The sequence below is a fragment of the Choloepus didactylus genome, chromosome 7 (assembly GCF_015220235.1).
Source record: "Choloepus didactylus isolate mChoDid1 chromosome 7, mChoDid1.pri, whole genome shotgun sequence".
NCBI classification, from domain to species: Eukaryota; Metazoa; Chordata; class Mammalia; order Pilosa; family Megalonychidae; genus Choloepus; species Choloepus didactylus.
Genome location: NC_051313.1, coordinates 22,435,596 through 22,568,101, shown reverse-complemented (window position 1 = coordinate 22,568,101; position 132,506 = coordinate 22,435,596). Strand labels below are relative to the sequence as shown.

The 132,506-nt window shown below is 39.5% G+C and overlaps 1 protein-coding gene across 6 annotated transcripts; it reads left to right on the top strand.

Annotated features, from left to right (window-relative positions):
- Positions 1-11,147: 11,147 nt before the first annotated feature.
- Positions 11,148-97,889, top strand: TRMT11 (tRNA methyltransferase 11 homolog). 6 transcript variants are annotated; one of them, XR_005217958.1, is made up of 15 exons: positions 11,148-11,261; positions 32,157-32,222; positions 33,289-33,362; positions 39,825-39,906; positions 39,992-40,084; positions 40,327-40,461; positions 41,247-41,403; positions 55,937-56,017; positions 59,553-59,717; positions 61,778-61,850; positions 61,977-62,108; positions 70,338-70,458; positions 89,894-89,985; positions 90,533-90,613; positions 97,332-97,462. XR_005217958.1 is itself a non-coding variant. In XM_037843713.1 (13 exons), exons 1-13 carry the CDS (start codon positions 11,190-11,192, stop codon positions 97,461-97,463), a joined length of 1,383 nt encoding a protein of 460 aa, XP_037699641.1. In that variant the 5' UTR covers positions 11,148-11,189; the 3' UTR covers positions 97,464-97,889. The 6 variants fall into 6 exon arrangements, 4 of the variants coding, with proteins under 4 accessions (XP_037699641.1, XP_037699642.1, XP_037699643.1 ...); XR_005217959.1 differs by lacking the exons at positions 89,894-89,985; positions 90,533-90,613; positions 97,332-97,462 and adding an exon at positions 62,512-62,610; XM_037843713.1 differs by lacking the exons at positions 89,894-89,985; positions 90,533-90,613 and having other exon boundaries at positions 97,332-97,889.
- The last annotated feature ends 34,617 nt before the right edge of the window (positions 97,890-132,506 follow it).

Genomic DNA, 132,506 nt, shown 5'->3' with positions numbered 1-132,506 from the left:
ATTATTGGTTTTTCTATTTCTGCAAAATAAGTTGTTGGGATTTTAATTGGTATTGCATTGAATCTATAAATCAATTTAGGTAGAATCGACATCTTTATATTTAGTCTTCCAATCCATGATCACAGTATGTTCTTCCATTTTTTAAGGTCTTGTTTGATTTCTTTCAGCAGTTTCTTGTAATTTTCTGTGTATAGGTCTTTTGTGGCCTTGGTTAAGTTTATTCCTAAATACTTGATTCTTTGGGTTGCTATTGTAAATGGAATTTTTTTTCTTGATTTCATCCTCCTGTTGCACATTACTTGTGTATAGGACACTACAGATTTTTGTTTGTTGATCTTGTAGCCTGCCACTTTGCTGTATTCATTGATTAGCTCTAGTAGCTTTGCTGTAGATTTTTCTGGATTTTCTACATGTAGGATCATGTCATCTACAAACAGTGTAAGTTTCCCTCCACTGTGTTTTTCATCTCTTCTATTGTGCCTTTCATTCCCATAAGTTCTGCCATTTGGTTTTTCAAGTTTATGAATTCTTTATGATCATCCAGTGTCTTCTTTATATCCTTTATCTCTTTTGCCGTATCTTCCCTCAGCTCATCAATTTGATTTTTGAATTGATTTAGGAGATTTATTTGATTATTAATTAGTTGTTTCAATTCCTGTATCTCAGTTGAAGTGTCACCTTGTTCCTTTGGCTGGTCCATATTTTTGTGTTTCCTAGAATGGCTCATTATTTTTAGCTGTTTAAGCATTTGATTTTCTTGATTAGTTTATTCTGGAGCTCGTTTTCACTCTTTTACCTAGGGCTGTCTTGTTGGTTGGTTTTGTTCTTTATCTGTTCTTTGGCATCCAGTTCAAATTATTGTAGACCTCTAACATAGCTTCTGTTTAGTTGATCAGAATTTTCCACCTCTTGTTTTTCTTGTTCTCGCTCTGCCTCTATGTATCGTTTTTGTGAGAGGGTCTCCCAAGATATGATAGACCCCAATCAGATTTTCCCAGTCCAGACAGGGCCAGGTCTCAGGAAGAGCGTGTACTCCGTATCCCGTTTCCCTGAGACTGAGACCCCGTAGGTTGTCAGACCCTCCTGTGAAGCCTCTAGATAGACTCTGTGTTTTTCCTATTCTGTCCGTCAGGTGGCACTCGTCAGCCTGCAGCTTCCCACCAGTGTAAAGATGTGTCTCAGGTGCCTTTAATTCTCTGCAGACCCTGTCCCTGCCAGGGTCATGACTGACTCAAGCTGGTTTATGTTTTCCAGCCCCTGGGGTCTGAGTTCTTTGAAGGAGGGTTGCCACTTGAGCTGGGCCCCACCCCACCCCCTTTTCTTGGGGGAATTTATGCCCTTTAGGGAATTGTCTCCACCACCAGACTCATTGCTTTGTTTCTCAGACCTATCTTAGCTCCACCCTTGCCTAGGTCAAGTGGTCAATTGCAAATATCTGAGGCTTTCTGTAATGAGCTACTTAGAATAGTTATTTCAAAAGACAGAAAAAGAAAGAAAGAAAGAGAAAAAGAAATCCCTTTCAAGGCCTTTTCCCCAGTCCCCAGGTTTTGTCAGTCCCAGTATGGACTATTTGAAGATACGCCCTTTAGCCTATTATCTCTTTACCTGAATAGTTGCTATGAGGAAACCTTAATTCCACCCTTGCCCTGAGCAGTGCTGAAGCATGAGCTCTGATGGGCTATTGAAAAGCAAAAAGATTAAGAGTCAGAAGGCAAGAGAAGAAGAAGAAGAAAAAAAACCCTTTTCAGAGCTGGATCCCAGCACCCTGGATTTGCAGATGAGAGCTGGAGTTTTCCCTGCTCACTGTCTGCTGGACTGATAGTTCCTGGTTCTTTTAGTGCCAGCTCTTGGTTTATCTGTGCTTGGAGCTTTTATTCAGCAGTCCAAGTTTGTTAATTAATTCTGAAATTGGGGCCAGGTTGAGCCCCCCACTCCTTGCTTCCAGCACAGATTGTTTCTTTTTCCCTCTGGGAATCATCTCCAAGACAGTCTGCTGTGCTGGGGGGGGGGTGGAGGGGGTGGAGGGGGAGGGAGGGTAGGGGCACCAGCCCCCTGGCCAGAGAAACTTACAGGTTTTTGCTGCGATCTCAGCCGTTCCACCCATTCCAGACTGGTGTACAATGTGTGACTGGTCACAGACGTCCCTGAAATGGCTGTTCCATACAGATCCTGGTTATTTACCAGCTGCCCTAGAGCAATAACTAAATTCCACACCTCATCACTCTGCCATCTTGCCCTGCCTCCTTTCAGCAGTCAACCTAATGGGTATCTCTTGCTACTAGATTTTGACCTCTTTTAGAGCTGGGAGATCTATTTTTTGATTCATCTTTTTATCCCCATCACCTTAGCCCAGGACTGATTCATATTACTGGTCAGTAAATGTATTTTAATCTGAGTCCTTTAAAATGTTACCATAACAAACCATATACTGATTGAGTTCCATGGACACCCTAATTTCAGTCAACTTTCAATCCAAAAGTCAAAAAGCAAACCTTGGTCTTATGTCCTTCTTGGCATTATCTAGGCAGTGTTCTCAAACCTCCCCTGATGGGCTTGTAGCTTCCAGGGTGGGACAAGAGTTAGTATTTCTAAATGGTTCCCAGGTGATACTGATGGTGTTGGTCTAGAGACCGCATATTAAGAACCATTGTGCCCACCCCACTTACTGGATGAAGTAGGAGGCTCCCTCCTCTGTGAAGCCATCCTTCCAGCCGCAGGGCAGTTCTGCAGAAACGTAAGAAAAGTTGGGTCAAACTTGGGCCATCCTGACGCATGCCTCCCGAGTGCCCACCTTGCTGGCCTGTAGCCCACCAAGCAGATCACGTGGCCTGAGCTAATGGGCTTCCCACTGTGCGGGTGCAGCCAGGTTGTGCAGTGGAGCTGGTCACTGTGGGGAGAGAGGTGCCTGGGTTAGTGCCACTGTCGCCAAAGGGACACCCGCATGCTGAGCCCCCTGCCCTTGCCCACATCCCTGCATTCCTGTCCCGGCACACATCATAGAACCAGAGCTCAGAATGCCTCCTGCAAAAAAGGGCAAGAAAAATAAGGGCCACCATGCCATCAACAAGGGAGTACACCATCAGCATTCACAAATGTACCCATAGGTGCTCTTCAAGAGGCACACTGCTCAGGCACTCAAAGAGGTCAGAAAGTTTGGCATAAAGGAGATGAGAATGCCAGATGTACACATGGACACCAGGCTCAACCAAGCTGCCTGGGTCACTGGAATAAGGAATGTCCCATACCACATCTGTGTAAACTTGTCCAGAAAACATAATGAGGATGAATATTCAGCAACCAAGCTCTATATATTGGTTACCAGTGTACCTGTCACCACTTTCAAAAACTTACAGACAGTCACTGTGGATGGAAACTAATAGTTGATTATTGAATAAAATTATAAAATAATACAACTCATCAGTACATACTGAATAGCAGGTACTGTGACAATATCTTAATAATGCCAAAAAACATATTTGATAAAACCCAATGCCAATCAATCATTTAAAAAATTATGTTAGAAGTTAAAATAAAAAATAGCAACATCATCAAATATCAGTGAGTATGCAGAGAAACCATATCTCTCATATATTGCTAGTGGAAATATGAAATGGTACAGCCACTCTGGAAAACAGTTTGACAGTTTCTTAAAAAACTAAATACACACATACCATATGACCCAGCATTTGCACTCCTGAACATTTGTCCCACAGAAAAGAAAATGTATGCCCATACAAAAATCCATGCATGATTGTTCATAGCAGCTTTATTTATAATAGCCAAAACCTGGTATGAACAAAATGTCCTACAATAAGTGAATGGTTAAACAAACTGTGAGACATCCATGCTATGTGTGCCGGTTTGAATGTATTATGTCCCCCAGAAAAAGCCATATTCTTTGATGCAATCTTGTGGGGCAGACATAATAGTGGGGATTAAGTTGGAACGTTTGGATTAGGTTGTTTGCATGGAGATGTGCCCCACCCAACTGTAGACGATAACTGATGGGATATTTCCATGGAGGTGTGGCCCCACCCATTCAGGGTGGGCCTTGATCAGTGGAGCCATATAAATGAGCTGGCTCAAAGAGAAGGAAGTCAGTGCAGCTGTGAGTGACGTTTTGAAGAGGAGCAAGCTTGCTAGAGAGGAACGTCCTGGGAGAAAGCCATTTTGAAACCAGAACTTTGGAGCAGATGCCAGGCACGCACCTTCCCAGCTAACAGAGGTTTTCCGGACGCCGTTGTCCATCCTCCAGTGAAGGTACCTGATTACTGATGTGTTACCTTGGACACTTAATGGCCTTAAGACTGTAACTGTGTAGCCAAATAAACCCCCTTTTTATAAAAGCCAATCCATCTCTGGCGTTTTGCATTCTGCAGCATTAGCAAACTAGAACACTGTGGAATGCCACTTGACAATAAAAAGGAACTAACTACTGATACATGCAACAACATGGATGGATTGCAAGTAACTGTGCTGAGTGAAACCATAAGGTCACATATTGTGATTTCTTTTATGTAACATTATTGAAATTAAAAAAAAAATGATAGAGATGGAGAACTGATGAGTGGTTGCCAGGCGTTATGATGGCAGGACAAGGGTAGGTGTGACTATAAAGGGGTAGTGTGAGGGAGATCTTTGTGGTGATGGAATAGTTCTGTATTCTGATTGCTGTGATGGTCACACAAATCTACACATGAGAAAATGACAGAACTCTACACACACATTATACCAATGTCTATTTCCTGGTTTTTATATTGTACTGTAGTTACATAAGATGTAACCATCAGAGGAAACTGGGTGAATGTAGGCAGGACTTTTCTGTACTATTTTTGGAACTTCTGGAAATCTATAATTATTTCAAGATAAAAAGTTAAAAAAAAAAAAAAAGAGAGAGAACCATAGAACCATTGCCATAAGTAGTTGTAAAACTTGGCTACACATTAGAATAAACCCCTGGGGGGCTTTACAAAAAAATCTCTATACCCAAGCCATACGGAATTAAATTGTTTTTTTGTTTCCTTTTAAAGCTTTTTTATTGAGATATATTTGCATAACATACAATCCTTCAAAGTGTACAATCAGTTGTTCTTAGTTGTGCATTGATCACCACAATCAATTTTTGAACATTTTCATTACTTCAAAAACTAAAATAAAAATTAGAATAGAAAAGAACATCCAGAACATTCCATTCCCCTCCTCCCCCATTGATCATTTACTTTTTTTACACTCATTCATTTTTTTAACTTAATCAAAAAATTAAAAAAAACAATTAAAAAACATTTCAAACAAAACCGAAACAAAGGAATAAGAAGAAACAAATAACCTAAAATAACTACATTGCTTCCAACATGTTCTTACTCTACCCTAAGAAAATAAACAAACTATAACCCAACAAAGGAATAAGAAAAACAAATAACTTAAATAACTACATTTCTGTGAACTTGTTCCTACCATACCCCCCAGAAATTAACAAATCATAGTTGTTCCTGAGCATTCCCAGAATATTAAGTTTACCCTCCCTAACTTATCTGTTCTTATTAGATTAATGTTCCCCCTTCACTATTTGCTATCTATCGCTAGGTCCCCTACATGCTACAAGATAAACCATTTATTTTACATTTTTCACAGTGCTCACATTAGTAGTAACATACAATATTTCTCTTTTTGTGCCTGACTTATTTCTCTCAGCATTATGTCTTCGAGTTTCATCCATGTTGTCATATGATTCACGACATCATTCCTTCTTACTGCCATATAGTATTCCGTCATGTGTATATACCACCTTTTGTTTATCCACTCATCTGCTGAAGGACATTTGGGTTGTTTCCATCTCTTGGCAATTGTGAATATTGCTGCTATGACATTGGCATGCAGATATCTGTTTGTATCACTGCTTTCAGATCTTCTGGGTATATACCGAGAAGTGCAATAGCTGGAATGAAGGGTAACTCTATATCTAGTTTTCTAAGGAACTGCCAGACTGACTTCCAGAGTGGCTGTACCATTATACAGTCCCACTAACAATGAATAAGAGTTCTGATTTCTCCACATCCTCTCCAGCATTTGTAGTTTCCTGTTTGTTTAATGGCAGCCAATCTAATTGGTGTGAGATGATATCTCATTGTGGTCTTAATTTGCATCTCCCAAATAGCTAGTGAAGATGAACATTTTTTCATGTGTTTTATGGCCATTCATGTTTCCTCTTCAGAGAACTGTCTTTTCATATCTTTTGCCCATTTTATAATTGGGTTGTCTGTACTACTGTCATTGAGTTGTAGGATTTCTTTATATTTGCAAGATACCAGTCTTTTTTCAGATACATGGTTTCCAAATTTTTTTCCCATTGAGTTGGCGGCCTCTTCACCTTTTTGACAAATTCCTTTGAGGTACAGGTTTTAAGTTTGAGGAGTTCCCATTTATCTATTTTTTGTTTTGTTGCTTATGCTTTGGGTGTAAGGTCTAGGAAGTGACCTCCTAATACAAGGTCTTGAAGATGTTTCCCTACATTATCTTCTAGGAGTTTTATGCTACTGTCTCTTACATTGAGGTCTTTAATCCATTTTGAGTTAATTTTTGCATAAGGTGTGAGGTAGGGGTCCTCTTTCATTCTTTTGGATGTGGATATCCAGCTCTCCCAGCCCCATTTGTTGCAAGACTGTTATGTCCCAGTTCAGTGCTTCTGGGTGCCTTATCAAAGATCAGTTAACCATAGACCTGGGGGTCTATCTCTGAATTCTCAGTTCTATTCCATTGATCAATATGACTATCTTTGTGCCAGTGCCATGCTGCTCTGACTACTGTGACTTTATAATAAGCTTCAGTGTCAGGGAGTGTAAGTCCTCCCACTTCATTTTCCTTTTTTAGAATGTTTTTAGCAATTTGAGGCATCTTTCCCTTCCAAATAAATTTGATAACTAGCTTTTCCAAGTCTGCAAAGTAGCTTGTTAGAATTTTGATAGGAATTGCATTGAATCTGAGTACAATTGACATCTTAATGGCATTTAGCCTTCCTGTCCATGAACAAGGAATGTGTTTCCATCTTTTTAGTTCCCCTTCTATTTCTCTTAGTAAAGTTATGTAGTTTTTTATATATAGGTTTTTTCCATCCTTGGTTAAGTTTATTTTAGGTACTTTATTTTTTTAGTTGCTATTGAGAATGTATCTTTTTCTTGAGTGTCTCTTCAGTTAGGTCATTTCTAGTGTATAGGAACATTACTGACTTATGTGCATTAATCTTGTAGCCAGCTATGTTGCTAAATTTATTAGCTCAAGTAGCTGTGTCATCGATTTCTCAGGGTTTCCCAGATATAAGATCATATCATCTGCAAATAATGACAGTTTTACTTCTTCCTTTTCAATTTGGATGCCTTTTATTTCTTTGTCTTGCCGGACTGCTCTGGCTAGCACTTCTAGCACAATGTTGAATAACAGTGGTGACAGTGGGCATCTTTGTCTCGTTCCTGATCTTAGAGGGAAGACTTTCAGTTTCCTGCCATTAAGTACTATGCTGGCTGTGGGTTTTTCATATATGCTCTTTATCAAATTGAGGAAGTTTCCTTCACTTCCTACCTTTTGAAGTGTTTTTATCAAAAAAGGATGCTGGATTTTGTTGAATGCTTTTCCAGTATCTATCGAGATGATTATTTGATTTTTCCCTTTTGATTTGTTAATGTGTTGTATTACATTGATTGATTTTCTTATGTTGAACCATCCTTGCATGTCTGGGATGAACCCCACGTGGTCATGGTGAATTATTTTTTAAATGTGTATTTGGATTCGATTTGTAAGTATTTTGTTGAGAATTTTTGCATCTACATTCATTAGGGAGACCAATTAAATGGTATATATGGAAAGTCTCAATATTAAAAACTCTCCAGGTAATTCCAGTATGCCACCAAGTTTGAGAACCCGTGCCTTGTATTATTAAGTAATCCTCTTTGGGCCCTGTCATAGCAGACTCTCTGGAAAATCCCTTTTATGGGGCCTGAGACCATCTAAATTATATATAATGATTTTCCTACTCAGAGAGAGCAAACAGGATCAAGAGATAATGATAATACCACGTATTGTACTTAAACAAGAATCTGAGTGTACTTTTCTAGAAGGCTGCACATCTACTTTAAGTGAGCATGTAGGGTTTGCAAATTCCTTTTCAGAAGCCTTTCTTTGTTCAGAAATTATGCTTGTGTCTTGTATTTCTGTGAAAAAAAAAAATAAAAAGGAAAAAAAATCAGCTTAAACGAAGCAAAGTGCTGTGATGTTCTATTACCCCTGGCTCACAATTTCTGCCTAAGGGAAGTAATAAATGGGTTCCTATTCAAAGACATTAAAGCTGCCTAAACTGCAAAGTTGAAGGCAAGGCCTTAGTTGTCCTCACTGAATGAGAGAACATCTCTAAAAGAGGAGCTGAAGAATCCAGACTTTAAGCTGAGCAGTGTGGATAACATTCACTTGCTTGGCCTTGTATTTGGAGTGGAGAAAAAGAACGAAAACTTTTTGTTGTCTTGTAATGTCGATCTCATTGCAAAGGAAAGAATCAAGGTAAGGCCTGGCCCAGAGAGGGAAAGCATCCCTAATTTTGGGAAGCCCCAGGTTAGGCTCCTTTTGGAGCACCAATTTTATTTCAGCAGTTGCTGCGATATGGACAGAGTTGTTCCCTTTTAGCCTAGCTTAGTCAGGCAGCCCTCTCACATCAGCCTAGAAATGTACAGCCCTTGATTATTTAATTGTGCCAGCATTAGAGTTTAAAGATAACCAAGAGGGAAGATTGAATCTCCAGCCTGTTATCCTTCATACCTTTTCTATGCACAGAACCTGCTTCACAGGTAGCAAATTAGTGGGCCTATTGACAACTAAAGCTCCAGGTTTGTTCTGGGGAGTCTTTTGGCCAGAGGATGGGATCTACTTTCCTCTACTTCTGGGGATCTTGCTTGTTGGAAATCCGATCAAGGAGCCGAATCATATTTAGATAAACTCCAGCTGCTTAAGTCAGAACCGGTGACTCAAGTTCTAAGTTTGTTCAGTCTTCTTTCCTGAGAGCAGCCAACTCTATTTCTCTCTTCTCCTTGTCCTGAATTATTTTCAAGATAGTAAATTATGGAGACCTCTTTGACATCTCATGAAATTTAAGCTCCCTTAGGAATGCTTTGCTATTATCAAGTTTCCATAATTCTTATATAACTTGTGCCAATAAAATTTTACTCTTCAAAGTGTTCCATAGCCCCTTGTTCTTTGCTCATTACAAAAATCTTCTAGTCTTAATACATAGGAAGATGATTTTTCTGCCTCTCATTGATGCCCAAGTCCCTGTGGTTCTCTGTGATACCCAATGTCTTTTCAAGTGTTAGATGCTCAGCCTGAGACAGATGGGCAGTTTTGTTCCGTTACACATGGCCTCAGCTGCTGGGACCTGTTAACTTCCTCTTTATTTCCTTTCTTTGCTGACTCTGTTTGCTACCAGACTCAACACTGCAACTCTAAGCGAAACTCAAAACTATCCTCCCCAGTTTCTGATGCTTACTTGGAGGAAGGCTCTGGATTTATAATTGGCAGCCAAAACAGAGGTTCCAATGCTTGCACAATAGCGGGCCCACAAGAAGTCTTCCCTGGCAGACGGAGCATGGATTAGAGCTTTGGATCAGTTCTCAGAAGACAGACTATGAACCTCCTTGCTCTTTCCAGTACAAATTAAAAAAACAATAGATAGATAGATGATAGACAGATAGATAGATAGATAGATAAGACAGATAGAAACGTCTCTAGAGGCTGGTTTGAACACCAACTTCTAAAATCTCAACAGCACTGAACAGGTTTGGGTATGCGTTCCCTAAAGGCAGTGAAATTCATCTCGGATTAATTCCACAATTTCCCTTTCTTGTCTCAGAGTACTTTTATTCCCTTCTCTGAAGTCTTGGGGCCAACAGACATCTATGCTCCTCAGGGACCCTTTTACCTCAAGTCTACTTATCAAGACATTTTGCTAACAGAAGCAGATCTCTTCCTAAAAGGAATTCTCACATAGTTTTTTTTTTTCTTTTCAAGAAGAAACATGTCTCCATAGATATTGTTTATTGGTCCCATACAATTTGCCAGGTTTTATGTTAGACACTTTATGTACATTATTCCACTTAATCCTTATAGCAACCTCTTGAGAGAGGCAGTATTATCTCATTTTAGGCAAGAAAACGGAGGCTGAGAGGTTAAGGAAGAGCATATAGGTTGTAAATGGTGAAACAGAGGTTTGAGTCTAGGACTGTTTAACTCAAGAGCCTATGTTCTTAATCCCTATTATTAGATATCAGCTATGTTCCTGGCACATGGTGCAGGAGCTGTAACAGCTACTTACTTCTTTGTACTTTGCTCAATATTATGGTGGAATGCAAAAGAAATAGGTCTCAAAGTGCCAAGAACTCAGCACTTGCAAAAGCAATAACATATTCATACAATACACAGATTATGAAAATGTATTTTATAAGCAATCTGCTAATATAAAATGTACACCAGCATTAAGAGTTAAAGCAAACGTTATCAATGTTTTAAATTTACAGTTGACTGTGGACCGGTCGTGTGAATGAAAGAAACAATAACCTAATAATTATTTATTGGGTACTTAATCTTGGTCCTCAGGAGCTTATTCTAATTGGCTTATAAGGCAGTGTCTTTGAAAAATTGTTGCAAAAATAATAGGGTGCTATATGGAAACCTTGTATTTTATGCATGGTTTTTCTGTAAACCTAGAACTTCTCTAATTAAAAAAAAGGAACAAACAAAAATACGAAAAGTATATTAAATGTAAACTGAGTGATCCAAGCAAGTAAGTCCCTGAAGCTTGGGTGGTTAGAGGAGTCTAGAAGGAAAAGGTAGTCCCGCTTCGAAGAAGTAAGGATTGAAAAGTTGTCAAGAAAGTTGGAAGTACGTTGTTCCAAGTGGGAAGGGCGCTGGGAAGCCTTTTAGGAGCCCTTTCCTGAACGCAACGCCGCCCATTTCACCAGCCGTTTCCGCACCACGCTGCCTCGAGCGGGGAACGCACCTGGTCGGGATAGCCGCCCCGGCTCCCATCCCGCCGCGGGGCCCGTGGGTTCCGCGCCCGCCGCCCGCGCTTCCGCTCCCCGCCCCTCAGGCTCCGCCTCGTTGAGAACCCGGAGGGCCGCGGCCCGGGTTGCGCAGGCGCACTGTGGGCGGCTGCAATGGCGCTGCCGTGCACCCTGAACAGGTATTTGCTGCTCATGGCGCAGGAGCACCTGGAGTTCCGCCTGCCGGTGAGTCCGCAGCGCCCTCCGCAACTTGCGACCGCAGAGGGAGGCGGGGTGGGGGGTAGGGGGTGGTGTGTGGGCGGAGACGACCCGCGCAGCCCCAGCTCGCAGGGATTCGGGAATCCGTGCTTGATTGGGGGTGGTGGGGGGTGAGGGGTGGGGTCACGCTGCTCCAGTCCCTCGGCTCCTAGGAGCGGATCCGAATGCGGCAGTGGGTGTGTGAGAGAAAAGTCTGAGACAGCCCTCCTAGACCTGGCTGAGGATTTTCATTCATTCCTCTGCCCATGAGTCAGGTACCGGAGTCAGGCAGGTGATTATGACGGGTCCTCTTCTTCCAGAGGGAGGATAGAGACGTCGGAACAGAAATACTTAGGGGAGTGTTTCAGCTGTCAAACATGCGGGTCACGCTTGGCGGGTGGCGGTGGTGGTGAAGGGTGTTAGATGATGGGCAAGTTGGCAAAATTGTTTTATTCATTCAACAAACATTTTCAGAGTGCCCATAATGGAATGTGCCAGGCGCTGGGGTTATAACAATGACAAAGACAGCCTCTGCCCTCAGGGAGCTTACTGTTTAGGCTAAGGGCTGAGCAGACACCTAAGCATGAAATTATAAACTAATGTGGTAATGCAGTGGTAGATATGCAGGGTGATTTGAGAATTTATGGAAAGGGAAGCTAATCCACCTGCCAGGTGTGAGGGATGGCCTTTAAGAAGGCTTCCATGAGGGGATGCCATTAGAACTGAGACCTGAAGGATGGGTAGGAGTTGGCCAAGTCAAGGAGAGAAATAAGTGAATTAGAATTACCAGTTATTCATAATTACTGCCACACTCTTATCAACAAACATGTGGCAGAGAGTGGTAAGAAGAGGGTAGGCCAGTGAGATCAGGGTTAGAAGATGTAAAGCCTTGGATGCCCTGGAATTCGGAAGTGGAATTTATTGAGGGTTTTAAGCAAAAGAGTGAAAGAATCAGATTTTTTTTTTTTTTAATCACGTGGACAGCAGTATGAGGATGGATTTGAAAGAGTAAGAGTGAAGTCAGAGACTAGTTAGGAGGTTGTTGTAATAGTCTTGTTAATCAGTTAAAAAGCCTAAAGAAGGGCAAGGGTAGGAGGATGGGATAGACTGGGGAAGTATTTAAGTAATAAAATTATCTGGGCTTGATCATTGATTGAATGTAGGGGGAAGGGGGAGACTGTTGGAGGATGACTCCTAAGGTGAATAGTGGTGTCTCCATTTAAGATAGAGAACACAAGCAGATGTAAGACTTGATTGTTCTGAATTTGATGGGCTTGTGTGACATCCAAGTGGAGATTAGGAGGCAGTAGATATATGAGTATGCATAGAGCAAGATTGAGCTATCTGGACTGGCAATAAATATATGGGAGTCTTCTGCATATGAAAACTAGGAGAGAGGATGAAATTACTCAGAGAGAAGATACGGTGCAAACGAGTGGTGGGCCAAGTACAGGCGCTTGACAACATTGGTAATAAGGGTAGATCAAAAGAGAGGAGGCCATGAAGAAGGTAAGTATCGTAATGGGAAGTGTGTGAGGCTGCAGAAATCAGGAGGGTAAAGTTTTAGGGAGCAGAGAAAATTTATAATTTTCTTGTTTTTTTCTTTTTTTAAATATATATAGATTTATTTCTCTTTAGTAAAATGAAGTTCCATACTGACAGGAAGATGCGAATTTGTCCTTTCATGCACTTGTAGAGCGATTTACTTGTCCAGTGTCCCCTCCCTGGGACTTGAGCCCCGGGATTACTAAACTGGCCTTCAAGACACCAATGTTCGTGCTGGATTTTCCCATCAAGGAACAAGTGGAATGTTCTAATTCTTAAAATTCTAAACCAAAGCTCAGCATCAATGGCCTGACTGTAGGAAAACTCTATTACTCCATACTGCCTTCTTTCTTTTTTTTTTTTAATTTTAAATTCAGTTTTATTGAGATATATTCACATACCATACAGTCATTCATGGTGTATAATCAGCTGTTCACGGTACTATCATATAGTTGTGCATTCATCACCCCAATCTATTTTTGAACATTTTCCTTATACCAGAAAGAATCAGAATAAGAATAAAAACAAAACAAAACAAAACAGAAACACCCAAACCATCTCCCCATCCCACCCTATTTTTCATTTAGGTTTTGTCCCCATTTATCTACTCATCCATCCATATGCTGTATAAAAGGAGTGTGATCCACAAGGTTTTCACAATCACACTGTCACCCCTTGTAATCTGCATTGTTATACAGTCATCTTCAAGAGTCAAGGGTTGGAGTTTGGTAGTTTCAGGTATTTACTTCTAGTTATTCCAATACAATAAAACCTAAAAAGTATTATCTGTATAGTAAATGCACTTGTTTTTGGACAGATAACAATGAAAAAATATTCATTGACATTCTCAGATAGAAGATAATTAATTGGTGAATTTTCCTAGAGCTATCGTGTAGAGTTTTAGGGGAGAGAAGGCTGATTGCTTGGTTTAATAGTCACTGGAAAATGAGGAAGAGGAGATAGGGCAGACTTATTGTAACAAGAGCATAGGAAGAAGTAAGAGATTGGTTTTGAGGGGGACCTAGCCCCCATACCCCGCCCGCCGGCTCCACCCAAATGGAGAGATAGAGCGTGTTTGTAAAGCTGAGAGGAAGGGAGAATGGGTATAAGGGTGCAGTATTAGTTAAGGTTCTCTAGGGAAACAGAACCAACAAGAGATATCTGTAAATATAAGATTTATAAAAGTGTCTCACACCTACTGTGGGGATGCATGAGTCCAAATTCTGTAGGGCAGGATGCACGAGTCCAAATTCTGTAAGGCAGGCAGTGAACTGGCATCTCCGATGAGGGTGTTCAGTGATCTCAGAAAAGGCTTCGCTGGGCTAGCCAAAAAAGTGAAGGTTGTCTCTCTTTCTCCCTAAAAAATCTTCAACTGATTGGATTAAATCCAGCTGATTGAATTCTCTTGTTGTGGAAGACACATCTTTTGTTTATGAAATCGGTCACAGATACAGTCAGTTGACTGATGATTTAATAAACCAGCCTTCTGGTTTATTAACCAGCCACAAATGTCCTTGCAGTAACAGGCCAGTGCTTGCTTGACTAGACACCTGGACACCATCATCTGGCCAAATTGACACATGAACCTAACCATCACAGGTGCAATGAGAGGTGTTGGCCTTTCAATAAAGGGGAGATGGGGCAAAGAATTTCCCTCTCAGCACTGCCTTCACTGCATCCCACAGGTTTTTTTTATTTTTTTATTTTTTTATTTTTTTTTTATTTTTGAACTGTAACTCCACTATTTACTTCGTACAGGATATAAAATACACAAACTCTAATGACAAATTAGTAATTTTGGACTCAATGTAAAATATGTAATTTTTGACAAGAACTATATAAAGGTGGGGGAATGGAGGAGTATAGGAAAATAGTTTACGTGTCCTATTGAAGTTATGTTGGTATCAAATGAAAATGAGATTGTTATGGATTTACAAGGTTAATTTTAAGCCCCACAGTAAACACAAAGAAATTATCAGAGAATATGACCATAGAGATGAAAAGTAGAGTGTGGGTTACAAGAACTGGGGGAAGGGGCAATGGGGAGTTAAGGAAATGAGTGTAGGGTTGCTGTTTGAGGTGAAGGGGAATTTCTAGTAATGGATGGTGGGAAGGTGATAGCATTACAACATTCTAAATGTGATTAATCCCACTAACGGAATGCTAGGGAGGGGGTGGAATGGGAAGATTTAGGCTGTATATATGTTTCCACAACAGAAAAAAAAAAAAAAAAGATAGTCTAAATAGATGACAATTGAATGCCAAGGGTGATCCTGGATGGGATCTGAGGATGGAGGACAGGAGGCTCAAAGGGACACAGTTGGGACATAAGAAAAAAAAAAGAAAAGAAATACAGAATGTAAGCTTTGTATCAATGTTGAATTTCTTGAACTTCTTAGCTGCGCTTAATGGGATTGCATAAAAGAATGTTCTTGTTCATGGGAATTGTATATGTGAATTATAGTGTTTTTTCAAGGATGTGTGCAGCTTGCTCTCATATGTTCAGAACACAGAGCAATAGATGATGGATGATAGGGAGGGAGGGAGGGAGGGAAAGAGAAATGGCGTTGTGACAGCATGTTAAAGTTGGTGGATTGGGGTATCGGGGGAGGGGGGTCAGGGTATGCTGGAGTTCTGTGTATGGGGTTTGTATTTTTTTTTTTTTTTTTCATTTTTATTGAGATTGTTCAGATACCATACAATTATCCAAAGATCCAAAGTGTACAATCACTTGCCCCTGGGTACCCTCATACAGCTGTGCATCCATCACACTTAATTTTTGTTCAATTTTTAGAAACTTTTCATTACTCCAGACAAGAAATAAAGTGAAAGATGAAAAAAGAAAAAAAGAAAAGGAAACTCTAATCCTTCCCTATCCCTAACCAACCCCCCTCAATTGTTGACTCCTAGTATTGATATAGTACGTTTGTTACTGTTTATGAAAAAATGTTGAAATACTACTAACTGTAGTATATAGTTTGTAATAGGTATATAGTTCTTTCCTATATGCCCCTCTATTATTAACTTCTAATTGTATCATCATACATTTGTTCTGGTTCATGAAGTGATTTCTAGTATTTGTACAGTTGATCATGGACATTGCCCACCATAGGATTCAGTTTTATACATTTCCATCTTTTGACCTCCAACTTTCCTTCGGGTGACATATATGACTCTGAGCTTCCCCTTTCCACCTCATTCACACACCATTCGGCACTGTTAGTTATTCTCATGTCTTGTTACCAACACCCCTGTTCATTTCCAAACATTTAAGTTCATCCTAATTGAACATTCTGCTCATACTAAGCAACCACTCCCCATTCTTAAGCCTCGTCCTATATCCTGGTACCTTATATTTCATGTCTATGAGTTTACATATTGTAATAAGTTCCTATCAGTGAGACCCTGCAATAATTGTCCTAATGTGTCTGGCTTATTTCACTCAGTATATTGCCCTCGAGGTTTTGTCATCAACCCATTTTTTTTAATATGGTTTTGTTCACTCACCATACATTCCATCCCAAGTAAATAATTGATGGTTTTCTGCATGGTCATACATTTATGTGTTCACCACTTTCTATATAAGAGCATCTACATTACTTCCACAAGGCAGGAGGGAGAGTCAAAGAAGGTAGAGAGGCAAAAGAAAGAGGAAAAAAAAAAATGACAGGAAGCAGCAAAAGGAAAAATAACCTTAAATCAAAGTAGAATAAAGAATCAGACAGTACCACCAATGTCAAGTGTCTAACATGCCTCTCCTATCCCCTCCTCTTATCTGCATTCACCTTGGTTTATCACCTTTGTTACATTAAAGGAAGCATAATACAATGATTCTATTAGTTACAGTCTCTAGTTTATGCTGATTGCATCCCTCCCCCAATGCCTCCCCATTTTTAACACCTTGCAAGGTTGACATTTGCTTGTTCTCCCTCGTAAAAGAACATATTTGTGCATTTTATCACAATTGTTGAACACTCTAGATTTCACCAAGTTACACAGTCCCAGTCATTATCTTTCCTCCTTTCTTGTGGTGTCTCACATGCTCCCCATCTTCCTTTCTCAACTGTATTCATAGTTACCTTTGTTCAGTGTACTTACATTGTTGTGCTGCCATCTCCCAAAATTGTGTTCCAAACCACACACTCCTGTCTTCTATCACCCTGTAGTGCTCCCTTTAGTATTTCCTGTCGGGCAGGTGTCTTGTTCACAAAGTCTCTCATTGTCTGTTTGTCAGAAAATATTTTGAGCTCTCCCTCATATTTGGAGGACAGCTTTGCTGGATACAGGATTCTTGGTTGGTGGTTTTTCTCTTTCAGTATCTTAAATATATCACACCACTTCCTTCTTGCCTCCATGGTTTCTGCTGAGAGATCCACACGTAGTCTTATTAAGCTTCCTTTGTATGTAATGGATTGCTTTTCTCTTGCTGCTTTCAGGATTCTCTCTTTGTCTTTGACATTTGACAATCTGATTATTAAGTGTCTTGGCGTAGGCCCATTCATATCTCTTCTGTTTGGAGTACGCTGCGCTTCTTGGATCTGTAATTTTATGTCTTTCATAAGAGATGGGAAATTTTCATTAATTATTTCCTCTATTATTGCTTCTGCCCCCTTTCCCTTCTCTTCTCCTTCTGGGACACCAATGATACGTACATTATTGTACTTTGTTTCATCCTTGAGTTCCCAGAGACGTTGCTCATATTTTTTCATTCTTTTCTCCATCTGCTCCTTTGCGTGTAGGCTTTCAGGTGTTTTGTTCTCCAGTTCCTGAGTGTTTTCTTCTGCCTCTTGAGATCTGCTGTTGTATGTTTCCATTGTGTCTTTCATCTCTTGTGTTGTGCCTTTCATTTCCATAGATTCTACTAGTAGGTTTTTTGAACTTTTGATTTCTGCCATATACATGTCCAGTGCTTCCTTTACAGCCTCTATCTCTTTTGCAATATCTTCTCTAAACTTTTTGAATTGATTTAGCATTAGTTGTTTAAATTCCTGTATCTCAGTTGAAGTGTACGTTTGTTCCTTTGACTGGGCCATAACTTTGTTTTTCTTAGTGTAGGTTGTAATTTTCTGTTGTCTAGGCATGGTTTCCTTGGTTATCCAAATCAGGTTTTCCCAGACCAGATCAGGCTCAGGTCCCAGAGGGAAGAAATATTTAGTATCTGGTTTCCCTCCGGGTGTGTCTTAGAAAATTGCTCCACCCTTTGATGCCTCAGGTCACTGTGCTTTTCTGCCCAGCATGTGATGCCTGTTAGCCTGTAATTCTTGACTGGTGTGAGGAGGTATGGCCATGTTCCCCCAGGCTCTGGGGTCTGGTTCTGAATGGAAAGGGCCCCACCCCTTTCCTCCTAGAGAAGACAGACCCCTCAGGTGGAGGTCATTAGCATTTCAGTGGTCTCGCTCTCTGCTTGTGCTGTCTCCACCTTTCCCAGAGTCACAGCCCTGGAAACTGAAAATGACTGGGGCTTTCTGCACTGAGCCGAAAACAGAAACAGATAGTCCCCTTCAGACCCAGTCAAGGCGACCCTCCGGCTCTCCCAGGTCAGTCGTCACCCAAAGCCTCTGTCTGTTTTTTGGGGATGCGTACCTGTAGTGAGCAGTTCACACTCGCTACTTAAAACCCCAGTTGGAGCTCAGCTGAGCTGTATTTGCTTGCTGGGAGAGAGCTTCTCTCTGGCACCACGCGGCTCCGCAGCTCGGGCTATGGGGGAGGGGGCCTCCCGACCTGGTTCCACAGGTTTTACTTACAGATTTTATGCTGTGTTCTTGGGCATTCCTCCCAATTCAGGTTGGTGTATGATGAGTGGATGGTCTCGTTTGTCCCCCCGCAGTTATTCTGGATTATTTACTAGTTGTTTCTGGTTTTTTGTAGTTGTTCCAGGGGGACTGCTTAGCTTCCACTCCTCTCTATGCCGCCATCTTGCCCCTCTCCCATCCCACAGGTTTTGATATATTGTGTTCTCATTTTCGTTTGTCTCTAGAATCTAATTTACCAATTTCTGTTGCAATTTCTTCTTTGACCCACTGGTTGTTTAAGAATGTATTGTTTAACCTCCATATATTTGTGAAAGATCTGGTTCTTTGGTGGCTGTTCATTTCTAGTTGCATTCCATTGTGGTCAGAGAATGTACTTTAAATAATTTCAGTCTTTTTAAATTTATTAAGACTTGTTTTGTGCCCCAGCATATGATCTATCCTGGAGAACGTTCCATGGGCATTAGAGAAGAATGTGTATCCTGGTACTCTGGGATGTTATAAGCTATAAATGTCTATTAAGTCTAATTCATTTATCATAATGTTTAGGTTCTCAATTTCCTTATTGGTCCTCTGTCTAGTTCTATCTATAGAAGAGAGTGGTGTATGGAAGTCTCCCACTATTGTTGTAGATGTGCCTATTGCTCCCTTCAGTTTAGCCAATGTTTGTCTCATGTATTTTGGAGCTCCTTGATTGGGTGCATAAACATTTATAATTGTTATTTTTTTCTTGGTGAGTTGTCCCTTTTATTAATATATAGTGTCTTTCTTTATCTCTTATGACATCTTTGCATTTAAAATTTATTTTGTCCAATATTAGTATAGCTACCCCAGCTTTCTTTTGATTGCAGTTTATGTGGTGTATTTTTTTCCATCCTTTCACTTTTAGTGTCTTTGTGTCACAGAGTCTAAGATGAGTCTCTTGTAAATAGCATATTGCTGGGTCATGTTTTTTAATCCATTCTACCAGTCTGTATGTTTTGATTGGAGAGTTTTATTCATTTACAGTCAAAGGTATTACTCTGAAGGAAGTTCTTGAACCAGCCATCTTATCATTTGGGATCTATTTTTTTTCCCTGTCTGTTTTTTTCCTTTAAGTTACCCTTACTAATAACTCTTCAGTTCTGTGCTCTTTTCCAGACCTCTCTATTCGTTCTTTCTTTCTCATTTGGTAGAGCTCCCTTTAGTATTTCTTGCAGGGCAGGTTTCTTGTTAACACATTTTCTCAGCGTTTGTTTGTCTGTGAAAATTTTAAACTCTCCCTCAATTTTACAGGAGAGCTTTGCTGGATAAAGAATTCTTGGCTGGCAATTTTTCTCTTTCAGAATCTGAAATATGTCACAGCACTGCCTTCTTGCCTTCATGGTGCCTGCTGAGTAGTCAGTACTTGGTCTTATGTTGTTTCCCTTGTATGTGGTGAATCGCTTCTCTCTTGCTGCTTTCAAGTCTCTCCTCTTCAGCATTTGACGATCTAGTCAGTATATGTCTTGGAGTAGGTTTATTTGGATTTATTCTTTTTGGAGTTCCTTGGGCATCTTTAATTTGGGTATTTATGTCATTTAGAAGGGTTGGGAAGTTTTCTTCAACAATTTCTTCGAATTCTCTTCCTAGCCCTTTACTTTTTTCTTCCCTTTCTGGAACACCAGTGATTCTTGTATTTGTGCACTTCATGTTGTCTAACATTTCCCTGAGATCCTTTTCAAATTTTTTATTTTTTTCACCATTCATTCTTTTGTGCTTTCACTTTCCATCACCCTAACTTCAAGGTCACTAATTCATTCCTCTGCTTCTTCAAATCTGGTGTTATGTGTCTCAAGAATATTTTTAATTTGATCAACAGTATCTTTTATTTCCATAAGATTTGCTGTTTTTAAATTTACTCTTGCAAATTCTTCTTTATGCTCTTCTAGGATTTTCTTCATGTCCTTTATGTCCTGAGCCGTAATATTGATATTTGTATGTACTTCTTTGATTAATTGCTTCAAATTTTGTGTGTCTTCTGGCTTTTTAATTTGTTCGTTTGACTTATCCATATCTGTTATATCCTTCAAATGCTTTGTAATTTTCTGCTGGCTTCGGGGCATTTGCTTGTCTTGATAGGGTTATTTTGGGAAGTGTAGACTTAATTGAGTATTTATTTATAATTTGGTTTGTTGGAGTGCAATTTCCCAGTTCTACCAGCAGGTGGTGCTCTTGAGACACAGATTGCTGGAGTCCAGTTTCCCTAACCTACCAGCAGGTGGCGCTCTCAAGTAGGTCTTCCCCAAACGTCTGCTGTGTGGTGGGCGGAGCCCAAACCGGGTGGGGAACCAATCGGTGCACCAGATCTCCCTGTGCTCTGGGGAATCCCAGTCCTGGGGCTGCAGCGCAGGCTCTGAGCAGGTAGGCAGGGGGCCTGATCAAGGGCACCTGGCAGGTGGGACGTGGGCCCTGCCTGCTGGTTCTCTGCCTGCCTTGCACCAGTGAGTCTCTGGGGTGTGGGAGGGGCTCCTGATCACTGGTAATGGCGCCTCTCCCTTCCCTGCTTCTCACCATTGCACCCTCTGGGACTTCCTTGAGGGGGAGAGCAGTTGCAGCCTGCTGGGTTCCCTCACAGGAGCTCCCCACTGTCTGTCTGTGGAGGATCACCCTACAGCAAACTGTCAAGGTAGGTGGATGGTTGTGGAGAACTGCTGCTCACTCCCTTGCCTGGTGGTGATTTTGCTGCTGCTGGCCTGGGGGTGAGTGCAGTTCGGATGGGTAACACATTCACCATGTCCCTCCAGCTGTTGTCTCTCCTCTTTTTCTGTTGGATGTCCCCTCTAAGTACTGTGGGGGACCCTCTGTGGCCGGTCACACCCTGGAACCACTGTCCCTGGTGTCCTTCAGTCCCTTTCTAGTTACTCTGATGGAAGAGATGCCTGTCTGCCTCACCTACTCCACCATCTTCCTGGAAGGTCCTTCACCATGATGTTTTAATCCAATCTTGTGGGGTAGAACCTTTTGATTGAATGTTTCCGTGGAGATGTGATCCACCCAACTATGGATGAGACCTTTTGATTAAATTATTTCCATGGAGGTGTGAACCCACCCATTTAAGTTGGGTCTTGATTAGTTCTCTGGAGTCCTCTAAGAGAGCTCATGGAGAGAAGGAGCTCAGAGAATCTGAGAGAGACATTTTGGAGAGAAATGAAGATATATAATCCAGTTTGCCCCCAGGAGAAGCTAAGAACCAACACAGACACTGATGCTTGGAGACGCTGGGAGATGCAGACAGAAGGATGTTTATGAGATGCTAAGCTAAGAGATAAAACCCAGAGTTTGCCCCAGACGCTTAGAGAGAAATGCCCTGGGAGAACAAGCAAGGATGCACAGAGTCTGAGAGACAGAAGCCCAGAGACATTTTGGAGAGAGCCATTTTGAAATGCAACCTGAGAGCACAGGACCAGGAGACACCAGCCACGTGCCTTCTCAGTTGACAGAGGTGTTCTGAATGCCATCTGCTGTTCTACAGTGAAGATATCCTCTGGTTGATGCCTTCGTTTGGACATTTTTATGGCCTTAGAACTGTGAATTTGTAACCTAATAAATCTGCTTTATAAAAGCCATTCCGTTTCTGGCATTTTGCATAATGGCAGCTTTAGCAAACTGGAACACAGATTAATATTCCAAAAGCTCAGTTCTGTTTATGCCTTTGAGGTCTCAAAGATATAACGCCTTAGTCTGACATTCAAGGCCTGTCAGTGCACCTTTCTCTGCTCTGTTCTCTGACTTTGCCTGTGCCCTCAGTACAGCCAAAGCTGACTCCCCATCACACCTCAAATATCCCCTCTCTTGTCCTACTTTGGTTTTTGCTCCCTGTGTTTCCTTTTGTCATGTTTGGGTCTTTCCTCTCCTGCTCTTCAATCTATTCATTTTATATAAATTCATTGTATAGATTCATGTATAGAATATTCATTTAGATTTACCCACATATTCGTTTATTTTGAGTTTATAGTTTTTACTTGATTCTTTTTCAAATTGGCAATTTCATTTTTTTAAAGATTTTTTTTAAAAAATTCGGTTTTATTGAGATTTATTCACGTATCATACAGTCATCTGTGGTGTACAATCAGCTGTTCACAGTACCATCATATAGTTGTGCATTCATCACCCCAATCTATCTTTTGAACATTTTCCTTATACCAGAAAAAGTAAAAATAAGAATAAAAAGTAAAAGTTAAAAAAGAACACCCAAATCATCCCCCCTCCCACCCTATTTTTCATTTAGTTTTTCTCCCCAGTTTTCTACTCATCCATCCATACACTGGATAAATGAGTGTGATCCGCAAGACTTTCACAATCACACTGTCACCCCTTGTAAGCTACATTGCTATACAATTGTCTTCAAGATTCAAGGCTACTGGGTTCCAGTTTGATAGTTTCAGGTATTTACTTCTAGTTATTCCAGTGCATTAAAACCTAAAAATGGTTACCTATATAGTGCATAGGAATGCCCACTGGAGTGACCTCTCAGCTCCATTTGGGTTCTCTCAGCCACTGAAACTTCATTTTGTTTCATTTTGCATCCCCCATTTGGTCAAGAAGATGTTCTCAATCCCATGATGTCGGGTCCAGATTCATCCTCCAGAGTCATATACTGTGTCAGATCCCACGTAGTGGGGAGGGCAGTGAGTACATTTGCTGAGGTGGCTTAGCTAGAGAGAGAGCAACATCTGAGCAACAAAGAGGCACTCAGGGGGAGACTCTTAGGCACAATTATAAGCAAGTTTAGCCTCTCCTGGCAGTTTCCTTTTTTTTTGTAGTTTTCATCGTGACATAATTCTTAATTTTGTCTTTTATCCTCTTCAGTGTAAAAATCCTAGTTATGTTAGAGTATGTGACTGGTCACTCCAATAAAAGCAGCCCTGTGGGTCTGTTTCTATTGTTTATTGTTTCCGTTGGTTCTTTTTCACTTGTGTACCTGGTTATTTTTTAAATATGTGTCAGATGTTGTATTTGGAAATTTGTTGGAAGAAATATTTGAGGCCCTGGATGACATAAGTCCTCTTGAACAACATAGGAGCATAGAGGAGCGTTAGCAATCTGGGATCACTTTAACTCATTCTCAAGCACTGAGAAAATACGAAGCTGAGTTGCAGGTCCTAAGACGACCTTTTTGTTCTGATTCACACATACTCCCAGGGGGTTGCCCTTTGGGATCCCAGCCCAAACCAGTGGTTTAAAAAGTCCCCTGGACTCCCCCTGGGTGGCCCTGGACTCTAACTTTTGTCCCTCAAGAGCCCTGAAGTTGTCAGAAGGGCTAGTCACCCTCACAGCTGCTTCAGGAATGGCAATACCTGAGGGGAAAAGTCCACTTTGGGACTTCTGTTTTCCTAAATCTCAGCTTGGTAATCCTCTCTTTGCCATTAGATGGATGTGGAGCTTTCCTGGTTCTTTTCAGCAGGAGGCTCCATTGGAATTACCTAGTTTGCCATCACTAGAAGTGGAAGTTCTCTTCCGTCTATTCAGGGCTGAAGTCAGTTTCTTCCATGAAGTCTTCATGAAGCAGTCTTTCCTTCCCTGTACTCTTTTGCTATTTGGCTCTAGGAGCACTTAACTTTTTTACGCCACACATTTCCGTCATTAGGCTGAATGTGTTTTATTAGACCTTAAGCTCCTAGAGGATAAATACATCTTTATCTTTACACAGCTTCAGTGCCTTGCACACATTAGTTGCTCAATAATTGTTGATGTTCTGGTTTGCAAAGGCGGCTGGAATGCAATAGACCATAAATGGGTTAGCTTTTAAGAATGGGGATTTATTAAGTCATAAGTTACATTTCTAAGGCTGTGAGAATGTCCAAATTAAGGCATCAACAAGAGGATACCTTCTTGGAGGAAAGGCTGCTGATATCCAAGGTTCCTCTGTCATATGGGAAGGCACATGGCAACATCTGCTGGTCCTTCTTCCCTGGGGTTCTGGTTTCAGAATGGCTTTTTCTAAAATGTCTCTGGGCTTCTGTCTCTCTTATCTTCTCCCATGGGTCCTTCTTGCTTCTCCCAGGGTGTTTTTCTTTCTCAGTGTCTCTGAGCTGTCTTTAAAACTTCTCTGCCTTTTATCCTCTCATAGAGGGCTCCAGCAAAGGAATGAAGACCCACCTTGAATGGGCAGGGTTGCATCTCCATGGAAACAGCCTAACCAAAGGTCTCACCCACAATAGGTCTACCCCCACAAGAAATGATTAAAAGAACATAGGCTTTTCTGGTGTACATAATAGATTCAAACCAGCGCAGTTGAATTGTATGAAATAGGATCCCTTCTGGGGAAGGCAGTTGGAAGGACGGTCTACACTTCTGGGCCATCTGCTGCATTAGAACTGGTAGGCAAGGAAGTTGTAAGAGTAGCTGCCTTTATGATTTAAAAGGAGAGATTGGGAATGTTTGGTCCATTTTTACATCTGATAAGCAGGGCCAGTTTTAGTTGGCAGCTACCTTAATATATGAAAAGTAAAAGTTCAGACACCTGAATTTTCCAAATCAACCTAAATAGGTGAAAAAGTATGTGGCTAAAATAAATGAAAAGCTCATGGGAGTTAATGTATCAGTCATGCCCCAGATCATGCTACATTTTTGTATCTAATGTCCAGTGTAAATTATTTTGTTTCTAATGTTTAAGTATTCTCAACTAGGAATTAAATTTGCCTCAGAGGAATGAAAATCCTATGGTTTTGCTTTTTCCAGGTAGATTGATGGGTTAGGTTAATACATATTTTGCTTTTAAATTTACAGCTTGGGTTATTGCATTTCCTCTCAGTTTTCAACGCTAAGTTTTGGGTAGTGGAGCTAATGCTCTGCCATGTTTTTGGCTACGTTTCTTAACAACATGTTTCGCCCTTTCTGGTTTGATGCATTCTTTATACAGATAGAAACAAGATAGGAATTTGTGGGGTTTTTTTTCCTTTCTGTCATCTATTAATATTACAGTATTCCCTTCCTAAGGGCTTTTTAGACTTTTTGATGTTATACTTAAAGAGAAATCTGCTTTCTTGAAATCTGTGGTACATTTCTCACTGTGCTTGACATTCATTGCCTGTGTATTATTAGTTCCAAGATGTTACACCCTTGTTGTCCCAGGATTCTGTCACTTTGACGTCCTCAGCCAGGTTTCCCTTGTTGATAAGAAGAAATTCAGTATACTAATCCTTTCCTTTTCTCTCCTTCCCAAGAGGTGAATTTCACACACAGGTAAAGAATTTATTAAATGCTTTTACTCAAATATTTCATATGGGCCAGTTTGTATAGCTGCCATTCTCTTGCCTGCGTTCTGGTCTTGTCCAGGCATCCTGTAGAATACCCTGAAACCTCGATTATTTCCCTTTTTCTCTCCTTTTAGGCTTTTGCATGTATTCTTCATTGTCCTAAACTTGCAGGTTTATGGATTTTCATAGAGAATATTTTTGTTTGACCTGCAGTTGTTCTGTTTTTATTTATTATATTTATTTGAACACAGTATATGCTTCCATTATATTATACTGTGTTTTTTAAGGTTGTCAAAGTTATCTTGATAATACCATGATAAAGTTTCTATCCTTGTGTCAAAATTTAATTTTACATTTAATTTAAATTTAATTACATTTAACTTAATGTAAATTTAAGTAATATTTAAGTTATCCTCTTTATTCTCTTATTAAAATATATTTGAGACCCTCTGACTTCTTCCTGATCTTTTTATTGCCTTTTTCCTCAGTCACAGGAGTGGAATTAGCCTCCAACTTTTGAAAAGAGGAGAATCAAAGAATTTGTGGACATATTTTAAAACCCCTTCTCCCTCAAAATCGTCAAGTTTCTATCTTAATTCCAAAGTCACGGCACATTTCTTCTCGGGATTCTTTTGGTGATATAACTAATTTTCATGGCCCAAATTGAAGGTGGATAGAAGAGGGAGGGATGGAGTGCTGGAGGCTCTGATGAGAGTACATGATAATGGCAGCCACGTCATAACTAACCAGTTCATGTTCCTGCAAAAGCTCTGTGACAGTGGTTCTCAGAGTGTCCCCAAACTAGCAGCTCAGTGTCTCCTGGGAAGTTGTCAGAGTTGCACGTTCTTGGGCCCCATTTAGACCTAGTGAATCTGAAACTCTGAGGGTGGGGCCCAGCAACCTACGTTTTACCAAGGCCTCTGGGTGATTCGGGTGCATTCTGAAGTTTGAGGACCTCTGCCTTACAGTGTGTCTTCTAGTGTTCTTGGCACTTATCCAATTCACTTTGCAGCTACTTAGAATCTCTGGAGGTGGGACCCCTGAAAACTGCCTTTTTAACTAGTTCATCAGGAGATTGTTAGTACACTTTGGAGTTTGAGTACCACTACTCTAGCGGGTAATCTCAAACTGCGACTACTTTTCTCATCTGTCAGGATTTAGTAATGTTATTTTTTTGCACCTCCTATTGTCTGGGATATCTTAATGTTTTAAGAACAAATGTTTATGGCAGTTGTTCTCACAGTTTTTGGTCTCAGGAACCCTTTACGATCTTAAAAGTTGTTGAATACCTCAATACCTATTGATATTTACAGTGTAGGAAATTAAAACAGTGGAATTTGAAAAATACTAACTTGTCTAACAATAACAATAGTAAACCCATTACATGTTAACATAAATAATATTTTTAATTAAAAATAATTGTTTTCCAAAACAAAAATATTTAGTGAGAGAAGTATTGTTTTACTTTTTTGCAAATCTGTTTTAATGTCTGGCTTAAGGAAAGATAGCTAGCTTCTTCAGTCTGTTACAATATATTGTTTTAGTTAAACTATGTGAAGAAAATCTGGCCTCACACAGACATGTAGTTGGAAAGGGGAAACTATCTTAATAGTTTTTCAGATAACTGGGAATAGTCTTTGATACTACACCAAAATTAACCAGGAGTAGTGTTGTAAATGCTAACTGCAATGTGGAATCTGAAACTTTGTCAGTGAAATTTTCATATGCTCTTGCATTGAAACCAATTGATCTTGTCTTGCACTCTGAATGGATCTTTTACCCACACATGATTCAGTAACATCATGCATTGGTTATTTGGAAAATACTGGTTCACTGAGTTATGTGGGTATTCCAAATGCTGGCACATTTCATTATATGTTATTTTATTGTATTTTATTTTATTATTATTATTTTTTTAATCTTCATTTTATTGAGATATATTCACATTCCACGCAGTCATAAAAAACAAATCGTACATTCGATTGTTCACAGTACCATTACATAGTTGTACATTCATCACCTAAATCAATCCGTGACACCTTCATTAGCACACACACAAAAATAACAAGAATAATAATTAAAGTGAAAAAGAGCAATTGAAGTAAAAAAGAACACTGGGTACCTTTGTCTGTTTGTTTGTTTCCTTCCCCTGTTTTTCTACTCATCCATCCATAAACTAGACAAAGTGGAGTGTGGTCCTTATGGCTTTCCCAAACCCATTGTCACCCCTCATAAGCTACATTTTTATACAATTGTCTTCGAGATTCATGGGTTCTGGGTTGTATTTTGATAGTTTCAGGTATCCACCACCAGCTACCCCAATTCTTTAGAACCTAAAAAGGGTTGTCTAAATTGTGCGTAAGAGTGCCCACCAGAGTGATCTCTCGGCTCGTTTTGGAATCTCTCTGCCACTGAAGCTTATTTCATTTCCTTTCACATTGCTCTTTTGGTCAAGAAGATGTTCTCCGTCCCACGATGCCAGGTCTACATTCCTCCCCGAGAGTCATATTCCACGTTGCCAGGGAGATTCACTCCCCTGGGTGTCTGATCCCACGTAGCGGGGAGGGCAGTGATTTCACCTTTCAAGGTGGCTTAGCTAGAGAGAGAGGGCCACATCTGAGCAACAAAGAGGCATTCGGGAGGAGGCTCTTAGGCACAATTATAGGGAGGCCTAGCCTCTCCTTTACAGCAATCATCTTCCCAAGGGTAAAACCTATGGTAGAGGGCTCAACCCATCAAACCACCAGTCCCCTATGTCTGTGGTCATGTTAGCAACCATCGAGGTGGGGTAGGCCAATACCCCTGCATTCTCCACAGGCTCCTCAAGGGGGCACTACATATTTTTTTCCTTTTTTTCCTTTTTTTTTTTTTTTTTTAAATTTTCCTTCTTTTTTAAGTCAACTGTATGAAAAAAAAAACAACACATACAATAAAAGAACATTTCAAAGAGACCATAACAAGGGAGTAAGAAAAAGACAACTAACCCTAAGATAACTGCTTTACTTCCAGCCTGTTCCTACTTTACCCCAAGAAAGTTACCTAATATAGCAACATTTCTGTGAACTTGTTCCTACTATATCCATCAGAAATTAACAGACCATAGTCATTCCTGGGCATCCCCAGAATGTTAAATAGCTTATCTGTTCTTGGATTATTGTTCCCCCTTCCTTAATTGCTCACTATTGCTAGTTCCCCTACATTCTACATTATAAACCATTTGTTTTACATTTTTCAAAGTTCACATTAGTGGTAGCATATAATGTTTCTCTTTTTGTGCCTGGCTTATTTCGCTCAGCATTATGTCTTCAAAGTTCATCCATGCTGTCATATGTTTCACGAGATCGTTCCTTCTTACTGCCGTGTAGTATTCCATCGTGTGTATATATCACATTTTATTTATCCACTCATCTGTTGAAAGACATTTGGGTTGTTTCCATCTCTTGGCAATTGTGAATAATGCTGCTATGAACATTGGCGTGCAGATATCTGTTCGTGTCACTGCTTACCGATCTTCCGGGTATATACTGAGAGTGCAATCGCTGGATCGAATGGTAACTCTATATCTAGTTTTCTAAGGAACTGCCAGACTGACTTCCAGAGTGGCTGAACCATTATACAGTCCCACCAACAATGAATAAGAGTTCCAATTTCTCCACATCCTCTCCAGCATTTGTAGTTTCCTGTTTGTTTAATGGCAGCCACTCTAATCGGTGTTAGATGGTATCTCATTGTGGTCTTAATTTGCATCTCTCTAATAGGTAGTGAAGCTGAACATTTTTTCATGTGTTTCTTGGCCATTTGTATTTCCTCTTCACAGAACTGTCTTTTCATATCTTTTGCCCATTTTATAATTGGGCTGTCTGTACTATTGTCATTGAGTTGTAGGATTTCTTTATATATGCAAGATATCAGTCTTTTGTCAGATACATGGTTTCCAAAAATTTTTTTCCCATTGAGTTGGCTGCCTCTTTACCTTTTTGAGAAATTCCTTTGAGGTGCAGAAACTTCTAAGCTTGAGGAGTTCCCATTTATCTATTTTTTCTTTTGTTGCTTGTGCTTTGGGTGTAAAGTCTAGGAAGTGGCCGCCTAATACAAGGTCTTGAAGATGTTTTCCTACATTATCTTCTGGGAGTTTTATGGTACTTTCTTTTATATTGAGATCTTTGGTCCATTTTGAGTTAATTTTTGTGTAGGGTGTGAGATAGGGGTCCTCTTTCATTCTTTTGGATATGGATATCCAACTCTCCCAGCCCCATTTGTTGAAAAGACCATTATGACTCAGTTCAGTGACTTTGGGGGCCTTATCAAAGATCAGTTGGCCATAGATCTGAGAGTCTATCTCCAAATTCTCAATTCGATTCCATTGATCAATATGTCTATCTTTGTGCCAGTACCATGCTGTTTTGACAACTGTGGCTTTATAATACGCTTCAGAGTCAGGGAGTGTTATTTTAAAAATCATGTTTCTCACATTTGTGAATTGATCTCATTAGAAAAGTCTTTAAGTACTGAGAAGTTGTCAAGCTCATGGTGGTAAAATTCTTATTTTTGCTTGAAAGCTCAATTTTGTTATAGGCAATTTATACGTGTCAGTTGTTTTCCTTGAAGTGACAGGCTCTCTTTGGTCATTTGTAAGATGTCCCATGAAAATGGGAATAAACAGTTTGTCTGTCAGTCATTCTTTCAAGAAGAAGATGGTGTCCCGTGAAAAGTGTGTCTAGTTTTGCTTATAACTCACACGGTTGGTCTTTGCTTTTCTGTGCACAGCTGTTGTACTTGGGTAAGCAGGAGATGCCTTTCACATGCTTTATGTGTGCTTCTTTCACACAGAAGACGGGTACTCAAGGTCCAGATTTTATTTTGTCACATCTAAAAGGTTGAGATTTAATAAAATCAATTTTTATTTCTTTATCAAAAACATTCTTACATGCAACTGGCTTTTTTGTTTTTTCATATGAACACATGAGAATGAAGAATACAATGACTCAATGACTGTTGCTATAGTTTGTTGCCACTGTTTTGATTCGTGCTAAGACACCAGCACACTATCACTGTGAGTGTCAACAGGAAACCGACATGCAATGTACTGGTATTATTATGAAAATAGTTTTGACCTTGGGGATCTCCCAGGTCATCTTGAGAGCCACTGCTTTATGAGAAGAACTACACCCTTGTTTTGTTCAAATGTGAAGAGTTTATTTTTCTCTGTGTTACATCAGACGTTCTCATTAACTAGTATCACAGAGGTTCAATCTTTTCTGACTCACTCAGTTTTTTAGTTCTGACTTTCTTAAAGTATTTTTTCCCTCCTTATTAGGAACTCTTAATCCTCTCTAATAAACTGAAAGGTAGAGAACTTTGCTACAAACCCTTTTAAACCTACTTTAACAAGGAGGATAGCTAGCTGCCATTTCTAGAACAGAAATTGCTGAGCACCTTACGCAGGGAGATCATTTATTCACTCCTTTCGCAGATATTTATTAAATGCCTGTTATGTTTCAGCCCCTGTTCTAAGTAAGACTGCAAGCCATCAAAATAGAGTCTCACAAATTTCTTTTGTAACCACTGTAGACATTCCTGAAAATTTTCTTAAGCCTGCTTGCCCTTGTTTTTGATGTCTATCAATTTATTAGCTCAGCGATTCTTGACTAAACACATTAGCACTGACTTTATTTATTTTGTTGTGGTAACATGTATTCATATAGATACATATACATATATACAACACAAAATTTCCCATCCCCAAGGTTCTTCATAGTAATGCCCCCAAATAATTTACTTGCTGCTTCTTGCTTTTCTAAGTAGTTCTATTCCATGAAGAATTTGAGAAATTGAATTGAATTAAGGCACCTGGGTTTCTGTCCCTTAGTGTTCCCTTGGATCTTTGCACACACTAATGACCCGATGTCCCCTCTCTTGTTAGGATAAATATGTTCTTAATGCTGAAAAATAGGAAAAACAACTTAATAAATTAAGTTTTTCCCTATGCAAAGTTACTGGTCAAAAGTTCCCCCTGCCTAATATGATATCTTCAAAATGTTTTACTTTTATTAATACCTATTGAGGGATTATTACTCCCCATCCTACACTTGCAGAATTTCCTGTGAATTCTGAGGGATGGAAGGAATCTGAAGATTGGTCAGCGTAAGCCGTTACCTGAGCTTCTGGATCTTTTCTAGAACATCCTCTCAGAATTCTGGTTTTTTTGGTGCAGAATGTAATATTTGTTGTGTAAATGATATAAAGCAAACATTTCTGGAGGAAAGCAATTTTGATGTGTTTTATTATAAATGTTTTGTTACTAAAAACTGAAATTGAATATGAGTGCAACATTAAAATGTGTTCACTTTATAATATTTTCAATATAGGAAATAAAGTCTTTGCTTTCACTTTTTGGAGGTCAGTTCGCCAACAGTCAGGAAACTTATGGAAAGGTAAGTTGAATTTGTATTTTTCGCTAGACCGTCTGTAGTATACTTGTAAATGGAAACTTGAGATTTGAAGAGAGCTGCAAATCTTAAATTTGTATGTTTGTGGTTACTTGTATATTTCTAGGAGTAACTGAATGAAAAGGATATTTTGGAAAAATTTGTAGTTTTTTAGAAACTAATTTAGATTAACTTCCATCATTCATTTATTTTATGAATTTATAACTTTTAATTCAGCAGTTGTATCATGATTTGCTTTTGTGTCCTTTCATTGAAAAAAGGGCTATCTTTTGTTGATGACATAGAATTAGAATTTATAATGTTAATATCTAAAACTCAGGCTTGTATTGGGAATCATTTCAAAATTTGACATTCGTATTATGTACACTTGTGAATTTATGAGCTTTGTATTTTGTATGTATGTTTAGGCAAGGGGTTATCTAGGTGGAGCTTAAAAACCCCTTGGTGTTGAGATGGGGATTGGGGAAACCTCCTTGATGCACCTGGAGCTTTTTTTTTCCTTAGATAAAATGATAAAATAATAGAAATGCAAGATAATTTAAAAATATACCCTATGGTTTTTCATCATAGTTATTCCAGAGGACTCCTCTCCCATCTCTGGTGGCTGCAACTACCTAGGAAAAGAAGGATCATTTAGAAATAAAGAAATACATTACTTAGAAGTTAAAAATATAATAGCTGTATTATAAGGAATGAATAGCAACAATAGAAAAAAATTAAGAGATTCTACCTTGGAGTACACTATGCGTTAATTATTTTAGTCAAGCTTTTATATAGAAGGACAAATGCAAAATTAACCTCACATTAAGTTGTTGATATTTTTATTTATAGGGTTAGGTATAAAAGTGTTTTTACACTGTACTATATTATTCATTTTAAAATAATTTACTATTTTACTATGCAGTGATTTTTATTTCAGTTAGAGCTAGAGCAGATATTTTTTATGTGTAAGTAGCAAATGTGAATCTCTCCTTATTGACGTCTTGAATAAATGCATATAAGGCTATATAACCACTTAGACGTAAGTTGTATATTGTTATTTTTCTTCCAGTCTCCATTTTGGATTCTTAGTATTCCCTCTGAAGATATTGCCAGAAACTTAATGAAACGGACAGTATGTGCCAAGTAAGAGAAACTTAAAATGTTCTGCATAAATGTGCACCATACTTCTCATAACTTCTCTGTCCTCTTGGCTATGTTGGCAGAAGGAGGAAGGGATTGGTGGAGGGGAAGCTCCATCTGGCTTGCAGTTACACACTTGACCACTGGATGGTGACAGGGAAATGCAGGAGAAAATCTCCTGGGGAAATGTAGAAATGTTTGTTTCAGAATAATTTTTTTTAAACTTCCATATTAAGTAGGACTGTAGTATGAGACATAAATACTATGTCATTAAATAGGATTGATGCTATACTTAATTATATCCAATGTACTGCAAGATCCAAAAATGTCTTTCTTATAGGTGATTAGTTGAATGATGAGCAATCAGATTGGTGAAGTTCAAGGTGACACAAGTAGGGACTGCCAGGAAGTACGTTTTATTGTTTTATTTGTTAGAAAAGGAGTTCTAATTATCATATCACGGTATGAATTAATGTGATGATACTGATCAGTGTTTATCCTACTTAGCTTTTATGATTGGCGTCTATTCTTTTTCTCATTTTCTTTCTTTCTTTGTTTTTTTCCACTGTTGGAAAATTTTTCTATCTTTAGATTTGCACATTAAATTTAATTTTCAACCAGCATGTCAAAAACTGACAGCTTATGGTATCCTTGAGTTGCTTTTTTTTCCTGAATATTTTGGCAGATTACTGAAAAACTTCTTTTTCTTAGAAATTATAATATTTAATAATGCAATGCAAATAAGATTATAGATCTCTAATTTTATTAACTTGGTTAACAGTACTTCATAGTGTGATATGTAATTGCCATATTATTGAATAGGCTACAACCCCATATTTAGGTAAATTCATCCTTTTGAAAATATCCTCACAGCTCCAAAACTAATCTTGTAACAGAAGCTTGTTGATGGGTCTTACTGATTAAATAAAAATAACTAGACAGCTGAAACATCACTAAAAAGCAAACTTTTTGAATAATTATTACTTTAGCATATTATAATTATGACTCTAAGAGGTGTTTGAATTCCAAAGATTTAGCTTAGTGGGTCAAAATAGCTCCTCAAGTACTAAGAAACTTGTAAACTTATTTCAAAGCTCATATCTTCTGATGCATATATTTGATTAATGATACAGGATGAAATTGCTGAAATACTTTTATAAGCATAGATTCAAAACTAACTTAAAGTCGAATTTGTGGTAGAATAGAGATTGAAGTTTCATTTTGTTTTCTTTATTTAATGTGAAGTACTTTGAGCAAAAAGTAAAGTGAATAATATAACAACTAGGCACCTACCTTGTTAGGTCTCAACATTTCAAGATGTTTGCCAGATTTTTTTTGATGTACACTATTGCAGAAACCATTGAAGGTCCCTGTGCACCCTTCCCAATCCATTTCCCTCCTTTCCTCAAAGGAAATTATAATATTTATAATTTAAAACATTATTGTCAAAAAGTTTCATTATTGCTGCTGTAATCAATGAAGTATTCTAGATCATTGTTGATTTTATATTAATAAGTTGATATCCATGCTTATTTATAGAGCATCCTTGGGAAATGTGGCATTGTGTGTAAGCCTTAGCTTTATAATCTCTAAAATAGGGATTGTAACAGGGCAATACATATGAAAACTATATACTCTAAAACTATTAATCATAAAAAGGTATTGTTATAAAGTTTCCAGTATTAACTGAAGCTTATGATGTTAAATATTGTCTTTTTTATTTTGACCATTTAAAATATAAATATACCAATGTGTTGCATAATTTCTTTCTGAAAAAGAAGATAAAGAGTATTATTTCATATTTCATTGATTCTAGGTTATCATTATGAGCATTAGTTGTTGTACTGTATTGTATAATAATTCATTAGGGATCATCATGATCTGTGGAACTGTTCGCTCTTTTCTTGAATGGCCTGGGATTCCTGTTTTTTTTTTTTTTTTTTTTTTTATTAAATTCAGTTTTATTGAAATATATTCACACACCATACAATCATCCATGATATACAATCCACTGTCCACAGTATGATAACATAGTTATGCTTTCATCACCACAATCTATCTCTGAACATTTTACTTACATCAGAAAGAACCAGAACAAGAATAAAAAATAAAAGTGAAAAAAGAACACCCAAATCATCTCCCCATCCCACCCCGTTTGTCCTTTAGTTTTTATCCCCATTCCTCCACTCATTCATACACTAGATAAAGGGGGTGTGATCCACAAGGTCTTCACAATCACACTGTCACCCCTTGTAATCTACATTATTATATAATTGTCTTCAGGAGTCCAGACTGCTGGGTTGGAGTTTGGTAGTTTCAGGTGTTTACTTCTAGCTATTCCAATACATTAAAGCCTAAGAGGTGTTATCTATATAACGCATAAGAATGTCCACCAGAGTGACCTCTTGACTCCATTTGGAATCTCTCAGCCACTGAAACTATTTTGTCTCATTTTGCATCCCCCTTTTGGTCAAGAAGATACTCTCAGTCCCACGATGCCAGGTCCACATTCATCCCCGGGAGTCATACTCTGCGTTGCCAGGGAGATTTACACCCCTGGGAGTTGGGTCCCATGTAGTGGGGAGGGCAGTGAGTTCACCTGTCAAGATGGCTCAGTTAGAGAGAGAGAGGGCCACATCTGAGCAACAAAGAGGTACTCAGGGGGAGACTCTTAGGCACCATTACATACAACTTTAGACTCTCCTTTGTGGTAATGAGCTTCATAAGGGCAAGTCCCATGCTCGAGGGCTCAGCACATCAAACCGCCAGTCCCAATGTTTGTGACAACATCAACACCAGTCCAGGTGAGGATGTCCAACGCATCCACACCTTCCCCCAGATCCTCGGGGCTGGGGAGGGGGAGGCTGTAAATATATTTTTTATTATCTGCCCAAATTACTCCGGGATGTGTCACTATTTCACTCCAGCCTATACTAACCTACTGTATCTCACTTCCTATTCAAAGTTCCATGCAGTTGTGGTGTTTGAACAAATCGACTGTAGAGTTGTACCGTTTAGAAAATTTAGATCCTGTACCAAATAGATATCTATTCCCTTGGTCTCTTATGAAAGTTGAAGTTTTAAAACACAATCAGTTTCAACCTTTACCCTTTGGCCTGGCTTGCTCTGGTCTTAACCAGACCTGCTTCATTCATATCGCTAATTGAAGTCTGGGCTCTTTTTCAGCTTTTTTTTTTTTTTTTTTTTTTGACAGTGGCTGTATGCACTAATACTGACATTCATATCTGTCGAGCTCTAGCTCTGAGTTTCAGGTGTCTCAGAGATATGCACTGTTCCAGAGACCAATCAGGTATACGCTAGGGGATCAGCATCTCAAAGTTTAGAGATAGGACTTACAATTCAGGGATAGAGTTAACTGCTGTAAGAGCTTACAATCTAGGGACTATTACAATTATTGTGTCCACATTAGGCTATGTTCTAAGATTCAATTCTGAGTTTACACATTGTAGTTAGTCCATATTGGTGAGGCATCATCCCGCTCACCATGTTTTCTCCAACACTTTTACTCCTATATATATATTTTCCTACAATTTTATAGAGTTATATTCACATACCATACATTTATCCACAGTGTACAATCAGTTGTTCATGGTATCATCATAAAGTTGTACATTTATCACCACAATCAGCACTTGAACATACTGATTACTACAAGAAAAATTGTTCTTTTTTTTTTTTTAGCAATAAGAAGAAATGATAAAAAGAAAAATAACATGTCATACAATACAATATACTACTAAGGACAGCAAATAACACCACTACCAAGAATCCCATATTACTCCCCTATATCCCCGTCTCATATACATTTAGCATTGGCATATTGCCTTTGTTACATTTAATGGAGGTATATTACAATGTTACTGTTGACCATAGACTCCAGTTTGCTTTGATTATGTTTTTTTCCTGAATACCATCCCTTTTTCAAATTTCTACATGGTTGACATTCATTTGCTTTCCCACATGCAAAAACATTTTTATATTTGAATATTTAGTAACTGTCATTGGCCACTCCAGTTTTTGCCACGTTATACAGTCCCAGTCTTTATCATCTATCTTTACCTCTGGTGTCATACATTCTCCTATCCCACCTCTTTGAGCTTTACTCAGACATCTTTGTTCAGTGGACTTACAATACCGTGCTACCATCACACAGTATTATGCTATCTATTTCTGGATCTATGCAATCAATCCTAAACATTCTGTAGTCCTTCAGCATCAAATGGCTGATCTCTGCCCTCTTACTATCTCCTGGTCGCCTGTGTTGTCAGCTTTTAACTCCCAAAGTTTGTTCATTAATGTCTGTTCATATTAGTGAGACCATACAGAATCTGTCCTTTTGTTTCTGGCTAACTTCACTCAACATAGTGTCCTCAAGGTTCATCCACATTATTACATGATCCATGTCTTTGTTCTGTCTTACAGCTGCATACTATTCCGTCATGTGTATATACCACAGTTTGTTTATCCACTCGTCCTCTGATGGACATTTGGGCTGTTTCCATCTCTTGGCAATTGTGAATAATGCTGCAATAAACATTGGTTTACATATGTCTGTTTGTGTCTCAAGTTTCAGTTCCTCTGAGTATATACCCAGCAATGGAATAGCTGGGTCATATGGCAAATCTATATTTAGCTTCCTGAGGAACCTCCATACTGTCTTCCAGAGTGGTTGCACCATTCTACATTTCCACCAACAATGAATAAGTGTGCCTCTTTCTCCACATCCTCTCCAGCACTTGTCATTTTCTGTTTTTTGGATAATGGCCATTCTGGTAGGTGTGAGATGATATCTCATTGTGGTTTTGATGTGCATTTCCTTAATAGCCAGTGAAGTTGAGCATTTTTTCATATGCTTTTGAGCCATTTGTATTTCCTCTTCAGAAAAATGTCTGTTCATGTCTTTTGCCCATTTTTTAATTGGATTGTTTGTCTTTCTGTTATTGAGATGCAGGATTCCTTTATATATTTGGGATATTAAACCCTTATCTGATATGTGGTTTCCAAATATCATCTCCCATTGTGTAGGTTGCCTTTTTACTTTTCTGACTAAGTCCTTTGATGTACAAAAGTGTCCTATTTTTTTTTTTTGCATTTTTTTTTTTTTTTTTCTGAGAAGCAACGTCCCGTAGTAGTAAAGAGCATGGATTTGGGAGCCAGACAGACTCCACCACTGCTGTATGACCTGAGAGAGTTATTTAATCCCTTTGTGATTCAGTCTCCTCATTGGTTAAATGGGTAGTGATACTGACAGCTGCATCTTGTTGCTTAGAGGAATAAATGAGTTAATATTAAATGTCCTTAGAGAAGTCCTTTGTACTTAAGAGTTGCATTAAATGTTAGTTCTTACTTTTTTTTTACATCACTCTTGCTTTTCAAGATTTTCCCTTTTCAGGGTCATTTTCAGGTTGACAGTTACCTCTTCTTCCCTCAGTTTATGCTTCCAGGAGTTTTTCTTTTCCTTTAGAATACGAGTTTCATGAAGGCAGTGAGTTTTGTTCTCTGCTCTATCCCATTGCCTAGAATAATTCCTGGTATGTAAAAGTCCATAATAAATATTTGTTAAATAAATGAATGAATGGACCCAGTTTGTTATAATTTTTAAACACTAAGGATAAAAAAAATGCATGGGACTTTGACACATACATTTTGAGTAATTTTTTGGTTGCTTTTTGTTGTCTGTGTTGCTTAGCTGAGGTTACTCCTTAAGTGATAGTTAAGTAAGAGTTGTATTATTGGAGAGACTGTATTTCCATTAATTAAGTAGAAAGAAAGGAGGGATTAGTTTTCAAAGGATAATATTTAGAATCCCAGTTGCAGCATTAATTATGATTATAAAGTAGTTGTTTGAATTTGGTTGCACAGAATTGTGCTGCTATGTAAATCAAATTCCATTACAACCTACTCTAAGAACTGTTTAATTTAATAGATTGTGGTGAAATTTGGCTTGTAATTGCTAACTGTTCCTTGTAGTCAGTGGGAGCTTGAAAATATCTTTTCATTAAGAATTTTGTTCTTGTAGTGGTTACAATGATGACTACTGGTTATTTAAATGCTACTAAATTATCAATAGTAAACATTAATAGTAACATTTTTATCTGGTCTTTTTTCTTTTTGTTGTATAGAGAAGATACTTGGGAAAAGAGAATTTCCTGCAGATGTTCACCAGTTTCACTAAAATAACTCAAGCAATTTTACTGTATAAAAATTTGATGAAAACTTAAAAAACTGACATACTGAATTTTTCCTCTTTCCATATCTCTTCTGTGTGATTTGGGCCTAAGCTATATGTGTATTCAAGATACATATTTCTCCTTTAATTGCTTAGAAAACGTGGACAGTAATTATTTCGGTGGAATGGGCATAAAGGACCAGTGAAATAGCTGTTACATATTCTATGTGAACTAATTTCTTTACTGAGGTTAGTATCCATCATTTATTTCCTAGGTCTATATTTGAACTATGGGGTCATGGAAAATCTCCAGAAGAGCTGTACTGTTCTCTTAAAAACTACCCTGTGGAGAAGATGGTGCGTAATGAAATGTGGTTTTATATAAGCGTATGTGCATATACTAGAATACTAAGCTGAAAAAAATTATCTGCTTTTATTTTAGGTTCCTTTTCTGCATTCCAATTCTACGTATAAAATAAAGATTCACACATTTAATAAAACATTAACCCAAGAAGAAAAAGTCAAACGAATAGATGTAAGTGAATTTAGTAAAAAATAAAAAACCTGTAGAAGTAATGTATTCTAGCCACTGTTGATAGATAATAATTTTTAATGTCTGTTAAATGCTTAGTTTGTACCATGTTTTTCTTCAAAGTACTTTTCATGTTTTATCTAATGTATTGTTGATACTAGACTCACAAGCTAAGTACTATTAAATAAGCACTATATTTCCTTAAACATTTTTAAAAAATATTAGAATTACTTTTATTTTTTCAGGCACTTGAATTTTTGCCATTTGAAGGAAAAGTGAATTTAAAAAAGCCACAGCATATATTCTCTATTTTGGAGGATTATGGTTTGGACCCAAATTGTATCCCCGAGCATCCAAATAATATTTATTTTGGTAGATGGGTAAGCAAGCTTTCTTTCTATCTATCTCATTTTGTTTCTTCAAAAGCTAAATGTTAGGTCTTTGCATTTGATTCTTTACATGTAGAACTTTAAAGCAGCTGGAGAGTCAGAACTACTGTATGGGTTAAAATTGTTGATGGTGTTTTTTCTGGGCATCGACTCCTATGAAGTACAAGAGCTTGTTAGACATAGGGCCCAAGGAGGACCGGGTGTCTCTGGAAACCTTTAAACAAGGCTTGTCAGAAAACCTGGACTGCTTTTCTAATAAAGCAGAGAGAAGGCAGAGTCCTCTGATGGTTGAGGGATCTCGTCTATGGAGCTCTCCAACCTTGGTTTTCCATTCAGAAAAGAAATGGGATTACTGCAGAGCAGTTCAGCTCACTTTCCTGAGGTTTCCAGTGGGTGAGTGGAAGCTGTGACTTAGGTTGCAGAATATTGTTTTTTTAGGAGGAAAAAAGATAGGTAAAGCTTATTTACCACCAACATCCGGACTAGTTGCATTTAAATACAATTTAAATTTGGTTTGAAAAGACAAATAGAGGGAAAGACAGCAAGAAATAAAAGGCATTTCTTCATAGCTACTTCAGTCATAGTTTTTTTTTTTTTTTTAATATAGGAACGAGTTTAGAGCAGTAGAAGTTCAAGATAGTTCTCATCAACATAAAGCTGGTTTTATTATGAATCATTATTAAATGTTTCCTGGGTGGTTATACTAATGTTCAATGCATGTAATAGTCAATATGCTAATATTCAAACATACCATTTGAAAAATATCTCCAATCTAGATTGCAGATGGACAGAGAGAGCTCATTGAGTCCTACAGTGTCAAAAGGAGACACTTTATTGGAAATACAAGCATGGATGCTGGTTTATCATTCATTATGTCCAATCAAGGAAAAGTGAAAGAAAATGATATTGTCTTTGATCCATTTGTTGGAACAGGTATTTTTTAATTTTTATTTATTTTTTATTTTTTTATTGAGATTGTTCAGATACCATACAACAATCCAAAGATCCAAAGTATACAATCAGTTGCCCACGGTACCACCATATAGCTGTGCATCCATCAACACAATTAATCTTTTTTTCAATTTTTAGAACATTTTCACTACTCCAGAAAAGAAATAAAGACACAAAAAAGGAAACTCAGATCCTCCCATTCCCCTAACCATGCTCCCCTCCATTGTTGATTCATAGTTTTGGTACATTTGTTACTGTTGATGAAAGAATGTTAAAATACTACTAACTGTAGTATATGGTTTGCAATAGGTATATATTTTTTCTCTGTATGCTTCTCTATTATTAACTTCTAGTTATAATGACATACATTTGTTCTAGTTCGTGAGAGAGATTTCTAATATTTGTAGAGTTAATCACGGACATTGGAACAGGTATTTTTATTTAACAGTTAAGCTAATATTAGAGATGCTGCTTGTTTATATAAGTCAAGGTCATAGTAGCAGTTTTGCTAAAAGATTAAGTAGACAGAATAATCTTATGTATCATTAGATAATGGCCAAGAGACAACCACATAACTCGTGTAATAGCTGGTGCTTTAACACTTTGCTGCTTCAAAGAAATGATGCTGATAGAATTTTGTGGATATTTTCCCCCAAGTAAACCAGTAGGGGAAGAGCATATATCTAATTTTTTGTAGCAGAAAAATTTGTAATACCACATATTATAGAGATGTTATCAAGCCATATATTTTAAATAGGAAAATGCTTGAAGGGAAGAAAGATTTGAGAGAGAAGGTAAAACAAATTTGTTCATCTTTTAAAATTGATACCCATATACTTAGATGAGGAAATAATTTTGCCTTCTCTTTGATCTGGTGTGGAGGGGTTTATCAGTAAGTGTGAAAATAAGGAAAGTGATCACGTATCAGTGGCTGGAGCCTGGCTGCTGCGGCCTGGCTTGAGCATTGTGTGCACGTGATGGAGATGGGCTTGTAATCCGTTCGTGCGGAAGTCCTAAAACTCGAAGTTTACTTCATCCTAGTTGGTGAAGATTTTTCCCTTTTTCAACCTGTTTTTGCTCGATTGTGCCCATACCCAAGGAGTACTCATATTTAGGTTTGTCTGGTTTAGATTCTGTAGGAAAAAATTATGCTTATGGTTGGAGTTTCTTCCTGTAGCCGTCTTTCCCCATCTGAGACTTCTTAAGCAGTGATGATGCAATAGCTTACATTTTGTTGAATAGTAAATGTGTCAGGTACTATGGTTTCTATGTCACTTTCTAATTTAATTCTTGTGACAACTAAGATGGGAGTGCTTTTAAAATCATTATGAAGAAATTATGGCAGAGAGAGAGATTAAGAGGCTTGGCCAGCTCTCTCTCGCTAACTGAGCCATCTCGACAGGTGAACTCGGCTGCCCTCCCCTCTACGTGGGACCCAACTCCCAGGGTTGCAAATCTCCTTGGCAATGCAGAATATGACTCCCGGGGATGAATGTGGACCCGGCATCGTGGGACTGAGAGTATCTTCTTGACCAAAAGGGGGATGCAAAATGAGATGAAATAGTTTCAGTGGCTGAGAGATTTCAAATGAAGTCGAGAGGTCACTCTGGTGGACATTCTTATGTATTATATAGATAACACCTCTTAGGTTTTAATGTATTGGAATAGCTAGAAGTAAATACCTGAAACTACCAAACTCCGACTCAGCAGTCTGGACTCCTGAAGACAATTATATAATAATGTAGATTACAAGGGGCGACAGTGTGATTGTGAAGACCCTGTGGATCACACCCCCTTTATCTAGTGTATGGATGAGTAGAAAAATGGGGATAAAACTAAAGGACAAATGGGGTGGGATGGGGGATGGTTTGGGTGTTCTTTTTTCACTTTTATTTTTTATTCTTGCTCTGATTCTTTCTGATGTAAGAAAAATGTTCAGAGATAGATTGTGGTGATGAACCGCATAACTATGTTATCATATTGTGGACAGTGGATTGTATACCATGGATGATTGTATGGTGTGTGAATGTATTTCAATAAAACTTAATATAATAATAAAAAAAAAAGATGCTTGGCCAGGGTTGTATAGCTTCTAGGTTTCATATTCAGGATTCCAGCTCGAGCAGTCTCAGTAACTCCAGAGCGTATACTCTAAACTGCTATCCTAGAGCAGTTCTAGAGCAGTTCCTGTGCATTAGGATCTGCCAGACAGCTCTTATACCATAAACTAGCTTGAGGAATATGAACACAAACAATCAAGAAGAAATAGTATAAAGGAAGGTCTAGAGATTTCTAGCTGATGGAGTGATTTTGTTTTTGTTATTGAATCAGTCCCACTAGTGATCTTCTCTTCTCCCACTCCGTCAGTGTTTCCATATGTCCTACTCCCAACATGCTACCTATTTCTTTTGTTCTCAGCATCATTATCCTTTGTGCCCCTGTCCCTCTAACAACTTTTTACTGGGAACAATACTAAATTTATAGAAAGATTACGAAAATAAAAATAGAACACAAAATACCCACATATCCTTGACCCTGATTAAGCCATTATTAATATTTGACCTCATTTGCCTTATCATCTGCTCTCTCTTTATAGTTATATAAATAATACTCTTTTTTCCTGAACCATTTGAATTCAACTTCCATCATGTCCTTTTACCCCTAAAATACTTCAATATATATTTCTTAAGAATAAGGATATTCTCTTACATACCCACAGGACAGCTTTCAAGGTCTGTAAATGTAGTATTGATACAATACTTTAATGTCTACATTCTAATTTTGGCAATTGACCCAATTTTATCGCAGCCTTATCCCTTCAGTACAGGAGCCAGTCAAGGATCAGATATTTTATTTTGTGATTGTGTTTCTTTGATCTCTTTAATATGGAACATTTCCAACACTTTTCTTTTTCTTTTATGATACCGATAACTTTTGAAGCATACTATTCCTCCTCCTCTTATTTTTTTGAGCAGAATGTTCCTTATTATTACCATTATTTTTTGAATGTTCCTCATGTATAGATTCAGGACCAAGTGACTTTGTCTCTTTGTGTCCTGCTCAGGACATCTCCTAGCTGCCCTCCACCTGTAATGTTAATTTTGATCAGCTGGTCAAGGTATTGTCCAGTTTTCCCGCTGACGGGCTACTATTTTTTACCTTGCTGTTAATCAGCGATCTGTGAGGAGACACATTAAGACTATGTAAATACTTGTTCCTCATCCAGATATCCTTCTTTCTCCTGTTAAGTTTAGTTTACACTGATGATTCCTTGACTTCAGTGGTTGCAAAGTGATGATTTTCCAGCCCCAGCTTTCCTCCACACTTAACTATCGACACTCAGCATTTTTACTGTAAGCAAGAACCCTTTCTTGTCTCCCACATATTTATTTACTATTTATTGTTAGTGTAGACTCATGGATTCTCCCTTTCCCCCCAATAGTTTATTACTTAATTACTTTCCTGAATTTTGTTGGTGCTCGAATTGTTCCAGATTTGCTCAGTGAGAGTCCTTTGAGACTGGCTTTGTCATTCTGTCATGCTCCTATTTTGTTTTTGTTTTTGTTTTTTTTTTTTTTGAGTATTTCTTTATTTTCTTGCCCAGGCCTTGGAATAAGCATTTCCCCAGGGAACCCCTGATCCTTTTAGTGGGGAGTGGCATTACAGACCAAGATCTGGGGGCTGGGTATCTTTCTAGGTATCTTTGCTTCTAGGACCTTTCAGCAGACACAGCAGGAAATACATGTATATATATACACAACATACATGTACATGCATATCTGTATACACACACATACACCCACAAATTTATATGCATGTAGACATAAATAAACATATTTTATCTTGAATATTCACCTATATTAAAAATTCCAGTCCATTCCCTCAGGGTTCTTTCTTACCTGCCCCCGTTCCATGTTCATGTGTCTTCCACAATGAGAACTTAACTTAAAAATGACTGCATAGTATAGGTAAAATTTCCTTCTCTTGATGTCCATGAGGCTAAATATGTTATGAAATGCTAATAACTTACACAGCAATCCAGATGTTGACTTCCTTTAGTGTGTTGAGGGGCAAGGAGACCTGCCCCTGATTTGCTTAGGAGTAAAGCCTTACAGAGGGGAGCTTGCTTGGCCATTTGACTGTTTGTCTAGGAGAATTAGTGGGAAACAAGATGAAGATCTTTGCAAAAATGCTGCTCAAGGACATTTTTATAAATTGTATTTGTAATTTAAGCATACCTTTAGGATTTTGGCCAGTTTTTGGTACTTTTGTTTTGCAAGTGGTGACAACCAGTAACTGCAAACGGGCATAGTTCCTAAGCACAGCCTGTCCTCTTTCTGGGGCTTTTTGCCTCACTAATGGGTAGAACCTCCTGAAAGGTCAGAGAAATAAGGAACCCTGTGCCCCTCTCCATGGCCATAGCTTATCACTATGTGTTTTTCCTTCTGGTTCTTTTTTTAGTGTTTATAAAATTTAAGTGTATCGAATGCCTTTTCCCTTTTAAGGATGCAAAACTGAAATGTGCACCAGTTTCTCAATGCATTACTCACTAACTATTTAAGACCTGTGATGTACTCAGGGTTGTAGAGTAGGTAGAAAGCTTCTCGGAAATTGAAAGGAGAGAGAGAGTCTTTTCCTGCCTGAGTACCTTTCCTTGTTCTTTTAGACAGTCTGCTACTGTGTCTAGAACGACATTATGAGCAGCAGAAACATACCTTCATTTCCATTTTAGCAAATAACGTTGATTTTCATTTTAGTAAGGTGTTTTTTTTGTTTTTGTTTTTTTTTTAAGTCATGCAGGCTCCATTTTCCCAAGGGGGAAGGTACATACCACTGGGTCAGCTCTCAGAAGTACTGCTGCTGTGGCATGAGTGTGGCTGAAGGAATGATCTGCCTGAGTATGTTGAATACCTGTAATGCCTCAGCCCTGCTGGGGATGTGGTACAGATGTGTAAATGGCTGTGTATGCGGCTCCATTTAGTTAATTTAATTTAAATTATTTAATAACAAATTTCACTTTTGTTTATATAATTGGTAAACTAACATTTATTTATTTTAATTGGTCCTGATGTGAAAGGAGGTAGTATGGTATAGAGAAAAAATGCAAATAGAGCAAGGATTAAAGCCTCACTCTACAAATTACTATGTGATTTTGGGCAAGATTCTTAATATGTCTGGGCCTTACTCAGTTGCATCATTTGTAAAATGGGAGTAGTAATATATTGTGAGGCAAAATGAGGTAATATTTGTATATAATATTACTAGGAAACTGCCTGACACATCGTAGGCATTCAATGACCTGTGCTAGTTATCGTGATTATTTTTTAATTATCCTTTTGTTAAGAACTTAGATGCATTTTTGGTGAAAGATGCTCAATGTAGCTAATATTGAGTGCTGATGATGAACAGTTTGGCCATGAGCTCATTTCTGGTCCCCTCTGTTTCCAAGATGTACATAATTTGCAACTATTGGCAAATTACGGCAGCTGGCAAGGAAATGGAAACTTAAAATTATAAACTTCTCATTCTTTGTTTATAACTAAAATAATGGAGGCAAGTATCTGCTGATTGCTTTAGTTATCTGATTTGATGCCGGGGCTCTGCAGCCTTAGCTCTGATTGCTTCTCCCTTTCTCCTCTCTCAAGTGAATCAGCCCTTCTGGTAATTCAGAATGTGCGCAGGAGACTGATGACTGCTGCTTGGTCTCTTGTGTCTTCAGGTGACCCATAGGTGGAAGGAAAGGAGTGTGCCTTCTTTTGAAATTTTATCATTACAAAATGCCAGGCACAGGAGCCAGGTGTTGGGAAACTGATGTCCTAGTTCTCTCTGGACAGTCCCCTGGTTTACCTAGTTGAATTTCTGTTTTCTCGCAATATTCTTTTGCCCAGGCTGCTAGTTTTAATTAGGGCTATTTTTTTAAAAGGATAAAAGAGGTAATACTATTTTTCCTCCTTTTTTCCCTTTTCTTCAGCAAAACCAAGGCCCACACTCTTGTTTCCACATTATCTTTCAAACTTTCCACTTAGGTCTTGAGAGATGACAATCATGAATTATTATCTATGTCATAGAATACATATATTATATAATAAATTCCACTTATTATTGTATCCTTTTGCCTATAGGTATTACCCTAACCTTGAAGTGATTAGTGTTTCGGTAACGAGAAATGGGAACAGTGATTTGCCAGCCTGGATCACGTTTGTGATATTTTTACATTTGATAGCATAAGAAATGGATGAGTCATGTCACTTCACCCCTCCTTTTTTAGCACCCCTTTGTCCGGCGCTGCCCCGCTCGGTCCCCGGTTCCCGGCCGGCGAGGGGAAACAGGGAAGGAGAGAGAGAGATGCAGACTGCGCGAACTAACCTGGTCATGAATCACGACTCGAACCACACGGCAGTTGTGAAAGCAAGCCCTTTACTACAGCTAGATGAACATTCTGTGTTACTGGTTCCCACACGGGGCACGGCGCCTCGTGGGAGAGCAGCCTCGATGTGGCCGTCAGGCACGGCTCCTTGTGGGCTGTCTCACCCTACCCCGTCCGGGTAAGACCTTTTATACACAATTAACAACCAATAAGCTTCTAGGCTAGTATCGCGTATACAGGATTTCGATTGGTAGGAGCGGGTGGCGGATACATGCGTCACTATGCGGAAACAGGATGCAGGCGCCATCTTGGCTCACTCGATGGGCGGGGGTAACTCTAGAGCAGGCTGCAGCGCATACGCTAGGCCCGATTCGGGAGGCGGCTTTCCACATCTCCCCCTTTCTTATTTATTTTTGACCCAGTGTCTCCAGTGATGAGCGTGCTCCCGTGAACCCAAATGGTTCACAACCTCTTTGGTGCTTTGGGGAGTCTGGACTAGGCCTCAGCCATCCAGCGGCGGAGCCTCTAGCACCAACCAGAATGCTCACGTCATATGGAGACCGGAGAGTCCGTAAGCTGGAAGCAACGTGACTCTCCCTGCAGTGCTTTGCCTGGCAACTGGGGAACAACGACGGGGGCAGGAACAGCAGTAACCAGAGTCGGGGGTGTCACTAGGTGTCTCTGTGCAATGGCTAGGGTCCAGTCTGGCCACAACTAGGACTCTGCCCTAGAGACCCACCTGAGACAAAATTATGACTACTGGTGTCGCCTTTTACACCCGAGAAACAGCCATGCGATTCGCTACAAATTTTGCTCCAAAGCGCCCCACCTGAGGCGACCAGGAAGGGGTATGGTTAATAAATCGGTCACTATCGGGGGTAACAGAGGTGGGAGTCATAGCCATCATAGTGGTAACACGCAATTGCTGCTGCGCTTGAAACAGGCGTTCTAGCAAACATTTAACAACGACTAATCCCACCAATAATCCCACTGCAATGAGGATCCAATTAGTTAAATTGGGCCAAGAGAACCAGGAAGAAACACTGTGCAATAGTTTCTGTAGAACCTCGCCTAACCCGGAGAGATTGACTTTAACGGGTTTTAACTTGATCCCCCCAATTGTGTCTAAACTAGATTCCACCTGTTGGGAGAGATTAACAAATTCAGGAAAATATGACCTTTTCAGCCAATCAGAGACTCTGGAAATGCTTCCGGTCACGTTGGCCCTGACAGGAGTGACACAGAGTTTAACCGTAAGCCACCGGGTGTCACATGTTTGCTGAAGCACTCTCCAGAGTCCATCTATTTCCAGTCCAAGTTCATCTATCTCCGCTTGGAGTTTCTGAATGGCCTGGAAATTTAAGTTCAGCATCTGATTGTGGCGGCGTAGCACGTCTCGGGTAAGGTTGACCAAGCCATTTACCGTTTCCATCGTTATGGCGAGCTGCCGATCTGTCCATGCTTGTAGCACAGCCTGCCCGATCGTTGGGACAAACAAAGAGGAAGCTACACTGGCAGCATTCGATAGCCATTCTTTTATGCCTCTTGGACGCCTAGACTTAGAGAAGGGGATATTGTTAAGTGAAACAACTTGAGAAACAGGGCCAACCCAGTCGGTTGCCTTGACGGGGAGCCAGACATAACTTGGGCGATACACTAGGATAGCGGGACGGCGAGGCATCCGGGTCTTTGGAACGGTTACAGACTGTAGGAGCAAGCCCTGGAAGGAAAAGGCACCTTTGAGTCTCCTTTTTACTCAAGATCCCTTCACAAGACTGGCGGCTCTTCCCTGTAACGTTAAGAAATTCAAGCAAGACTCCCTTACTTAACTCGCCATTACCAGTTTCACAAGTAGCATTCGCCGCAACTGTGGTGTTGACAACCTTGACAGAGAGGTTAGCAAAAGAGAGGATCAGTGTGTCATTGGTGAGGGGGAAGGACTCGTAGTTCCACTAAAAAGAAAAAGGCAGATTAGAAGGATTGCTATAGGAGAGCAAAGAACAGAGTTACCGATCCTCTTTTTGGGCAACCGCGGGGTGGTCAGTCCTACTATTATCGTCTTGTCGGTCGTCGCCATCATCAGCAGGGTCGGAGGCTTGGTCTAATGGTTCAGGTTGTATATTCGTTGGCGTTTCTGACAGCTGTTCCTTGGCTTCTTCAGGTGATGTCACGGTTCTCACCAGTCTTTCCGGAACCCACACTGGTTGACGTCCTGGTTCCTGGGGAAAAACACAAACAGAGCCTCTGGCCCAGCTGAGCACCGGGTCAGGGCCTTTCCACTGCCCCGACAGGACATCCTTCCAACGGACTAGACCTCTATGCGGAGGACTCGGGGTGGTGTGTTGCAGGGCAGGTGTCATTCCTTGTGAATTTTCGTTTAAAAAATTATATGTGAGCAAGGCTACAGACAGTCGAGCTTTTGGGGACAGGCCGTGGCCTATACCCTCTTTCTGTTTTTTAAGCAAGTCTTTGAGAGATCTGTGCGCTCTTTCAATGATTCCTTGCCCCTGAGGGTTATAGGGGATGCCATGTTTTAATTGGACATCCATGTTGTCACAAAATTTTTGGAAGGATTTACTAGTGTAGGCAGGCCCGTTATCCGTCTTTAACGTCTTTGGCTTACCCCAAGCTGCCCATGCAGCAAGGCAGTGTGCAATGACGTGGGAGACTCTTTCTCCTGGTTCAGCAGAGGCAAATAAAACTTGGGAGCATGTGTCCACCGACACATGTAAGTACTTGATCTTACCATACTCTGAATGATGAGTGACATCCATCTGCCAAGTATCCCCTGGGGTGAGACCCCTAGGGTTGACCCCAACCGAGGGGACTGCTCTCTGCTCTGCACAATTGTTGCAGGCTCGGACAATATCTCGAGCAGCTGCACGTGGTATGCTGAACCGCTTAGCTAGGGTACCTGCATTGATGTGAAACTTGGCATGGAATTCTCGGGCTTGTTGATACGGTACCAGCGTCGGAAAGATGTGCAGCTGTCGAGTGGCTACATCTGCGCTATGGTTCCCCTGGGCCATAGGGCCAGGCAAACCTGTGTGGGCTCTAATATGGGTTATGTAAAAAGGGTGTTGCCTGGTCCATATAACCTCCTGTAGTTTGGCAAAGAACGTCCTTACTGTAGAGGAATGTTTAACAATGCCCACCGTTTCTAAAATTTGTACAGAGTTCACAACATAAGCAGAATCCGAGACGACATTTAAGGGCTCGGAAAGGCTTTCCAGGACTGCAATGATAACCTGCAGTTCTACCCATTGAGGCTTTTGTGGTTGGAAGAGCACTGTTTTAGGAGTGTCCCCCTCCACACAATACGCCCCTGTTCCAGAGCTGGAGCCGTCCGTGTATACGGTGGGGGCGCCTGCTAGTGGCCTAGGAGAGGTTACTTTGGGAAAAATCACTGGGTGCCGGGTGACAAACTGCAAGAGAGGAGCCTTAGGGAACTGATTGTTAATGGGACCAAGAAATGTACACCGGAGAATGGCCCATTGATCTATGCATCCGGTGAGTATCTCAAGCTGCTGGGAAGAATAAGGCACCCTGAGATTTTTGGGCTGCTGACCGAAATGCTGCACAGCCCTTTTAATGCATTCTAGGGCCAAGTCTGCAACCGCTGTAGGATAGTGCTCTAGGACTTTTTTGGGGGAAACTCCAGGGTGGACCCAGAGCAGCGGCCCCCGCTGCCACAGTACCGCAGTGGGCTGTAATTCTGTCGGCAGCACGCAGGCTTCAAAAGGCTCATCAGGGTCTATTCTCTTCAATGCAGCGCCACTGAGCGCCTGTTCCACCTGGCATAGTGCTCGCCTTGCCTCTGGAGTGAAGCTTCGAGGTGAGTTTATATTAGAATCCCCCTTCAACAGGTCGAACAAAGGTGTTAGTTTGACATTGGGTATTTTTAGGTATGGACGGATCCAATTGATATCCCCCATGAGTTTTTGTAGATCATTGAGAGTGTGTATATTGTCTAGCCTGAGAGACACCTTTTGGGGGGAAACATGAGTGGGTGCGACTTTCGCCCCCAGGAAAGTGGTAATGTCAGTCATTTGGATTTTTTCAGGGGCAATCTCTAGGTTAGCTTCTCTAAGACTAAGGACTAAATGTGACAAAACTGTTTTAAGAAGATCTGTGTCTCTATGGGCTAAGAGAATGTCATCCATATAATGGATGATTTTCACTTGAGGGAACTGCTGCCGAGTGCTAGCTAGCTTCGCAGCGACATACAGCTGGCACATGGTAGGACTATTAGCCATGCCTTGGGGCAGGACTGTCCATTCAAAGCGTTGACAGGGCTCCTCTTGATTACTAGAGGGCACAGTAAAGGCAAACTTAGGGGTGTCTTCAGGGTGGAGCGGAATAGAAAAGAAGCAATCTTTCAGATCTATGATGAAAATCGACCAGTGCTCCGGTAATGCCGAGAGGAGGGGCAGTCCCATCTGAACGGGCCCTAAAGGCTCCATGCAATCGTTAATAGCTCTTAGATCATGTAGCAGTCTCCATTTACCAGATTTCTTTTTTATTACGAATATAGGGGTGTTCCACGGTGACGTGGAAGGGGCGATATGGCCCTTTTCTAGTTGTTCTGATACTAGGGCGTGCAACGCTGCAAGTTTTTCCTGTGGCAAGGGCCACTGAGGCACCCACACCGGAGCCTCGGTTTTCCATTTTAGTTTTATAGGTGTGGGTGGGAATCTCTCCTCAGTGGCCCCTATGAAAAACCCAAGCCTCGTCTGTCAGACTTGGGGGCAGCTTGTATAGGCTCCGCACGTCCGTGCAGTGAAGCTCCTAAACCCTTGCCGGGGGTATACCCCATTTCTTTTAGCAGTCGCTTAGAGGTTGGGGAGTAGCCGCTAATTAAAGTAACGTCCATTTGGGTCAGAATGTCTCTTCCCCACAAAGACACAGGCAGGGCTAATACATAAGGCTGGAAACTGCCTTGGTGTCCTTCTTCATCGGCCCAATGAAGGGCAGCTGCACTGAGCATGGGCGCTGAAATTTGGCCTATTCCTCTAATGGGCTCTTCCGCCCTGCTCGTTGGCCAGGTGGGGGGCCATTCTTGTTGTCTTATGATAGACCGATCGGCCCCTGTATCGAGCAGGCCCAAGAAAGATCTGCCTTGCACCTTAATGGTTAGCATAGGTCGAGACTCCAGGGACATATGGAGTCCCTCAAAAATCGCTCCACTGGATCCGAACCCTTTTTCCCCTCTCTGTCTGATTCTGCTTGGAAAGACTGCATGTAAGCTGGGTAAGAGCAGGAGCTGCGCCAGCTTATCACCTTCTGCAATGACTAAGGTGCCCCGCTGAGATTGAACCATAACTTGGGCACGGCCTGTGAAATCTGAATCTACAAGTCCTGGTATAACTGTTAATCCTTTCAGGGCCGTGGATGCTCTTCCCAATATGAGCCCTACAGTACCAGCCGGTAAGGGCCCCTTGAAGGAGGTCCCTACTAACTGGACACCCATGGAGGGGGTTAGTACGAGTCTGGAGGTGGCACAGAGGTCCAGTCCTGCTGAGCCGGGGGACGCACGAATTTGATCGGATCCTGTGTTGTCGAATGGCATGCAAGGGGCAAAAGTATCAACATCATCAAGAAAACGCTGAAGGGAGCTTTTCCTGACCGAGATACCCCGTTGTTTCAAAAGGTTCTTTAAGGGAGCTAAGAGAGGTGAACTTCCGGACTGCCCCATGATTGCAGTCGGCACTATACTTCAGTCACTCGGAGAGCTCTTCCGAGTCCCCCGGGGTCACCTGAAAACCCACGGGCCCTAACTATCATGTAATAAGACGCACTCACCTTCTCGCGTTGATCAGGCGCGGGAAGTCCGCCGTAAGCTCGACGCGCAGCGCTGCTCTCCTCACAGAGGGACCGTCGAGAGCGAGGCAGGAGGAGGAGCTTCCCCGTACGGGCCACCACTTGTCCGGCGCTGCCCCGCTCGGTCCCCGGTTCCCGGCCGGCGAGGGGAAACAGGGAAGGAGAGAGAGAGATGCAGACTGCGCGAACTAACCTGGTCATGAATCACGACTCGAACCACACGGCAGTTGTGAAAGCAAGCCCTTTACTACAGCTAGATGAACATTCTGTGTTACTGGTTCCCACACGGGGCACGGCGCCTCGTGGGAGAGCAGCCTCGATGTGGCCGTCAGGCACGGCTCCTTGTGGGCTGTCTCACCCTACCCCGTCCGGGTAAGACCTTTTATACACAATTAACAACCAATAAGCTTCTAGGCTAGTATCGCGTATACAGGATTTCGATTGGTAGGAGCGGGTGGCGGATACATGCGTCACTATGCGGAAACAGGATGCAGGCGCCATCTTGGCTCACTCGATGGGCGGGGGTAACTCTAGAGCAGGCTGCAGCGCATACGCTAGGCCCGATTCGGGAGGCGGCTTTCCACACCCCTTCTTTTTTAGCACCCCTTCTTCCATCAAAAAACCATGAAAGCTCCAGTTGAGGTATAAATAAATGCAAACAGTGCTTCAGTTTAATTGAAAAACTGGATGATTAACAGTGATTGCCCAATGACGGGTTCAGAGAAGCTAATTAATTATGACTTTTATATATTTTTTAAAAGTAAAAGCTTGAGGGGTGCAACATTAACTAACAGAAGCAATCTGACACATTATTCATCTCCTTTCAGCAGTGTACTGTAAATTGGGTCGTCTCAAAACTCACTCTAACCAAATGGGTAAGGTTCTGGTTAAGGAAGCACAGGAAAGCTTTTCTGTTCCCCTCGACAGCTAGTTCTTCTAGGTGAGTAGCTCCGTTAATTGGCAGAGTTGTAGTAATTCCTCATAATTTGGATGAAGTGATCTTGTGAGTATTCCAAGTAATCATATACAGTACTTTTCCTAAATATGGACTGTTCTACAAAGGAAGAATCCTGCAGGCTCACTTATCTTACCTTTTCACCCAGATGCGTTCCATAGCTAACATGAGGGGACTATGGGTTTGGTTTCTGCTGTGGTTTCAGTCCTCCATTTCCCTCTTTGTGGGCTGCAGTAGGAAATAAGTTACGGTGTTTTTCGTGAGCAAAGTATTTAAGATGTTACCAGACTCCGTTTTAAATGGCTGTGGAGGGACACTGTTAATTTTTAGATTGTGACCCTTTGGAGGCACTGCCCACCTTTATTTTAGAGATCACATTTTGGAAGCAAATAAGGGAAAGAGACCTTGTTTTTTCCCCTGTCCAAGCCTGTGCATGTGTTTGTAGTCTAAGAATATAGTTCTGATTTCAGGTTGGCTCACAGACCTTTCTGCAGTTTAGCTATTAAGATTTACTTAAGTACTAAGAATATTTTAATTTGGATGTTTTAAAAAAAGGGGAGGCAAAGTTTAATGAAAAGTATAATTATTAAAAATTTAATTTTGTGAATTTTTTCCTTATAAAAATTAAAAATATGGTCACCTTTTATTTGAAAGGAATTAACTTTTTAAATCTTTATTAGGATTTTTTTTCCTATATGAACTGGTCACATATTCCAAATTACTTAGTCCAGTCAAATGATGTTGAGACATTATTCTTACTTTAGTCCCAGCACTGGAAAAGTAAGTATATTAGTTATATTTGTGTATGTTTGATAATAGTTATTCTGAGGTTTACATTTCCAGTTTAAAATGAGAAACAGTTACTTGACTGATTATAGGAATAACCATCCCTTGTCCTAATAATTTTTATAAGACTTAATTTCTCACATATTAATTATGCCTCTAGTTATCTGAAACTCTGTGACTTTAGTGAGACTTGAATGCAGTTGTCAGAATTTACTCATATATTTATTGCCAGCTCCTTGTGTAGCAGCCTCATATGCTAACTTGTGAAAAAGGAACAAGATGTTTTTATATAGACCTTCCAAAATAGAATGAAAACATGTAAGTGTAAATTATTTTGACCAACAATGGTAATCTGCCCTCAGTAGTATTGCTTAAAGTAATATTGCCAGGGCGTACATTAACCCCGTGCGTTTGTGGTGAGCATAGCTCGGGCTGTGTCCCTCAAGGCCTGCGAATGTGGCCAGGACCAGCACGTTTCAGAGAATTCTGTCTGTAGCTGGATTGTAAGACTCTGAATAAGATTAAATTGGGGCAGAAGTAAGAGTCTGGGCTTCCTGGTTAACAGGCTGTCATTGTGTGTTTTTCAGGTGGGCTCCTGATTGCATCTGCTCATTTTGGCGCATATGTGTATGGGACAGACATAGACTACAACACAGTTCATGGCTTGGGTGAGTAAAGGTTCTAGGCAGTGTTCGAGTCTTCACTGTGATGCCATGTGTGCCTTTAAAATAATAAAGTGGTTTTATATGGCATTATACATCTGTTTTTAATGTTAAAATGCAAAGTTGTGATATAATTTGACTTATTTTTACAACATTGAGACTTTATTTATGAAGTGTATGTGCAAAGTGACCTTCTGGGGATGAATAAGATAAAGCCCTCCCTTCAAGTGTCTTTTGTTGTCTTAGTAAGAGAAAGAGAGTTGTAGGCAAACTATATTTGAGTTGTGAAATTTAGGGTGGGAGAGATGAAGGAGAGAGGGTTTAAACATTTTGTAATCACTATGTATATGTTAATAAAGTCTATACAGTTTATATTTAAAGGGTATCACCCTTCATTTTTTCATTAATAATACACTGAGAAGTTATTGGATTAATTTTAAGTTCTTGAGATACTGTATTTATTTTTAATTTCATAACTAAAACATCTTTAAAGTGGGACTTGAGCACAGTTGTCAGAATTTACTCATATATTTATTGCCATCTCCTTGTGTAGCAGCCTTATATACTCATTTGTGAAAAAGGAACAAGATGTTTTTATATAGACCTTCCAAAATAAAATGACTTTAAAGTAGCTTTAAAGATTCTACCTTAAATTGAGGGTAACTCGAGGCAATACATCCAAATATACAATCAGTGGCTCATAGTATCATCATATAGTTGTACATCCATTGCCACAGTCAATTTTAGAACGTTTTTATTTCTCCAAAATAGAGAAAAAAATAAAAATAAAGAGGAACACCGAATCATCACATACCCCTTCCCCCCCATTGTTTATGTATTTTTGTTGTCTTTGTTTTATTACTCATCTGTTCATACACTGGATAAAGGGAGTGTCAGTCACAAGGTTTTCACAATCACATGGTCACATGATAAAAGCTATACAGTTATACAGTCGTCATTAAGAATCAAGTCTACTGGATTACAGTTCAACAGATTCAGGTATTTCCTTCTAGCTATTCTAATACACTAGAAACTATATAATGCATAAGAATAACCTCTTGTCTCTCTTTGAAATCTCTTCACCACTGAAACTTTATTTTGTTTCATTTCTTTTCCTCCTTTTGGTCAAGAAGGCATTCTCAATCCCATGATGCCAGGGCCAGGCTTATCCCTCAGAGTCATGTCCCACATCATCAGGGAGACATACACCCCTGGGAGTCATGTCCACATAGGGGGAAGGGTAGTGAGTTTATTTGCAGATTGGCTGTGGGAGAGAGGCCACATCTGAGCAACAAAAGAGGTTCTCTGGGGATGACTCTTAGGCAAATTATAAATAGGTTTAGCTTCTCCTTTGCAGGAATAAGTTTCATAAGGGCAAGTCCCAAAATTGAGGGCTTGACCTATTAAATTGGTAGTCCCCAATGCTTACAAGAATATCAGGAATTCCCCAGGTGGGGAAGTTTAATATTTCCACATTTTTCTCCAGTACTTCATGGGGGATCTACTTTTCTTTGGAGGCAATTTTGGAAAGTATTTTAAATTCAGAAAGCTTCTCTAGTGATGTATGATGGATGCAATTGAATCAATCAAGATAATTAGAATATTTTCTTACAGCTGAATACAATCAAAAATGGAAAATGGCATGTTTCATTGATATTTTGAAATTGTTTGTGTTTATACTGGTTTCTCAATTTTGGAGCTTGAATAACATTCAAACATTTCCCTTTTTCTCTCTCACCCTGTATAAGGTATTGTATAGATAAGAATTTTTTATATTTTATTGTCATTAGCTGAAGCAATTTGATGTATTATATTTGATGACCTATCTTATTTTCTACCTTGACTGTAAGGAATTTAGTATTGTTTATCATGAGGAAAATGAGTTATATTTGATTGAATTTATATAAATGGGCTAACCAGAAAAGAATATTCTTTGCCCGCAATATGTTAGCACACACAATGTGCTAAGAAGTAGTATTCCAGTTTACTTTTAGTAGAGGCAGTATGATTGCTTTATGGAAATTGTCCTGTATCATTTTTTTTGTATTTTTATCTATTAAGTTATGTTTAAAAGTGATCTTCTAACCTTTCAATCTACTCGGGTAGGATTCTGATGGAGGTAGATTCTCCTCGAAGCTTTTCCAAGATGCTGTTAGATATGCCCTCTGTTTCCTGTGCTTCTCGTGCCTCACTGTGCTCTAAAATAGTCTCAAGTTTTTCCTGTTTTAAAAATACAAAAACCTTTTCTATCAATCCTGTAGAGACCTTCTGGCCACTGTTTTGTTTTCTTTTTGCCAAAGTGCTTCTTGAAAACGAATATTTACTTGCTGTCTCCTCTTCTTCTGCTTCTCTCACTCATTCTTATGCCCATGATTTTCCAGTTTCCATGCCTGCCAGTCTGCTCAATACTCTTACGAAGGCCACAAATCTCTAGCACTTGGCAATGTTGACCTTCATAAGCCCTCTCGTAGTTTCCCATACCCCAGTGGTCTCGTCTTTTATTCCTTTGACTGTTTGTCTCGGTTTCCTGAAGGCCCTGCAATATTCTTTGAGCCCTGTTTATGTAAGGCTTTCCTTCAAGTATCTATCTTTGGACTCCTTCTCCTGTCACACTGTGTGTTTTTCAGAGATGTGATATTTGTCTTCTTTTGATTTATATATGTATATATATTGTGGAGTGGATCATAATACAGAACAGTGTGTAAGAAAATAAAAATAATTATAGAGCAAACATACATGTTACCATCACCTAGGTTAACAAAAGTGTCATCCCTTTTTATGGATTAAATTTAAGTTTTGTATTCGGTACATTCTGATACCTTCCGTATGTATATATTCCTCCTTTCAACTTCTCGCTGAATATTGATTCTTGAATGTTCTGTAGGCATCTTAAGGTATATCAAGCTTGATATATCTGAAATGATTCTCTTTGTTTTTCCTAAGCTGCTTTTTCCTCCTTGTTTCTCTGACCTTAATCGCTGATGTCATCATCTACCCGTGTCTCCTAAACTAGAAACTTTCAAGCCCTTCAGCCTTCCCCACCCATGACTTCTAATTATCATCAATAATGTCTCTAGTTGCCTTCCCTCTTCATGTACACAACTGCTCCGTTTCCTAGCTCTCTTCATCTCTGTTTTCACTTATCTACCATCACACACTCTGCCCGGGATTTTTGCTGCTGGAGGAGTGGTACCATGTGCTATTCAACTTTGTACCTTATTAGCATGTAGTTGCTACTCAATAAGTATTGATGAGTGTTTTAAGGCAGTTTTGCTTGAAAGGTGACAGCACAGCATGGCTCAGATCTGTTATGCATTAGTATATTTTACTGTACCTGTATAGATTATATTTTTATAATAACTTGAAATAAAAATAATTGATTACTTGTATAAGTGAAATTAAAACTTTAAATGAAAGCAAATCTTATTTGAGTAAATGTAGATTTAGATGATTTAAGACATTACTCTTAGCCAAAGCACAGGAAAAAAGAATGCTTTGTTTAATTTTAGTATTTTCTATTTTGTTTTTTGTTTCCCTTCAGGAAAGGCTAGTAGGAAGAACCAGAAATGGAGAGGACCAGATGAAAACATTAGGGCGAATCTTCGTCAGTACGGGTTAGAGAAGTATTACCTTGATATCCTAGTTTCAGATGCATCAAAACCCTCCTGGAGGAAGGGTACATATTTTGATGCAATCATCACTGATCGTAAGTTTATTTTTATAGAAAAGTGGGAGTAGGATTAGTTTTCTAAAGTCATTTACATTTAACGTACAGAGTTTTTTCAACAACAGATACAAAAAATGCCAACTTTTCTTAGTGTTCTTGACTTAGTGAGAAGGAGGAAATTGTCATTGTAGGGGAGCATACCAATTTAACAGAGCAGTTAAGCGTTTACAGTTTTATTTTTTTAACGCTGTTAAACTATGTTGTTTTTCCCTTCAGCTTTTTTTTAAGGCCTATATTTGTCTTTATATTTACTGTATATTTACTAATATATATATTAGTATATCTTCTGGAGCCAAAATGTCATTTGCAATTATCATATCAAATTTTGGAAAAGGCAGTTTCATATGTTACGTGTTTCTTCATGTGTAAGCTTTTGTGTTTTTGTGGTGTCTGTTTTCACTGGGATCTCCTTTTTAGATTTATAAGAATTATGGTGTTCCATGAACCCACTGGGCTTTAGGAGTGTGCGTGAGAACTTGCTTTCCCATGCCTTGTGAATACTTGGGCTTTTCAGGCATCCTGTCTAAGAAGAGATCTGCCTTTCCTATAGCACTTGGCAGTAAATCTGTCAATAGTAGCAAAGTTCTATTCCAGCCCTCCTTAGTTAACAAAACAAAGATTATTAAGACATTGCAATGTCAGTATGAATGTACTTTATAAAAATTGGGTGACTATTTTTTTTTCATGAGTGGTTCATTTTATTGAGATATATTCACATACCACACAGTCATACAAAACAAATCGTACATTCGATTGTTCGCAGTACCATTACATAGTTGTGCATTCATCACCAAAATCAATCCCTGACACCTCCATTACCACACACACACAAAAATAACAAGAATAATAATTAGAGTGAAAAAGAGCAATTAAAGTAAAAAAGAACACTGAGTGCCTTTGTCTGTTTGTTTGTTTCCTTCCCCTATTTTTCTACTCATCCATCCATAAACGAGACAAAGGGGAGTGTGGTCCTTATGGCTTTCCCAATCCCATTGTCACCCCTCATAAGCTACATTTTTGTACAGTTGTCTTCAAGATTCATTGGTTCTGCGTTGTAGTTTGATAGTTTCAGGTGTCTACTACCAGCTACCCCAATTCATTAGAACCTAAAAAGGGTTGTCTATATTGTGCGTAAGAGTGCCCACCAGAGTGACCTTGTGGCTCCTTTTGGAATCTCTCTGCCACTGAAGCTTATTTCATTTCCATTCACGTCCCCCTTTTGGTCAAGAAGATGTTCTCCATCCCATGATGCCGGATCTACATTCCTCCCCGGGAGTCATATTCCACGTTGCCAGGAAGATTCACTCTCCTGGGTGTCTGATCCCACGTAGGGGGGAGGGCAGTGATTTCACCTTTCAAGTTGGCTTAGCTGGAGAGAGAGGGCCACATCTGAGCAACAAAGAGGCATTCGGGAGGAGGCTCTTAGGCACAATTATAGGGAGGCCTAGCCTCTCCTTTGCAGCAACAGTGGGTGACTATTTTTTTGTTACCAATTTGCTTTATTATTTGCTTTCTCTATAACTTATATAAAATACATATTTTTCTTTTTGATCCATTTGAGAGTAAATTGCATACATTGTGGCCCTTTACCCCTATACTTTAGTGTATATTTCCTAAGAATAAGAAAAACCTCTTAGATAGCCAAAATACAGTTAACAATTTCATTAAATCAATGTAATACTTTAATCGACAGTCTCTTATCCAGTTTTGTCAGTTGACCCAGTAAACTCCTTCATAATCTATTTTTCCCCTTTAGTACAGAATTCAATTTAGGGGTTAGGGATTGTATTACATAGTCATGTTTTTTAGGCCTCTTCTACTTTGTAACACTTCCAAAGCCTTTCTTTGTTGAGAATTCAGTAATGCCTCTCCTTTTCTAAGTAGAAGGTCCGCATCCTTCATGCATTCACAGCTGGAATATTACATGGGTGATGTGTCCTTCTCAGGGAGTTACATCTGGAAGCAGGTGATGTCCATCTGTCCCTCGGTGATGACTGGGTGACTTTGGACTAACCATGTTACCTGTGTTTTCTGCCCAGCTCCCTATGGTATCAGAGAGTCCACGAGGAGAACAGGGTCACAGAAGGAACTACCAAGGGGGACTGAAAAATGGTGAGTCAGATTTAAATATGAAGAGTTACTTCTTAGAGAAGAAGCATGTTTCTTCTTTTTTGTTAACTTAATTTTAGCCGTCTTAAAATTTTTCACTGATTTTTAAATTCTGTTTTCTTTGTTTAGTCCAGAAAGCCATGTTCCTGTTTCCTTGAGTTATCATCTGAGTGATATGTTTTTTGACCTGTTAAACTTTGCAGCTGAGACCCTTGTATTAGGTGGAAGATTAGTCTATTGGTTACCAGTGTACACACCAGAGTAAGTAATCTTAAATAATTTTGTTTTTAATTTCATTTTTGTTATACTGTTTGAATGTCTAGCGTAGTTTTTTCCTCATCTCTAATTGTATTCAGGGTAAGTATCTTTATATTTAGTGAGAATCAGCGACCTTTGTTTATATACATATGTCTATAAAACAATCCCTTTCCTCTTATTGATTGAATTGCTTTGATCTTTTTATTTTACACCAGGGGTTGGCAAACTGTGGTCTTTGGGCCAAATCTGGTCCTCAGCCTATTTTTATAAGGCCTTTGAGCTAAGGACTGTTTTTATTTTTTACATTTTTAAAGGGTTGTTAAAAACAAAGAAATGAAGAAGAATATGCTACAGAAACAGATGTGACCCCCAAAGCCTAAAATATTTGCTCTCTGACCCTTTACAGGAGAAGTTTGCCAACCCCTGTTGAATACCACTCTGAGCTCAGCGCCTGAGATATCATGATATCATAGCTCTTCAATAGCTGTTTAGCCAGGCCATGAATGTAGGTAATTTTCAGAAATTTAGCTGAATGATTCTTCTATCCACTACCTTCTTTCCTTTATCTTTCTTTCTTTCTCTCTCTTTTTTCCCCCTGAAAACAAGTTTTATTTAAATAAGAGTTTAAATACATTGTATAACATTAAAACTGAAGGAGGAAAAAGAAACCATAAAACCAGTTTTACCTCACATGGCATTGGGCAGCTGTTGCTAATAAAATGCATGCTCTACAGCTAGCTACATGGCCAGTACATCAGTTTGAAATTTGTTCCCTTGTCAGAAGTTTGATTCAGATAGAAGGTTGGCATCATATTCTGGTGGCTCTCCGTTTGGACAACCCTGAGCTAGGATATTACGTCTGGTCAAAAAGAACAAAGGCCTTGGTGGCAAGCCGTATGTCCTGTCACCTCACTAGTGGGTAGGTGGCCTTTCTAAGCTCTGCCCACCTGCTCAGCTTGGAGACGGGGGTAGGGGGGGTAGCGGGATCTTTCTTTTGCTACCAGAAGCTCCTTTCTCCTGGAACCACTGTTATGATGCCTTACCCCATCTTTTCTCAGCTCCACCGAGGGCTGGTCAGCCAGTGACACTCTCTCAGGGCAGGGAACTCTGCAGAGGGAGGGCCAAGTTGCTGCTGGGCCAAACACAGCTGTTGGTGATCTTGGGGTTCTGGGTTTGGCTGAAACATCACATTATTGCCTCGTTTCAGGCTGGACACTGCCAGGCGCCTACTGCTTAACCTCTGTTTAAATGAAGGACTTGAAGACTAGACAGCGTGGTTCTTTTCAGTTTATTGCATGAAGGAGTTACACTAGTTGAAGTTAAAAGTGGACCCCAAATGGTTACACTGTATAAGCTGTGAGTGTATAAACTTGTGATGAGAGACAGAAGGGAAATTTTCTACTCCTTGCAATGAAATCCTCACTTAAGCTTCAGTGAGCCACAAGCACTTAAAACCCATGAACCTTCAGTCTCTACAAGGAGCTGGCATGTGTTCTTGCACTGGCCACCTGTAGCCGAATCGCTGCTCCATATTCTGGATGCTCAGTCACAGTACCATTGCAGGCAACTTTCTTCTTAAATGCCTTCACTAGTTTCTGTCTGTCGTAATCACCAGCAATCCCTTGGACAGTGGTAAGGGTCTTCCTGCCGTTTCTTTGCTGAATTCTTTTATGGATGTCATAGCCTCAGTCCCAGCAGGAAGCAGGTTGTCACCCTAACTTGCATCAGCAGAGGGGTGGAAATATGGAGGTTCTGGACAGCGGACATAAAATAGGATTCCTTTTCCTCAGTGGAGAAGGCCTGCGGAAGGTGGTGGTGGGAGAAGGCAGGTGGGGGGACAGAGCATCGGGAAGATCGGGAAGTGAGGGGGGTTGAGGGGGAGGTTGCTCAGATTGCCCCAGATTTGGACCAGTGGGAGCCTAGCTCCACTTTGACATATCCCCATTAGTTTTTTTTTTTTTTAATTCATTTTATTGAGATATATTCACATACCATGCAGTCATACAAAACAAAGCGTACATTCGATTGTTCACAGTACCATTACATAGTTGTGCACTCATCACCAAAATCAATCCCTGACACCTTCATTGCCACACACACAAAAATAACAAGAATAATAATTAAAGTGAAAAAGAGCAATTAAAGTAAAAAAGAACACTGGGTGCCATTGTTTGTTTGTTTGTTTTTTTCCTTCCCCCATTTTTCTACTCATCCATCCATAAACTAGACAAAGGGGAGTGTGGTCCTCTTGGCTTTCCCAATCACATTTTCACCCCTCAAAAGCTACATTTCTATACAATCATCTTCAAGATTCATGGATTCTGAGTTGTAGTTTGATAGTTTCAGGTATTTATTGCTAGCTACCCCAATTCACTAGAACCTAAAAAGCGTTGTTTATATTGTGCGTGAGAGTGCCCACCAGAGTGACCTCTTGGTTCCTTTTGGAATGTCTCTGCCACTGTAGCTTATTTCATTTCCTTTCACATCCCCCTTTTGGTCAAGTAGATGTTCTCTATCCCATGATGCCGGGTCTGCATTCCTCCCCGGTAATCATATTCCATGTTGCCAGGGAGATTCACTCCCCTGGGTGTCTGATCCCATGTAGGGGGAGGGCAGTGATTTCACCTTTCAAGTTGGCTTAGCTAGAGAGAGAGGGCCACATCTGAGCAACAAAGAGGCATTCAGGAGGAGGCTCTTAGGCACAATTATAGGGAGGCCTAGCCTCTCCTTTGCAGCAACAGTCTTCCCAAGGGCAAGTCCTGTGGTAGAGGGCTCAACCCATCAAACCACCAGTCCCCTATGTCTGTGAGCACATTAGCAACCATCGAGGTGGGGAAGCCCAATACCCCTGCATTCTCCACCGGCTCCTCAAGAGGGCTCTGCATATTTTCTTCATTGTTTTTTTTTTTTTTTAATTAGCTATTTTTTTTTAATCAACTATATAAAAATAAAAAAATAAAAAAATTTAAAGAAACATATAATAAAAAAACATTTCAAACAGACCATAACAAGGGAGTAAGAAAAAGACAATTAACCTAAGATAACTACTTTACTTCCAACATGTTCCTACTCTACCCCAAGAAAGTAACCTAATATAGCAACATTTCTGTGAACTTGTTCCTACTATGCCCATCAGAAATTAACAGACCATAGTCATTCCTGGGCAGTCCCGGAACATTAAATTTACCCACGATAGCTTATCTGTTCTTATTGGATTATTGTTCCCCCTTCCTTAATTGCTCTCTATCACTAGTTCCCCTACTTTCTACATTATAAACCATTTGTTTTACATTTCTCACCCCATTAGTTTTTGTACACTTACTTTCTGGCATTCCCCAAGGAGTTCTGGTTCCTTTGAGTGGAGGTTATCATTGCTCTCTTGGTGTAGGCACACTCATATAAATGCACACTTACAGCTCTAACTTTATATCTTTATCTGTGTATGACCCTGAGTTCATACCAGTATCTTCAATTACAATCTAATTCCTTAGGGTTCTTTCTAGTCTTCACCCCCTCCATGTTTGTAAGTACCATCTCCAACAGTGGGACACGACTCTCATTATCCTTGATACATTTACTTAATCCTTAATAACTTTACTTATTTCATTAATGTAACCATTCTCCCAACCATGTCTGCCATCTTTTCCATCCCTAACCCCACGAGCGCCTGCTGTTCTCAGTGTCAGCAGGCTAGACTCCTGCATCCCTCAGTGCCACACAGGGGCTGCCACTTACTTCTCCATGCTGGGAGGTGAAGGGAAGGGTATATGACAAGAGAAGCCCTGCAGGGCTAATTTTTAACTCAAAATATCTGACTCTCCACTATTTGTAGTGCATTATTTAATTAAAATTGAGGTTTTTTGCAGTTAAAAATTTCTTTTGGGGTTCTTTTATTTATTCCTTCATCTCTATAAAAAGTAAAACTGGAGTTACTTTTAACAACTTTAAGTATTTCTAAAGAATTTAAAAAGTGGCCACTGGATATTTCTTGAGTGATTTCTCTATTTTAATAATTTTTGACAGATGGGAATTTCCAAATGCATAAGGGCTATTTTTTTAACTGGAAAAGGGAGACATGTTTTATCACTTCCTTTTTACCTTAGATGGTCTACCTCGGGACAGCTAGTCTTCCGGTGTGCGATCGGCACGTACATGAGACTCCTGGGGCATTTACTCCCCTGACTTATTTGTCCCTGGAAAGAGTTATTTCTACTTCGTCTGTTGTTCATTATTAGAACTCTGTTGTGCTTTCTCCTCCCCTTCAGCCTTCTTATTAATAAAGTATTAATTGTTATTATTAATTATTAATGAACTTAACTAGTGCACTTATTAACTTGTCTGGAGTTAGAAAAGTGAACAGTTTTCACTCTTGCAGCATCCAAAAAATCTTTATCTTTTTTTTTTTTAAATCACATTATCAAGATGAATTTAAGACTGAAGTGACCTGAAAAAGTTTGACATAATGTTCTTGTTTTTGAGTTAAACATGCGTACAAGTAGGCAAGATAGGATTAGTTTGATTATGTTATACTGAAAATGTGGCTTTTTTATTACAAATAAAAAGAAATTAAATTAAAAATGGAATTCCTTATCAAAGTTTAATTAGAAAACTTTTGTGTTTTTGGTATAGTAAATACAGACTTTTAGTCCTAATATTGAATTAATTTACCCAGCTGAATTCAGGTTTAAAAATAAGAATTGCATGATATAATTAAATTCAGGTATTATTCTTTAAACCAGGACGTTTTGAAAGTGTAATGAGATCTAATAAAAACAAAATACTACCTAAAAGCGTCGTTATATGTGATAAATTGTCAGAGCTGATGATTGAAAAAGGATTTTCTCACCGATGACTATTTAAATTGCAGTAAGGAAACTGCTACTCACAAGCTTTTGCTGTTTTCCTTTCTCTAGATTGGACTCTCCCCATTCTAGGATATCTGACTTTTTGTCAGCATCAGGATACTCTGTGCACTTTATATCTTTTCACCATTATTTATTCTGTCCTCCTTGCTTGATATCCTCTTTTTTTCCTCAGCTAGTAAAATCCTAATCCTCTTTCTAGGCTTGACTTAAGTGTCACCAACTCAGTCCTTCATTGATGCTATCATAATAGTTTATTCTTAAAACTCATGAAGAACTTCCCACGTAAAGTTACTGTGGACTGTTGGTATTTGTGAGTTTATTATTCACAGTTTCAGCTACTTACAAATTGACCCTGCAGACCTGCAATGTATTCATTTGGGTAGGACATAAATTCAACTCGTGTGTGCTTGATGTTAGAGGAGTTGGTCACTAAGCTTCTGAGTAAGTGGAGTAGCTGTTTTCTCAGGTGCCACACATCCAGATCGCTTTGCTATCTAATTGTCATCACACAGATAACTCTCTAGAAGTGATTAAAAGCTTTGTCTTAAAGATGACCTTTACTAGACATTCAATTCCTGTTGCTAGTGACAAAAGTGATGACAAAGTGAGGAAACCTAATAAAGTTCCTCAAAGTAGGATCTGGGGATACATTTTTATTGTAGTAAAATACACTTTGTGGTGGTTCAGAGCAGTTAGAACATGTTTTTCATCTCTTATCTAGAAAACAGGAAAAGGTGATTCCTCCGACTGTTTGAGTAAGTGTTCCAATCAGTTCAAAATCTGCTTCTCAAATAGAACAAAACTAGTGACATTTGGAAAGTAGTTAATATGAGGCATGAGGTTAGTCACAGGAAAATGAGTAACTGTCAATTAAATTGATTCATGAGAAAGCTAGGAGCCCATGCACACTTCTTTTTTTGGCTTTTTTTCCACTGAGATATAATTTATGTGCCATGAGATTCACCCTTTTAAAGTGTGCCAATCAGTGGTTTTTAGTATATTCACAAGTTGTGCAACCATCAGCACTATCTAATTCCAGAACATTTTCATCAACCCCCAAAGAAACCCCTAGTCCATTAAGTTTCCACCTCCACTCCTGCCCTTGGCAGCCATTGATATACTTTCTTTCTCTCTGTATTTGCCTATTCTGGCTGATTTAGGTCTTAAATAGATTACTTGGATCATAAGGGGACAGGAATAAAAACAGAGAGTTGAGATAGGATGTTGTACTGCTGTAATAGTTCATATAAAGTATAGATTTATATCTTCTACTTAACAGTGTGCAAACATACTAGTATGTTTGAAATATACTAGTAAATATACTAGTAATGAGGTAAATATACTAGTGTGAAATTGGTGGTAAACATACTAGTAAATATGCAGTGAAAAATTTTTGTTACATGTAATTTTTATTTTCTAGTATGGTACTTTGAGAGTACACTGTTAATTGATTGACTCATTAGAATAATAAATTAGTGGTTAAAGCAAGTTTGTTAATGATTATGTCAACACAAGTGATGTTCCTCATGCTTAAAATTAAACGAATCAAGTTGAAAAGATAATATAAAATGTGTACATATATTTTTCCACTGTTAAACCAAACCTTGGCAACCTAGTTTCAGCAATTTAGTATCATTTATGATATAAATGTTAATTCAAATTGTATTGGCTTTCTACTTTTGAATTGATTTACAAATTTGTTTTGGTTTTATAGTTATATAAGAGATATAAGCATGAGGAATTTATATCTGATTCCTATTTGTACATATTTGAGTAAAAATACTTTGTCATTCCAGTCAGGCAATGAATGGAGATTTTTTTTCCTTTAAAAGGATACTTAACTAAGTTTGAGAAACACTGTTTTAGGCATTCACAGCCCCTCCGTTTGCAAGCTTGTAAGGTCAAGGCTGTCCCTTCTCTCTTTTACCACTTTATTTTTAGTCTCTCAGAATGTAGGATGTATTCACTCGTATCATAAGTGCTTTGTATGAAGATTCCAAATTTGATGTCAACTGATATTGTAAGAAGTACATTTCTGACTGTATAGCACACATTGAATAATTATTAGGCAAGGTGAACTCTGAAATAGTCATTCCTTGCTGGAAAACCCTAAGAAGGAGGCAGAGAATGACTTCAAGAGAATTCCTTCCACTGATAGTAAAGTGTAGCGCATCACGAATGTTGCTTGGTAAGTGGGTGACGAAGGTTTTGAGCATGTAGTTAAGGTAATGAGGGAGAGCTGGTTGAAGGTCAGAGAGACTTAGAAAAGTTGGTACAGGAGTAGTGAAGACAGTGTTGATGCATTGAAACAGCCAACTGAGATGTGGTCCTTTACATGAATTACTAGTCAGCATTGGTGCCATTTTGGGTCAGAGCTTTATGATTACCCATATAGTCAGTGTTTGCAGAGACTGCCCCAGAATGCATAAAGATTTGCAAAGGAAAAATGAAAACTGGTGATCACAGTTTTGTTCAAGTTTCTCATACCTAGTGAGTCTTTTCTTCCCGTTTGGCCCCATTCTGCTTGTAGCTGTTTCTCCGGGTCTGTTACCTGTTCCTTCTGCCAGGATCCATGCAGCCAGCTGTCAGAAGTCAGGTTCTGGAGACTGTAGCCTGGCTCTGTCGTGCTTTGCAGTGTCTTCCTCCCCGGTTGTGCGGTGCAGGTGCTGTGCGGTGGCAGCCACCACCACATGTTCTTGTGGCTTCCGCTTTGTTTCATGGTTATGTGACCAAAATACTGTTGAACTCTCTAATGTTTATTTTTGTGGCAGTTTATTTGAATAATTTTATAAATAACATTAGTCCTATATTTACAGAGTCATTAGAGGTCTCAAGATGTCATTAAAATTTTGCAGTGGCACTTGACTTCATTTTATAGGGGAAAGTATATGCTGTAGTGGATTTTCTCCTTTGGGAATTTATAAAAATCTCTAGATGAATCAGTCCTTTATGAATGCCAGGGGGCTGTTATGGAGTGTATTTCTGTCTCCAATATCTGCTCCAATATCTGTCTCCAATATCTGTGGGATCCTTTAGGGTGGAATCATCTTGTACTTTCATAATTTAAATCCTTGGCATTCTTCAATAACATGCAAACACCCTTATATTCTCTTTCTCTTTTTACTTTTTATTCCATAGGTAGAAAAAAACTATTTTGGTTTGGATGTGAGTAATATTAAAATATTTCCTTTTTGAAAGTACAGGTAGATTGTTTATGGATTATATGGACAGTTACATATATGTGACATACAGTGGTATAGCATGTAGTGGGAGGATGTTCCAAACCACGCTGACGTCCCCTGTGACCTCCCTGGCAATTGTGGGGTACTATGTGCATGTCTGTAACAGTCAGCCGTTCTTTCTTCAGATACACTGAAGAGATGGTACCCTGGCACCCTTGCCTGAAACTTATTAGCAACTGTGAGCAGAAGCTTTCCAGTCACACATCAAGGCGCTTGATAACAATGGAAAAGGTGAAGAAATTTGAGGTAAGTTCTAGTATTTTTAGGATAAATTCTGGAATAATCAGAATTAGATTCTTCTAAATGTTTTTTCTGTAATGGGATTTGGAAATGTTAGTCCTTGATATTTTTAAAAATTATGGATGAATTCAGGAAGAGGCAGAAGAAGTTTATGTTTGTGTGTGTGTGTGTTGTATGTGAGAGAGAAAGAATGTGAGGGGGTAAGAGGGTAGGAGTCGGAAATAGAAGTTAGATAGAAGAGTAGACATAGAAGTTGATTTTAACTTCTCAGGCTTCATTTGACATCCTTGCTGCTAATTCAGTTATAAAACAGAGCTATCTTAAATAACTTGTTTAATTAACAATCTGCTAGTTATCATTTTTCTCCCAAAGCGGAACCTGCTTGATTGCAGACAATAATGAAGAAAAAATGTTGCTTTTATAAGGGAGAAGGTAATTTCTCCCTCCATTTGTTAGAGCATATTCATTCTCCTTCCCCCTCACACACACACACACGCATGCTTGCACACACACACACACAGACACACACATTGCTCATTTAAGCTTGAGAAGAAAGAATGTCTCATTTTATGTCCAGATCAGAATTGATATGAATAATGCATAAAAATGGAGCTTAATTAAATCTATAAAATGCTCTTTGGGCTGTACTTATCTGGATTGACAACCAAAGCTTTCCTAAATTCACTGGAAACTTGGGCAAGTTACATCTTACCTTTAGATCTGTAGGGCAAGGCAGAAGAAGAGGGTTTTTTGTTTTTTTTTTTTAAAGATTTTATTGATATATATTCACAAACCATACAGTCATCCACAGTATACAATCAGTTGTTCACAGTACCATTATATAGTTGTGCATTCATCTCCACAATCAGTTTTTGAACATTTTCATTACCACACACAAAAAAGAATAAGAATAAAAATGTAAGTAAAGAAGTACCCTCAAAACATCCCATCCCCTTTTTCCCCTCATTATTCATTTAGTTTTTGTTCTCTTTTTTCTACTCATCTCTCCATATACTGGAAAAAGGGAGTATGAGCCACAGGTTTTCACAATTGCACAGTCACACCGTGTAAGCTACATAGTTATACAATTGTTTTCAAAAATCAAGGCTAATGGGTTGCAGTTCAACAGTTTCAGATATTTCCTTCTAGTTATTCCAATACACTGTAAACTAAAAAGGGATCTCTATATAATGCATAAGAATAACCTCCAGAATGACCTCTTGACTCTATTTGAAATCTCTCAGCCACTGAAACTTTGTTTCATTTTTCTCCCCCTTTTTGTTCAAGAAGTCTTTCTCAATGCCATGATGCCGGGTCCAGGTTCATGCCTGGGAATCATGTCCCATGTTGCAGGGAGATTTACACCCCTGGGAGTCATGTCCCACATAGGGAGGAGGGCAGTGAGTTCACTGAGTGGGCTTAGAGAGAGAGAGAGGCCACATCTGAGCAACGAAAGAGGTTCTCTGGGGTAAACCCTTAGGCACAATTTTAAGTAGTTTTAGCCTCTCTTTTGCAGATCGAGGGCTTGGCCTTCTAAATTGGTAGTCCCCAATACTTGTGAGAATATCATTAATTTCCCAAGTGGGGAACTTTAATATTTCCACATTTCCCACCAGTCCCTTAAGGGGACTTTGCAAATACATTTTTATTCTCTGCCTAAATTACTCTGGGATGTATCGGGGCTTTACACTAACCTGTGCAAACCAACCAGATCTCACTCCCTATTGAAGGTTCCATATAATGATGGGGTTTGAATAAACTGACCATACAAGTTAAATTATAAGTGTGTTAGAAAAAAATACATATTTTGCTCCTAATAAATATCTGGAAGAGGGTGTTCTTGCCTGAGGTTTTTGTGATCCCATCTCTACTCTGTATTTGATTTGTTTTCATCTAATTCACATCTATGGCTTCTTTCACAGAAATGAAAACTATTTGTGTAGTACCTTTTGTTTATGTTATTTCATATATTTCTTGTTTTTTTTCCTTTTTATTTCCATTTGCTATCTGTTTCTAATTCAGAGCCTCGTTATCATACACCTTGTTTATATGATGGTCTCCTAAATGATCTCTCTCCTTCCATTTTTCACACCTCTAGCTCTTCCTGTCTAATGAATCTTCCTAAAACAGTGCATTCATTATGTCACTTATTTCTGAACAACTTTTAGTGCCTAATTTTTATTGCTGAATAAGGTTCAAATTTCTTATCATGACATAAAATTTTCTCAGTAATCAGACTCCAATATCAGTGCATTTCAGAAAGCTAAGCTATGCATGTATATAAGTAGTTGGTTGGTATCTTCTATATATGTGTGTGTGTGTTTGTGTTTATAAATATGTAATTCATATACATATATACATATGTACATATATACATATATACATATATACACACACGTGTGTACAAGTATATGCAATATAATTAAAATGATTCAGTGGTAGTCATTTTTAAAACAAAAATATTAGAAGTTTATATTCAAGTGACATATATCCTTGAGATCTTTGTATTCATTTATATCATAATTATTCAGGATGTTTGTGAAACTTATCTTTTAGATTTATCTTTAAAAATGCAGCATTCATGTCAAATAGTTGTTTTGTTTTATAGTTACAACCAGTTTTTGTTCAAATGGCATTACTGGAGTTTGCTGCTCACATTTTATACCAGACATGTCACTAAATAAATTAAAGTTGTCTTTGGAAATCAGTCTTGGTCCAAGGATTGAAACTTACCATGTAGCATTTAAAACACTATGTGGATTCACCAAAAGAGGAGTTTCCAGATTGTTTGAGACAGTGACAACCTTCAAGAGTGACCATTTTGAGTGGCCAGCATTTGTTAGGATATACGGTAGAAGCCCTCTTTAACCTCCATTTCAGATTTAGTTGATTAACCAATGCTGGCAGTCCTGCTCTGAAACACACCCTTGTTCTAGGCTTGTAATATGCGGAACACTTTCTGCTAGTGAGTGGCTTGTTCTTTATTACATCTACATACCTCTACACCTATCAGCTGAATTGTCTGCTTACCAAGAGTCAGCTGTGTTTGTTCCCAAAGCTGTTTATGCCAGTTACATATGTTATAGTAATTATGTGATTAAATTAAATGCTGGTTAAACCAGTGAAATATGAGTGTGAAAATAAAGTTGTCATTCCCATGAAAACTAAGTTGAATGTTTTAGAAAGACAGGATAACGTGAATTGCTAAAGAAGGGTCTTGAATTGGGAATGAGTGAGATAACTATAAAGGGTGGGAAGAAAGTTATCACAATCTAGGTTTCTGCACTGAAATTGCTTTGTAAGAGTCTTTTAAGTCCTTGCAACATTTTACAGAAGTCAAAACTGAAAATCTTTATAGGTCTTGATCCAATAGCAAAAGATTGACAAATGTCTATATTATTTAAGTTAAAAATAAGATATTTAATATGTTTACAAAATATTTTTATTTTTTCCTACTTTTACTGACTTTTTAAATTATCCATCCATTACCAATGTCTATCCCATGAGTAAGAAACTTCTGTTTTTATCCTCTCCATGTAAATTATAGCTCATGTGTATGTTTGTCTTTTAATATTTTGAGGGAAATGAGGTGTTTGATAATTCAAACTGTAATATTGCAACTTTTAGAAATGATAGTACTTAATGTAATCATTTGCATTAATAATAGTAAGAATAACAATAACAACTACTACTAACATTTATGTGCCAGGCATATGAGTAATACTCTTGACATCAGAATTCTTTATTGTGTGGGTACATATATAGTACTTGCACCATAGGATGGCTTGAAACACTTCAAATGACTTGGGAAAAGAAAGATATCAAAAGTATTATTTGACTCTTTAATAATTAATGGAACTACATGATAAATTAGTCATTTCTATTTTAATGGCAAAATTACGTTCCATTTTGGACTAATTTCACATTTGTTTCCTCCTGATTTTAATTTAAGAAAGTTTAGTATTTTTTTTCCAGATTTGTAATATTTTTGAAGCAAATTTATTTGAGACTCAGAAGAAGAGATAGGGAATGATCTAAAGGTGCTTCTGAAGGTTCTTCTATTATATAAAAATGATAAATAAGGGAATTCAGGTATTTTTAAACCTATTAAGACAGTATTAAGTTTTGCCTCATTTCATTTTTTATCATTTTACTTTGTCATTTTTACACTGATTAAAAGAAAAAAGGAAAAGCCTAATGTTCATGTAATTTTTTGAAGTGTGTTGTCCATTTGTAAGTTTAAATTTTATCAGTGAGTTTTAACTAGTGTGGCATTTACTATAATTGAAAATAGTTGGTCATGTTAAATTAATCATGTTTGGTTTTTAATTAATTACTTCATTTCTACTTTTGGTTTGTGTGGAGAGGAGTGTATATAATTGCAGCAATAGCCCAGTCCTTTATAATGCAAGTAGTGACACAAAATTGTCAAACAGCTCTCATACGTGTCTAACAAATTATTCTCAGGCTATTCAGCATTGTTGATTTTGGCAATGGAAGGAAGACTATTAATTTTAGATTTTTACACTTTTGTATACTGTCTCTTCATTTTTGATTTGTTGCTTGTTAGGTTTAACTTCAGTCTAACTTCTGGCCCACCTGATATATTGTTATAAAATGTTCTCCATTGCCCCCTTTTTAAAAAAGTAAACATAACTTTTAAGTGCAAAGTTACATTACATTGGTAATGGATGGATAGTTTTTAGATTTGTTTATTGAGCATCAGTAGTAAATAAAGGATTTCTTGTTAACCGTATTAAAAATGTGAAGATACCTGGTAAGAAGACCCAATTTTTGTTGTCATTGTTACCTCTTGGTATAGTCTGAAAGCTAAGTGAACAATAAATAACACTTTTATAATGTTTTATTTTTATAAAACTTTCATACCCATTTAAGCATATTATTGTCTTAGTTTAGAGATGAGGAAGTGGCTTAGGTCTACTCCAGTTCACTTAAGTATTAAGTGGCAGAGTTGAGACCAGAACTTATCTTTGGACGTGAAATTCTATGTTCTTTTGCTATGTCATGCTACCTCTCTACCAAAGAGCATTTTCTGCCTTTAGAATATGCCAGGACTGAAAGGTAAATATTCTTGAGTGGCTTCTTAACTAGTTTCTTTTGAAGGTAGTTTTTCCCTGTGTACTGTAGAGCTCGTGTCGTTGGTGGGGCTGTGGTGGAAGGCTATTTGTTTGTTGTATTACCAGAACTCATTTCTCCTGTTGACAAATAAAGTAGTTGATGCTATTGTATAATAATTTCCAGAGTTGTCGAGAACAGGTCAGAATGAGTGTAATAGTTATGCCTTCAGTGAAAGCCACCTACAAAAACATCCCTCTCCAAGTGTGCTTGAACCCCGAGGAGCCCTTTGAAAGCTTTGGGATTCCCTAGCAATATTTTTTAAAAATTCATGCAACTTTTATATTCTACTTAATAATAGATTCCTATTCCTTCTTTAATATTAAAGATTATTTTAAATTATCATTGCATTAAATGGACTATCATGTACCCTCTTTGTTTTGTGGCCTATTTACCTGACAATGCAACCTTATTCTCCTGGTGGTTTGAGAAGTATAGAAGCTTTATACTAGATATTTTATGGACATTAATTTTAGTCTGAAGTTATAAGTATTGTGTAAACCAACTGTTGTTATTTTTTATACCTACACAGTGTAGTTCAGGTGATTTAAAGTAAGAAATGTTGGGAGGTCATAGTGGTAGGTGATGAAAGTTAATCTAATTTTATTTTGGATTGAATGAAAGAGTCCATTAACTTGAGGCTGATGAATGCAATAATTAGAATGGAAGATGGCCAAAACTGAGGGATTCTAACTAAAGGGACTGAAAGGTTTTGAAGATGTGGAGAAAGAACCATTAATATTGTAAATAATACATATTGTTTAAATGAGGAAGGCAGAGAAGAGATGACACAGAAGTTACTTGTTTGAGAAGATGATTTGTGAATGCCTTGAAGTAGAAGAAATTAGTCTTTATAATAATTTCTTTATGTATTAAAATATTGAAGTATTATTAATCATAAATTGTGGTGTTCATGCCTATTTCCATTGCACATTATCCTTTTTAGGATTAATGTTGTTGGTTATATTTTTCTTTAGGAGCTATTTGAGTTAAAGAAGTCCCTTCTGGTTGACTCTTCATTGTGAAATATTTTGTATGTTTTGCCTGTCTATTGCCTGGATTGTGGATATTTTCCTTTTGATTAGAGCTAAGAAAGATTAGAGACTAGGTATGAAGTATTTAAATCATATACATCTCTGGTGGATATACATGATAACCTCATCTATAGGTGAGAAAAATAAGACAGGGTGACACTAAGACACTAAGTAAGAACATGGTAATTAGATATAAATCCAGTCTGGGCTTAATACAGTACAATATTCACTGATATCAAAATATGTCGTGTGTGTGTGGGGGGTGGTTAAGTGGGGAGAGCCTTTTTGCCTAGTAAAATAGAGAACTATCATTTTGCATAATAATTCAGAAGGAAACAAATTTGCATTATACATAAATTATGATTTAACTTAAAATGTTTGTGAAAGGTTCATAAAAACAGAAGGGGTTTGATGATGCTGCATATCATGTTGCATAATTCATTTATTCATTTTTTTTTATTAGAGAAAGTATAGGTTTACAGAAAAATCATGCATAAAAGACAGAGTTCCCATATACTGCCACCCTAGCATTAACACTTTGTATCAGTATGCTACTTTTGTTGGAATTGATGAAAAAACATCTTTATAATAGTGCTATTAAATATAATCCATGGTTTACTTTAGAGTTCACTATTCTGTTGTACAGTCCCATGGATTAAAAAAAAAATTTATTCTAATACAATATATACAACCTAAATTTTACCCTTTTAACCACCTTCAAATAGTATTTCAGGGCTCTTAATTATGTTCACAGTGTTGTGCTGCATCATCGCTATCCATTACCAAGACGTTTCCATCTTACCAAGTGGAAACTCTGTACGATTTAAGCATAAACTCCCCATTCCCACCCCCAGCCCAGCCCCTGGCAATCTCTAGTATAGTTTTTGACTCTATGAATTCACTTATGCTAATTATTTCATATTATTGAGATTATATAAAATTTGTCCTTTTGTGGCTGGCATATTTTACTCAACATGATGTCTTCAACAAGTTGTTGCATGCATCAGAACTTCATTCCTTTTTAATACTGAATAATATTCCATTGTGTGTATATACCACATTTTGTTTATCCATTCATCAATTAATGCACATTTAGGTTGCATACTTCTTTTGGCAGTTGTGAGTAATGCCACTATAAATATTGGTGTGCAAATATCTGTTTGAGTCCCTGTTTTCAATTCTTTGGGGTATATCCCTTGAAGTGTGATTGCCAGGTCATATGGTAATTCTGTATTTAACTTTCTAAGAAACTACCAAACTGTTTTCCGCAGTGGCTGCACATTTTACATTCCCACTAAAAATGAATGAGTGTACCTATTTCTTCATATTCTCTCCAACATTTGTAGTATTCCATTTAGTTAAAAATAGCCATTCTAGTTTTGATTTACATTTCTTTGATAGCAAATATGTTAAGCATCTTTTCATGTTCTTTTTGGCCATTTGTATATCTTCTTTGGAGAAATGTCTATTCAAGTCTTTTGCCCATTTTAAAATTTGAGTTATTTGTCTTTTCGTTGTTGAGTTGTAGGATTTCTTTATATAGTCTGGATGTTAAACCCTTACAAGTTATGTGGTTTCCAAATACTTTCTCCCATGGAATAAGGTGTCATTTTACTTTCATGATAAAGTCCTTTGATGGATAAAAATTTTAAATTTTGATAAGGTCCCATTTATCTGTTTTTTCTTTTGTTGCTTGTGCTTTGGTGTAAAGTCTAAGAAATCATTGCCCTACACAAGATTCTGAAGAGGCTTCTTTATGTTTTCTTCTAGGAATTTTATTGTTCTGTTTCTTATATTTCTATCTTTGATCCATTTTGAGTTTACTTTTGTATATGGTGTGAGGTGAGAGTCCACCTTCATTCTCTTACATGTGAACATCCAGTTTTCCCAGCACCATTTGTTGAAGAGACTATTCTTTACCATTTGAGAGGACTTGGCATCTTTGTCAAAAATCAGTTGGGGAGTTGAGGTGGAGACTCCTGGGGAAGATGGCAGACTAGGGAGCTCCAGGACTCGGTCCTTTCACCAAAACAACTATTAAGCAGGTAGGAACTGACTAAAACAACTGTTTTGAAACTCCAGAGGCCAGAGGAACACTGTCAAGCATCAATAGAAGAGTGGGAGGAAGAGTCTGATAAATTACGGTTAAGAATGATAAATTGCTCTCTCTATGTGGTGGCTACTGGTGCCCATCCCCCACCAATCCCTGGCTAGCTGCTGGTAACAGAAAGGGATGTAAAAATCCTCTTCCCTGAGAACAGGGGTGGGCACAGACAGTCACTGATCAAGGCTTTGGATTGGTGAATTCAAATTGCTGGGTCCTGTCTCTGAGGGCAGCCATTGTTTCAACCGTCCCCACACAGGGGCGGAGGTGGTAGAGATTTAAAGATACAGTGCTTCCTCAGGGCTGTGGGGACATTTAGGTGAAGGGCTGCATTTTCTTGGCAGGCCAGGAAAGCTCAACCTTAGGAAGCTGTTGGAGATGTTTTTGACACCCTTCCCGGCCCCTTCCTTAGGACACTTTGGAGCTGATCTGTGCCCCTTTCACATGTTCCTGGCCCTGTTTTGGCTGGGATAGACTGAATTGGGAGAGTCCCTCCCTGGGGACCCTCCTCCCAGAATTTGCCCTTCAGGCAAAAGCGTGTGAGACAAAATCTGTGTAAGAAAAACTGTAGAGGAAGACAGTCTGGAACAAAGGCCTGTTGGCTTCAGGTTCCTGGAGAGGGAGGTTTGTCCCCTGGGAAATAGAGGGGACAACCAAACTCCTGTAAACAATACTGGACAAGACAGAGGTTCAGTAAGACAGGAAAAACCCTGCCCAATGCATTTGCCTTGGGCAGACTTCCTTATAGGAATGTTTGGAAAAATTCAGTAGTGAAGCCATCTGGTTCTGGGCTCTTCTTTATTGGGAGGTTTTTGGTTTTTGATTTAATCTCTTTACTTGTAATTCATCTGTTGAGGTCTTCTGTTGGTTCTATAGTCAGCAGGTTGTTCATGTGTTTCTAGGATCTTGTCAATTCATCTAGGTTATCAATTTTTTTGACATACAGTTGTTCATAGTATCTTCTTTTAGTCCTTTGTATTTCTCTGGGGTTGTTGATAATGTCCCCCTTTTCATTTCTGATTTTAGTTCTTTGTGCCCTCTGCCTTTTTTTCTTTGTCAGTCTGTCTATAGGTTTGCAAATTTTATTGATCTTTCAGGGAATTAATTTTTGATTCTGTTGATTCTATTTTTTTTTTAATTCTCTGCTTCATTTATCTCTGCTCTAATTTTTGTTATTCCTTTCCTTCTCCTTGCTTTGGGTTTATTTTGCTCTTCTTTTTCTAGTTCCTTGGTTGTCAGGTGGTTAGTTCTCTCATTTGAGATCTTTCTGCTTTTTTATGTAAGTATTTAGTGCTATAAATTAGCCTTTCAGCACTGCCTTTGCTGCATCCTATAGGTTTTGGTATGTTGTGTTTTCATTTTTAGGCACCTCAGGATATTTCTCGATTTCACTTGTGATTTGCTCTTTGACACATTGGCTGTTTAAGAGTATGGTGTTTAATTTCCCCATATTTGTGGGTTTTCCATTTCTCCTACTGTTATTGATTTCTAGCTTTATTCAGTTGTGGTTGGAAAAGATACATTGCATGATTTCAGTATTTTTTAATTTATTGAGACTTCTTTTGTGACCCAACATGTGGCCTGACCTGGAAAATAAATGACCCATGTGCACTAGAAAGGAGAGTGTATTCTACCATAGTTGGGTAAAGAGGGTTCTATATAGGTCTGTTAGATATAGTTGGTTTATAGAATCATTCAAGTTTTCTATTTCCTTACTGATCTTTTGTCTAGATGTTCTATTATTGAAAGTGGTGTATTGAAGTCTCCTACTAATAATGTATAACTGTTTATTTCTCCTTTTCAAATCTCTCAATATTTGCTTCATATATTGGGGCTCTGCTGTTAGGTACACATATATTTATAATTTTTATGCCTTTCTGTTGAATTGACCCCTTTATCTGTATATAATACCTTTCTTTGTCCCTTTTAACAGTTTTTTGTTTAAAGTCTATTTTGTATGATATTACTATAGCTACCCCATCTCTGTTTTGGTTACTACTTGCATGGATTATCTTTTTCCATTCTTTCATTTCAACCTGCTTATGTCTTGGAATTTAAGGTGAGTCTCTTATAAATAGCATATAGTTGGATCATGCCTTTTTATCCATTCTTCTTATCTCTGTCTTTTGACTGAGGAGTTGTTTTAGTTTCCTAGGCTGCTCAAGCAAATACCATGCAATGGGCTGGCTTAGACAATGGGAATTTCTTAGCTCATGATTTTGAGTCTGGGAGAAAGTCCAAATCAAGATGTCATCAAGGTGATGCTTTCTTCCTGAAGCCTGGCATTCTGGGGCTGGTTGCCAGTGACCCTTGGTGCTTGACGGATCTGTCACATGGCATTGCATATGGCAATCTTGCCTGGTCTTTCCCTTCTCTTCTGAGTTCCATTGACCTTCCACTTCTTGCTTCCTGTGGTTTTCTCCCCCTATCTAAATTTCATTCTGCTTTTAAAGGACTCCAGTAATAGATTAAGACCCATTCTGGGCTCCACCTTAAGTTTTGTAACTGTGCTGGTTTGGAGCTGTTATGTACTCTAGAAAAGGCTATATTCTTTTAATCCATTCTGTGACCGCAGATCTGTTGTGGATGGGACCTTTTGATTAGGTTGTTTCAATTGAAGATGTGACTCAGCCCAGTGAAGGTGGTCTTAATCCTTTACTGAAGTCCTTTATGAGAGGATAAAAGGCAGAGACATTTGGAGAGAGCTTAAGAGAGAGAAATGCCCCAGAGGTGCTAAGAGAGAACTCACAGATGCTCAGAGAGAAAGCCACCAGAATCAGAAGCTGAAAGCAATGAAACCCAGGAGCTAAGGACTAGCAGATAGATGCTGGCATGTATCTTGCCATCTGGCAGAGGAAACCCGGATGCCAGCAACCTTTCTTCAGAGAAGGTATCCTCTTGTTGATGCCTTAATTTGGACATTTTCATACCTCAGAATTGGAACTTGTAACTTAATAAATCCCTATTGTTAAAAGCCAATCCATTGCTTTCTGGCAGCTTTAGCAAACCGAAACAATAACCTTATCAAAAGTTCCTACTTGCAATGAGCTACCACCCATAGGGATGGATCAAGTTTAAGAACTTGTTTTTCTGGGGTATATACAGCTACAAACCATAACAGGAGTTTAATCCATTTACATTTAAAGTCACTACTTGTAATGCGGGACTTTCTTCTGCCATATTGCTATTTAGTCTTTGCGAGTCTTATACTTTTCTTCTCCCTCAATTCTTCCATTAATGCCTGCTTTCATATTTACTTGTTGTTTTGTATTGTACCATGTTGAGTCCCTTCTCATTTTTTTCTAGATATATTTTTCATATATTTTCTTTGTGGTTACCATGGAGTTAAAATTTAACATCCTAAATATATAACAATCATTTTTTATTTGATACCAACTTAACTTCAATAGCAGCACATATGCTTTTTCTATACCCATCTGTCCACCTTCTTTTTTATACTTGTTACAAATTATATCTTTGAACACTGTATGTTCAAAACCTTAGATTTATCATTACATTTTATGCATTTGCATTTTGGTACCTGTAAGAAGTAAGAAATGGAGTTACATACCAAAAAGGACATTAGAATAGTACTGGCATTTATAATTACCCAAATAGTTACCACTTTGATCTGTTTAGTGTCCTTTCCTTTCAGTCTGAAGAACTTTTAGCATTGTTTGTAGGGCAGGTACAAAGGTGATGAACTCCCACAGCTTTTGTTTATTTGACAGGGTCTTAATCTCTCCTTCATTTTTGAAGGAATTTCTTTCTGGATATAAAATTCTGGGTTGGCAATTGTTTTCTCTCAGCATTTTAAGTATTTCAACCCACTGCTTCCTTTCCTCCATGGTTTCTGATGATAAATTGTCATTTAATGTAATTGGGACTTCCTTGTACATAACATGTTGCTTTTCTCTTGGAGTTTTCAGAGCTCTCTCCTTGCCCTTTCATTAAACAGTTTGACTATCATGTCTGCGCATATTTCTCTTCGAGTTTGTCCTGTTTAGTATTTGATGGGCCTCTTGGATGTGCATATGCAAGTTTTTTTGCCAAGTTTGGGAAGTTTTTGTCATTATTTCGTTGGACATTCCTTCTGCTCCTTTCTCTTCTTTTCTCCCCGGGACTGCCATAATGTATATGTTGGTATGCTTGATGGTCCCCCTCAGGTCTCTTAGGCTATTTCCTCTTTTTCTAATTCTTTTGTCTTTCTGGTTGTCCTGTTTGATTCTATTATACCCCCCACAAAAGCCATGTTCTTTAATGCAATCTTGTGGGGTCAGACTTATTAGTCTTTTGGTTAGGGTGGAATTTTTCCATTGAGTATTTCCATAGAGATGTGATTCACCCAACTGTAGGTGATACCTTTGATTAAATTATTTCCATGGAGGTATGGACACTGCCCATTCAAGGTGGGTCTTGATAAGATCACTGGAGTCCTTTAAGAGAGCTCAGGGAGAGAGAGAAGCTGAGAGAGACAGTTTGGAGAGAAGCTAAGTGCTGACACAGACCCAGATGCTTGTAGATGCTTATAGATGCAGACAGAAAGACATTTAGAGATGCTAATCTAAGAGATGAAGCCCAGAGTTTGCCCTGGAGAGGCTAAGAGAGGACCCCCAGACACTTAAAGAGAAACACGCTAGGAGAACAAATAAGGATGTACAGCAGCTGAGAGAAACTGAGAGAGACAGAAGCTCAGAGACATTTTGGAGAAAGCCACTTTGAAACCAGAAACTAGGAGCAAAGAACAGTAGATGCCAGTCACGTGCCTTCCCAGCTGACAGAGGTGTTCCAGATGTCATTGGCCTTTCTTCAGTGAAGGTATCCTCTTGTTGATCCTTAATGTGAACACTTTTATGGCCTTATAACTTTAACTTTGTGTGCTGGTTTGAATATATTATGACCCCCAGAAAAAACCATGTTCTTTAGTGTAATCTTGTGGGGGCAGATGTATTAGTGTTGATTAGGTTGGAACCTCTTGGTTCAGTGTTTCCATGGAGATGTGGCTCAATCATCTGTGGGCGAGACGTTTCATTGGATTATTTCTGTGGAGGTTTTTTCCCATCCATTCAGGGTGGATCTTTATTGGATCACTGGAGTACTTTAAAAAGAGCTGCACAGGTCCACATGCAGAGCAGCTGTGAGTGACATTTTGGAGAGCAACTGAGAGTGACATTTTGAAGAGGAGCTGCAGCTAAGAGGACAAAACACCCCAAGAGCAACATTTTGGAGAATGCCATTTTGAAACGCAACATGGGAGCAGGTGGACACCAGCCATGTGCCTTCTGAGCTAGCAGAGATTTTCCCGACACCATTGGCGATTCTTCTGTGAAGGTACCCTATGGCTGACGCCTTAGCTTGGACACATTTATAGCCTTAAGGCTGTAACTTTGTAACCAAATAAACCCCCTTTATAAAAGCCAATCCATTTCTGGTGTTTTGCATAATGACAGCTTTAGTAAACCAGAACACTGGTCTTCAACCTGACTCATTTCAATTGTCTTTTCTTTGAATTCACTGGTTCTTTTTTCTGCCAGCTCCAACCTGCTGTTGAAACCCTCCCAGGAGTTTTTCATTAAGTTATTGTGGTCTTTGACTCCAGTAGTTCTGTTTGGTTCCTTTTAAAATTTTTTTCTCTCTTTATTGAGATTCTCATATTGTTCATTCATTTTTTTCCTTAGTTCTTTCAATGTATTTTCCTTCATTTTCTTGAGCATATTGACTATTTTCCTGGTATCCTTTTGTTCTTTCTCTGTATTTTCCTTCATCTCCTTGAGCATATTGAAGATGAGTTTTTTGTAGGCTTTGTCCAGTATTTACACAGTCTGGTCTTCTTCTTTGATGTTTGCTGGATTTTTATCCTCTTCCTCTATATGGGCCATCAATTCCTGTTTCTTTGTCTCATAATCTTTTGTTACACACTGTTTAGTATTTTAAAATGTTAACTCTGGGATTTAGTCCCTGAGCTGTCTTTTTCTTGAGTTGGTATTCAGCTATTGTTAAGACAGGTGTTCTTGCTTGTCAAGAGGTAACAAAACCAGACAAACCAATGCAAAAACACCTTTCATAGTCTTTGCACATTGGCTTTGTGTTGGCTTGTGCTCTCCTTGGAGTTCAGCCCTCCTGTCAAGGTCAGCCCAAGGTGAATACAAAGTGCAGGGTCCTTTTCTGGGCCTCTGTCTTGTCCTTGGCTTGTGGTTGCTAGTGGCCTTCGGAGTTCCCCTGTTCACAGGAATTTGAATGCCCCCTCAACTTCCTAGGAAGTAGACTTTCTCCGGCTCCTGGGTGCTCCACCGCAGGACTTAAACAGGTAAGCCTTTGCCAGAGGCCACCCAACTCAGTTGTTTCTTACCCTGCTTTCTCTGTCTCAACTTCTTTTGCCTGGAGGGAAAATTCTGGGAGGGGGTCTAGTAGGAGAGGAGTTTCCCAGGTCAGTCTTTCTAAGCTGGAACCAGACCAGGGACTTGCAGAGGGAGCACCCACTGGCTCCACACTGCCCTGAGGGGATGAAGGAGGGGCTGGCAAGGAGTCAGAAACTTTTCCTGTGGCTCCTTGAAGCTGTGCTTTCTTGATTCGGCACTTCCCCAGGAAATACAGCCCTGTAACTGTTTTCCATAATTTTGAAGAAGGGTTCTGTGCTGGTTTGGATGTATTGTGTCCCTCAAAACGCCATTATCTTTGATGCAGTCTTGTGTGGGCAGGAAATTTAATTGGATGTTTCCGTGGAGATGTGATCACTCAACTGTGTTCGAGATCTTTCACTGGATAATTTCCATGGAGGTGTGGCCCCGCCCATTCAGCGTGGGCCTTGATTAGTTTACCAGAGCACTATACAAATTCAGACGGAAGAAGCGAGCTTGCTACAGCCAAGAGGGACACTTTGAAGAATGCACGTAAGCTGAGAGAGGAGCTGAAGCTTACAGAGACATTTTGAAGACAGCAGTTGAAAGCAGACTTCTGCTCCAGAGAAGCTAAGAGAGGACAAATGCCCCAAGAGCAACTGAAGAGTGACATTTTTGAGGAACTGCAGCCTAAAGAGGAACATCCTGGGAGAGAGCCATTTTGAAACCAGAACTTGGAGCAGACGCCAGCCACATGCCTTCCCAGCTAACAGAGGTTTTCTGGGTGCCATTGGCCATCCTGTAGTGAAGGTACCCGATTGTTGATGTGTTACCTTGGACACTTTATGGCCTTAAGACTGTAACTGTGTAACCGAATAAACCCCCTTTGTAAAAGCCAATCCATTTCTGGTGTTTTGCATCCCAGCAGCATTAGCAAACTAGAATAGGTTCTGACTTTAAGTCTCCCATGCTGCTTTTGCACAGAGTGGTTTGGAGCAATGGCTACTGTCAGAGTCGGGCCCCTCCGCAATCTGAAGTTGCCAATCAAAGCAGGGATCAGTGATAGGATCACACACCTTCAGATCTTGGGAAACTAGGTCTTTATACCCCACCCTGGCAACAGCAAGCTGTACCAGGGGCCGGAGTTGAGTACCTGTTGCCTGCCAGGATGCCAGGGGACAGGTGGTGGTAGCCACTGCCTGGAGAGTGCAATTCGTTTTCATTTACCACAATTTATCAGCCTCTTCCTCCTGCTCTTCCCTGGATGCTGCACAGTGTTCTAAACTCCAGAGTTTCAAATAATTGATTCAGACAGTTCCTGCCTGTGTGATAGCTGTTCTGGTGGAGGGACTGATTCCTGGAGTGTCCTACTTCGCTATATTCCCACAATCCTCTGCATTAATTCATTTTTAAGGTTCATGTGCTCTACTTAGTTCTGAATTAATTTTGCTATTAATGGTATTTTTCCTTGAGTTTAAACACTGGAGGCTCATTATCCAACATTTTCTTTTATACTTGTGCAACTAAATGGTTTTGCCAAATAAAAAACTGGATTTTTTGTTACGTTAATGCTATTATAACTAGTTTTAAATGATTTCTTTTTCTGTTAAAACAAGAAAAAGCAAAAGTCTACTGCTCTACTCCCAGGAAGGCAATCATTCAAGATATCTGAATCCTGTTACATGTGGTGCTATTTGGATATGACCATTTTATTTGCAGAAACAGGCAGTTCTCTGAAGACAGTGAGAACATTTGCCTTTTTTTCTCCAGCTCTAAAGCTCACGTTTTCAAGCTATGACAGTAACAGTCATGGTGTTAAAGAATCTTAGCAGTAGGCCAACTTCAATTATCTAAAATGTGATCTGGGGAGTCCAAAATATGGTTAGGCGAAATAAAAGGTTTATGTGGAGCATAATCTTGTAGAGCTTTTTTTTTCCCTTGCATGAATGACACATTTTCCACTTCATATTTTTTTTGTATTTTTTTTACCCATCATGTGGTTACTTAAAATATTATCACATTATATATGTAATATATATAACATATAATTATGTGCATTATTAACATATTAGTATAGAATTATCTTTCTAGTGTTTTTCAACATCAAACATGAACTTGCATCCTCTTCCTTCTCTATGATCCACCAAGAATCCAATGCTGAGATTTTAGTGTGCATGCTTTGCTCCAACCATAAATGTGCAGCTTAATGAATAATTATAAAGTAAACATCTATGTCATCACCACCAGGGCCTAGATACAAAATGATGTAGATGTTCTGAGTCTGTTTCTGGTCATAAACTCTTCCCCCCCCCCCCCGGGTATAACCACTATTCTGCCTTTTACGGTGATCAGTTTCTGGCTTTTTTTGTGTGTAGTATCATTATTATAGAATTCATCCCTGAACAAAATAGTTTTGCTTGTTTTTGATCTTTATATAAATGTATTTGCATTTTTGTTAGTTTTTCTTTTAATGGATTGTGAAGATTTTAGAAAGTCACTTAGGTGGTGAACAGTCTCCAGATTGAAGCAAATGAGTACACCTGCAAATGCCTGTGCATGTCTGAGGTGGTTTGAAGCTGTTATGTACCCCAGAAAAGGCCATGTTCTTTTAATTCATTTCTATGGGCGTAGAACTATTACGGTGGGACCTTTTGATTAGGTGATTTCAGTTGAGATGTGACCCACATCATTCAGGGTGGGTCTTGATCCTCTTGCTAGAGTCCTTTAAAGAGGTTAAAATGCATACAAAATCTGAGAGAGAAAATTAAGAGAAGCTCTTAGAAAAAGTCCCAGTGAAGCTGGGAGGAAGCCACTGAAGCCAGAGGCTGAAAAGAATGAAACCCCGGAAAGAAAGACCAGCAGATGCTGGCCATGTGCCTTTCCATGTGCAGAGGTGTCCCAGATGCCAGCAGCCTGTCTTCAGAGTCCATGTATCATCCTGTTGAGGCCTTGAATTGGACATTTTCTTGGCCTAAGAACTGTAAATTATAAGTTAATAAATCTCAATTGTAAAGGCCAGCCCATTTCTGGTATATTGCATTTGGCAGCTTTAGCAAACCAAAACAGTGTCCTTGCCTGTCACTCATCCTTTGCTGCTTACAAGGGTAGGCACAAGTCTTCTTAGTTTTAATTAAATATTCTTTATAGTAACTAATAAAATGTCATTACATTTTCATCTGGTGTTGTTGACCCTGTATTCTTTTAGTAAGTATAGTTAAGTTTTGAATTTTATGGAGTTATAGACTTTAGTAGACAGCATGTAGAAAGTGCGAGCAGTTCTGTATCATCTTGATACAGAAGCACCAAGAGCCGCAGTACTTTACTTACAGTTAGAGAGAAGTTATATGCTGTGTGCCAGAAGTCCAAGTTCATTCTTCAAATGTCACTTACATTTCAGAACTGTAGGTGTGAAGATTTTAATATATGTGTAGTAAAATGTGTTCAGAGAGTCTAGGTAATTTGATATCTTACTGGGAAATGAACTTTTTAAAAAAGTACAGATTATGTGTAAATTCCTCAATTAGGGATGAAGATTTTCGACCTTACCTTGTTCCCATTATGAGTGTGCTGGGAGTTTCTCTTCATAGTATTGGATGCCAGACTTTTGACCTGCTTGTCCTTGGTTTGGAAATGGCCAGTGCTGTTTATAGTTGTATGACTTTAGCACCAGTGGTTTCTATAGCTACTGTCCAGTACCAGATGTAGAAGAGTGGGAAGCTTTGATAAGAGGAGCAGGATTTTTAAACAAAAGCCGGACATGGGTAATTACCCTGAAGCTGAACTTAGGCCCACTGTATTCAGCAGTGTCACTTCCATTTTATTTCACTCTGCTGATTGCAGGAAAGAAAATCTACCCACTTTTTCTCTTCCATTTCTTTGCCTTCTTCCTCTCACCTTATTTGAGAATTTGTCTCTTGGCTTCTGTTGGTTTCATGAATCCTGAAGTCTTTTCTGACAAAATCAGGTCAGCACCCCCAGTTGTGGTGGCTCTTACTGTGATGACAGCCTCACTGGTTTTCACTTATCAGAGAATACGTTTGGTAAGCCATTTGTATTCAAATGTGTGCAATGAAACTGCTGTTTTATATAAACTACTGTCACTTTAGAGTATAAATGACTTAAGGTTATTACTAGTGAGGTGGAAGAAATCGTTATCTCATCATCAGGAGCTGTCAGTGAGTAAAAGAACAACTTAAGCCTGACGTATAATTACAATAGAAGCATTTGGCCTTCTGCTGAATGGTATAGAATTCTGCAACCTCATCACCAAGACGACACCTTTCTAGGAAAAGTCCCTGGTTTTTAAAAAAGAGTCATAAGTTGATTATTTTCCTTAGCTGATTTCACTGATGTTTTGAGGATTTTATAAAATTAACTTCTTTGAAAGTGATGGAACACTCTGAGAGAGATTTTGGTGTTAGAATGTGGTAGAGGGCTGGTGAGAGATGAGGCTGCAGAGGTAAGCAAGGGGAAGCTAATTTGTAGTAGAGGTGGGGGGCAAGGAAGCTGAGGAAATTCAAATCTGATGACTGTTCTTTTCTCTGTCAAGAAGGGTAAGTTTTTACCAAGAGTGAATAAACAGATACTAATGAAGGTCTTGAGGACAGGTGAAATTTGGGGAAAGCTGCTACAAGAATGGGAAACGTAGCTATGTCTTTTTGCTATTTTACCTTCATGTACTTTTGATATTTTTATACACCCACCCCCAACTTGATTACATGTTTCCTGAGAGGAAAGCCATGGCTTTCTTCAGTCAGCATGTATTTATGTGACCATTGTGTCAGGTGTTGGGGCTTAACCGACTAACGAGGCGTGGTCCTTATCCTTAGAGACCTTGTTCCACGGGACAGATGCTCACACCACCATCCCCCCATGACATGGTGGGTGCTGTAGGCACCTGCCTGAGAAGCTGATGCTCAAGGCAAGTGTGGTAGATGAGCTGGTGGGCAGCCAACATTTCAAGCAAAGGTACAGGGGTGTGAGTGGGGTTGTGGTGCATTTAGGAAACCCTGGATGTTTCAGCATGACTGCGATACTGAGTATTCTGGGGGATTGGCCAGTGAAGAACTGGACACCTAATAGGAGGCTCTGTGTTGAAGGGCCTCATGTAGCAAAGTTTTAAGGTCGTTCTGTTGGTGATCATGATCCCATGGGGTTATTAGGAGAGTGGCAGTTCAGTGTGCAGACCAGTTTACAGTATGGGAAGATACCCGGGATACCAGTGAAGTGGGTGCTGGCATGATCAGGCACAGATGATGAAGCTGTAAATTAAGAGAGGTAGAATTGGAGATAGTAGAGGAGATGATGGAATGGAGCCTTTTTGGGAAGGGAGATATGACAGGACTTAGTGGCTGGTTGGATAACTGGGGTAAGGGGGACAGGAGTTATGGATGACTTGTAGAAATCTGGCTTGGGACACTGAAGTGGATAGTATTTTTTTTGCACATATTTTTATACCCCATGTGCAGGTCCCTCTCCGGGGCTACTGAACTTGTCTCCCAGCTGGCTTCCACTGCTACAGTTGCTCCTTCCCTTCCATTTCCTACACAGTAAGTGGCCAGATTATCTTTCAGAATTAATAGATAATGAAACCCCCTGCTTAAACTCAATGAGTTTATGTGGAAGTTAGAATAAATTTGATACATGGCATCCTTTGAGGTTTGTTCTGTAGCTACTTGTTGAATAGTGCATTGAGGGATATTGCCTTTTTGTATATATGCTGTGTTTTGCTTTGGGGAGGTGGCTGAAAGTGTATCTGTGGCCTATGATATTCTTTGAGATTTGCTAACTACTTGTTGAATTGCGCTTGGAAGGTTGTCGCTTTTATGTATGTATGTTATATTCTACAATTTAAAAAAAAAGAATAAAATTCAAAATCATTCATATATCCTCCTGATCTGGGCCTTTACTTGTCTCTCCAATTACTTGTCTCTCCAATTTCATTTTGTGCCATCTTTTGTTTACCAAGCTTCGGCTACATGAGCCTTCTTGCAATGTGCGTAATGTTTTTACCTCCTTCCAGTCTCAGGATCTTCTCATATCATGTCTTATCTGCCTGTCATAATTTCTTATCCCTTCTTTGTATAAGTAAGTTTAATTTATCCTTTCGGTCTTAGATAAATGTCACCTCCTTAGGGAGGCCTTCCTTGTCCACCCCCTTCACCCATCTGTTTAAGTATTTCCTTAAATTCACAGGGTGGTCTTTTCTTTTCAGTGTTTAATTGCAATTTCTAAATATATGTTTGGTTGTATACTGTTTACTGTTTCTCTGTGCAGCTAGTACATAAGGTCTGTGAATTTTTTTGCCCACTACTCAATAAATACAGAATGAATAGTAACTGTTTATTATTTGGTCACCTCTAGAATAAAAACAGGTTCAGTAGGATTTAAATCGTTCTTCTGAAGCATGAGTAGGAACAGATAGTTATAGCTAATCAAAACTTTTTCTTTTTGAAAATGCTCTGAATTTCACTGTTACTGTGAAAATACTCTTCAAAAATCAGTAGTGCAATGCATTTTAATCCCATAATACCAAGGCCTCATTTCTTTGCAAGAAGCAAACTGATAAAGCAGTGGAATTGCCTTCCCTTTGTTTAAGGAGTGGGTAATAAAAGAGAATGGCACATTTCTGGGAAAGGGTGGTTATTAAGAAGGATATTTTACCTTAGGGGAGTTCTCAATGCAGAATCTTTGCTTCCTTCAAAATCTGAGCAGTTTATGATGCTCAATTTGAGAAACACTTGGATATATGTGTTTTCTCACAATAATAACCCAGAATGTCACATATTTCTGTATAAAGTGTCAGTTTTAATTGTTACTGCAGAACATACCGTCCTGTGTTTTTTTGCTTGGGAATTTGTTCCCCTTTAGATTAAAATGTATTAAATTATGAAGTGGCCGAAGTACTTTTCCTCTAAATGTCTTTTTTTATTCTCTTTGATTCTCTATTTCAGTGTACAGTTAGTTTTGAAAATAGCTAAGGATTAACTGAATAAGGTCCCATTTATGTACTTTCTTCTAAAGAACAGTTTGCAATTCTAGGTTGGACACAGTGACAGTAATACATCTTGAATCACCAAAGTGAATATATATATATAAATAATGATTTCCACTTCATTCTTTCAACGAATGAAATGATATGAAAAAATGCTAATGCTCCCGTGAGGGAAAAAGCCACCCTGGTCATGTTGGGGCTGCGTGACAATGTGGCTGGGACACAGAGCACTTCTCGCTGCGCATGTCTGCTTGGTTTCAACCTGTTTCAATCCACCTGAAGAAATGCTAGAGAGGATTTATCAGCTTCGGCCAGCAGAGGGCAGTGTACGCATAAAAGTCCCACCAACTCTTAAGGCTTCCTTTAGTTTCTTTGGCAAATGTGTTAAAATTCCTCCCGTGGTTTATGTTCACAATTAGTGGTACTGATAGGACAGGAAATCGGTTGGGAGGGACAGTGGTTGATGGGGTTCTGTCTAAAAATTTAGATCTGAAATATGTGCTACCGTAACATTGCTGTTCAGTGAGAGATATCCTCTAAATGTCAAACTCCACTAATCTACCATGTGGAAAATTAACTCTTTAGCCATTGTTTTGATGTAATTTCTACTAAAATAAAGTATAAGGTAAAAAAGCATGAGCTTTGAAGTCTGACCCCTGTGACCTGTGGCAAGTTAAACTCTTTCAGTCTCCGTTTCCTTTTCTGCAAAATACAGATAATAATCTGCTATAAAAAGATACAGAAAATTAAATAGTTATGTAAAGCACATATTTGGTAATAAATACAATATTAATTCCTTTGTTAAATCAGAATTTGTATGTTTCTTTTAATATTTACAATCACTGATTGCCTCACAAGATTAAGTGATATGTTTGAAAGCTATATATTTCCCTTATATAGCCTTTTGTGGCTAGCACAACTTTTCCTACAGAAACTCATGGTTATGGTAAAATGACAATAAACAATAGATAGTGTAATCAACAGTCTTAGTGTAATATTTTATTCATATAACCATGCTGCAACATGTAACCAGTAGTTATGAAATTTGGTAAAGGTCATCCGGAAACTTTCATCAACGTAGGTTTTGCTCGTTGTTTCATAATTACTTGTGTGCGTTATTTTCCATCAAGTATTTCTTGCTTGCTAAAAATTGGCAGACCTTAAGTTTCAGGATATATAGATGATACCATGACTGGTGGTGGTAGACAAATTTGGAAATGTTAGAGAGATCAGAAGTCAGACACTGAGACAAGCTTGAGTTAATAAAGGAGACAAAAGGTTTTGTTGCTTGAGGAGACTCTTCTCCCTTTAAGTAAACACTTTGGCCTTTGAGATACTGAGTTGAAAAGAAAATCTGCAGATATTCTTTGTTGAGATGTGCAGGGAATGTGCATAGAGAAGAGCCTTGAAAATGTGTTGAAAAATATGTGGAGTTGAATATCATCATCTCAAGTGTTAGCCCTGGTACACTAATCCAAAGATAGTATGAAGGAGAGGTTGGGAGAAAAGAGGAAAACAAAAATTGAGTTTGCTGTCATTGAGGCGACATAAATTCTGAATGCTGCAAATAGTATACTTCATATAGACTAGGGGAGATTTTAAATGTGTATTGTTCATGTTCATAGCTATATGGTGTTTCTACATATGGTATTATGTATGGGATGATACATGTTAGACAGTAGACACTGAATGTTTCATGTGGGACATTTTCATGTGGGCTTTTCCAACTTAGGTGAAAATGGTAGCCAAAGTCCCTGGAGTCTGGCACATTCTGAAACAGGACTTACTGCTGCTGGTTGTTAGAATGACCCTTGCCAGATCCCTGGCTGCACAAGGGATTTGGAGCTTTTGGGTCCTCTGGGGATCTTTGTTATGAATCTTCTTTTTCTTAGTCAGGGGGCAGTCGGTCTCGTACAGGTGAGCATTCCAGCACAGGAACACAGACTGCCCACTGTTTCTTCTTGACCACCTGGGAGATAAAGAAGGTAGGATTTTTTTCCCCCAGAGGTTGCATTTCCAAGGTTAATGGTCTTTCCCAACTTTTCCAGTAGCAGGCATCTCTTCCACTGTGTCCTTGAAGCACTGAACACAGAGTCATTTAAGAGCTTATTTTGCTTTTACTTTATTCTGAGGGAATTCTTGGGATCTCAGGTATTCATTTGAAGAATGTTATAGGTAGTATGTGTTTTCTTAACCATTAGTGAGTATAGGTTTTTAACCATGACTTCTGGGTTTTTCAGGCTTCTCTTGTTAATTTCCAGTGTCTAACTCTAATTTATATCTCTGTTCTTTACCACCAGTTTGCCCTATTTATGTCCTTCAAGTCAAAGAAACCTGTCTTACATTGTGCTTTGTCTTACATTGTGCTCCTTTTTTTGTCTTCCGCTTCCCCCAATGAGCTGTATCCCAGCAAGCTATGGCTGCTAGGCAGAGCAACTGAGCCTTGAGTCGGTTCTCCATCCCATCCCATCCTCAGCTGTCTTAACATGACTCTGCCTTCTAAGATTACACACTGGAATCGCACATTTTCTGTTACACTGCTCCAGCTCTGGGATAGTCTATTCGGGGATGGCAATGATCTTGCATGGCCTAGAGGATCCACAGGGAGAATAGAGGACAAAAAGCAGAGCTGGGAAGCCTTATGTCTGATTGTATTTTGATTCCTCCTGTGCAGGTGAGGAAAGCAAGGAGATGGCATCCAGTAAACTGATGCATAATTGAATCTAACTCCCAAACATTAAGAGAAAAACCTCAGAACTGGGGAAAATTTGAACTCATTTGGATTTTCTAATATGTCATATTAGATATGCATTTTAATACATTGAGTTCGGTCTCTCAGTATGGGGAACAGCTTGGAGAGAGAGCCAAAGAAGGCAAGGCAATTGACCATTTAGGAGGAAGAAGAGGGAGTGGAGGAGGGAAGGAGGGGGAGAGGGAGTCAGGGCGGGGGGGAGAGAGAGAGAGAGAGAGAGAGAGAGAGAGAAGGAAGACCTAAACTAAAGTTCTGGAACTCTGTGTGAAGAGGAAAAGTGAATTTGAGAGATCAAGGATGTAGAATCTAAGATTTGTTGACTGATGAAGTGTGAGAGGAGGAGGGAAAGGGAGTAGAACCAGGTTTCCAGTGTCATGAGTGGGTGGAGGCTGGTGCAGTGAACTGCATGAGAAATGGCAGCATCCAGACATAGCCTTAAAATACAGCCAACGAAAAGCACTTCTGCCAGGATTAAGCTAATGTAGTTTTGGAAGTGGACAAGTTTTCTGGAGATCTTAATTGACACAAGGACAGGATTAGAATACCCAGAGAAGTGGATGGATGGCATGTTCCTTTCCTGTGACCCTTCAGTCAGACGTCTGGTGAAAGTTGAAATGAACAAGTTGAGGTTAAACACTGGTACATTTGTGTTCTGGATATACGGCTGCTGTCATGGGTACAGGCCTGAGATGTGGACCAGATATGTGTCCTCCTGCAAAATTCACTCTGTCCCTAGGGTTATGGTATCCCACAAGCATCCCCAGGGCTTCCTGTATGTCCTCCTGGTATGAAAATTGTGTGTTATTGAAATATATCTTCTTAATCAACGGAGTATGATTGTACTTCTGATTCAGTTCTGTTCCTTTCCTGGTAGGCAGCCTCGCTAGTCAGGTCTTAGCCTGTCACCTGTTTATTTCTAGAGCTACTCCTGCTTCTTGGGTTGGGAAAAGCAGTGGGCTCTTCTGGAGAAAACCTTATGATGTAGTTATGAGTATAGCCTCTGGGGTCAAACAACCAGGTTCAAATCCTTGTTCTGCCACCTACCAGCTAGTTTGTCTTGAGCCTGTCCTTTTTAGGGAATTTCCTCATCTGTAAAATGGTGATAATAGTATATCTGTCTCATAGAACTGATACGAATTTATATTAGATAGTGCTGTAAAATATTTAGCATTGTCCTTGACATGTAAAAAATACCCTGTAAATACTACCTCTGATTTGGGATTCTTTAATGGCATACCTATAGGTTGACTGAATCAAAGTTATCTTTCTGTGTAGAGAGTCTGAAGTTAATAATCATTCGCAGGTTTTTCTGTGTTTGCTGGAATTTAGAACTGTCATATATTTAGTGCCATAAAATTTAAGCCACCACCTATTTGTTTTTGATGAATTAGGAACTGTGGACATATCTAATACTTTTTAATAATTTGTTTTTGTGTGTGTTTTGAGGTGTGTAACAAAACAGTTTCTGAATAAACAAATGAGCCAACATAATTTTAGTTTGGCTAAACCTAGGTTTTTTTGTTTGTTTGTTTTTTAATGGGAGGATGAAGATAACTCATTTCATACGGGAACATTCAGCAAAAATAAGAAAATATTTTAAGGATTGATACATTCCTGATATATGTGTAGCTACAATTTGGATACTAAAATTGGGATAAAAAATTAAGCTTCATATTTTCTGATTGATTCTCCTTACCTATTTTCAAAATCACATTAATCAATGTGTAATTAAATATGAATTTACAGAAGTGCATGAGAAATGAGATTTTATATCTAATTAGATGTTTTCCCACAGTTTGTGATGGTTAGTGAAATTGGATTGGGAAACTGATATTTCATGTTTCCTGCCAGTGTTCTGGCCCCTCAGTTTTCTAAGCCCCAAATACCTCTTATGTCTAGCCCAGAGGGATATTTCCATGTACAGACTCCAGTCTGAGGACTGGTCCTTCCCTGTGTCTGAAGTCCGGAAGTGTGGAAATCACTTGTTTAGCTTGTGACTTCGTCTACCAGGGTTACTTGAAGTTGCTGGAAACTGGTTACTTCAGTAACTGGCATGGCTATTCCCCCAAACAGTCATCTGTGTGATATCATATGAAGGCTGTAATCTGTTACAGAAGTAGAAGCTTTCTCTGGAGTAGAAGCTTCCTTGCGTGATAGTTCTTACTCATAGTCCCAGATGATTTCAGTCTGTGCTAAATCAGGAATCAGGTGATGCAAACTGTGGCCCAGGCTGAGCACGAGGGCAGTTGTCTTTACCCTCCCCGGGTCTCAGCTTTCTCAGGAAGAGTACTTGTTGCAGAAGATTGTGGTGAGGCTAGATGACGAGAAGCCAGTGGAGCACCTGGGATAACCAAGGATGATGCAGATGTAAAGTGGTTGTATATTTCTGATTTAGTTAATAAGGAAAAACAAATGTGTACTAGGGGACAAGATTTTGCTTAAAGTAAATGACTACTTTGGTTGCAAGCTAACCAAAGAAATAACTCAAGCGCTTTCTTTTCTGTATTTTCCAACCAAGCAGAACCGGGACCGGTATTCACGTCTCTTAAGTGATCAGATTCTGCCATACCGAGGTCATAATTCCTTTCGTGAGAAATATTTCAGTGGGGTCACAAAAAGAATTGCCAAGGAAGAAAAATCCAACCAGGAGTGAAAATTAAGACTGTAACAATGAAGAAAGAATAAGGATATGATAGAAAACACGTCTGGATGTGAACTTTAATGTGTGATCCAGAAGATATGTACTGTTTATATAAAAAAATAAATACTACAAAGTAAATTGAGCAACTCTTTTAAAATTAGCTGGTTTTATACAATATTTTATTGTATGTGTTTTTGAACTTTATTTAATTTATATTTGTACTTTCAAGTATTAGTGGATATTGACTCAAAACAATTATATTTTTTACCATTAATTTGCAAAGGGAATTATTGTTGGCTTTTAAACCGGTATCTGCTGGATGTGTTATAGGCAGTTAATAGTGGTTCAGAATGTTTCATTAGGCAGAATTGTTTAATTTGGTTTTGGATTATAATTTACCTTGCCACTAATAAAGTTTATGGAGAATTCTTAAAATCATGTGGTATTCAGTGCTTTTTGGGGAGGGTAGGGTGGATTTGATGAAGGAAATGAATTTTATTTCTAAATTCCAGACAAATAAGTGATAACAGAGATAATGGTGTGATGAGAAAAGATAGAAAGTGGTAAACTGAAAAAGGCCTCCTTGGATTAGCTCTTGCATTCCTAAACCTTGACTTTCGGTCAGGTTAACTACCCACAAGTTTTGATTTAGCAAGTAACTGATAGTTAAAGCAGTAACAACACAAATCCTTAATGGTCCCCTAATGGTATTAAGCCTAATAAGTACTATTTGAAATAGAAGCTTTATTTTTCTTAAAGGAGAAACTTTGCTGAGATCACATTGTGTCCATCATGAAAAAAATCTCATTTGAAACCACGGTACCCATTAGTTCAGGCTACTAATGGCTTTCCTGCCTTTGGTGGTCAAATGTACCTCAGCAGGGTGGTGGAAAATAGATCCTCTGCCTCTAACCAGTGCCTATTTTTATTTATGTATTTATTATTACTTTAGTGTTCCACTGGCTTTTATGGGCTCACAATATTAATGCACAAGCGTTAGGACCTCCAAAAGACCAGAGCTGACCAAGCAAAGGGCAGGCCGTCTGCCTTGTTCTCTCTCCTTTTCTTGTCCTGGAGCTCTGGATTTCCATAGCAGATCTCAGACATTTCAGTGGTTGTTTTCTTTGGGTTTCTGGATGTGAGTTGTGGTGCACTGGGGAAAATCTAAAAGTATTCAAGGATGATTTATTTGCAGTATTTTTGTTAAAAACTATCTTACGTAAAATTTTTTGAGGTTGTATGTATGTGGGGGGTCAGTTTGAAACTTTGTAGCTGACTAAATTTGGAATATGAGATTTTAGCTCAGCCCCCCCCCCTTTTTTTGTTTTCACAAAAATTAGTTCAGACAGTTCTGAAAAAATTACATTAATTTTAGTCACTGTGTCCTTAAAAATGATCTAACACTTAAATATTTCAAATTATTTCATATTACTACTAATTGAGGCTTCTGATCTTTAATTCTTATTAATTACTGTGAGACTTATTTGCATATTTGTAAGTTCAGTCTCCCATTCCTGACCTCTTACTAGGCTCAAGGTGTGAATTTGTGTAGTTATTTTAAAGTTGGTACTCAGAAGTGAAAAAGGAACCTGATCATGTTCATCCAGTTTTGATTTTAGAGCAGAGGTCTGGAGCCCTCTTACTCTAAGAAGAGAGACTTGATTATCTGCCGCTGGGACCTGATTTCTTTGTTCATATGTTACAGCAAATCATTTCCCGGATCGCTGTAGTTTTATGTGCAATTGCTGCCTGTATTCCTCCTGTATTTAGTGGTGGGAGCATCACCTAGCAAAAGGCCTGGGTTCCAAATAGCCCCGGAGTTTGAATTTACAAAGTGCAATCTGTGAGGGAACCCTAGGTGGTCTGCAGGCTGTTCTCTTTAATGTTTATAATATGACAAAATCTCTAATTTTGTTTCTGGCATATATTAGCAAATCTGTAAAATCCAGACCATAACCTTGGGCGAGTTTCATCAGAAGGAACCTCCTTCCTATTCATTCTGGTGAGTTTTTTTTTTTTTTTTGCTGTGTTTGCTGGGAGGGGATAGAGGAACATAGTTTGATCTTTGGTGTTTGGCCAAAGTGAACAGCAGATGAAAACAGTGTAAAATCTACTGCTACACATTTCTCAGCCACTTCCTGCCCAGAGTGACCAAGCTTTAGGCCAGCTCGCTTCTGATTTCCTTATGACAACTCTTTCAGTGCAGGGATTTAGCAATAAAACATTTTCATTTCAAAATTTTTAAGCTCTGGGAGGTAAATCAGAGTTACCAATATTTTCTTGTTGAGAAAACCCAAATTCTCTACATACTTAAAGAGATGGTGGTCACAACTAAAAAGAACCTTATTGCAAATCTGGTGGGGGAAAGTAGAGTAAGAGTTAATATCACTAGATGCATTGTAGTGAATATGTTTAGATTATTGAATTAAAAATGTACTTTAAAAGTTTGAGATATGGAAATAGCTTTTGAGGTAGTATGTTTTATGCTCTTATTATGGTGTAAATTAGGGAAGCAGGGATTCAACTTTTTTCTAGCATCTGGAAATTAGATATTAAGGTTGTATTATCTAGATGCCAATATGAACAAGTGTGGCTCTTGGATCAAAGGCCTTAGTCATTTAGGCTTGGAAGGACTGCTGACATCCTATGCTGTAAGTATTAGCAAGTAATGTTACTCTAAAGGGATATGAAATAGAACAGGGTTATGTGTTGAAAATTGAAGGTGACATTTTTTAGGAAATGATCTTTCTATGCTCTTTAAATCTCCCTTGCAAAAGCGCAGTGGAATTAAGCCGATGTTAGTAATTCTAATAGAAAAAAAAAATCCATTGTAGATAAAGCAGGGTGTAAATACACAAACTCGTTAATGGAGCTTTAGGTGTGGGAATGGAAGAGGATGTTGCCCAGGAAATTGGTGACCTTCTCATTGATCTTCCTGTTTGATCAGAGGAGTATAAATTATACCAGAATAAGAACCTTGGATCTGTTCGCAAGAACATGGTTTTGCCCCATTATAAAGCTATTTAGAATACTAAACACTTGCAAGAATCTTTTTTTTTTCTTAGAAGGATCGTATTCATAGAAGAAGCAAAGTCTACTTTCATTTCCAACCCACAGACTCCTATTTTTCTCAGATATTTATCAAATAATGTGGTTTGTAATCCAAACAGAAAAAAGTGCCTTAATCCACAGCATACGCATGGACACAATAACACGACACTAATGGTGTTTGTACTTGACTAAAACATTGCGCACTTCTCTAAAACAGACTCGATTGAGAACAGAAGGTCTAGAGTGTAAAGAATTGTAATGGAATGATAAACATACCTGTGATTCTGTCGAGCCATAGAATCATAAAGGCAGCACATTGTTGTCTGTCCTTTGGGTCGAGAAAGCTTACTGGGGAACCTGACCCTATCCCTTTAACGGATGTCTGCCTCAGGATGTTCATATGTTTCACTGCGTGGGATAAGCAAATTGACATTTAGACATAACTGAGGCCAACCTGGAATGTGGCCCTTATCCCTGCCTTCGTAAGCCATTGTAGACAGGATCTTAGGAGGGTGGAGGTCAAATTGTTGTGGCCGTCTCTTAAGCAGCCTGGGTCCTGGAAGAAAATGGGGCTTAGGAGATGAATGTAAGGTAAGCCAGCCTTCCTTCTGTAACTGCTAGCCCTATTTCTTGGGCTATTAGCATGCACTCAGTATATTTTTGTTCTAGAATTTGGAAGTTCTTATGAAGATAATCATGTTTCAGTGATGCCAAACTGATTTCCCTAAAAAGGAATCTACTTTGACCTCCATGACTCTAAAATTTCTCCTTTAATCAAGCCTCCAACTTTCCTGAGGGCTTATCTGAAGAACTCTATTTTGGTTACCATCCAGCAGTGAAGATTAGCTGGGTTTGTGTGTGAAGTTAGTCAAATTAAAAAAAAAAAAGGTTGAGGAGAATATTAAAATAGAAAATGTTAATGTTGTAATATTGCTTTTGATGTTGCAGTTGTGATTTGATAGACTACCAAAGAGTTTTTATCAAATGTGTTGTAAGTTTGTGAAGTGGGTCAAGACGGTCAGAGCTAGTATTGGTGAGCTTTAAAAATCTCTAAGAGCTCCTTCATATTTGTTTGTTTATAAATGTGGACTGGAGTATCTCACCACAAATCTGTGTGCTTCCAGTACTTTTTTTTTTTTTAATTATTCCGTTTTCCTGCAATTTATCCCTGTTGCAAGACAGTTCTCCATGGATCTCTTGCATCTCTGCATGTCTTGCTAAGCGAGGCACTAGCCCTCTGTGTCTTGCGCGATCTTGTCAAGGATGTTTGTATAGTGAGCAGCCTTGGAAGACAGAGAGAGGGTCTTCTTCCCCTCCACCTCTTCCTGCCACCCACTCCCCCTACCCAAGTAGAGGGCAAGCTTGCTTTGCAGCCTTGGGAGATAGTGTCATCCCTTTGGAGTAAAGGACAGACACTGCCTATTATAAAAATCCCGATTCCCCAAGCTCAGGGTTCCTCTCCTGCTGTGCAGCCCACTGTGTGTGCAGGCGTCTGTCTGTAGGACTTGGAGATAAGGAGGAACTGATTGAGGTTTGCTGATCACCAGGCTACTTGCTGGGCCATGAACAATAGATTCATTGTATGTGAGCCAGAGTCTCATGTGTTCTACCAGCATCCAGGAAACTGGTAGACTAACTTGTTAGCTTGCAATAGGGCAAAATCTCAGCGCCTTCACAGTCCTTGACTGGGGGACAAGGATAGCATGCTGACAGCCATGGCTTTCTAGAAGTGGATGAGGGCCTTGTGGACCAAGGATTGAAGGATGTCTATAGGGATTGCTAGCAAATATGTTAACCAAATTTTGTGATCAACCTGACAATCCATGGTCCTTCTCTTTCGTGCTCCTGAATGAGGAGGAATTGGGGCCATGGTTGCAGAACAGTACCAGGAAGTGGGTTCAGACACAGCTACCCAAACTCTGGTTGTTGCGCACCCTCTTCTGAGGGTTGGAGGAGACTTCCTCACCATCCAACAGTCAGCCTCAGGTACAGCCCATTATAACAACTAGTACTAAGATTTGTCCTGGGTGGGCTGAAAGTCCTGCACCCTTTTAGATTATATTACAGTGCATAAAACTGAGCATAAGAGAGGGAAATTTGCATCAGGTGTAGGCACAATCTAGATGAATTGTTACAACTTTTACTGTTTTGCTAGGGAGATGGGATGGCAGGGAGGGGAATGCTTGTTAAGAAAGAGTGGCAACAGCTGGACTCTGTATGGCCCTGCCCCACCTGCAGTCCTTCGTGCCAACCTTAAATCCATTCTGAGGGAACCATAAAAGATATTAAAGTTTTTTAAAAATTGTTTTTGGTTTTTCCAGTGGGTCCTTGCTGCTATAGGGGAGCATTAGCCTCTCAGGGAGATTTTCCTGAGCCAGACTTTTATTTTCTGTGGGAAATGACTAGTATTTGGCCTTTTATGGACCTGGGTTGAGTTTACAAAGCTGATGAAGGGGGCTGGAGAATGCGAAACTGATGCAAGCAATTCTAGATAAATTCTTGTGGTCATCCCCACCACCTTGGAAAACTGCTCCACCTCTTATGTTAAAACTAGGCAGGAACTTAAGACATGTTTCTTGGTAATGGGGCAGATGCTGTGTATTAAGATGGACTCTGAAAAAATCATCAGTGTGTGTTATTGTTTACCTGTACAAGTTGTATGTGTCTCTACTTTTCCTGCTATAAATGTTCTACAGCTTGGCTCTTGGTGATTGATTGATGCCTATGAGAGCTCAACACATATGTTCAAATAATGTGAAAGGAATTGACAATCCAGTTGGGTAGATGAGACCTCAATGGAGTGAAGCCGCAATGCAGTTTGGAGGTAGTTGAATTTTCTTTAGAGTATAATATTTAATAAAAGTTTCACAGAAGACAGGGGGAGGCGCTTCATCTGGACCATTAGAAATGAGAATTCAGGGAAGTAGAGAGGGAAGAGTAGAGAGGGAAGTAGTACATTCCAGACTGGGTGTGTGTTTGTGAATTGTGTGAGGAAAGTTCAGGAGATGGGGGTGGGTGTGGGGTTCACGAGTATGGCAGTGGGAGAGACTTTTGAAAAAATCAGCTGGAGTCAAATTGTTTAGGACCTTGAATGCCAGCCTAAGGAATGTGTATCATTACGTGTAGACAGTGGAAGGTGAGCATGGGATTGATTCAAGATTTGAGAACAAAGGAGTGATATTTTAGGAAGGTGATTCTGGATGTATTTGAGACAGACCTGAAGATAAATGAAAAGTCCAAGTAAGAGTCTGAACCAACAGTGGGAATAAGATGGTAGAGGCAGATGGGAGCCATGCGAGTCATCGTTCATTCATTCAACAAACATGTAGTCCACATCAGAGTGCTAGGCAGTAGAGGCAAAGGTGATCATAGTCCCTGCCCAGAAGGAGCTTAGAACCTTCAGTAGATGGATGATCCAAAAAATGTGACATACGTGGTCAGAGCCCAGGGAACATGTGGGGAGGGTCTCCAGCCTACCTAAGGGGAAGGGTGGGTCTCCTGGACATGTTGCTTGAATCACCCTTTAAAGTCCTTTTTTGAAGTTTAAATAACTTTATTGTGAGATATGTTATGCATATAGGAGAGTGCATAAAGCACAAATATGGTTTCGTGAATAATTATAAAGGGAATCCTCGTATAACACCATCCCTGAATTGAGTTTTAAAGGGTGTGTAGGAATCAGCCAGGTTAAGTTGGGGTTGGGTACAGGAGGAGGTCAGTGTACGTGAGGCAGAAGGTCCTCATGAGCAAAGAAATAGGAGGAGCCTAGTGTTCAGGGAACTACGCGCAATTCAGAATTGCTGCAGTGTGAAGTGGGGCTCCAGGGGCTGGAGAATATTACAGGGTTTTTGAATTCCTGCTTGAATTCTTTGGGCTTTTTCCTAAGGCGAGGGGGGAGGAGCTACTTCATGATTTTCAGTGGGGAGGCAGTACGATCAGGCTTGGTTTGGTTTGTCCCTCCGGCCGCAGTGGGGGGTTTGGAGTGCCGAGCCGGTCAGAGGTCCAGGCAGTCACCCTGGTGAAAGTTACACAGGCCAGAATGGGGGCAGTGGCCGCCAGGGTAGACTGGAGAAATATTTAGAAGGTACAATGAGCTGGTCCTGGAGACTGACTGGCTGTGGGGATGAGGAGTCAGGGATGATGTCCAGGGTTCCAGCGGGGTAACTGGATGGATTCCACAAATTGGAATAAAAGATAGTGGAAAGAGGGTGAGTTTGGGTGTGGACATCCTGAATGTGAGGAACCTGTGGAACAGGCATGAAGAACTGCTCAGCAGGGCTGCTGAGTGTGCACGACCAAAGCTGGACAACGACCGCACATGTGAAGAACAGAAGAGCCCAGTATGGGACAAATAGCCACCCTTAAGACATACCACACAGCTCCGAGATTCATTTTGTGGCACCCCACCCCACCCCCATTTTCATGGATGATACATGTCTTTGGCAAAGAGAATTGGCGTGACACAACATTCGTAAGACTGCACCGGCAATTCCAAATTTATTACAAGCAATTATACTCAAAATGATGATGAGATGAAATTGCTCTGTTGCACCACTTGAAACTCCCGAGAACAGCACTGGCTTCTGCTGGAACTGGATGGGTGAATGTGCTCCATTTGTTCTGTAAGTGGGCGTTTGTCATCGCAGAGTCAGGACCTGAAGGAACTGGTAAATGCTCGTTAGTTGCCTCTAAGAAAATCCTTCCAAAGAAATGCATGGGCCACCACTGTTGGGACTCAAGATGTGGGAAAAGCACAACTCAAAAGAGTTTTTCCTCTTCTCTCCTTATCCTTTAAATTAAAAAAATACTCCCCCTTCCTTTCTTTTATTTAAGTAACTCCATAATAACTTTTGGGCAATGACATAAGAATTATAGGGTAGGCCAGAATATGAGGAAATTTTTAATTAAATCTGGGGTTTCATTTGTTTTTTCATTTATTTAAAACTGTGGTGCCAAAAATCCCAATTTCCCCTGCCCCCCACCCCCTTTTATATATCCTTATGCATTTGGCAGAGTTCATGACAAAACCTCCTTCCAGCTGTGGACCAGCCAAAAGCCATTTCTAAAGCTCCTACTAATTTGGGTTACACTGACTGGTTAAAAGCTTCACACACAAATTCTTCCAGGAAATGTCATTAGGTCCCTTGACATTTAATTCTACAAACTGTCTTATCTTTTAGAGCAAAATAAACGAAGAAAAATTTATTTTTTGATCTTGCATTTGTTAGCATGTTTTCTTTCTTAGTTTTGGAGAGATGGATCAGGAAACTGAAAGCAACAGAACTATGTTTTTGCCTCCAGTCTGACCTTCTGAACCCAAGGAGCGGAGTCTTGGCGATTCTAAGTGAGTAGCAGGGCAAGACTGATGCTGCGTCACGAATAAGGTTCTGGTGTCATGGCCCAGGAGGCTTGGTCCTGCAGCCAGGGGGTGTCAGTGGGCACTGGAACCCTGGGGCTAACCCTCAAAGCCTATCAGGTTGATCTGTATAAACTTTGTGGCTACTTTCAACAATGAATAAGACACAGCCCCTGTCCTCAGTGAGCTTATAGTCACTGAGGTGATGGGAAGCAAAAAGGCAATTAAAATAGTGTCAGTCTATCCATAGAGTAAGCCCAGGGTGAGACTAAGAAAAGCACCTAACCCTTACTAGGAAGACTGCTGAGAGAGGGTGACGTCTCCATAGACACATGAAGAAGAGTGGGTAGAAGTTGCCAGATGAAGTTGGGTGGGGAGGGGAGGGTGGAGGATTCCAGGCAGAGGGAACGGCATCTGGACAAGCACAGTCGGAGAACAAGTCACATAGTCCATCTGCCTGGAGCTCACCGTGTTGGGTGGAGAGGAGACTTGAAGCTGGAGAGGCAATGGGGGCAAGCCTGAAGGGACTGGCTTGCCGTGCTGGGGTCTGGGCATGCTGGGGTCTGGACTGATCCCAGGAGATACTCGGCCTCATGGTATTCCCTCTCCTTTGGTGGTGTCAGGGCTCTTCAGGAAGTTAAAAGTGAATAGTGGCCTGAGGCTGAGTCGCTGGACTTTCTTGACAAAGGGGTGCCATGGAAAGTGGTCTTTGTGGCTTTACCATTGCTCCAGAGTCTGTTTCTCCCTCATGGTCTCTTCTGAATTGGATCTTTTGTAGGGCAAAAGTGAACCCCCTGTACCCCTTTGTTAGCTACAGGAGCCCTGCTTGAGGGCAGGCACATACCTAAATCTGCCTGCAGCAAAGCATTATCACCAGGAGTCCTCAGTTTCTCCATCTCTAAAGCCCTCTCAGGTCCCTGGTTACACTGTTAAAGAGATTTCCCAGGCAGAAACTTCCCTGACCCTGACTGACAGACAGTTGCTCCAGAGCCAAGAAATAGTCTCGACTTGGCCTCCAGCAATGAGGGAGATTATTTTTATTGATTTCACTCTTCACACAGTGCTGATGGTATAGGCCTGCAGAAGGGCAAGCTGATGAAAATAAAGATTGCCGCGTGCCAGCTCCTATTTGTCCTTATCTCCAAGGACAAACACAAACACAGCCGTTAGGGAGCTGCTTCTCTGCTCCAAGACAAATGAGCTGTTGAAGTGTCATGATTTTGAAATCCTAGAGATACACTTAATGGATATTTTGCTGATCAACCTCAAGGAACCTGTCATAAGTAAAAAATTGTTTCATGGTTCAAACACTGCTCTTATTTCAGAACTTTGCCTTGAGATCCACTGTGCTGTCTTCCAAGACACAAAGTGTTTTCTGAAAGAAAACAGCACAGAAATCCCAGCACTTCTCTTTTCTGTCTCTTTGAAGGAGCCTAGCAAAAGAGCATCCAGCCTTTTTTTAGGGATATCATATACTGATGACCTTTTAAAAAGCTGTGAATATTGAGGATGGGAGACAGGACAGGATGGGATCCTCAAAGTCCTTGTTTGCCATCCTTCCTTCCTCTCTGCCTCGCTCCCTCTCTCCCTCACTGCCTGCTTCTCCCTTAACATTTCCTGCAGGCTTGATATATGTCACTTGCCAACCACTATGCTAGGGTCCATGAACCCGAAGATGAATAAAATGCATGTTTCATGGGCTAAAAAGCTATACGTAGTCTTTGGTGACTAATTTTTGTTTAAAGAAAATCATATTTATTCTGAGTCCTGAACTCTGGCACTTTAAACAAATAAAAACTAGCAAACAAAAACCAAGACTATACCTACCCCTTTCAATCTACTAATCTAGTGTTTCATTTTCTGGATGGGGTACTGAGTGAGGCTGGGAAAGGTGTGTGCATATTGAGGGGAGTATAGGGTGGGGCAGTGTGTGCAATCTTAAAGGAACTGAAAAATTTTCTCCTTAATAGTATATTACTTCTTTCAATGTCCAATCCACGTTCTTTAAATATTCAGGTTTTCTCCTGTAAAGTTCCATGGCCATCTCTTTTATGCTTCCTTAGTGTCATATAAAGTTCTACAGTACTTTTTAACATTTTTAATTTAATTTTTTTGAAGAGGCAATAAATTTACATGGTTTAAAATTCAAAACAGATCAAAAGGGTACATACCCAGTAAAAGTTTCTCACCCTCCCAATGGGTTCCTCAGCCATACAGTTCCCTGCCTTGTGACAGACAGCTTATCTCAATGCCAAACAATACACATAGCCCCAAATGAGAAGCCATAATTGCAACACCCAAGTAGAACTACAACAAGAAGAAAGGACCAGGAGTTAGGGGATCCGTCCTAGCCCCACCATGACAACTCTTAATTCATCTGTGTCTTATTCTCACTCTTGGCATAAGAATCATAACATTTCCTTAGCTATCCCCCTTGGAAAGAGAATCCCCATTGGGATGATGTGTTTTGAAAAATTGTTTCCTAAGGGTTATAAAGACCAGGGAAGAGAAAATCCAGAGCCTAAAGCTAAATCCATCAGGCATGTTTATGATGGGAAGGAGTTGAATGGGCCTGGATGTTGCCCAAGAAACTCTTTCATTTGGTTTCAAAGCTTCCAATGCAGAGACCTGGAGAGACTATCAGGCTGATAGCGCAGGATAAAAGGTGGATTTATTTCCTGTCAGTTTTCAAATCCTCTCTTCAGTTCTCCCATCACCTGGCCAGGAGCGGTAGCCTCTCCTAGATGCATACCTGAGCAAAGAATGCAGTTCCTTTTGTAGCCCTCTGAGCCACCACCTTTGGGGTCAGGAGAGGCTTATTTCTTGGGCTGCTTGGTTCCTTTCTGGTTTGCAGAGTGGTTTCCAATCAGGTAAAGATATGGTCAAAGCTACTTAAAATGTGTGAGTTGGAAGAAAACACAGACTGCTGCTACTTGAGGACCGACAGCCCCTGAGGAAGCGGTACTAGGGGAAGGAATGTGAACTCAGGAGGTGCAGCTGAATGTGCCCTTTTGAAGGGGAACTGGCCAGATAGCCAGGGACTGGAGGCCTGGTTCCTCCGCAAAAGATAGGAAGCAAGGCGCAGAGATAAGGCGCTTTCACCGAGGGCGCTGCGCCCGGGCAGATAGCCGCTCCCTGCCCGCGGGGTCTTGCGCCAGGTGGGATCCTGTCCCTCCCGCAGCAACTGGGGAAGGGACCAGTGTACTTCTTGTCAGGTGAAGTCTGGGGCGACTGAATCAGTGACCTCCGCTTCTGCTCTTTGTAGGCTCTTTTCTTTTTTTTTTTTTGAAGCCAACTTGTATAGTATTTATTTTAGCACCTAAGAAACTAAAAGAGAGACCATGTAATTATTTGAGAATAGAAATAACCATTTTCTCTCCTCACTGAATTCTACTCCCAAGATATATTCCAGTAGTATTGTAGTGACAGGTTAAAAGAATAATATTATAGTAGCACTCAGAAGAAAATAAAATGGAATGTATAACAGAAAACTGAAGAGAGGATATATTTACCTGTTCAGACTGTTATTTACCATAAGCCTTGAAAATTTTATTATTTTGTTTTTTTAATCCATTGTTTTTTCACGTTACCCACTTGGCCCCAGTATCATGTCATTCTTTATTCTCCATCATCCCAAACCTTTTGACTGTATTTTCCACATACCTTCAGTAGACCCCCCACCCCAGCAGTTATGTGATCACAGCCCCATAACATCACACTCTCTTGTCTCCAATGATCCTCTGTCCCTGAAATCTTCTGACATGGTAAAGTTCACTATAAGTACTCCCTGCTCTTTTTGGAAACTTCTGTTACTGAAACTACAAAGATCATGGCCTCTTTGGTCTTCTATTCAACAGAATGTTTAAACAGGCTCAAATACACAGGTGCTGCCATGTAACCAATCGTTGTGTGGATGCTTATCTGTTGTTTCCATATGACAAGAGTAGAGATGAACAAACAGGAGGAAATAATGACTTTGCAAGGCCAACACCATCACAATAAGCTCTTACCAGCATCATGGCTCAATCTTGGCTTGATCCCCATTCCTACTAAACTTCATCTGTCTTGATCACCTGCATGCTGTACCATCAACCATGCAAATACTTCTTGGGTATGAGGAATGCTGTTTCTCTTGCTTTTATTTCTCTTATATACTATTTTGTTCACACCCCAGTTACAATTGCTACTTTTGAAATTCTTATTATATTCCATAAGTGCTACTGGATGGAAGTTTCATGTTTTTTCAGCAATCTCACCCTCTCATTGCTGCTTAGGACACTTCAATCCTTTCACAGCCTGGGGCTGGCCCCATCATAGATCCTGGCCATGGCTGAATGGTTTGGGGCTTATTGCTCTAAATTTTGTCCATAATCCCAGGAGATTATACATCTCACTTCCCCTCAAAAAAGGAAATTTCCACTCTGCAACCAACTCCAGGCCCTAAATCCATCTCAGTTTCTCTTCTCTCACTTACTTTCTTCCATATCTTCAAACTTAATAGTCATTACCTCTATTCATTTTATCTGAATCATTTCATCTGATTCATTTTATCCCATCTGCTCCTCTGGAAAAGACAGATATACAATTTCCCCTCAAAGTCCGTAGTGTTAGGCTCTTGGAAGCATGTTATCATGCAATACATCTTAAAATCTGAAATTTTTCTCAACACAGGGAAAAGTAAACAATGCGCCACAGTAGTCTGGGAATCTTTTGATTAAGAGCATGCTGAAAGGCCTCAATTTTTAAAATCCCTCTGGTTTAGATTAAAATGCATCTAAATATGATTTTTCTTTGTAATACAAATTGATCTGCTCCCTGAAATTTAGCATCAATCTTTAAAAACATTATCCACTGAAATAAAATCAACAGTAAACACACATGTAAAGCTCACATTAAAACTTTTGGTGCTAACAGTTATAGATATTTTTTCAGCTCTGGAGAAGACTTTTCTTGTGTTGTTAAAGTCATCTTCACGTAGCTTTTCACTTTATAAATTTGCAAAAGTTCTTCTGAAATGGCAGTGTTTGTGGAACTAATCCATTCTCAACATCAAAATGAGAAACAATTCTCTTTGTAGCCAGAGTTATATCTTTGCAGATTAGGTTCCCCTCATTTGATTACATGCTGTAGCATTCAGTATATTCTTGGGAGGAGAAATGTCTTAACCGAAGAGGGTGGACATGGCCCACCAAGTCCAGCCTCCAGGAAATTTCTTCTCTCTGCCTTGCTTTCACACTTATCCTGAAGGGAAGAATCTGTTCCATGCCTCTCTCCTGGCCTCTGGAAGTGACCCACAATCCATGACGTTCTTTGGCTTGTGGCATAACTCAATCTCTGCTTCAGGCACATGGCACATCTCTGTCTGTCTGTCTGTCTCAGGCTCTTTTCTTTTTAAAGAAATAATTATTTACTTGCAGGGACTTGATTAATAATAAACTTGTTTTGAGCATTGTTTTCCCTTTACAGAGTAGTGGAAGCAAAGCCCAGGGACTGCTGGGAGGGTGTCCAAGTTTGCAAGCCCTTGTGGCTCTCCTCCTCCTCTCCCCCAATCCTCTGTGGTAGGCAGTAAGGGTTGCTCCGCAGGAAATGAATAACTGACGGAGTCCATGGTTCTCTGAACTATCTGATGCTGGGAATTGAATTTTTATGTCTTAGATTATCTTTACATTTATTTATCTTCCATGTATTAGGGAGAATTCAGATTTTTTTTCTGAGTGTTTTGGTGAATTTTATTGGGGTATCTGGATGGAGTCACGGATTCTCTTAGGTGCTGTATTAGAGGGTCTCTGGAGAATCTTACAGTGCCCCACAGACTGGAAGGGATTAGTGGCTTTCTGCTCAGTGTTGTCTATAAAACAGAGCTCTGAACGTTGTAATTCTAGGAGAATTTCATATTGATCCGTGAACCAAACAGGCTAAACAAATACCTTAAAATTCACTGACACCCGAGCTTCATAATGGGTTTGGTAACAATTAAAATAGTTAAAATGCTTCCGCCTAAGGAGCAATTAGTCTTCTGGGAAACACAGAAAGTAGGTCATTTATGCCATTTCAGGCCCGTCAGTCAAACCCACTGTTTATATGCAAGATGGTTTTAGCTTTTGACAGCAGTGGCACACAAGAAACCTAGGTCAAGACCTGGGGGACTAAGAGATTACCTTCTCATTGCGTCGGTTGTCTTCAAAGCCTTTCTACATGAGCATCCTGCTAGAGGGCAAGCAATCATTGGGGGGCTTAGCAAGGCAGCTCCACCTCGCCAGCGGTGTTTCCAAAGGCCAGGACCAATGGCAGATGAGGGAGGCGGCTGGATTTATTACTGCACCCGAGACAGGCCTCGGAATCTGCCTTGGTCTTCCAGTTATTCTCATACTCCTCTGGAAAATGAATTACAGAACGAGTCAGCTCCTGGCATCTTTGGCAACACAGTTCTGTCTCCTGTTGAAGGCCAAAGATGGGGCAGGTGACAGCTCTACTATAAAAGGGGTTAGTTACTAGTCTTCTGAGTTTCTGTTCACATTTAATATTCTGGACCCCAAAAGAACCCAGAAGTGGTACAAGCCAAGAGCAAGTTCTGCTTTCCAGGTTGCTTCCCCTTACTCTCCTAGTATATTTTGAATCTAGACGTCATGTGGCTAAAATGAGTTTCCATGAGAGTCTTCATCAACAGAACAAAAATATGAATGTTGGGCAAAGCAATATGTGGGTAGAACACAGGGGTTAGGAGTAAGGGGATTCAGTTAGCTGAAATACTGATGATAATAATGACTAGCACATACTAAATATTAATAGACTGACATTGTAATACATGCTTCTTTTCATACCTTCTAAAATACTACTCTGAGAACAGTATAAAAATATAAAATACAGTATTTATCTCTACACTAAAAAAAAGCACAAAATAACCTATATAATTTAGGGATCTGATGTTTGTACAAATGTATACACATATGTGGTCTTCTATTTGGTTGTTCAATGGCAACTGCTTAGAAATAGTCACATTAAGAATCTGGGGCCACAATCTGAGTAAAGAGAATTTTTATTTAATATTTATCGAGCACCAGCTGTGTTCAGTAAGCACTATGCTGGCATTCAAAAAGTTGTAATGTCTGGCATTCAAAAAGTTGTAATGTCTCTAACTTCAAGGACCTCACCTTTTTTTTTTTTTTTCCATGTTGAAAAGGGGTGTCAACTTTATGAGCAAAGGGGACACATCTTCTTCTTGTTCTTGAAGAGGCTATTACCTCTGGGTTTTGGGAGTTAGCTGGCATAGGAGCACTCTGAAGGATTTAAGTCTCTGAAGAACAATCTTAGTGAGTGAAACTTTTATAGAGTCCCAGATCCAGGTGTTCTTTAAAGTTTTCGGGACTGCTGTTGACTTGGGCTTTTCATATTGTGGTCATTTTTCCTATCTAGGTGAAGCTTGCATAGGAGTAACCTCCAGGACAGCCTCTTGACTCTATTTGAACTTTCTTAGCCACTAAAACCTTATTTTGTTGCCTTTCCCTGGCATTGAGGGATTGAGAGTGCTTTTTTTGACCATAATGGGGGAAAAAAAGAGAAATACATGCTTTTTATATAACATTTAATCTTCATAACTATTCTATTACCAAGGAATTATTATTTCTATTTTACAGATGAGGAAATGGAAATTCACGGATCCTAAGCCACGTGAGTTGTTTAATGGTGAGTAATGTTGGAGCTGGATTTTGAACCTACCCTGGCTGATGAGATCTGTACTTCTAACCATCCAACAGCTATTAGCCCTGTCTCCTAAAGGCTGCAAGTCTCTCCAGGACGCGGCCTCCAGCCCATTCATCTAGGTGTGGTCAGTGCCTAATCATAGTGTCTCAGTTGTTTGGGATTAAATCCTCTTCTCACAAAATTATGAGGCTTCCATAAGATGTGGAACTGCAAGTCACCATGTCCAAAGACACTTCCAAGAAAATATTTAGAACATAGATCTGCAGGAAAGAAAGGGAAAAACCATGGTCACTGAAAATGTGGGCAAGAACTGTCTCTGCTAACCACAATGTTTTTATGAGTCCTCCACTCACCAGCCTTCTAGAGAAAATGAACTGGCAGGGACCTTCAAGAACCAGAAAAAGAATATATAAAACCTATGGATTATTTCAAGTATATTGAAATGTTTACTCTTCATGAATGGGTCCTGTTTTCTTCCTTTTCTTCCTGCCATAGACCCAACCTAGGCCCAACTGCAGGATTTTTATTATATTCAGAACCTTCGGTCAAGAACTCAAATGAAAATATTGAGGAATTGTTTTCTCCTAAGGGTTAGCTGCTCTGTTACTTACAGGCTCTAAAAATAATGCTTTGCCTCAGAACCTGACGTCTACTGTTTCTATTTCATTTTTATCTTATCGGGGCTCTCCAGCTCAAGCTGCCCACCAAGGGACGAGAAATGCTAGAGGGGGTGTGCAGTCCCCCAGCTTCTCCTTCAGACAAGTTGGGCCAAGTGCACTTCAAGAACTCTGTTGACTCTGCCAGTCCTCAGAAAAAACAGGCCATTCACGTTCTGCTCCATCACTCAGTGCTTCTGTGACAGGTGCAGATAAAAGGATACGGGGGCATACAGAAAGTCTGGGTTGGCCCTGCTCACAGGATGCCGCCAGTCACTGCTGGAGGTGAGGACAAGGCCTGGGCTCTGTCCAGCAGGCACACAGCAGATTAGTTTCAAAGTTTCTCCTTTTTTTCTTTTGATTGAGAAAAGAAGGCCCCACCTCTGATGACAGACAAAGCCCCATTTTATGGGATAAGTCAGTATATTCAATTTCTTTGCCCAGCAGTGTTTTGTGAATGCAACAAAGATGATTTGTTGGCTGCCTTCGGTCCGGAGGACAAAAACATTGTTTGTGCAGTTTCTGTGCTCAAGAAAATGGGGTCACCTGGTAAATGAAATCCACAAAACTCCTTTTAGCAGGTGGTTTCAAATCCCCTGCCCCCCATCTTTCTAAGAGCTGCCAAAAGGTAAGTGGCCTCTTATTGGAAGTGCTGGTGAGAAGCAATTTGGCTGAAGGAGGGACAGCATGATGTAAAAGGAGAAGCGCAGGCCCGGGAGACCCCCCAAGCAGGGGAGGCTCAGTCCTCAAGGGCCTTGATGGTCAGTGTCCTCCAGCCCAGCAACTTCAGCATCATCTCGGATCTTGTTAGAAAAGCAGAATCCTAGACCCCACCCCAGACTTGCGGAATCAGAATCTGCATTTAATAAGATCCCTGGGTGATTTGTATGGACATTAACATTCAGAAGCACTGCCCTAAACTCAAATCAATGCACAATCAATACTGCATATGGTGGTGCAACCATTGCTACCAGACAAGAAAGAAGAGTGAAGTCATTAACATAGTTCTTAAACTTTTGTTATCAAGGCTCATCATTTGCTTATTTAAACTAAGAGGGTCTGCTTTCCCTGCCACCATTTATTATACCTATCAGTAAATCATTATGCTTTTTTTTTCACTTTTTTTATTGTGAACTTTAACCTATATACATAACAGTGATAACTTTCACACTGCTGATTTCACAAGCAGTTAGCAAATCGCAAAGAACATCATGGGTTACAATTCCACAACTTCAGCCATTTTCATTATTGTAAAATATAACACACATACAGAAAGGCGTCATCTCTCAATGTACAGCTCAACAAGCAGCCACATAGATAATTTCAAAAACTGTTACGGGTTACAGTTCCACAGTTTCAGTTCTTTCATTACTATCCAATACAAGGTATATACAGAAAGGTGAAGACCTCCAAGGGACCATTCAATGAGCAGCTATAGAGCAAATCCCAAAGGATGCTATAGGCCACAGTTCCACCAGATTAGGTTTTTAATTCCCAGGTTTATTTATTCTCTACTTGATCCCAATTCTCTGAATGAACTGAGGATCAGTCAATGCCTTTAGCTACTGACCCTTGCAACCAGTTCAGTTTGACATTAGAATACATTGGCTTCCTTCCAGCTGCCATTACCAGCAAAGCTCCTGGAAAATGTAGACAGCCTGCGCAAACACCTATTTCTCTTTCATTTGGTTGTTGCACCTTCCTCTTTAGAAACCTGCAGGTTGGTGGGATTGTCAGTTAAGGTCCTTACCCCTCCTCCGGCCAGAGATTGGGCATGGGATTGAAACCAGGCCAATTGGGTGCTTTCTGATTGGTAGACTGAAGCTCATCCATTCTCTCCAAATGGCTGAAAGGAATGTTTGCGTCCAGCTCTCAGGGCCTCCTGGGTTGCCATCTGCCTGGGCCCGGCCAGGCAGCTCTCCCTTCTGTGGCTATTCTCTATTCTTGTGATGCAGTGCATTGTTATTTGCCCATGGTAGCCAGAGTCCCTTTCCATTGATTCAAAACAGAGAACCCCCCAACTGAGCAGAGGAATCTGAATATGGTTCAAGTTTTGGAAAAATAACCATCTGGTTCTTAACGCCAGCACCGAGCACTACAGCTTTACCCTTTGTTCCATCGATTGGATTGTGTTCCACAGCCAGGTATGACAGATTATAAAGTTCTTTAAGTTGTATTTACAGTGTTTGTCCCTTATGTTGCTGTGGTTTATTAATTATGTGCATATCTGTGGAAAGGCTAATATTGCTTAATAATCACCAGGATAGAGGTTAGTTGATAGTTTGGTGGCAACTTCAACCTTAACCTTGGTGTGTTTTTTATTAGTTTTTAAATGTAAGATTTTGGTCTTCAGGTGATCTGAGTTAAAAATTATCCCCAGGAGAAGAAAAAAGTACACATATAACTGGCCTATCAAAGTTAAAACAATAATGTCAGCACAGGCCAATCCACTTAATGACCATCAAGGACATTAATTAGTTGATGGATTTTAGTTGTTTTATCTCTTCAGAGAGCTGCATAAAAATTCATACACCTTTCCCACAAATGCATTTCTTTATTTTTTCATTTGTGAACGTAGGTGATATATATTAATCAAATGAATTAATAATACTGCCTTATTAAAAAATTCAATTGAATCAACTAGAGGATGGCTAACATATAGCTCCTAGTTTTAAAATGCTGTAGGATAAAATGGAAACTGATCCTGGCACAACATTGGTTGATCTAATGCCCTAAATAATCAGTACTCTTTAGCCATTAGGCAATGCTGTGAAAAAGTATTTATTAAAAATGTTCATAACAGGTTAAGTGAAAAGAAGGTAGGTATAGTGTGATCTCATTTTGTAATCTGTTATTTACAATAATGTTACATATATACTGTTCTAGTTTGCTAATGCTGCCAGAATGCAAAACACCTTTTATAAAGGCGGTTTATTTGGTTACACAGTTACAGTCTTAAGGCCATAAAGTGTCCAAGGTAATGCATCAACAATCGGGTACCTTTACCGGAGGATGGCCAATGGTGTCCGGAAAACCTCTGTTAGCTGGGAAGGCATGTGGCCAGCGTCTGCTCCAAGTTCTGGTTTCAAAATGGCTTTCTCCCAGGATGTTCCTCTCTAGGCTGCAGTTCCTCAAAAATGTCACTCTTAGTTGCACTTGGGGTATTTGTCCTCTCTTAGCTTCTCTGGAGTAAGAGTCTGCTTTCAATGGCCATCTTCAAACTGTCTCTCATCTGCAGCTCCTGTGCATTCTTCGAAGTTTCCCTCTTGGCTGTAGCTCCTCTTCAAAATGTCACTCTCAGCTGTACTGAGTTCCCTCTGCCCCTCAGCTGATTTATATGGCTCCACTGAACAAGGTCCACCCTGAATGGGTGGGGCTATACCTCCATGGAAATAATCTCATCAGAGTTATCACCTACAGTTGGGTGGGGCACATTTCCATGCAAACAACCTAATCCAAACGTTCCAACGTAATCCCCACTAATATGTCTGCCTCACAAGATTGCATCAAAGAATATGGCTTTTTCTGGGGGACATAATACATTCAAACCAGCACATATACATAAATATTAATTGTCTTACAGTTGTTCCTTTTGGCCTGTTTTATTTTATTTTGTTGATTTATTTCATTTTCAGTCCAAATATGTGTATTTTCTAAAGTTTCTATAAAAACAGGTTTCACTTTTCTTACAACATAGAAAAAACAGACATTATTTTTAGTTAAAAATAAATTAGAGATAGTGGACTCTGGGCATAAATTAATATGGGAAGATAAATTAAAGACTAGTTTAGGTATCTGGGTATCCGAACATGTAGAAATTGAATAGAAGTATTAATTTTCCCTGAGAATGTGGGGAAAGTATTAGCTTTTTTTGATTAACAAAATTCACTGGAAGTTAAATTAAGAAAATATTTTTGTAACCGTTCTATTTCATTTTGTAAAAAAGTCTTAGAGTTGGGGATTTAAAAAAAGAATAAATTAAACTTTGTGTTAGAACAGACACTCCTGTTTTCTAGACCAGAGCTTCTCAAACCTTAATGTGCAGATCCCTGGGGAGCTTCTGAAAACGCAGATGGGGCTGGGGCGGGACCTGAGAGTCTGAATTTCCATCATGCCTCCAGGTGTTGCTGGCTGCTGCTGACTGGGGGCCGCACTTTGAGGAGCCAGGGTCCCTAGACAGAAGTTGTCATTCTTAATGACGTTGGAAATCACCCCTGAGCCAGGGAGAAATAAACCGTCGGTGAGAAAAAGCTTTTTGTAGCCCAGAGCAAAAAGCTGGCAAGCTTGGAGCCTTCTGGGTCTGGGACCGGAACGCTTCACCAGAGTGGACCCGAGGTCAGGGTCTGGGAGGCGGAGCGAGGAGGGGACACTGGACGAGAACATATGGAGGGGGCCGAGGAGCGATCGTGGGAGGAGCGAGACCATCCCGGTGATGCGGCAATGTCTTACAGTATCATTTTATATAATACCCTCGATGATGCCACGGCTGGGCTCCTTCACTCAGCGGATTAGAAAGAGCTAGAGGATGGCACCCTTTGGAGGATAAGTGGGAGAGGGGCGGTGGTTAGTGCAGAGGAGAGGGCATTGGGGGATTGTGGGAGGGGCGGAGGGTAGGGTGCTGAGGCGTGAGCACAGGCGGGAGGGGAGGAGGGAGGAGGGGACCATGCAACAGCTGGGGACTCTTGACCCCTGGTGTGTCTGAGGGATGCCCAGGGTGCCTCTGAAGATCTGCCTGTGCACCTACTGAGTTTAGCCAGTCCACGGACCCCTTTTATAAATATGTAAATGGTTGTAGAAGGACTAGTACCTTTTATCCCCCAAATTGCAATTAGAATAAATTTACTACACAACTGCTGTGGGTTCCTGGATTGAGGGTGTGGGGGAAATTGAGGCAGGGAGCTCTGAAATCAAGTTTTGCTGCCTCATTTGGTTTGGCCCAGAATGGTGGCTGCTGAGGTGGAGGGCAGGACAAGCTGGTTGAGAATCAAAAGACATTCATCATTTTTTTTTTATAGTTGTGCTATTTTTTAAGAGTAGTTACATTTGTTACAGTTGATGCAAGATTATTAAAATGGTATTATTAATTATCATCCATAGTTTACATTAGGTTTATGTATTTTTTTCCCATATACCTCCCTATAACTAACATCTTGCATTAGTGTTGTACATCTGTTATAATTCATAAAAGAATATTCTTATGCTTGTACTATTAGCTATAGTCTTTCGTCTATATAAGGGTTCTCTGTGTTGTACAGTCCTATGTTTTATCCTTCAACTTTTATCCTAGTAACATATACATCCTAAAGTTTCTCCTTTTAACCACATTGACCTATACAGTTTGGTGTTAATTACACTCACAATAATGTGCTACCATCACCACCATCCATTTCCAACTCTTTACCATCAACCTGTATGGAAAATCTGTACAAGTTAAGCATCAACCCCCAATTCTCTAACCCCAATCTACCTCCTGGTAACCTATACTCTAGACTCTAACTCCTTGAGTTTGACTATTGTAATTAGTTCATAACAGTGAAATCATACAGCATTTGTCCTTTTGTGTCTGGCTTATTCCATTCAACATAATGTCTCAAGGTTCATCCATGTTGTTGCATGCATAAGGACTTCATTTCTTTTTACAGCTGAATAGTATTCCATTGTATGTATATATATACCACATTTTGTTTATCCACTTACTGGTTAATGGACACTTGTGTTGCTTCCATCTTTTGGCAATTGTGAATAATGCCACTATGAACATTGGTGTGCAAATATCTGTTTGAGTCCCTGCTTTCAGTCCTTCTGGGTATATACCTAACAATGGGATTGACAGATCATATGACAATTCTATACTTAACTTCTTGAGGAACTGCCAAACTGTCTTCCACAGCAGCTGCACCATTTTACATTCCTAACAGCAATGAATGAGTGTTCCTGTTTCTCCAAAACCTCTCCAACACTTGTAGTTTTCCGTTTTTTAGTGGTGGCCATTCTAGTGGATGTGACATGATATCTCACTGTGGTTTTGATTTGCATTTCCCTATTAGCTAGTGATGTTGAGCATCTTTTCTTGTGCTTTTTAGCCATTCATCTTTCCCCTTTGGAGAAATATTTGTTCAAGTCTTTTGCCCATTTTAAATTGGGTTGTTTTTATTCTTACTGATGAGTTTTAGAATTCCTTTATATATTCTGGGTATTAAACCCTTATCGGATATATGGTGTCCAAATATTTTATCCCACTAAGTAGGTTGTCTTTATCCCACTGAGTAGGTTGTCTTTTCACTTTCTTGACAAAGTCCTTTGATGCGCAAAAGTTTTTAATTTTGAAGAGGTCCCATTTATCTATTTTTTCATTTGTTGCTGTGCTTTGGATATAAAGTCTAAGAAACCATTACCTTTCAAAGATCTTGAAGATGCTTCCCTACATTTTCTTCTAGGAATTTTATAGCTCTGGTTTTTATATTTAGGTCCTTAATCCATTGTCAGTTAATTTTTGTATGTGGTGTAAGATAGGGCTCGCTCTTTCTCTTCCTTCCTTCCTTCCTTCCTTCCTTCTTTCCTTCCTTCCTTCCTTCCTTCCTTACTTCCTTCCTTCCTTCCTTCCTTCCTTCCTTCCTTCCTTCCTTCCTTCCTTCCTTCCTTCCTTCCTTCCTTCCTTCCTTCCTTCCTTCCTTTCTTTCTTTCCATATGGATATCCAGTTCTCCTAGCACCATTTATTGAAGAGTCTGTTCTTTTCAGGGGAATTAGCTTTGTAGCCTTGTCAGATATCAATTGACCATAGATGTAAGGGTCTATGTCTGGACTCCCAATTTGATTCCATTGGTCAATATATCTATCCTTATTGTAGACCATGCTGCTGGAACCACTATAGCTTTGTAGCATGCTTTAAAGTAAGGAAGTATGGTTCCCCAGCTTCGTTCTTTTTTTTTCGAGATGCTTTTGGCTACTTGGGGCTCCTTACCCATCCAAATAAATTTGATAATTGGCTTTTCCACTTCTGTAAACTAGGTTGTTGGGATTTTGATTGTGGTTTCATTGATCTGTAAATCAATTTGGGTTAAAATTGACATCTTAATGATATTCAGTCTTCCTATCCATGAACCCAGAATGTCTTTCCATTATTTAGGTCTTTTTTTATGTCTTTTAACAATATTTTGTGTTTTTTTGTGTACAAGTTCTTTACATCCTTGGTTAAATTTATTCCCAGGTATTTGATCATTTTAGTTGCTATTGTAAATGGAATTTTTTTTCTTGATTTCATCAGATTTCTTATTACTAGTGTATAGAAACATTACTGATTTTTGCATGTTGATTTTGTGTCTTGCCACTTTGATGAACTAGTTTATTAGTTCTAGTAGCTTTGTTGTAGATTTTTCAGGACTTTCTATGTACAGGATCATGCCATCTGCAAATAGTGTCAGTTTTACTTCTTCCTTTCCAATTTGCAGCCTAATAAACCCCCTTTATAAAAGCTAATCCATTTCTGGTATTTTGCATAATGGCAGCTCTAGCAAACCAGAAGAACCACCTTTGCACACCTGGGGTAAAACTCCCTTGATCATCAGTATAAATCTTTTAATGTGTTGTTGGATTTGATTTCCAAGTATTTTGTTGAGGATATTTGCATTTATATTCATTAGTGAAACTATTCTGTAATTTTCTTTTCTGGTAGTATCTTTATTAGGCTTTGGTATTAGGGTGATATTGGCTTCACAGAATGAGATAGGTAGTGTTCCCCTCACTTTGATTTTTTGGAAGCATTTGAGCAGGATTGGTATTAATTCTTGCAATGTTTGGTAGAATTTACCTGTGAAGCCATCTGGTCCTGGGTTTTTCTTTGTGGCAGGTTTTTCATGACAGATTCAATCTCTTCACTTGTGGTTGTTCGGTTGAGCTCTGCTATTTCTTGTAGAGTCAGTGTAGGCTGTTCGTGTGTTTCTAGGAATCTGTCTATTTCATCTAAGTTGTTTAGTTTTTTTTGGCATCCAGTTGTTTATAGTAACCTCTTATAATCCTTTTTATTTCTGTGGGGACAGTAATGTTCCCCCTCTAATCTCTGATTTTATTTATTTGCATCTTCTCTTTTTACTTTGTCAGTCTATCTAAGTCAATTTTATTGATCTTCTTGAAAGAACCAACTTTCGGTTTTGTTAATTCTCTCTTTTGTATTTCTATTCTCAATTTCATTTATTTCTGTTTGAATCTTTGTTATGTCCATCTTTCTGCTTGCTTTTGGGATAGTTTGCTGTTCTTTTTCTACTTCCTCCTGGTGTGACATAGGTCTTTGATTTTAGTTCTTTCTTCGTTTTTAATGTAAGCATTTAGGGTTCCAAATTTCCCTCTCAGCACTACCTTTGCTGCATCCCATAAGTTTTTACATGTTGTAGTTTGTTTTCATTCATCTTGAGATATGTACTGATTTCTCTTATAATTTCTTCTTTGTCTCACTGATTGTTTAAGAATGTGTGGTTTAACTTCCATGTATTTGTGAGTTTTCCAGTTCTCTGCCTGTTATTGATTTCCAGCTTCATTCCATTATGATCAGAGAAAGTGCTTTGTATAATTTCTATCTTTTTAAATTTATTGAGGTTTGTTTTATGACCCAACATGTGGTCTATCCTGGACAATGATCTGTGTACACTTGAGAAGAATGTACATCCTGACATTTTGGTTTGCAATATTCCATATATGTCTGTTATTTCTAGTTCATTTGTCATATTATTTAAGTTCTCTGTTTCCTTATTGATCTTCTGTCTAGATGTTCTATCTATTGAGAGTGGGGTATTGAAATCTCCAGCTGTTATTGTAGAGGTGTCTATTTCTCCATTCAGTTTTGCCAGTGTTCATCTCATGTACTTTGGGACACCATGGTTAGGTGCATAAATACTTAAGACTGTTATTTCTTCTTGGTGGGTTGCCCTTTTTATTAATATATAGTGTCCTTCTTTGTTTCTTATAACAGTTTTGCATTTAAAGTATATTTTGTCTGATGTTAATGTAGCTACCTCAGCTCCTTTTTGGTTGCTGTTTGTTTGTATATCTTTAATCCTTCATTTTCTACCTATTTTTGTCCTTGGGTCTAAGGTGAGTCTCTTATAAACAGCATATAGTTGGATCATACTTTTTTATTCATTCTGCCATTCTGTGTCTTTTGATTGGGGAGTTTAATCCATTAACATTCAATACTATTATTGTAAAGGCAATACTTACTTCAGCCATTTTATCCTTTGGTTTTTTTATATGCCATATCTTTTACTTATTTGGCTCTCTTTTTACCCTTCTAGTTACCCTTACTGATAATGTTCATTTATACACTCTATTCCAAGCTTCTGTTTCCTGTCTTTTCCTTTCAGCCTGCAGAACTACCTTTAGTATTTCTTGTAGGGCAGGTCTCATGTAGATGAATTCTCTTTTTCTGTTTATCTGTGAATATTTTAAACTCTCCCTCATTTTTGGAGGACAGTTTTTTCAGATAAAGAGTTCTCGGCTGGCAGTTTTTCTGCTTCACTATGTTAAATATATCCTACCACTGCCTTCTCACCTCCATGGTTTCTGATGAGAAATTGGCACTTAGTCTATTGAAGTTCCCTTGTAAGTGACAAATTGCTTTTCTCTTGCTGCTTTCAGGATTCTCTCCTTATCTTTGGCATTTTACATTCTGATTATTATGTATCTTGGTCTTTTAGGATTTATTCTGTTTGGAGGATGTTGCACTTCTTGGACATGTATATTTATGTCTTTTATATGAGTTGGGAATTTTTTGGCCATTATTTCCTCAAATATTCTTTCTGCCCCTTTTCCTTACTCTTCTTCTGGGACACCCATGATGTGTATGTTTGAACACTTCATCCTGTCATTCGAATCCCTGCTCAATTCCTCCCAATCTTTTCTCTATCTGTTCTAGTTTGTGTCTATAAGATTTTAATTGTCCTGTCTTCTAACTCACTAATTCTTTCTTTTACCTAGTCAAATCTGCTCTTATATGCCTCTAGTGTAGTTTTTTCTTTTTAAATTCAATTTTATTGAGATATATTCACATATGAAACAATCATCCAAAGTGTACAATTTTTCACAGTACCATTATATGGTTGTGCATTCATCACCACAATTAATTTTTGAACATTTTCATTACCACACACAAAAAGAATAAGAATAAAAAGTAAAGTAAAAGAGAAGACCCAAATCATTCTATATACCCCATCCCTTCCCATTATTAATTTACTTTTTGTCCTCATTTTTCTGCTCATCCATCCATACACTGGATAAAGGGAGTGTGAGCCACAGAGTTTTCACAATCACTTGGTCACACAATGTCAGCTATATAGTTATACAATCATCTTCAAGAATCAAGGCTACTGGGTTACAGTTCAACAGTTTCAAGTATTTCCTTCTGGCTATTTGAATACACTAAAATCTAAAAAGGGTTACCTATATAATGCATAAGAATAACCTCCAGAATGTTCTCTCGACTCCATTTGAAATCTCTCAGCCACTGAAAATTTATTTTGTTTCATTTCTCTTTCCCCTTTTGGTGAAGAAGTCTTTCTCAATCCCATGATGCCGGGTCCAGGCTCATCCCCAGGAGTCATGTCCCACATTTCCAGAGATATTTACACCTCTGGGACTCATGTCCCATGTGGTGGGGAGGGCAGTGAGTTTACCTGCTGAGTTGGCTTAGAGAGAGAGGTCACATCTGAGCAATGAAACAAGTTCTCTGAGGGTGACTCATAGGCCCAATTATAAGTAGGCTTATCTTCTCGTTTGCAGTAACAAACTTCATAAGGTCAATCCCAAGATTGAGGGCTTGGCCTTCTAAATCAGTGATCCCCAATGCTTGTGAGAATATCAGTTATTCCCCAGGTAGGGAAGTTTAGTACTTCCACAGGAACCCAGTTCCTCAAGGGGCTTTGCAGATACATCTTTATTTTCTACCCAAAATACTCTGGGATGTATCCGGGCTTTACACTAACATGTACAAGCCAACCAGATCTCACTCCCTATTCAAAGTTCCATGTAATTATTGTGTTTGAATAAACTGACCATACAAGTTCAATTATATAGTGTGCTACAGAAAATAGAGATTTTTCACCAAATAAACATCTCTTCCTTTGGTCTCACACAGAAGTTGAAATTTTAAAACACTGACCCTGGTATAATCACACAGTTATGCATTCACCACCACAATCTATATGAAGACATTTCCATTTCTTCTGCAAAGAAAGATGAATAGGAGAAAGACGAAAAAAGAAAAAAAATGACTAAAAAATAAAATAAAATAAAAAATAAAATAAAATAAAATAAAAAGTTCAGACAACACCACCAACACCAAGAGTCCCATACCTCTCCCTTATATCCCACTCTTATAGACATTTAGCTTTAGTGTATTGCCTTTATTACAATTAATGGAAGCATATTGCAATGCTATGGTTAACTATAGGCTCTGGTTTGCATTGATTATATTTTTTCCCCAATACCATCCCATTTTCAACACCTTGCAAAGTTGGCATTCATTTTTCCCCTCATGTAAAAACATTCTTATATTTGTACACTTAATCACAAACATTGACCTCTCTAGATTTCACTAAGTTATATATTTCAGTTTTATCTTCTATCTTTCCTTTTGGGGTCATACCTACCCCTAACCTTCCTCTTTCAACCATACTCACATTCATCTTTGTTCAGTGTACTTACAATATTTTGCTACCATCACACAGTATTGTGCTTTCCATTTCTGGATCTGTACAATCAGTCCTCTTGAACATTCTATACTCCTTCAGCATCAAATGCCTGACCTCTACCCTTTCTAACTCCTGATATCTTCATTTCTACCCTCTTCTCCAAACCCCTCTCTCCTGTCTTTTCCTATCTATCTGTAGCACTCCCTTTAGTATTTCTTGTAGAGGAGGTCTCCTGTTCACAAACTTTCTCAGTGTCTGTTTATCTGTAAATATTTCAAACTCTCACTCATTTTTGAAGTACAGTTTTGCTGGATATAGGATTGTTGGTTGGCAGTTTTTCCTCTTTCAGTATCTTGAATATATCATACCACTGCCCTTCATGGCTCCATGGTTTCTGCTGAGAGATCCGCAATTAATCTTATTGAGCTTCCCTTGTATGTGATGGATTGCTTTTCTCTTGCTGCTTTCAGAATTTTCTGTCTTTGACATTTGAAAATCTGAATATTAAATGTCTTGGAGTAGGTCTATTTGGGTCAGTTATGCTTGGGGGTATGCTGCTCTTCTTGGACTTGTAGTTTTATGCCTTTCATAAGAATTGGGAAATTTTCATTGCTTATTTCCTTCATTATTCATTCTTCCCCCTTTCCCTTCTCTTTTTCTTCTGGGACATCCATAACATGTATATTCAAGGACTTCACTTTGTCATTCAGTTCCTGAGACCCCGCTCATACTTTTCCATTCTCTTCCCTTTCTGTTCTTTTGTGTGTAGGATTTCAGATGTCCTGTCTTCTAGTTCACTAATCCTTTCTTCTGCCTCTTCAAGTGTACTATTTTATGTCTCCATTGTGTTTTTCATCTCTTCTGTTGTGCCTTTCATTCCCACAAGTTCTGCCATTTGTTTTTTTAAGCTCTCAAGTTCTTCTGTATGGGCACCCTGTGTTTTCTTTCTATCTGTTATCTCTTTGGCCACATTTTCCTTCACCTTAATGAATTGATTTAGAAGATTTGTTTGAACATCTTTAATTAGTTGTTTCAACTCCTGAATCTCAGTTGAGGTGTTAGTTTTTTCCTTTGACTGGGCCATATCTTTGTGTTTCCTGGTGTGGCTCATGACTTTTTGCTGTCTAGGCATCTGATTTTCTTGATTAGTTTATTCTGGAGGTTGTTTGCTCTCTTTTTCTAGCATTTTCTTGTTGGTTGTCTTTGATCTCTATCTTTTTTTTGTTTCTCTTGCTGGTCAGTTTTCAGATTGACTCTGCCCCCAGTCTTACCACCCGAATCAGACACCCACTGTGGCATGCCACAGGGATGGGAAGCAAGCACTGGGAGCCCCAACAAGTTCACTGTGTGTGGTAATACCAATCTGTTGGCTTCCAGTGGTGCTCTGCTTTCTGCCAGCCAGCAAGACTTGGGTTTGTTTTAGAGCCCTGCTGTAACAGTTGGGTCTTCCATATTTTCCCAGCCAAAACAGGGCCAGGTTTTCATACATGGCATGCAGACCTACTCCTGTCATCCCAAGGAAGGGTCTGAAGTATCTTTTTAAAAGTTTTTCAATTCCCTTGCACCTTCTTGACTGTCCAGCAGGTGGTGCTGTTTGATAACCATTTTATATCTCGATTGTGTTTTTAATCTCTTCTATTGTGACTTTTATTCCCATAAGTTCTGCCATTTGTTTTTTTAACCTCAGAAGCTGCTTTGCCTCTAAGCACAGGCAGCATCTACACAGGTGAGCTGAAACCGTGGGATTCCTATGCCCTTACTTTGCTGGCCAAAATCTGGCTTGATGTGGGCTATATCTGTAGCAAAGTACTCCCTCCATTAACCCAGTATTCCAGCCATCCCCCAGACAAGGAAATGGCCACCAGCTGCTGCTTCCCTCAAGGGTGGGGGAAGGGTCTCAGACCCAGGGCTGGAAACACAGTGTGTGCCCATGTTTTCAGTCTCTTGTCCTTCATTGACCTGTCCTTGAAATGTCCTCCCCTGTCCTCCATGTCTTCAAATGGTGGGGGTGAGTCTCATTGCTGTGAGAGATTTTATAGTCTGTGTCTGTGACCCTGGTAGGAGGGGCCCCATCTGATGATTCTATGCCTTTCCCACATGAGGCCAAGTGAGGGGTAAGGGAGAGGACTGGCTGGTCTGGGATGGAAGATTCCTACCTGATATTCTTCTCTTTCTTCAATTTGGCATTTTCAGGGCCCTTCTCCATCTATAACCTCTTCCAGAGTTTCAAACAATTCAGAATTGTCCTTTTTTTCATTGAGTCTCTGGAGAGAAGTTTTCAGTAGCTGTTTACATCACCATGTCAATCTCTGGTATAGTGTTAATCTCTTATTTTGTGCCTTTCATTCCCATAATTTGTTATGTTTCTTTTTATACTTTCAAATTCTTCTTTATGCGCACACATTGTCTTCTTAATATCCTTTATCTTTTTAGCAATATTTTCCTTTCTCTCCTTGAGTTGATTTCGGAGATTTGTTTGAACATCTTTGATTAGTTGTTCCAAATTCATTGTCTCCTCTGAAATTTTGATTCATGCCTTTAAATGGGTCATATCTTCCTGTTTCTTAGTATGACTTGAAAATTTTTGCTGATGTAGTTCTAGGCTTCTGATTATTTTGATGAGTTTGCTTTGAAGGTCAGTTTCTCTCTCTTGTCTTGGGTTTTATTGTTCTTTGGCTTGTGGAGAGGCTCTTCTTTGACACTTGGTTCAACTTATGCTAGACCTTTAGAATAGCCTGTGTTTAACTGATTAGATTTTTTCAGCTCTTCTTCATCCAATTCTTGCCCTGGATATATGGTACAATTTGTCAGATTTTACCATTTGTGCAATTGTTTCACCCCCGGGATAAACCTTCCTTTCCTCTGTTCTTTCTCCAGGCATGTTGATTTGTTCTGTTTGTTTTTTATTTGACTGTATAATTTTTTAACACTCCTTTCATCTCTAGCTCCTTTTGTCTGGAGGTCAAATTCTGCTGACGGTGGGGTTGAAACAGAGACTGTCAGCTGCTTTTGTCTAGGATAGGTTGAAACCATAGCTCAGAGCCGGGACACTGTGATCCATATTCAGTAATCAAAAGCCGCTATCAGTGCTTGGCTGTGCTCCCCCATTCTTGGGGGAAGAGCTGCCCTTCAGCAAACTGTTCCCCACAGCCCTAAGAAGGTATTGTCTTTTTAAATCACCCCCACTTCCACCCTTTTTGGGAGGCTACTGGCTGCTTTTGTTCCAGATGCAATGAGACAATAGCTGCCCTCAGAGCTGGGACCTAGTGATCCAAGTTTGCTAACCAAAATCCTTGATCAGTGCTTTGCCATGCCCTGCCCTGCTCTTTGGGTAGAGGACTTTTATATCCTTTTCTGACTGCAGCAGCCAGCCAGGGACTGGATCCCAAGGCAGCATGCTACAAGAGTTGGGGATGGGCGCCAGCCACAACCATCCTGAAGAGTGCTGCTCACAGTTCTTCACTGCACTTTATTGGTGTCTTCTTTCTGCTCTCCCTGGTTGTTGTACAGTGTTCTGGCCTCCAGAGCTTCAAAACAGTTGTTTTGGACTGTTTCTGGCTGTTTACTAGCTGCTCTGAGGGACAGACTGAGGATGGGAGCTCCCTACTCTGCCATCTTTCCTGGAAGTTTTCTCAAAAGTCATTCACTTCAGAACTTCAATTCAGGCTACAGTCTTGTTTCATGCATCTAACTGGGAAAATATGAATAGTTACTATCTCAAGAAAAGTGTTGGCTCAGAGGGTGAAAGTTATGTACAAATGATTCTCTAGTGTATCCTTCCTGTACTTTCTGATCCAGCTGATATTTGTAGAGCCCTCTTGCTAGTGACTGTGCAGGGTGACTCCTGATGTGTTCCTCTTTAAATTATTACAGCAGCTCTATGTGTCAGATAAGATGTGCAATCCTGTGTTGTGGATGAAGAAACTAGGCTCAGAGAGGCTAAGTAACTTGACCAAAGTCACACAGCAGGAAGGTGGAGGAGCAGGATGTGAATCTCTATCTTGCCATTCTTTTTCCTCTGCCAGGGTCTCTCCTGCACCAGTCATAGCCTTTTCCTTCACTGCCTCATGGCTATACCACACCACAGACTTGACAGTGAGGGACAAATGGGCCAGCCATGTTGTTGGGGGAAGAGTTTCTTCCTGGCTGTCATACAGCTTTTTGAAGACAGAAGCCTACCTGGGAAATTGAAAGTCCTTTTTTCAATAGGCCCCCATGGAAGACACATTCCTATTCCTTACAAATTGAAAAGACCCATATAGAATCAAGGGACCTGGTTGCTCCCCACAGGCTTTTCCTCCAGGAGCCTGAGGTGGGTGTTTGCTATGTGGACAATTCAGCAGAATTACAGAAGATATGAGGGAGCTCTTTTTGTCCCAAATCTTTGTAAAGAAGGTAACTGCAACCCATCTGTTCCAGTTCGCTAATGCTGCCATTATGCAAAATACCATAAATGGATTGGCTTTTATAAAGGGGGTTTATTTGGTTACAAATTTACAGTCTGAAGACCATGAAAATGTCCAAATTAAGGTATCAGCATGAGTATACCATCACTGAAGAACACCGAGGGAATCTGGAAAACTTGTTAGCTGGGAAGGGATGTGACTGGCGTCTGCTGATCCCGGGTTGTGTTCCAACTCCTCTCTCAGCTCCTGTGCATTCTTCAAGCTGTTGCTCTTGGAGTGTTTTGTCCTCTCTTAGCTCCTCCAGAGCAAAGTGTCAGCAAAAGTCTGCTTTCAAAGGCCATCTCCAAAATGTCTGTCTAAGCTGCAGCAGCGAGCTCCTTCTGTCTGAGCTTTTTTATAGGACTCCAGTGATTAAATCAAGACCCATTCTGAATGGGTGGGGCCCATATCTCCATGGAAATAATTTAGTCAAATGTTTCACCCACAGTTGATTGAGTCATATCTCCATAGTAACACTCAGTCAAAGGATTCCAACCCAATCAGCACTAATACATCAGCCCCCACAAGATTTCATCAAAAAACATGGCATTTGGGGGGACATAATACATCCAAACTGGCACACCATCTCAATTCAATTTCTCAGATGCATCGGGGAGGTGGATCCATGGGCATGGGAGAGGGAGAAGGGAAAGGGGCTGGTTTAGGAGTCAGGCCACTGGCTCTGCTTGGTCCAAAACTTCTCTCTGCCTCAATTGCCTCATATATGAACTTGAGGTAAATAAGTCACAGGGGGCTTGTCACAGTTAAGTAAGATAATAATATTCAAAATCACCTTCACCACCATCCAGTCCAGGGTTCCATGGGACAACACAGAGAAGCACTAGGGAATGCATCTGGTTGGCAACGAGCTCCCTGGGCCTCAGCGTCCTGGCATTGGCCCGTGTAAAGAGCATGTTCTCAGCTTTGACCGTAAATGTCAACTGCTACCGTCTCCAATCCAACTGCTTTATCTCCTCTGCTGCTGCTGAGCCCTCAACTAGCGACCTGCTGGGGTGCAGTTGGTGAAGCAAGATGAGGCTGCTGTGTTAGAGTAGGGATTGGTGAGCTAAGTATATGCTGTTTTCCTGGCGCAATGCAGGGACTGGAGGAGGCAATGGTGAGCCAGACATGATTCTTGTCCTCAACATGCTCATATTTATATGGCCTGCAATTCTTACTTTTGGGGGGGTGGGGGTGGGGGGTGGGCACAGCCTACTGAAAGCACCTGGGCAGCTTTTTCAACACATACATGCGTGGGACAGCTCTGCTTCCTTTTGTCCCTCCATCATCTTTAGTCTTCCAGAACTGCTCAGAGAGAATTTCAGGATGCAGAGTGGGGCAACTTGCCTGTTTTTAAAAATCCCCTTTGGAGTTTTAGATACTCTACCTACTTTCCAAATCAATGAGGACCACAGTTAAAGACCCTGTCTTTCAGCAATCACCAGGAAAAGATGACAAGACCAAAACATGCTCCCTGCTGGGTGGGCAGCCCCTTCCCAACCCTCCCACGTGATCTTACTAATGCAGAGAGGGGTGACCTACACACGTGCATCCCCTGCCAATATGGGAACCACCGAGCGGGCTGTAGGAAAGCAGAAGGAGCATGACCCCTGTGCACAAGCGGTCTGCGCTTTCCAGAACAGACTTGAAGCTCATCCTTAGAGGGAACTCGTATTAGATCACATTTCCTGACTGACTTGCATTTGGAAACTGGAAAGACAAGTCAGTCTCCTGGGAAAAAATTAATTTGCCTCCAAGTTACAATAAAAGTCACAATGAAAGATTCGAGACAATCTTTTGAAACTGTATATGTAATGAACCATGACAATTTCTGACCAGATGATAATACTCAATAAACCATAAAGTGCTAATTCTATTTTGAAAGCAAACTCCAGGCCAGATACATGATTTGTGCAGGCTGGAAGCCATGCAAGTTAGGCCCAGCTCTGTAGGAAAGGGAGCAGGGCTTGTGGGCTGCTGATCCTTTCAAACCGGTTGGTAACTCTATCTTTATCCTAAGGTAAATATTTCCTTTAAAAATCTGTGATAGTAAGTTGTTCCTCCTAGAGGTGGTTTTTATCTTGTGTTCCATCTCTTAATTGTTTGTTTAACAGCCTGGTTTTGCCTAGAACTTTGGTGCAGAGCAGGAGTAGTTAAAAGGATAATT

What these genes read in the sequence shown, in the direction of transcription:
- TRMT11 (XM_037843713.1), top strand. Translation starts at nt 11,190, where the DNA reads ATGGCGCTGCCGTGCACCCTGAACAGGTATTTGCTGCTCATGGCGCAG. An exon ending in GTCAGGAAACTTATGGAAAG is followed by an intron (nt 32,223 to 33,288) that starts GTAAGTTGAATT and finishes TTTTTCTTCCAG; the next exon opens with TCTCCATTTTGGATTCTTAG. An exon ending in ATATTTATTTTGGTAGATGG is followed by an intron (nt 40,462 to 41,246) that starts GTAAGCAAGCTT and finishes TCTCCAATCTAG; the next exon opens with ATTGCAGATGGACAGAGAGA.